General features: G+C 39.5%; 1 protein-coding gene across 5 annotated transcripts; it reads right to left on the minus strand.

The window, feature by feature from the left end:
* Nucleotides 1-48,524: 48,524 nt before the first annotated feature.
* Nucleotides 48,525-100,191, minus strand: IL6ST (interleukin 6 cytokine family signal transducer). 5 transcript variants are annotated; one of them, XM_059061117.2, is made up of 17 exons: nt 99,932-100,166; nt 89,439-89,526; nt 85,615-85,693; nt 79,236-79,541; nt 78,209-78,329; nt 72,842-73,008; nt 72,138-72,292; nt 70,178-70,337; nt 68,149-68,231; nt 66,952-67,162; nt 66,186-66,368; nt 63,857-63,958; nt 63,523-63,669; nt 63,110-63,250; nt 58,350-58,446; nt 54,591-54,672; nt 48,525-53,736 (listed from the first exon to the last, which is right to left on the minus strand). In XM_059061117.2, the coding sequence occupies exons 3-17, from the start codon at nt 85,676-85,678 to the stop codon at nt 52,999-53,001; spliced, it is 2,757 nt and encodes a 918-aa protein (XP_058917100.1). In that variant the 5' UTR covers nt 85,679-85,693; nt 89,439-89,526; nt 99,932-100,166; the 3' UTR covers nt 48,525-52,998. The 5 variants fall into 5 exon arrangements, with proteins under 5 accessions (XP_058917100.1, XP_066887086.1, XP_066887085.1 ...); XM_067030985.1 differs by having other exon boundaries at nt 79,446-79,541; nt 99,932-100,157; XM_067030984.1 differs by lacking the exon at nt 89,439-89,526 and having other exon boundaries at nt 99,932-100,191.
* Nucleotides 100,192-144,179: the final 43,988 nt, after the last annotated feature.

Here is a 144,179-nt window from a genome sequence, read left to right on the forward strand (position 1 = left end):
AGGTTTCCTGGTTAGGGGGACCAGTGCCCCTGTTCTGGTGGATGAGGCTGGATCCCGTCTCCCTGGCGGGCAGGTCCACGTCTCGTGGTGTGTTTGGGGATGTTGGTAGCCTTACTATGATTCTAGGCAGCCTCTCTGCTAATGGATGGGGCTGTAGACCTGTCTTGCTCTTTGTTGGGTATAGGGTGTCCAGCACTGTTCGTTGCTGGTCCTTGAGTGAAGCTGGGTCTTGGTGTTGAGATGGAGATCTCTGGGAGATTTTCGCTGTTTGATATTACGTGGAGCTGGGAGGTCTTTTGTGGACCAGTGTCCTGAAGTTAGTTCTCCAACCTCAGAGACACAGCCTTGACACCTGGCTGGAGTGCCAAGAGCCTTTAATCCACACGGCTCAGAACAAAAGGGAGAAAAAAAATAGAAAGGCAAGAAAGGAAGGAAGGGAGGGAAGGAAGGAAGAAAGGAAGGGAGGGAGAAAGAAAGGAAGGGAGGAAGGAAGGAGGGAATAAAGAAACGAAGGGAGGGAGGAAGGAAGGAGGGAATAAAGGAAGGAAGGGAGGAAAGAAGGAAGGAGGGAAATAGGAAAGAAAGGAGGGAAGAAAGGAAAAAAGAAAGGGAGAAGACAAAATAAAGTAGGGTAAAATACAGTTATTAAAATAAAAAAATAATTATTAAGAAGAAAAATTTCTATTAAAGAAAAAAAAGGGGGGTCGGTCTAACCCCAGGATAAATGGTGAAAACAAAGCTACACAGACAGAATCTCACACAGCAGCACCCACATACACACTCACAAAAAGAAAAAAGGGGAAAATAATAGTATATCTTGCTCCCAAAGTCCACCTCCTCAACCTGGGATATTTCGCTGTCTATTCAGGTTTTCCACAGATGCAGGGCACTTCAGGCTGACTGTGGAGCTTTAACCCGCTTTTTCTGAGGCTGCTGGGAGGGACCTCCCCCTCTCTTTGTTCGCACAGCTCCTGGGGCTCAGCCCTGGACCTGGCCCCGCCTCTGTGCGCAGGACATCCGAGGGCGTCCGCCCTTCGTTCAGAGAGGGCGGGGTCAAAGGAGCAGCGTTAACGGAGCAGCTGATTCGTGGGCTCTGGCTCACTCAGGCAGGGGGGTGGGGCACGGATGTGGGGTGAGTCCGCGGCCGCAGAGCCTGGCGTGACGCTGCACAGACCCAAGGCGCACCGCGCATTTTCCCGGGGAAGCAGTCCCTGGATCCCGGGACCCCGGCGGTGACGGGCTGCACAGGCTCCCGGGAGGGCCGGTGTGGAGAGTGACCTGTGCTCGCACACAGGCCTCTTGGTGGCGGCAGTAGCAACCCTAGCGTCCCACACCCGTCTCGTTGTCCGTGCCGACAGCCGCAGCTCGCGCCCGTTTCTGGAGCTCCTTTACGTGGTGCCCTTAATTCCCTTTCCTCTCGCCCCAGGAAGCGAAGAGGCAAGAAAAAGTCTCTTGTCTCTTCGGCAGCTCCATGCCCGTTTCTGGAGCTCCTTTAAGTGGCGCGCTTAAACCCTTCTCCTCGCGCAGCAGGAGGTAAAGAGGGACGAAAAGGTCTCTTGCCTCTTCGGCAGCTCCAGACTTCTCCAGAACTCCCTCCCGGCCAGCCGTGGTGTGCTAACCCCTTCAGGCTGTTTTCGCTCTGCCAACTCCAGACCTTTCCCTGGGATCCGCCCGAGGCTCTGTTCCCAGCCCCGCCCGCCGCGGCGGGTGAGCAGACAAGCCTCTCGGGCTGGTGAGTGCTGATCGGCATCGATCCTCTGCGGAATCTGTCCGCTTTGCCCTCCGCACCCTGTTGCTGCGCTCTCCTCCACGGCTCTGAAGCTTCCCCCTCCGCCACCCGCAGTCTCCGCCCGCGAAGGGGCTTTTAGTGTGTGGGAACCTTTCCTCCTTCACGGCTCCCTCCCACTGGTGCAGGTCCCGTCCCTATTCTTTTGTCTCTGTTTATTCTTTTTTCTTTTGCCCTACCCAGGTACGTGGGGAGTTTCTTGCCTTTTGGGAGGTCTGAGGTCTTCTGCCAGCGTTCGGTGGGTGTTCTATAGGAGAAGTTCCACGTGTAGATGTATTTCTGATGTATCTGTGAGGAGGAAGGTGATCCCTGCGTCTTACTCTTCCGCCATCTTCTCCCCTGGCCCCTCTGGTTGCATCTTTAGGATTCTCTATGTATAGTATCATGTCACCTGCAAACAGTGACAGTTTTACTTCTTCTTTTCCAATTTGTATTCCTTTTATTTCCTTTTCTTCTCTGATTGCCATGTCTAGGACTTCCAAAACTATGTTGAATAAAAGTGGCAAGAGTGGGTATCCTTGTCTTGTTCCTGATCTTAGAGGAAATGCTTTCAGTTTTTCACCATTGAGTATGATGTTAGTTGTGGATTTGTCGTATATGACCTTTATTATATTGAGGTAAGTTCCCACTATGCCCACTTTCTGGAAAGTTTTTATCATAAATTGATGTTGAATTTTGTCAAAAGCTTTTTCTGCATCTATTGAAATGATTATATAGTTTTTATTCTTCAATATGTTGATGTACTGTATCACACTGAATGATTTGTGTATATTGAAAAATCTTTGCATCCTTGGGATAAGTCCCACTTGATCATGGTGTATGATCCTTTTAATGTGTTGTTGGATTCTGTTTGCTAGTATTTTGTTGAGGAGTTTTGCATCTATATTCATCAGTGATATTGGCCTGTAATTTTCTTTTTTGTGATATCTTTGTCTGGCTTTGGTATCAGGTTGATGGTGGCCTCATAGAATGAATTTGGGTTTTCCTTCCTCTGCAATTTTTTGGAAGACTTTCAGAAAGATAGGTGTTTCTTCTCTAAGTGTTTCTCTAAGGTGTTTCTTCTCTAGCATTCACCTGTGAAGCCATCTGGTCGTGGACTTTTGTTTGTTGGAAGTTTTAAAATCAGTTTTGATTTCAGTATTTGTAATTTGTCTGTTCATATTTTCTATTTCTTCCTGGTTCAGACTTGGAAGATTGTACCTTTCTAAGAATTTGTCCATTTCTTTTTTAAATTTTTATAAATTTATTTTTTTATTTTTGGCTGTTTTGGGTCTTCATTGCTGTGCCCGGGCTTTCTCTAGTTGTGGTGAGCGGGGGCTACTCTTCATTGCGGTGTGTGGGCTTCTCATTGTTGTGGCTTCTCTTGTTGCAAAGCACAGGCTCTGGTTGCGAGTGCTTCAGTAGTTGTGGCTTGCAGGCTCTAGAGCACAGGCTCAGTAGTTGTGGCGCACAGGCTTAGTTGCTCTGTGGCACGTGGGATCTTCCCAGGCCAGGGCTCAAACCCATGTCCCCTGCATTGACAGGCAGATTCTTAACCACTGTGCCACCAGGGAAGCCCTGTCCATTTCTTTTAGGTTGTCCATTTTATTGGCATATAGTTGTTTGTAGTAGTCTCTTATGATCCTTTGTATTTCTGCAATGTCTGTTGTAACTTCTCCTTTTTCATTCCTAATTTTATTGATTTCAGCCCTCTCCCTTTATTTTCTTGATGAGTCTGGCTAGAGGTTTATCAATTTTGTTTATTTTTTCAAAAAACCAGCTTTTAGTTTCATTGGTGTTTGCTATTGTTTTCTTCATTTCTACTTCATTTATTTCTTTTTTTTTAACATCTTTATTTGAGCATAACTCTTTTACAATAGTGTGTTAGTTTCTCCTTTACAACAAAGTGAATCGTTATACATATACATATGTTCCCATATCTCTTCCCTCTTGCCTCACCCTCCCTCCCACCCTCCCTATCCCACCCCTCTAGGTGGTCACAAAGCACAGAGGTGAACTCCCTGTGCTATGCGGCAGCTTCCCACTAGCTATCTAATTTACATTTGGTAGTGTGTATATCTCCCTGCCACTCTCTCACATCGTCACAGCTTACCCTTCCCCCTCCCCATATCCTCAAGTCCATGCTCTAGTAGGTCTGTGTTTTATTCCCATCCTACCACTAATCTCTTCATGACATTTTTTTCCCTTAGATTCCATTTGTATGTGTTAGCATACGGTATTTGTTTTTCTCCTTCTGACTTACTTCACTCTGTATGACAGACTCCAGGTCTATCCACCTCAATACAAATAACTCAGTTTCATTTCTTTTTATGGCTGAGTAATATTCCATTGTATATATGTGCCACATCTTCTTTATCCATTCATCTGTTGATGGACACTTAGGTTGCTTTCATGTCCTGGCTATTGTAAATAGAGCTGCAATAAACATTTTGGTACCTGACTCTTTTTGAATTATGGTTTTCTCAGGGTATATGCCTAGTAATGGGATTGCGGGGTCATATGGTAGTTCTATTTGTAGTTTTTTAAGGAACCTCCATACTGTTCTCCATAGTGGCTGTATCAATTTACATTCCCCACCAGCAGTGCAAGAGGGTTCCCTTTTCTCCACACCCTCTCCAGCATTTATTGTTTCTAGAGTTTTTGATGATAGCCAATCTGACCGGTGTGAGATGATATCTCACTGTAGTTTTGATTTGCATTTCTCTAATGATTAATGATGTTGAGCATCTTTCATGTGTTTGTTGGCAATCTGTATCTGTTCTTTGGAGAAATGTCTATTTAGTTCTTCTGCCCATTTTTGGATTGGGTTGTTTGTTTTTTTGTTATTGAGCTGCCTGAGTTGCTTATAAATTTTGGATATTAATCCTTTGTCAGTTGCTTCATTTGCAACTATTTTCTCCCATTCTGAGGGTTGTCTTTTGGTCTTGTTTATGGTATCCTTTGCTGTGCAAAAGCTTTTAAGTTTCATTAGGTCCCATTTGTTTATTTTTGTTTTTATTTCCATTTCTCTAGGAGATGGGTCAAAAAGGATCTTGCTATGATTGATGTCATAGAGTGTTCTGCCTATGTTTTCCTCTAAGAGTTTGTTGGGTCTGACCTTACATTTTGGTCTTTAACCCATTTTGAGTTGATTTTTGTGTGTGGTGTTAGGGAGTGTTCTAATTCATACTTTTACATGTAGCTGTCCAGTTTTCCCAGCACCACTTATTGAAGAGGCTGTCTTTTCTCCACTGTATATCCTTCCCTCCTTTATCAAAGATAAGGTGACCATATGTGTGTGGGTTTATCTCTGGGCTTTCTATCCTGTTCCATTGATCTCTATTTCTGTTTTTGTGCCAGTATCATACTGTCTTGATTACTGTGGCCTTGTAGTATAGTCTGAAGTCAGGGAGCCTGATTCCTCCAGCTCCATTTTTCGTTCTCAAGATTGCTTTGGCTATTCGGGGTCTTTTGTGTTCCCATACAAATTGTGAAATTTTTGTTCTAGTTCTGTAAAAAATGCCAGTGGTAATTTGATAGGGATTGCATTGAATCTGTAGATTGCTTTGGGTAATAGAGTCATTTTCACAATGTTGATTCTTCCAATCCAAGAACATGGTATATTTCTCCACCTATTTGTATCATCTTTAATTTCTTTCATCAGTGTCTTATAGTTTTCTGCATACAAGTCTTTTGTCTCCTTAGGTAGGTTTATTCCTAGATATTTTATTCTTTTTGTTGCAATGGTAAATGGGAGTGTTTTCTTAATTTCACTCACAGATTTTTCATCATTAGTGTATAAGAATGCCAGAGATTTCTGTGCATTAATTTTGTATCCTGCTACTTTACCAAATTCATTGATTAGTTCTAGTAGTTTTCTGGTAGCATCCTTAGTATTCTCTATGTATAGTATCATGTCATCTGCAAACAGTGACAGCTTTACTTCTTCTTTTCCTATTTGGATTCCTTTTATTTCTTTATTTTCTCTGATTGCTGTGGCTAGAACTTCCAAAACTAGGTTGAATAAGAGTGGTGAGAGTGGGCAACCTTGTCTTGTTCCTGATCTTAGTGGAAATGGTTTCAGTTTTTCACCATTGAGAATAATGCTGGCTGTGGGTTTGTCATATATGGCCTTTATTATATTGAGGAAAGTTCCGTCTATGCCTACTTTCTGCAGTGTTTTTATCATAAATGGGTGTTGAATTTTGTCAAAAGCTTTCTCTGCATCTATTGAGATGATCATATGGTTTTTCTCCTTCAGTTTGTTGATATGGTGTATCACGTTGATTGATTTGCATATATTGAAGAATCCTTGCATTCCTGGAATAAACCCCACTTGATCATGGTGTGTGACCCTTTTAATGTGCTGTTGGATTCTGTTTGCTAGTATTTTGTTGAGTATTTTTGCATCTATGTTCATCAGTGATATTGGCCTGTGGTTTTCTCTCTTTGTGACGTCTTTGTCTGGTTTTGGTATCAGGGTGATGGTAGCCTCATAGAATGAGTTTGGGAGTGTTCCTCCCTCTGCTATCTTTTGGAAGACTTTGAGAAGGATAGGTGTTAGCTCTTCTCTAAATGTTTGATAGAATTCGCCTGTGTAGCCATCTGGTCCTGGGCTTTTGTTTGTTGGAAGATTTTGAATCACAGTTTCAATTTCAGTGCTTGTGATTGGTCTGTTCATATTTTCTATTTCTTCCTGGTTCAGTATCGGCAGCTTGTGCATTTCTAAGAATTTGTCCATGTCTTCCAGGTTGTCCATTTTATTGGCATAGAGTTGCTTGTAGTAATCTCTAATAATCTTTTGTATTTCTGCAGAGTCAGTTGTTACATCTCCTTTTTCATTTCTAGTTCTATTGATTTGAGTCTTCTCCCTTTTTTTCTTAATGAGTCTGGCTAATGGTTTATCAATTTTATTTATCTTCTCAAAGAACCAGCTTTTACTTTTATTGATCTTTGCTATTGTTTCCTTCATTTCTTTTTCATTTATTTCTGATCTGGTCTTTATGATTTCTTTCCTTCTGCTAAATTTGGGGTTTTTTTGTTCTTCCTTCTCTAATTGCTTTAGGTGCAAAGTTAGGTTGTTTATTCGAGATGCTTCCTGTTTCTTAAGGTATGATTGTATTGCTATAAACTTCCCTCTTAGAACTGCTTTTGCTGTATCCCATAGGTTTTGGGTCGTCGTGTCTCTGTTGTCATTTGTTTCTAAGTACTTTTTGATTTCCTCTTTGATTTCTTCAGTGATCACTTCGTTATTAAGTAGTGTATTGTTTAGCCTCCATGTGTTTGTATTTTTTACAGATCTTTTCCTGTAGTTGATATCTAGTCTCATACCATTGTGATCAGAAAAGATACTTGATACGATTTCAATTTTCTTAAATTTGCCAAGACTAGATTTGTGACCCAAGATATGATCTATCCTGGAGAATGTTCCATGGGCACTTGAGAAAAATGTGTATTCTGTTGTTTTTGGATGGAATGTCCTATAAATATCAAGTAAATCCATCTTGTGTAGTGTATAATTTAAAGCTTGTGTTTCCTTATTTATTTTCATGTTGGATGATCTGTCCATTGGTGACAGTGGGGTGTTAAAGTCCCCTACTATGATTGTGTTACTGTCGATTTTCCCTTTTATGGCTGTTAGTATTTGCCTTATGTATTGAGGTGCGCCTATGTTGGATGCATAAATATTTACAATTGTTATATCTTCTTCATGGATCGATCCCTTGATCATTATGTAGTGTCCTTCTTTGTCTCTTGTAATAGTTTTTATTTTAAAGTCTATTTTGTCTGATATGAGAATTGCTACTCCAGCTTTCTTCTGATTTCCATTTGCATGGAATATCTTTTTCCATCCCCTTACTTTCAGCCTGTAAGTGTCCCTAGGTCTGAAGTGGGTCTCTTGTAGACAGCATATATATGGGTCCTGTTTTTGTATCCATTCAGCCAATCTGTGTCTTTTGGTGGGAGCATTTAATCCATTTACATTTAAGGTAATTATTGATATGTGCGTTCCTATTACCATTTACTTAATTGTTTCGGGTTGTTCTTGTAGGTCTTTTCCTTCTCTTATGTTTCTTGCTTAGAGAAGTTCCTTTAGCATTTGCTGTAAAGCTGGTTTGGTGGTGCTGAACTCTCTCAGCTTTTGCTTGTCTGTCAAGGTTTTAATTTCTCCATCAAATCTGAATGAGATCCTTGCTGGGTAGAGTAATCTTGGTTGTAGGTTTTTCTCCTTCATCACTGTAAATATGTCCTGCCACTCCCTTCTGGCTTGTAGTGTTTCTGCTGAAAGATCAGATGTTAGCCTTATGGGGATTCCCTTGTGTGTTATTTGTTGTTTTTCCCTTGCTGCTTTTAATATGTTTTCTTTGTATTTAATTTTTGACAGTTTGATTATTATGTGTCTTGGCATGTTTATTCTTGGGTTTATCCTGTATGGGACTCTCTGTGCTTCCTGGACTTGATTGACTATTTCCTTTCCTATATTAGGGAAGTTTTCAACTATAATCTCTTCAAATATTTTCTCAGTCCCTTTCTTTTTCTCTTCTTCTTCTGGAACCCCTATGATTTGAATGTTGGTGTGTTTAATGTTGTCCCAGAGATCTCTGAGACTGTCCTCAGTTCTTTTCATTCTTTTTTCTTTCTTCTGCTCTGCAGTAGTTATTTCCACTATTTTATCTTCCAGGTCACTTATCCGTCCTTCTGCCTCAGTTATTCTGCTACTGATCCCATCTAGAGTATTTTTCATTTCATTTATTGTGTTGCTCATCGTTACTTGCTTCCTCTTTATTTCTTCTAGGTCCTTGTTAACTGTTTCTTGCAATTTGTCTATTCTATTTCCAAGATTTTGAATCATCTTCACCATCATTATTCTGAATTCTCTTTCAGGTAGACTGGCTATTACCTCTTCATTTGTTAGGTCTGGTGTGTTTTTATCTTGCTCCTTCATCTGCTGTGTGTTTTTCTGTCTTCTCATTTTGCTTATCTTACTGTGTTTGGGGTCTCCCTTTTGCAGGCTGCAGGTTCGTAGTTCCCTCTGTTTTTGGTGGCTGTCCCCAGTGGCTGAGGTTGGTTCAGTGGGTTAAGCAGGTTTCCTGGTTAGGGGGACCAGTGCCCCTGTTCTGGTGGATGAGGCTGGATCCCGTCTCCCTGGCGGGCAGGTCCACGTCTCGTGGTGTGTTTGGGGATGTTGGTAGCCTTACTATGATTCTAGGCAGCCTCTCTGCTAATGGATGGGGCTGTAGACCTGTCTTGCTCTTTGTTGGGTATAGGGTGTCCAGCACTGTTCGTTGCTGGTCCTTGAGTGAAGCTGGGTCTTGGTGTTGAGATGGAGATCTCTGGGAGATTTTCGCTGTTTGATATTACGTGGAGCTGGGAGGTCTTTTGTGGACCAGTGTCCTGAAGTTAGTTCTCCAACCTCAGAGACACAGCCTTGACACCTGGCTGGAGTGCCAAGAGCCTTTAATCCACACGGCTCAGAACAAAAGGGAGAAAAAAAATAGAAAGGCAAGAAAGGAAGGAAGGGAGGGAAGGAAGGAAGAAAGGAAGGGAGGGAGAAAGAAAGGAAGGGAGGAAGGAAGGAGGGAATAAAGAAACGAAGGGAGGGAGGAAGGAAGGAGGGAATAAAGGAAGGAAGGGAGGAAAGAAGGAAGGAGGGAAATAGGAAAGAAAGGAGGGAAGAAAGGAAAAAAGAAAGGGAGAAGACAAAATAAAGTAGGGTAAAATACAGTTATTAAAATAAAAAAATAATTATTAAGAAGAAAAATTTCTATTAAAGAAAAAAAAGGGGGGTCGGTCTAACCCCAGGATAAATGGTGAAAACAAAGCTACACAGACAGAATCTCACACAGCAGCACCCACATACACACTCACAAAAAGAAAAAAGGGGAAAATAATAGTATATCTTGCTCCCAAAGTCCACCTCCTCAACCTGGGATATTTCGCTGTCTATTCAGGTTTTCCACAGATGCAGGGCACTTCAGGCTGACTGTGGAGCTTTAACCCGCTTTTTCTGAGGCTGCTGGGAGGGACCTCCCCCTCTCTTTGTTCGCACAGCTCCTGGGGCTCAGCCCTGGACCTGGCCCCGCCTCTGTGCGCAGGACATCCGAGGGCGTCCGCCCTTCGTTCAGAGAGGGCGGGGTCAAAGGAGCAGCGTTAACGGAGCAGCTGATTCGTGGGCTCTGGCTCACTCAGGCAGGGGGGTGGGGCACGGATGTGGGGTGAGTCCGCGGCCGCAGAGCCTGGCGTGACGCTGCACAGACCCAAGGCGCACCGCGCATTTTCCCGGGGAAGCAGTCCCTGGATCCCGGGACCCCGGCGGTGACGGGCTGCACAGGCTCCCGGGAGGGCCGGTGTGGAGAGTGACCTGTGCTCGCACACAGGCCTCTTGGTGGCGGCAGTAGCAACCCTAGCGTCCCACACCCGTCTCGTTGTCCGTGCCGACAGCCGCAGCTCGCGCCCGTTTCTGGAGCTCCTTTACGTGGTGCCCTTAATTCCCTTTCCTCTCGCCCCAGGAAGCGAAGAGGCAAGAAAAAGTCTCTTGTCTCTTCGGCAGCTCCATGCCCGTTTCTGGAGCTCCTTTAAGTGGCGCGCTTAAACCCTTCTCCTCGCGCAGCAGGAGGTAAAGAGGGACGAAAAGGTCTCTTGCCTCTTCGGCAGCTCCAGACTTCTCCAGAACTCCCTCCCGGCCAGCCGTGGTGTGCTAACCCCTTCAGGCTGTTTTCGCTCTGCCAACTCCAGACCTTTCCCTGGGATCCGCCCGAGGCTCTGTTCCCAGCCCCGCCCGCCGCGGCGGGTGAGCAGACAAGCCTCTCGGGCTGGTGAGTGCTGATCGGCATCGATCCTCTGCGGAATCTGTCCGCTTTGCCCTCCGCACCCTGTTGCTGCGCTCTCCTCCACGGCTCTGAAGCTTCCCCCTCCGCCACCCGCAGTCTCCGCCCGCGAAGGGGCTTTTAGTGTGTGGGAACCTTTCCTCCTTCACGGCTCCCTCCCACTGGTGCAGGTCCCGTCCCTATTCTTTTGTCTCTGTTTATTCTTTTTTCTTTTGCCCTACCCAGGTACGTGGGGAGTTTCTTGCCTTTTGGGAGGTCTGAGGTCTTCTGCCAGCGTTCGGTGGGTGTTCTATAGGAGAAGTTCCACGTGTAGATGTATTTCTGATGTATCTGTGAGGAGGAAGGTGATCCCTGCGTCTTACTCTTCCGCCATCTTCTCCCCTGGCCCCTCTGGTTGCATCTTTAGGATTCTCTATGTATAGTATCATGTCACCTGCAAACAGTGACAGTTTTACTTCTTCTTTTCCAATTTGTATTCCTTTTATTTCCTTTTCTTCTCTGATTGCCATGTCTAGGACTTCCAAAACTATGTTGAATAAAAGTGGCAAGAGTGGGTATCCTTGTCTTGTTCCTGATCTTAGAGGAAATGCTTTCAGTTTTTCACCATTGAGTATGATGTTAGTTGTGGATTTGTCGTATATGACCTTTATTATATTGAGGTAAGTTCCCACTATGCCCACTTTCTGGAAAGTTTTTATCATAAATTGATGTTGAATTTTGTCAAAAGCTTTTTCTGCATCTATTGAAATGATTATATAGTTTTTATTCTTCAATATGTTGATGTACTGTATCACACTGAATGATTTGTGTATATTGAAAAATCTTTGCATCCTTGGGATAAGTCCCACTTGATCATGGTGTATGATCCTTTTAATGTGTTGTTGGATTCTGTTTGCTAGTATTTTGTTGAGGAGTTTTGCATCTATATTCATCAGTGATATTGGCCTGTAATTTTCTTTTTTGTGATATCTTTGTCTGGCTTTGGTATCAGGTTGATGGTGGCCTCATAGAATGAATTTGGGTTTTCCTTCCTCTGCAATTTTTTGGAAGACTTTCAGAAAGATAGGTGTTTCTTCTCTAAGTGTTTCTCTAAGGTGTTTCTTCTCTAGCATTCACCTGTGAAGCCATCTGGTCGTGGACTTTTGTTTGTTGGAAGTTTTAAAATCAGTTTTGATTTCAGTATTTGTAATTTGTCTGTTCATATTTTCTATTTCTTCCTGGTTCAGACTTGGAAGATTGTACCTTTCTAAGAATTTGTCCATTTCTTTTTTAAATTTTTATAAATTTATTTTTTTATTTTTGGCTGTTTTGGGTCTTCATTGCTGTGCCCGGGCTTTCTCTAGTTGTGGTGAGCGGGGGCTACTCTTCATTGCGGTGTGTGGGCTTCTCATTGTTGTGGCTTCTCTTGTTGCAAAGCACAGGCTCTGGTTGCGAGTGCTTCAGTAGTTGTGGCTTGCAGGCTCTAGAGCACAGGCTCAGTAGTTGTGGCGCACAGGCTTAGTTGCTCTGTGGCACGTGGGATCTTCCCAGGCCAGGGCTCAAACCCATGTCCCCTGCATTGACAGGCAGATTCTTAACCACTGTGCCACCAGGGAAGCCCTGTCCATTTCTTTTAGGTTGTCCATTTTATTGGCATATAGTTGTTTGTAGTAGTCTCTTATGATCCTTTGTATTTCTGCAATGTCTGTTGTAACTTCTCCTTTTTCATTCCTAATTTTATTGATTTCAGCCCTCTCCCTTTATTTTCTTGATGAGTCTGGCTAGAGGTTTATCAATTTTGTTTATTTTTTCAAAAAACCAGCTTTTAGTTTCATTGGTGTTTGCTATTGTTTTCTTCATTTCTACTTCATTTAATTCTTTTTTTTTAACATCTTTATTTGAGCATAACTCTTTTACAATAGTGTGTTAGTTTCTCCTTTACAACAAAGTGAATCGTTATACATATACATATGTTCCCATATCTCTTCCCTCTTGCCTCACCCTCCCTCCCACCCTCCCTATCCCACCCCTCTAGGTGGTCACAAAGCACAGAGGTGAACTCCCTGTGCTATGCGGCAGCTTCCCACTAGCTATCTAATTTACATTTGGTAGTGTGTATATCTCCCTGCCTCTCTCTCACATCGTCACAGCTTACCCTTCCCCCTCCCCATATCCTCAAGTCCATGCTCTAGTAGGTCTGTGTTTTATTCCCATCCTACCACTAATCTCTTCATGACATTTTTTTCCCTTAGATTCCATTTGTATGTGTTAGCATACGGTATTTGTTTTTCTCCTTCTGACTTACTTCACTCTGTATGACAGACTCCAGGTCTATCCACCTCAATACAAATAACTCAGTTTCATTTCTTTTTATGGCTGAGTAATATTCCATTGTATATATGTGCCACATCTTCTTTATCCATTCATCTGTTGATGGACACTTAGGTTGCTTTCATGTCCTGGCTATTGTAAATAGAGCTGCAATAAACATTTTGGTACCTGACTCTTTTTGAATTATGGTTTTCTCAGGGTATATGCCTAGTAATGGGATTGTGGGGTCATATGGTAGTTCTATTTGTAGTTTTTTAAGGAACCTCCATACTGTTCTCCATAGTGGCTGTATCAATTTACATTCCCCACCAGCAGTGCAAGAGGGTTCCCTTTTCTCCACACCCTCTCCAGCATTTATTGTTTCTAGAGTTTTTGATGATAGCCAATCTGACCGGTGTGAGATGATATCTCACTGTAGTTTTGATTTGCATTTCTCTAATGATTAATGATGTTGAGCATCTTTCATGTGTTTGTTGGCAATCTGTATCTGTTCTTTGGAGAAATGTCTATTTAGTTCTTCTGCCCATTTTTGGATTGGGTTGTTTGTTTTTTTGTTATTGAGCTGCCTGAGTTGCTTATAAATTTTGGATATTAATCCTTTGTCAGTTGCTTCATTTGCAACTATTTTCTCCCATTCTGAGGGTTGTCTTTTGGTCTTGTTTATGGTATCCTTTGCTGTGCAAAAGCTTTTAAGTTTCATTAGGTCCCATTTGTTTATTTTTGTTTTTATTTCCATTTCTCTAGGAGATGGGTCAAAAAGGATCTTGCTATGATTGATGTCATAGAGTGTTCTGCCTATGTTTTCCTCTAAGAGTTTGTTGGGTCTGACCTTACATTTTGGTCTTTAACCCATTTTGAGTTGATTTTTGTGTGTGGTGTTAGGGAGTGTTCTAATTCATACTTTTACATGTAGCTGTCCAGTTTTCCCAGCACCACTTATTGAAGAGGCTGTCTTTTCTCCACTGTATATCCTTCCCTCCTTTATCAAAGATAAGGTGACCATATGTGTGTGGGTTTATCTCTGGGCTTTCTATCCTGTTCCATTGATCTCTATTTCTGTTTTTGTGCCAGTATCATACTGTCTTGATTACTGTGGCCTTGTAGTATAGTCTGAAGTCAGGGAGCCTGATTCCTCCAGCTCCATTTTTCGTTCTCAAGATTGCTTTGGCTATTCGGGGTCTTTTGTGTTCCCATACAAATTGTGAAATTTTTGTTCTAGTTCTGTAAAAAATGCCAGTGGTAATTTGATAGGGATTGCATTGAATCTGTAGATTGCTTTGGGTAATAGAGTCATTTTCACAATGTTGATTCTTCCAATCCAAGAACATGGTATATTTCTCCACCTATTTGTATCATCTTTAATTTCTTTCATCAGTGTCTTATAGTTTTCTGCATACAAGTCTTTTGTCTCCTTAGGTAGGTTTATTCCTAGATATTTTATTCTTTTTGTTGCAATGGTAAATGGGAGTGTTTTCTTAATTTCACTCACAGATTTTTCATCATTAGTGTATAAGAATGCCAGAGATTTCTGTGCATTAATTTTGTATCCTGCTACTTTACCAAATTCATTGATTAGTTCTAGTAGTTTTCTGGTAGCATCCTTAGTATTCTCTATGTATAGTATCATGTCATCTGCAAACAGTGACAGCTTTACTTCTTCTTTTCCTATTTGGATTCCTTTTATTTCTTTATTTTCTCTGATTGCTGTGGCTAGAACTTCCAAAACTAGGTTGAATAAGAGTGGTGAGAGTGGGCAACCTTGTCTTGTTCCTGATCTTAGTGGAAATGGTTTCAGTTTTTCACCATTGAGAATAATGCTGGCTGTGGGTTTGTCATATATGGCCTTTATTATATTGAGGAAAGTTCCGTCTATGCCTACTTTCTGCAGTGTTTTTATCATAAATGGGTGTTGAATTTTGTCAAAAGCTTTCTCTGCATCTATTGAGATGATCATATGGTTTTTCTCCTTCAGTTTGTTGATATGGTGTATCACGTTGATTGATTTGCATATATTGAAGAATCCTTGCATTCCTGGAATAAACCCCACTTGATCATGGTGTGTGACCCTTTTAATGTGCTGTTGGATTCTGTTTGCTAGTATTTTGTTGAGTATTTTTGCATCTATGTTCATCAGTGATATTGGCCTGTGGTTTTCTCTCTTTGTGACGTCTTTGTCTGGTTTTGGTATCAGGGTGATGGTAGCCTCATAGAATGAGTTTGGGAGTGTTCCTCCCTCTGCTATCTTTTGGAAGACTTTGAGAAGGATAGGTGTTAGCTCTTCTCTAAATGTTTGATAGAATTCGCCTGTGTAGCCATCTGGTCCTGGGCTTTTGTTTGTTGGAAGATTTTGAATCACAGTTTCAATTTCAGTGCTTGTGATTGGTCTGTTCATATTTTCTATTTCTTCCTGGTTCAGTATCGGCAGCTTGTGCATTTCTAAGAATTTGTCCATGTCTTCCAGGTTGTCCATTTTATTGGCATAGAGTTGCTTGTAGTAATCTCTAATAATCTTTTGTATTTCTGCAGAGTCAGTTGTTACATCTCCTTTTTCATTTCTAGTTCTATTGATTTGAGTCTTCTCCCTTTTTTTCTTAATGAGTCTGGCTAATGGTTTATCAATTTTATTTATCTTCTCAAAGAACCAGCTTTTACTTTTATTGATCTTTGCTATTGTTTCCTTCATTTCTTTTTCATTTATTTCTGATCTGGTCTTTATGATTTCTTTCCTTCTGCTAAATTTGGGGTTTTTTTGTTCTTCCTTCTCTAATTGCTTTAGGTGCAAAGTTAGGTTGTTTATTCGAGATGCTTCCTGTTTCTTAAGGTATGATTGTATTGCTATAAACTTCCCTCTTAGAACTGCTTTTGCTGTATCCCATAGGTTTTGGGTCGTCGTGTCTCTGTTGTCATTTGTTTCTAAGTACTTTTTGATTTCCTCTTTGATTTCTTCAGTGATCACTTCGTTATTAAGTAGTGTATTGTTTAGCCTCCATGTGTTTGTATTTTTTACAGATCTTTTCCTGTAGTTGATATCTAGTCTCATACCATTGTGATCAGAAAAGATACTTGATACGATTTCAATTTTCTTAAATTTGCCAAGACTAGATTTGTGACCCAAGATATGATCTATCCTGGAGAATGTTCCATGGGCACTTGAGAAAAATGTGTATTCTGTTGTTTTTGGATGGAATGTCCTATAAATATCAAGTAAATCCATCTTGTGTAGTGTATAATTTAAAGCTTGTGTTTCCTTATTTATTTTCATGTTGGATGATCTGTCCATTGGTGACAGTGGGGTGTTAAAGTCCCCTACTATGATTGTGTTACTGTCGATTTTCCCTTTTATGGCTGTTAGTATTTGCCTTATGTATTGAGGTGCGCCTATGTTGGATGCATAAATATTTACAATTGTTATATCTTCTTCATGGATCGATCCCTTGATCATTATGTAGTGTCCTTCTTTGTCTCTTGTAATAGTTTTTATTTTAAAGTCTATTTTGTCTGATATGAGAATTGCTACTCCAGCTTTCTTCTGATTTCCATTTGCATGGAATATCTTTTTCCATCCCCTTACTTTCAGCCTGTAAGTGTCCCTAGGTCTGAAGTGGGTCTCTTGTAGACAGCATATATATGGGTCCTGTTTTTGTATCCATTCAGCCAATCTGTGTCTTTTGGTGGGAGCATTTAATCCATTTACATTTAAGGTAATTATTGATATGTGCGTTCCTATTACCATTTACTTAATTGTTTCGGGTTGTTCTTGTAGGTCTTTTCCTTCTCTTATGTTTCTTGCTTAGAGAAGTTCCTTTAGCATTTGCTGTAAAGCTGGTTTGGTGGTGCTGAACTCTCAGCTTTTGCTTGTCTGTCAAGGTTTTAATTTCTCCATCAAATCTGAATGAGATCCTTGCTGGGTAGAGTAATCTTGGTTGTAGGTTTTTCTCCTTCATCACTGTAAATATATCCTGCCACTCCCTTCTGGCTTGTAGTGTTTCTGCTGAAAGATCAGATGTTAGCCTTATGGGGATTCCCTTGTGTGTTATTTGTTGTTTTTCCCTTGCTGCTTTTAATATGTTTTCTTTGTATTTAATTTTTGACAGTTTGATTATTATGTGTCTTGGCATGTTTATTCTTGGGTTTATCCTGTATGGGACTCTCTGTGCTTCCTGGACTTGATTGACTATTTCCTTTCCTATATTAGGGAAGTTTTCAACTATAATCTCTTCAAATATTTTCTCAGTCCCTTTCTTTTTCTCTTCTTCTTCTGGAACCCCTATGATTTGAATGTTGGTGTGTTTAATGTTGTCCCAGAGATCTCTGAGACTGTCCTCAGTTCTTTTCATTCTTTTTTCTTTCTTCTGCTCTGCAGTAGTTATTTCCACTATTTTATCTTCCAGGTCACTTATCCGTCCTTCTGCCTCAGTTATTCTGCTACTGATCCCATCTAGAGTATTTTTCATTTCATTTATTGTGTTGCTCATCGTTACTTGCTTCCTCTTTATTTCTTCTAGGTCCTTGTTAACTGTTTCTTGCAATTTGTCTATTCTATTTCCAAGATTTTGAATCATCTTCACCATCATTATTCTGAATTCTCTTTCAGGTAGACTGGCTATTACCTCTTCATTTGTTAGGTCTGGTGTGTTTTTATCTTGCTCCTTCATCTGCTGTGTGTTTTTCTGTCTTCTCATTTTGCTTATCTTACTGTGTTTGGGGTCTCCCTTTTGCAGGCTGCAGGTTCGTAGTTCCCTCTGTTTTTGGTGGCTGTCCCCAGTGGCTGAGGTTGGTTCAGTGGGTTAAGCAGGTTTCCTGGTTAGGGGGACCAGTGCCCCTGTTCTGGTGGATGAGGCTGGATCCCGTCTCCCTGGCGGGCAGGTCCACGTCTCGTGGTGTGTTTGGGGATGTTGGTAGCCTTACTATGATTCTAGGCAGCCTCTCTGCTAATGGATGGGGCTGTAGACCTGTCTTGCTCTTTGTTGGGTATAGGGTGTCCAGCACTGTTCGTTGCTGGTCCTTGAGTGAAGCTGGGTCTTGGTGTTGAGATGGAGATCTCTGGGAGATTTTCGCTGTTTGATATTACGTGGAGCTGGGAGGTCTTTTGTGGACCAGTGTCCTGAAGTTAGTTCTCCAACCTCAGAGACACAGCCTTGACACCTGGCTGGAGTGCCAAGAGCCTTTAATCCACACAGCTCAGAACAAAAGGGAGAAAAAAAATAGAAAGGCAAGAAAGGAAGGAAGGGAGGGAAGGAAGGAAGAAAGGAAGGGAGGGAGAAAGAAAGGAAGGGAGGAAGAAAGGAGGGAATAAAGAAACGAAGGGAGGGAGGAAGGAAGGAGGGAATAAAGGAAGGAAGGGAGGAAAGAAGGAAGGAGGGAAATAGGAAAGAAAGGAGGGAAGAAAGGAAAAAAGAAAGGGAGAAGACAAAATAAAGTAGGGTAAAATACAGTTATTAAAATAAAAAAATAATTATTAAGAAGAAAAATTTCTATTAAAGAAAAAAAAGGGGGGTCGGTCTAACCCCAGGATAAATGGTGAAAACAAAGCTACACAGACAGAATCTCACACAGCAGCACCCACATACACACTCACAAAAAGAAAAAAGGGGAAAATAATAGTATATCTTGCTCCCAAAGTCCACCTCCTCAACCTGGGATATTTCGCTGTCTATTCAGGTTTTCCACAGATGCAGGGCACTTCAGGCTGACTGTGGAGCTTTAACCCGCTTTTTCTGAGGCTGCTGGGAGGGACCTCCCCCTCTCTTTGTTCGCACAGCTCCTGGGGCTCAGCCCTGGACCTGGCCCCGCCTCTGTGCGCAGGACGTCCGAGGGCGTCCGCCCTTCGTTCAGAGAGGGCGGGGTCAAAGGAGCAGCGTTAACGGAGCAGCTGATTCGTGGGCTCTGGCTCACTCAGGCAGGGGGGTGGGGCACGGATGTGGGGTGAGTCCGCGGCCGCAGAGCCTGGCGTGACGCTGCACAGACCCAAGGCGCACCGCGCATTTTCCCGGGGAAGCAGTCCCTGGATCCCGGGACCCCGGCGGTGACGGGCTGCACAGGCTCCCGGGAGGGCCGGTGTGGAGAGTGACCTGTGCTCGCACACAGGCCTCTTGGTGGCGGCAGTAGCAACCCTAGCGTCCCACACCCGTCTCGTTGTCCGTGCCGACAGCCGCAGCTCGCGCCCGTTTCTGGAGCTCCTTTACGTGGTGCCCTTAATTCCCTTTCCTCTCGCCCCAGGAAGCGAAGAGGCAAGAAAAAGTCTCTTGTCTCTTCGGCAGCTCCATGCCCGTTTCTGGAGCTCCTTTAAGTGGCGCGCTTAAACCCTTCTCCTCGCGCAGCAGGAGGTAAAGAGGGACGAAAAGGTCTCTTGCCTCTTCGGCAGCTCCAGACTTCTCCAGAACTCCCTCCCGGCCAGCCGTGGTGTGCTAACCCCTTCAGGCTGTTTTCGCTCTGCCAACTCCAGACCTTTCCCTGGGATCCGCCCGAGGCTCTGTTCCCAGCCCCGCCCGCCGCGGCGGGTGAGCAGACAAGCCTCTCGGGCTGGTGAGTGCTGATCGGCATCGATCCTCTGCGGAATCTGTCCGCTTTGCCCTCCGCACCCTGTTGCTGCGCTCTCCTCCACGGCTCTGAAGCTTCCCCCTCCGCCACCCGCAGTCTCCGCCCGCGAAGGGGCTTTTAGTGTGTGGGAACCTTTCCTCCTTCACGGCTCCCTCCCACTGGTGCAGGTCCCGTCCCTATTCTTTTGTCTCTGTTTATTCTTTTTTCTTTTGCCCTACCCAGGTACGTGGGGAGTTTCTTGCCTTTTGGGAGGTCTGAGGTCTTCTGCCAGCGTTCGGTGGGTGTTCTATAGGAGAAGTTCCACGTGTAGATGTATTTCTGATGTATCTGTGAGGAGGAAGGTGATCCCTGCGTCTTACTCTTCCGCCATCTTCTCCCCTGGCCCCTCTGGTTGCATCTTTAGGATTCTCTATGTATAGTATCATGTCACCTGCAAACAGTGACAGTTTTACTTCTTCTTTTCCAATTTGTATTCCTTTTATTTCCTTTTCTTCTCTGATTGCCATGTCTAGGACTTCCAAAACTATGTTGAATAAAAGTGGCAAGAGTGGGTATCCTTGTCTTGTTCCTGATCTTAGAGGAAATGCTTTCAGTTTTTCACCATTGAGTATGATGTTAGTTGTGGATTTGTCGTATATGACCTTTATTATATTGAGGTAAGTTCCCACTATGCCCACTTTCTGGAAAGTTTTTATCATAAATTGGTGTTGAATTTTGTCAAAAGCTTTTTCTGCATCTATTGAAATAATCATATAGTTTTTATTCTTCGATTTGTTGATGTACTGTATCACACTGAATGATTTGTGTATATTGAAAAATCTTTGCATCCTTGGGATAAGTCCCACTTGATCATGGTGTATGATCCTTTTAATGTGTTGTTGGATTCTGTTTGCTAGTATTTTGTTGAGGAGTTTTGCATCTATATTCATCAGTGATATTGGCCTGTAATTTTCTTTTTTGTGATATCTTTGTCTGGCTTTGGTATCAGGTTGATGGTGGCCTCATAGAATGAATTTGGGTTTTCCTTCCTCTGCAATTTTTTGGAAGACTTTCAGAAAGATAGGTGTTTCTTCTCTAAGTGTTTGATAGCATTCACCTGTGAAGCCATCTGGTCATGGACTTTTGTTTGTTGGAAGTTTTAAAATCAGTTTTGACTTCAGTATTTGTGATTTGTCTGTTCATATTTTTTATTTCTTCCTGGTTCAGACTTGGAAGATTGTACCTTTCTAAGAATTTGTCCATTTCTTTTTTAAATTTTTATAAATTTATTTTTTTATTTTTGGCTGTTTTGGGTCTTCATTGCTGTGCCCGGGCTTTCTCTAGTTGTGGTGAGCGGGGGCTACTCTTCATTGCGGTGTGTGGGCTTCTCATTGTTGTGGCTTCTCTTGTTGCAAAGCACAGGCTCTGGTCGCGAGTGCTTCAGTAGTTGTGGCTTGTAGGCTCTAGAGCACAGGCTCAGTAGTTGTGGCGCACAGGCGTAGTTACTCTGTGGCACGTGGGATCTTCCCAGGCCAGGGCTCAAACCCATGTCCCCTGCATTGACAGGCAGATTCTTAACCACTGTACCACCAGGGAAGCCCTGTCCATTTCTTTTAGGTTGTCCATTTTATTGGCATATAGTTGTTTGTAGTAGTCTCTTATGATCCTTTGTATTTCTGCAATGTCTGTTGTAACTTCTCCTTTTTCATTCCTAATTTTATTGATTTCAGCCCTCTCCCTTTATTTCTTGATGAGTCTGGCTAGAGGTTTATCAATTTTGTTTATTTTTTCAAAAAACCAGCTTTTAGTTTCATTGGTGTTTGCTATTGTTTTCTTCATTTCTACTTCATTTAATTCTTTTTTTTAAACATCTTTATTTGAGCATAACTCTTTTACAATAGTGTGTTAGTTTCTCCTTTACAACAAAGTGAATCGTTATACATATACATATGTTCCCATATCTCTTCCCTCTTGCCTCACCCTCCCTCCCACCCTCCCTATCCCACCCCTCTAGGTGGTCACAAAGCACAGAGGTGAACTCCCTGTGCTATGCGGCAGCTTCCCACTAGCTATCTAATTTACATTAGTAAATTAGATAGGATAGTGTGTATTAGATAGGTAGTGTGTATATGTCCCTGCCACTCTCTCACATCGTCACAGCTTACCCTTCCCCCTCCCCATATCCTCAAGTCCATGCTCTAGTAGGTCTGTGTTTTATTCCCGTCCTACCACTAATCTCTTCATGACATTCTTTTTTCTTAGATTCCATATATATGTGTTAGCATGCGGTATTTGTTTTTCTCCTTCTGACTTACTTCACTCTGTATGACAGATTCCAGGTCTATCCACCTCATTACAAATAACTCAGTTTCATTTCTTTTTATGGCTGAGTAATATTCCATTGTATATATGTGCCACATCTTCTTTATCCATTCATCTGTTGATGGACACTTAGGTTGCTTCCATGTCCTGGCTATCGTAAATAGAGCTGCAATAAACATTTTGGTACCTGACTCTTTTTGAATTATGGTTTTCTCAGGGTATATGCCCAGTAGTGGGATTGCTGGGTCATATGGTAGTTCTATTTGTAGTATTTTAAGGAACCTCCATACTGTTCTCCATAGTGGCTGTATCAATTTACATTCCCACCAGCAGTGCAACAGTGTTCCCTTTTCTCCACACCCTCTCCAGCATTTATTGTTTCTAGAGTTTTTGATGATAGCCAATCTGACCAGTGTGAGATGATATCTCATTGTAGTTTTGATTTGCATTTCTCTAATGATTAATGATGTTGAGCATTCTTTCATGTGTTTGTTGGCAATCTGTATCTGTTCTTTGGAGAAATGTCTATTTAGTTCTTCTGCCCATTTTTGGATTGGGTTGTTTGTTTTTTTGTTATTGAGCTGCCTGAGTTGCTTATAAATTTTGGATATTAATCCTTTGTCAGTTGCTTCATTTGCAACTATTTTCTCCCATTCTGAGGGTTGTCTTTTGGTCTTGTTTATGGTATCCTTTGCTGTGCAAAAGCTTTTAAGTTTCATTAGATCCCATTTATTTTTGTTTTTATTTCCATTTCTCTAGGAGATGGGTCAAAAAGGATCTTGCTGTGATTTATGTCATAGAGTGTTCTGCCTATGTTTTCCTCTAAGAGTTTGATAGTGTCTGGCCTTACATTTAGGTCTTTAACCCATTTTGAGTTTATTTTTGTGTATGGTGTTAGGGAGTGTTCTAATTTCATACTTCTACAGGTAGCTGTCCAGTTTTCCCAGCACCACTTATTGAAGAGGCTGTCTTTTCTCCACTGTGTTTCCTTCCCTCCTTTATCAAGGATAAGGTGACCATATGTGTGTGGGTTTATCTCTGGGCTTTCTATCCTCTTCCATTGATCTATATTTCTGTTTTTGTGCCAGTACCATACTGTCTTGATTACCATAGTCTTGTACTATAGTCTGAAGTCAGGGAGCCTGATTCCTCCAGCTCCATTTTCCGTTCTCAAGATTGCTTTGGCTATTCGGAGTCTTTTGTGTTTCCATACAAATTGTGAAATTCTTTGTTCTAGTTCTGTAAAAAATGCCAGTGGTAATTTGATAGGGATTGCATTGAATCTGTAGATTGCTTTGCGTAATAGAGTCATTTTCACAATGTTGATTCTTCCAATCCAAGAACATGGTATATTTCTCCACCTATTTGTATCATCTTTAATTTCTTTCATCAGTGTCTTATAGTTTTCTGCATACAAGTCTTTTGTCTCCTTAGGTAGGTTTATTCCTAGATATGTTATTCTTTTTGTTGCAATGGTAAATGGGAGTGTTTTCTTAATTTCACTCTCAGATTTTTCATCATTAGTGTATAAGAATGCCAGAGATTTCTGTGCATTAATTTTGTATCCTGCTACTTTACCAAATTCATTGATTAGTTCTAGTAGTTTTCTGGTAGCATCCTTAGTATTCTCTATGTATAGTATCATGTCATCTGCAAACAGTGACAGCTTTACTTCTTCTTTTGCTATTTGGATTCCTTTTATTTCTTTTTTTTCTCTGATTGCTGTGGCTAGAACTTCCAAAACTAGGTTGAATAAGAGTGGTGAGAGTGGGCAACCTTGTCTTGTTCCTGATCTTAGTGGAAATGGTTTCAGTTTTTCACCATTGAGAACAATGCTGGCTGTGGGTTTGTCATATATGGCCTTTATTATGTTGAGGAAAGTTCCCTCTATGCCTACTTTCTGCAGGCTTTCTATCACAAATGGGTGTTGAATTTTGTCAAAAGCTTTCTCTGCATCTATTGAGATGATCATATGGTTTTTCTCCTTCAGTTTGTTGATATGGTGTATCACGTTGATTGATTTGCGTATATTGAAGAATCCTTGCATTCCTGGAATAAACCCCACTTGATCATGGTGTGTGACCCTTTTAATGTGCTGTTGGATTCTGTTTGCTAGTATTTTGTTGAGTATTTTTGCATCTATGTTCATCAGTGATATTGGCCTGTAGTTTTCTTTCTTTGTGACGTCTTTGTCTGGTTTTGGTATCAGGGTGATGGTAGCCTCATAGAATGAGTTTGGGAGTGTTCCTCCCTCTGCTATCTTTTGGAAGACTTTGAGAAGGATAGGTGTTAGCTCTTCTCTAAATGTTTGATAGAACTCACCTGTGAAGCCATCTGGTCCTGGGCTTTTGTTTGCTGGAAGATTTTGAATCACAGTTTCAATTTCAGTGCTTGTGATTGGTCTGTTCATATTTTCTATTTCTTCCTGGTTCAGTATCGGCAGCTTGTGCATTTCTAAGAATTTGTCCATGTCTTCCAGGTTGTCCATTTTATTGGCATAGAGTTGCTTGTAGTAATCTCTAATAATCTTTTGTATTTCTGCAGAGTCAGTTGTTACATCTCCTTTTTCATTTCTAGTTCTATTGATTTGAGTCTTCTCCCTTTTTTTCTTAATGAGTCTGGCTAATGGTTTATCAATTTTATTTATCTTCTCAAAGAACCAGCTTTTAGTTTTATTGATCTTTGCTATTGTTTCCTTCATTTCTTTTTCATTTATTTCTGATCTGGTCTTTATGATTTCTTTCCTTCTGCTAAATTTGGGGTTTTTTTGTTCTTCCTTCTCTAATTGCTTTAGGTGCAAAGTTAGGTTGTTTATTTGAGATGCTTCCTGTTTCTTAAGGTATGATTGTATTGCTATAAACTTCCCTCTTAGAACTGCTTTTGTTATATCCCATAGGTTTTGGTTCGTCGTGTCTCTGTTGTCATTTGTTTCTAAGTACTTTTTGATTTCCTCTTTGATTTCTTCCGTGATCACTTCGTTATTAAGTAGTGTATTGTTAAGCCTCCATGTGTTTGTATTTTTTACAGATCTTTTCCTGTAGTTGATATCTAGTCTCATACCATTGTGATCAGAAAAGATACTTGATACGATTTCAATTTTCTTAAATTTGCCAAGACTAGATTTGTGACCCAAGATGTGATCTATCCTGGAGAATGTTCCATGAGCACTTGAGAAAAATGTGTATTCTGTTGTTTTTGGACGGAATGTCCTATAAATATCAAGTAAATCCATCTTGTGTAGTGTATAATTTAAAGCTTGTGTTTCCTTATTTATTTTCATGTTGGATGATCTGTCCATTGGTGACAGTGGGGTGTTAAAGTCCCCTACTATGATTGTGTTCCTGTCGATTTCCCCTTTTATGGCTGTTAGCATTTGCCTTATGTATTGAGGTGCTCCTATGTTGGGTGCATAAATATTTACAATTGTTATATCTTCTTCATGGATCGATGCCTTGATCATTATGTAGTGTCCTTCTTTGTCTCTTGTAATAGTTTTTATTTTAAAGTCTATTTTGTCTGATATGAGAGTTGCTACTCCAGCTTTCTTCTGATTTCCATTTGCATGGAATATCTTTTTCCATCCCCTCACTTTCAGCCTGTATGTGTCCGTAGATCTAAAGTGGATCTCTTGTAGACAGCATATATATGGGTTTTGTTTTGGTATCCATTCAACCAGTCTATGTCTCTTGGTTGGAGCACTTAATCCAGTTACATTTAAGGTAGTTATTGATATGTAAGTTCCTATTGCCATTTTCTTAATTGTTTTGGGTTTCTTATTGTAGGTCTTTTCCTTCTCTTGTGTTTCCTTCCTAGAGAAGTTCCTTTAGCATTTGTTGTAAAGCTGGTTTGGTGGTGCTGAATTCCCTTAGATTTTGCTTGTCTGTAAAGTTTTTAATTTCTCCATCAAATCTGAATGAGATCCTTGCTGGGTAGAGTAATCTTGGTTGTAGGTTCTTCCCTTTCATCACTTTAAATATGTCCTGCCAGTCCCTTCTGGCTTTCAGAGTTTCTGCTGAAAGATCAGATGTTAACCTTATGGGGATTCCCTTGTGTGTTATTTGTTGTTTTTCCCTTGCTGCTTTTAATATGTTTTCTTTGTATTTAATTTTTGACAGTTGATTATTATGTGTCTTGGCGTGTTTCTCCTTGGGTTTATCCTGTATGGGACTCTCTGTGCTTCCTGGACTTGATTGACTATTTCCTTTCCTATATTAGGGAAGTTTTCAACTATAATCTCTTCAAATATTTTCTCAGTCCCTTTCTTTTTCTCTTCTTCTTCTGGGACCCCTATAATTCGAATGTTGGTGCGTTTAATGTTGTCCCAGAGGTCTCTGAGACTGTCCTCAGTTCTTTTCATTCTTTTTTCTTTCTTCTGCTCTGCAGTAGTTATTTCCACTATTTTATCTCCCAGGTCACTTATCCGTCCTTCTGCCTCAGTTATTCTGCTATTGATCCCATCTAGAGTATTTTTCATTTCATTTATTGTGTTGCTCATCATTACTTGCTTCCTCTTTATTTCTTCTAGGTCCTTGTTAACTGTTTCTTGCAATTTGTCTATTCTATTTCCAAGATTTTGAATCATCTTCACCATCATTATTCTGAATTCTCTTTCAGGTAGACTGGCTATTACCTCTTCATTTGTTAGGTCTGGTGTGTTTTTATCTTGCTCCTTCATCTGCTGTGTGTTTTTCTGTCTTCTCATTTTGCTTATCTTACTGTGTTTGGGGTCTCCCTTTTGCAGGCTGCAGGTTTGTAGTTCCCTCTGTTTTTGGTGGCTGTCCCCAGTGGCTGAGGTTGGTTCAGTGGGTTGAGCAGGTTTCCTGGTTGGGGGGACTAGTGCCTCTGTTCTGGTGGCTGAGACTGGATCTTGTGTTTCTGGTGGGCAGGTCCACGTCTGGTGGTGTGTTTGGGGATGTTGGTAGCCTTATTATGATTTTAGGCAGCCTCTCTGCTAATGGATGGGGCTGTAGACCTGTCTTGCTCTTTGTTGGGTATAGGGTGTCCAGCCCTGTTCGTTGCTGGTCCTTGATTGAAGCTGTGTCTTGGTGTTGAGATGGAGATCTCTGGGAGATTTTCGCCGTTTGATATTCCATGGAGCTGGGAGGTCTCTTGTGGATCAGTGTCCTGAGGTTGGTTCTCCCACCTCAGAGACACAACCTTGACACCTGGCTGGAGTGCCAAGAGCCTTTAATCCACACGGCTCAAAATAAAAGGGAGAAAAAAATAGAAAGGAAAGAAAGGAAGGGAGGGAAGGAAGGAAGAAAGGAAGGGAGGGAGGAAGAAAGGAAGGGAGGAAGGAAGAAAGGAAGGAAAGAAGAAAGGAAGGGAGGAAGGAAGGAAGCAAGGAGGGAAGTAGGGAAGAAAGGAAGAAAGAAAGGGAGAAGACAAAATAAAGTAGGATAAAATATAGTTATTAAAATAAAAAATAATTATTAAGAAGAAAAATTTTTATTAAAGAAAAAAAAAACCAGGTCAGTCTAACCCTAGGACAAATGGTGAAAACAAAGCTATACAGACAAAATCTCACACAGCAGCACACACATACACACTCACAAAAAGAAAAAACGGGAAAATAATAGTATATCTTGCTCCCAAAGTCCACCCTCTCAACTTGGGATATTTTGCTGTCTATTCAGGTTTTCCACAGATGCAGGGCACTTCAAGTTGACTGTGGAGCTTTAATCCGCTGCTTCTGAGGCTGCTGGGAGAAACCTCCCCTTCTCCTCTTTGTTTGCACAGCTCCTGGGGTTCAGCTTTGGACTTGGCCCTGCCTCTGCGTGTAGGTCGTCCGAGGGCATCTGCCCTTCACTCAGATAGGACGGGGTTAAAGGAGCAGCTGATTCGGGGGCTCTGGCACAGGTTGGGGGGGGAAGGGCACGGATGCGGGGTGAGCCTGCGACATCAGAGGCCGGCGTGATGCTGCACCGGCCCGAGGCGCACCGCGCGTTCTCCCAGGGAAGCTGTCCCTGGATCCCGGGACCCCGGCAGTGGCGGGCTGCATGGGCTCCCAGGAGGGCCGGTGTGGAGAGTGACCTGTGCTCGCACACAGGCCTCTTGGTGGCGGTAGCAGCAACCTTAGCGTCCCACACCCGTCTCTGTTGTCTGTGCTAACAGCCGCGGCTTGCGCCCTTTTCTGGAGCTCCTTTAAGCGGCGTGCTTAATCCCCTCTCCTCGTGCCCCAGGAAGCAAAGAGGGAAGAAAAGGTCTCTTGCCTCTTCGGCAGCTCCGGACTTTTTCCCCCGAACCCCCTCCCGGCCAGCCGCGGTGCACTAACCCCTTCAGGCTGTTTTCACTCTGCCAACTCCAGACCTTTCCCTGGGAACTGCCTGAGGCTCAGCTCCCAGCCCCGCCCGCCCCGGCGGGTGAGCAGACAAGCCTCTCAGGCTGGTGAGTGCCGGTCGGCACCGATCCTCTGCGGGAATCTCTCTGCTTTGCCCTCCGCACCCTGTTGCTGCGCTCTCCTCTGCCACCCACAGTCTCCTCCTGCGAAGGGGCTTCTAGTGTGTGGGAACCTTTCCTCCTTCACAGCTCCCTCCCACTGGTGCAGGTCCCGTCCCTATTCTTTTGTCTCTGTTTATTCTTTTTTCTTTTGCCCTACCCAGGTACGTGGGGGAGTTTCTTGCCTTTTGGGAGGTCTGAGGTCTTCTGCCAGCATTTGGTGGGTGTTCTATAGGAGAAGTTCCACGTGTAGATGTATTTCTGATGTATCTGTGAGGAGGAAGGTGATCCTCACATCTTACTCTTCCGCCATCTTCTTGCTCCTACTTCATTTATTTCTGCTCTGATCTTTCTGATTTCTTTCATTCTACTAACTTTGGGTTTTGTTCATTCTTCTTTCTCTAGTTGCTTTAGGTGTAGGTTTAGGTTGTTTTTTTCAGTTTTTTCTTGTTTCCTGAGGTAAGATTGTATTGCTATAAACTTCCCTCTTAGAACTGCTTTTGCCACATCCCATAGGTTTTGGGTTATTGTGTTTTCATTTTCATTTGTCTCTAGGTATTTTTTTAAATTTCCTCTTTGATTTCTACAGTGTTCTATTGGTTGTTTTGTAACATATTGTTTAGCCTCCATGTGTTTGTGTTTTTTACAGTTTTTTTTCTTGTAGTTGATTTTTAATCTCATAGCATTGTGGTCAGAAAAGATGCTTGATATGATTTCAATTTTCTTAAATTTACTGAGGCTTGATTTGTGACCCAAGATGTGATCTATCCTGGAGAATGTTCCATGTGCACTTGAGAAGAAAGTGTATTTTGCTGCTTTCAGATGGAATGTCCTATAAATATCAATAATGTCTCTCTGGTCTATTGTGTCATTTAAAGTTTGTGTTTCTTTATTGATTTTCTGTCTGGATGATCTGTCCATTGGTGTAAGTGGGCTGTTAAAATCCCCCACTATTATTGTGCTACTGTTGATTTCTCCTTTTATGATTCTTAGCATTTGCCTTATATATTGAGGTGCTCCTATTTTGGGTGCATATATATTTGCAATTGTTATATTTTCTACTTCGATTGATCCCTTGATCATTATGTAGTGAGTGTCCTTCTTTGTCTCTTGTAACAGTCTTTATTTTATTTAAAGTCTATTTTGTCTGATATGAATATTGCTACTCCAGCTCTCTTCTGATTTCCATTTGCATGGAATATCTTTTTCCATCCCCTCACCTTCAGTCTGTATGTGTCCCTAGATCTGAAGTGAGTCTCTTGTAGACAGCATATACACGGGTCTTGTTTTTGTATTCATTCAGCCAGTCTATGTCTTTTGGTTGCAGCATTTAATCCATTTACATTTAAGATAATTATTGATATGTATGTTCATATTGCCATTTTGTTAATTATTTTGGATTTGTTTTTGTAGGTCTTTTTTCTTCCTTCCTCTTTTGTTCTCTTCTCCTGTGATTTGGTGAGTATCGTTAGCATTGTGTTGGATTGCTTTTTCTTTTTTGTGTATGTATCTATTGTAGATTTTTGGTTTGTGGTTACCATGAGGTTTCGATATAGCAGTCTATATGTATACAAGATTGTTTTAAAGTTTCTGGTCTTTTAATTTCAAAGGGATTTCTAATATCCTGCATTTGTCCTCTCCTCTTCTCACTTTTGCTGGCTTTGATATCGTACTTGCGTGTGGATGATTTCCTACCTTAACTGTATGTTTGCCTTTACTGGTGAGCTTTCCCATTTGTAATTTTCTTGTTTTTACTTGTGGCCTTTTCTGCCTAGAGAAGTTCCTTTAGCATTTGTTGTAAAGCTGGTTTGGTGGTGCTGAATTCTTTTACATTTTGCTTGTATGTAAAGTTTTTGATTTATCTGTTGAGTCTGAATGAGAGCTTGGTAGGTAGAGTATTCTTGGTTGTAGGTTTTAACCTTTCATCACTTTAAATATATCGTGCTACTCCCTTCTGGCCAGCTGAGTTTCTGCTGAAAAATCAGCTGATAACCTTATGGGAGTTTACTTGTATGTTATTTGTTGCTTTTTCCTTGTTGCTTTTAATATTTCTCTTTGTCTTTAATTTTTGTCAGTTTGATTAATATGTGTCTAGGCGTGTTCCTCCTTGGGTTTATCCTGTATGGGACTTTCTGCGTTTCCTGGACTTGAATGATTCCTTTCCCGCGTTAGGGAAGTTTTCTGCTATTATCTCTTCAAATATTTTTTCCATATCTTTCTCTCTCTCTTCTCCTTCTGGCACCCCTATAATGTGAAAGTTGATGCATTTAATGTTGTCCCAGAGGTCTCTGAGATTGTCCTCATTTCTATTCATTCTTTTCTCTTTATTCTGTTCCATGGCAATGATTTCCACCAGTCTGTCTTCCAGCTCATTTATTTATTCTTCTGCCTCATTAATTCTTTTACTGATACCTTCTAGTGTATTTTTCATTTCAGTTATTTTATTATTCATCCCTCTTTGTTCTTTAAATCTTGTAGCTCTTTCTTAAACATTTCTTGTATCTTCATAGTCTGTGCCTCCATTCTTTTTCTGAGATGTTGGATCATCTTTACTATCATTACTCTGAATTTTCTTTCTGGTAGATTGCCTATCACCCCTTCATGTAGTGTTCTTCTGGAGTTTTATCTTGTTTCTTTATCTGGATCATATTTCTCTGCTGTCTCATTTTGTCTAACTTTCTGTGTTTGTGGTCTCCATTCTGCAGGCTGCAAGATCATAGTTCGTCTTGCTTCTGGTGTCTGCCCCCTGGTGGATGAGGTTGGTCCTGGAGCTTGTTCAGCTTCCTGGTGGGAGGGACTGGTGCCCATCCACTGGTGGATGGAGCTGGGTCTTGTCCCTCTGATGTGTTTGGAGGTGTCTGTGAGCTCAGGATGATTTTAGGCAGCCTGTCTTTTGATGGGCATGGCTGTGTTCCCACCCTGTTGGTTGTTTGGCCTGAAGTGTCCCTGCACTGGAGCCTGCAGGCTGTTGGGTGGGGCCAGGTCTCTGTTCCAAAGTGGTGACCTCTGGTAGAGCTCACGATGACTATTCCCTGGGGCCTCCGCCACCACTGTCCTTGTCCCCACAGTGAACCACAGCTGAAACCCTCCTCCCCAGGAGACCCTCCAAGACCTGCGGGTAGGTCTGGCCCAGGCTTCTATGGAGTCATTGCTTTGCTCTGGGTCCCAGTGCACAGAACAACTTGTGTGTCCTCCAAGAGCAGAGTCTCTGTTTCTCCCAGTCCTGCACTCAAGCCCCATTGGCCTTCAAAGCCAAATGCTCTGGGGGCTCCTCCTTCTGATGCCAGGCCTTCAGGCTGGGGAGTCCGATGTGGGGCTCAGAACTCTCACTCCTGTGGGAGAAGCTCTGCAATGTAATTATTTTCCAGTTTGTGGGTTGCCAACCTGGTGGGGATGAGATTTGATTATATTGCAAAAGCTCCTCTACTTCCATCTTATCGTGCCTTCTTATTTGTCTTTGGATGTAGAATATCTTTTTTTTTTAAACATCTTTATTGCAGTATAATTGCTTTACAATGGTGTGTTAATTTCTGCTTTATAACAAAGTGAATCAGTTATACATATACACATGTTCCCGCATCCCTCCCCTCTTGCGTCTCCCTCCCTCCCGGCCTCCCTATCCCACCCCTCTAGGTAGTCATAAAAAACCGAGCTGATCTCCCTGTACTATGCGGCTGCTTCCCACTAGCTATCTAGTCTACATTTGGTAGTGTATATATGTCCATGCCACTCTCACTTTCTCACAGCCCACCCTTCCCCCTCCCCACATCCTCAAGTCCATTCTCTAGTAGGTCTGCTTCTCCATTCCCATTTTACCCCTAAGTTCATCATGACCTTTTTTTCTCCTTAGATCCCATACATGTGTATTAGCATACGGTATTTGTTTTTTCTCTTTCTGACTTACTTCACTCTGTATGACAGACTCCATGTCTGTCCACCCCACTACAAATAACTCAATTTCGTTTCTTTTTATGGCTGAGTAATATTCCATTGTATATATGTGCCACACCTTCTTTATCCATTCATCTGATGATGGACCCTTAGGTTGCTTCCATGTCCTGGCTATTGTAAATAGAGCTGCAATGAACATTTTGGTACATGATTTTTTTTTTTTTTTTTTTTTTTTTTTGTGGTACATGGGCCTCTCACTGTTGTGGCCTCTCCCGTTGTGGAGCACAGGCTCCAGACGTGCAGGCCCAGCGGCCATGGCTCACGGGCCCAGCCACTCTGCGGCATGAGGGATCTTCCTGGACCGGGGCATGAACCCGTGTCCCCTGCATTGGCAGGCGGATTCTCAACCACTGCGCCACGAGGGAAGCCCCATATGACTCTTTTTGAACTATGGTTTTCTCAGGGTATATGCCCAGTAGTGGGATTGCTGGGTCGTATGGTAGTTTTATTTGTAGTTTTTTAAAGAACCTCCATACTGTTCTCCATAGTGGCTGTATCAATTTACATTCCCACCAGCAGTGCAAAAGTGTTCCCTTTTCTCCACACCCTCTCCAGCGTCTATTGTTTCTAGATTTTTTGATGATGGCCATTCTGACCAGTGTCAGATGATATCTCATTGTAGTTTTGATTTGCATTTCTCTAATGATTAATGATGTTGAGCATTCTTTCATGTGTTTGTTGGCAATCTGTATATCTTTGGAGAAATGTCTATTTTGGTCTTTTGCCCATTTTTGGATTGGGTTGTTTGTTTTTTTGTTATTGAGCTGCATGAATTACTTGTAGATTTTGGAGATTAATCCTTTGTCCATTGCTTCATTTGCAACTATTTTCTCCCATTCTGAGGGTTGTCTTTTGGTCTTGCTTATGGTATCCTTTGCTGTGCAAAAGATTTTAAGTTTCATTAGGTCCCATTTGTTTATTTTTGTTCTTATTTCCATTTCTCCAGGAGGTGGATCAAAAAGGGTCTTACTGTGATTTATGTCATAGAGTGTTCTGCCTATGTTTTCCTCTAAGAGTTTGATAGTGTCTGGCCTTACATTTAGGTCTTTAATCCATTTTGAGTTTATTTTTGTGTATGGTGTTAGGGAGTGTTCTAATTTCATACTTTTACATGTAGCTGTCCAGTTTTCCCAGCACCGCTTATTGAAGAGGCTGTCTTTTCTCCACTGTATATCCTTCCCTCCTTTATCAAAGATAAGGTGACCATATGTGTGTGGGTTTATCTCTGGGCTTTCTATCCTCTTGCATTGATCTCTGTTTCTGTTTTTGTGCCAGTACCTGACTGTCTTGATTACTGTAGCTTTGTAGTATAGCCTGAAGTCAGGGAGCCTGATTCCTCCAGCTCCATCTTTCGTTCTCAAGATTGATTTGGCTATTCGGGGTCTTTTCTGTTTCCGTACAAATTGTGAAATTTTTTGTTCTAGTTCTGTAAAAAATGCCAGTGGTAGTTTGATAGGGATTGCATTGAATCTGTAGATTGCTTTGGGTAGTAGAGTCATTTTTACAAGGTTGATTCTTCCAATCCAAGAACATGTTATATCTCTCCATCTATTTGTATCATCTTTAATTTCTTTCATCAGTGTCTTATAGTTTTCTGCATACAAGTCTTTTGTCTCCTTAGGTAGGTTTATTCCTAGATATTTTATTCTTTTTGTTGCAATGGTAAATGGGAGTGTTTTCTTAATTTCCCTCTCAGATTTTTCATCATTAGTATGTAAGAATGCCAGAGATTTCTGTGCATTAATTTTGTATCCTGCTACTTTACCAAATTCATTGATTAGTTCTAGTAGTTTTCTGGTAGCATCCTTAGTATTCTCTATGTATAGTATCATGTCATCTGCAAACAGTGACAGCTTTACTTCTTCTTTTCCTATTTGGATTCCTTTCATTTCTTTTTTTTCTCTGATTGCTGTGGCTAGAACTTCCAAAACTAGGTTGAATAAGAGTGGTGAGAGTGGGCAACCTTGTCTTTTTCCTGATCTTAGTGGAAATGGTTTTAGTTTTTTCACCATTAAGGACAATGTTGGCTGTGGTTTTTTCATATATAGCCTTTATTATGTTGAGGAAAGTTCCCTCTATGCTTACTTTCTGCAGAGTTTCTATCACAAATGGGTGTTGAATTTTGTCAAAAGCTTTCTCTGCATCTATTGAGATGATCATATGTTTTTTCTCCTTCAGTTTGTTGATATGGTGTATCACGTTGATTGATTTGCGTATATTGAAGAATCCTTGCATTCCTGGAATAAACCCCACTTGATCATGGTGTATGATCCTTTTAATGTGCTGTTGGATTCTGTTTGCTAGTATTTTGTTGAGGATTTTTGCATCTATGTTCATCAGTGATATTGGCCTGTAGTTTTCTTTCTTTGTAATGTCTTTGTCTGGTTTTGGTATCAGGGTGATGGTAGCCTCATAGAATGAGTTTGGGAGTGTTCTTGTCTCTGCTATCTTTTGGAAGAGTTTGAGAAGGAGAGGTGTTAGCTCTTCTAAATGTTTGATAGAATTCGCCTGTGAAGCCATCTGGTCCTGGGCTTTTGTTTTTTGGAAAATTATTTTTTTAACATCTTTATTGGAGTATAACTGTTTTATAATAGTGTGTTAGTTTTTCATTTAAAACAAAGTGAATCAGTTATACATATACATATGTTCCCATATTGTTGGAAGATTTTAAATCACAGTTTCAATTCCAGTGCTTGTGATTGGTCTGTTCATATTTTCTATTTCTTCCTGGTTCAGTATCGGCAGCTTGTGCATTTCTAAGAATTTGTCCATTTCTTCCAGGTTGTCCATTTTATTGGCATAGAGTCACTTGTGGTAATCTCTCATAATCTTTTGTTTTTCTGCAGTGTCAGTTGTTACTTCTCCTTTTTCATTTCTAATTCTATTGATTTGAATCTTCTCCCTTTTCCTCTTGATGAGTCTGGCTAATGGTTTATCAATTTTGTTTATCTTCTCAAAGAACCAGCTTTTAGTTTTATTGATCATTGGTATCGTTTCCTTCCTTTTTCATTTATTTCTGATCTGATCTTTATGATTTCTTTCCTTCTGCTAACTTTGGGGTTTTTTTGTTCTTCTTTCTCTAATTGCTTTAGGTGCAAGGTTTGGTTGTTTATTCGAGATATTTCCTGTTTCTTAAGGTAGGATTGTATTGCTATAAACTTCCCTCTTAGAACTGCTTTTGCTGCATCCCATAGGTTTTGGGGTCATCATGTCTCCATTGTCATTTGTTTCTAGGTGTTTTTTTGATTTCTTCTTTGATTTCTTCAGTGATCACTTCGTTATTAAGTAGTGTATTGTTTAGCCTCCATGTGTTTGTATTCTTTACAGATCTTTTCCTGTAATTGATATCTAGTCTCATAGCGTTGTAGTTGGAAAAGATACTTGATATGATTTCAGTTTTCTTAAATTTACCAAGGCTTGATTTGTGACCCAAGATATGATCTATCCTGGAGAATGTTCCATGAGCACTTGAGAAAAATGTGTATTCTATTGTTTTTGGATGGAATGTCCTATAAATATCAATTAAGTCCATTTTGTGTAATGTATCATTTAAAGCTTGTGTTTCCTTATTTATTTTCATTTTGGATGATCTGTCCATTGGTGACAGTGGGGTGTTAAAGTCCCCTACTATGATTGTGTTACTGTCGATTTCCCCTTTTATGGCTGTTAGCATTTGCCTTATGTATTGAGGTGCTCCTATGTTGGGTGCATAAATATTTACAATTGTTATATCTTCTTCATGGATCGATGCCTTGATCATTATGTAGTGTCCTTCTTTGTCTCTTGTAATAGTTTTTATTTTAAAGTCTATTTTGTCTGATATGAGAATTGCTACTCCAGCTTTCTTCTGATTTCCATTTGCATGGAATATCTTTTTCCATCCCCTTACTTTCAGTCTGTATGTGTCCCTAGGTTTGAAGTGTGTCTCTTGTAGACAGCATGTATATATGGGTCTTGTTTTTGTATCCATTCAGCCAGTCTGTGTCTTTTGGTGGGAGCATTTAATCCATTTACATTTAAGGTAATTATCGATATGTATGTTCCTATTACCATTTACTTAATTGTTTTGGGTTGTTCTTGTAGGTCTTTTCCTTCTCATGTGTTTCTTGCCTAGAGAAGTTCCTTTAGCATTTGTTATAGAGCTGGTTTGGTGGTGCTGAATTCCCTTAGATTTTGCTTGTCTGTAAAGGTTTTAATTTCTCCATCAAATCTGAATGAGATCCTTGCTGGGTAGAGTAATCTTGGTTGTAGGTTTTTCTCCTTCATCACTGTAAATATGTCCTGCCAATCCCTTCTGGATTGCAGAGTTTCTGCTGAAAGATCAGCTGTTAACCTTATGGGGATTCCCTTGTGTGTTATTTGTTGTTTTTCCCTTGCTGCTTTTAATATGTTTTCTTTGTATTTAATTTTTGACAGTTTGATTGTTATGTGTCTCGGTGTGTTTATTCTTGGGTTTATCCTGTATGGGACTCTCTGTGCTTCCTGGACTTGATTGACTATTTCCTTTCCTATATTAGGGAAGTTTTCAACTATAATCTCTTCAAATATTTTCTCAGTACCTTTCTTTTTCTCTTCTTCTTCTGGGACCCCTATAATTCGAATGTTGGTGCGTTTAATATTGTCCCAGAGGTCTCTGAGACTGTCCTTAGTTCTTTTCATTCTTTTTTCTTTATTCTGCTCTGCAGTAGTTATTTCCACTATTTTATCTTTCTGGTCACTTATCCGTTCTTCTGCCTCAGTTATTCTGCTATTGATCCCATCTAGAGTATTTTTAATTTCATTTATTGTGTTGTTCATCATTGCTTGTTTCCTGTTTAGTTCTTCTAGGTCCTTGTTAATGTTTCTTGCATTTTCTCTCTTCTATTTCCAAGATTTTTGGATCATCTTTACTATCATTATTCTGAATTCTTTTTCAGGTAGACTGCCTATTTCCTCTTCATTTGTTAGGTCTGGTGGTTTTTTATCTTGCTCTTTCATCTGCTGTGTGTTTTTCTGTCTTTTCATTTTGCTTATGTCACTGTGTTGGGGTCTCCTTTTTGCAGGCTGCAGGTTTGTAGTTCCCATTGTTTTTGGTGTCTGTCCCCAGTGGCTAAAGTTGGTTCAGTAGGTTGTGTAGGCTTCCTGGTGGAGGGGACTAGTGTCTGTGTTCTGGTGGATGAGGTTGGATCTTGTCTTTCTGGTGGGCAGGTCCACGTCTGGTGGTGTGTTTTGGGTGTCTGTGGCCTTATTTTGATTTTAGGCAGCCTCTCTGCTAATGGGTGGGGTTGTGTTCCTGTCTGGCTAGTTGTTTGGCATAGGGTATCCAGCACTGTAGCTTGCTGGTCATTGAGTGAAGATCTCTGGGAGATTTTTGCCATTTGATATTATGTGGACTTGGGATATCTCTGTGGATCAGTGTCCTGAAGTTGGCTCTCCCATCCCAGAGGCACAGCACTGACTCCTGGCTGCAGCACCAAGAGCCTTTCATCCACATGGCTCAGAATAAAAGGGATGAAAAAGTAAAAAGAAAGAAAGAGGATAAAATAAAATAAAGTAAGAGAAAATAAAATAAAGTTATTAAAATAAAAATTAATTAAGAAAAAAAAATTTTTAAGTAAAAAAACAAACAGAAACGGACAGACAGAACCCTAGGACAAATGGTGAAAGCAAAGCTATACAGATGAAATCTCACACAGAAGCATACACATACACACTCACAAAAAGAGGAAAAGGGGAAAAAATAATATATCTTGCTCCCAAAGTCCACCTCCTCAATTTGGGATGATTCGCCGTCTCTTCAGGTTTTCCACATATGCAGGGTCCATAAAGTTGATTGTGGAGCTTTAATCTGCTGCTTCTGAGGCTGCTGGGAGAAATATTCCTTTCTCTTTGTTCGCACAGCTCCCGGGATTCAGCTTTGGATTTGGCCCCGCCTCTGCATATAGGTAGCTGGAAGGCATCTGTTCTTTGCTCAGACAGGACGGGGTTAAAGGAGCAGCTGATTCGGGGGCTCTGGCTCACTCAGGCAGGGGGGAGGGAGGGGTACGGAGTGCAGGGCGAGCCTGCGGCTGCAGAGGCCTGTGTGACGTCGCACCAGCCTGAGGCATGCCGTGCGTTCTCCCGGGGGAGTTGTCCCTGGCTCACGGGACCCTGGCAGTGGCGGGCTGCACAGGCTCCTGGGAGCGGCGGTGTGGATTGTGACCTGGGCTCACACACAGGCTTCTTGGTGGTGGCAGCAGCGGTCTTAGCGTCTCATGCCCGTCTCTGGGGTCCGCGCTGATAGCTGCAGCTCGCGCCCGTTTCTGGAGCTCCTTTAAGCGGCGCACTTAATACCCTCTCTTCGCGCACCAGGAAACAATGAGGGAAGAAAAAGTCTCTTGCCTCTTCGGCAGGTCCAGACTTTTTCCTGGGCTCCCTCCCGGCTAGCCATGGTACACTAATCCCTTCAGGCTGTGTTCACATAGCCAAACCCAGTCCTCTCCCTGGGATGTGAACTCCGAAGCCCGAGCCTCAGCTCCCAGGCCCTGCCCATCCCGGCAGGTGAGCAGACAAGCCTCTTGGGCTGGTGAGTGCTGGTCGGCACCAATCCTCTGTGGGAATCTCTCCACTTTGCTCTGCACACCACTGTTGCTGTGCTCTCCTCCGCCGCTCCGAGGCTTCCCCCCTCGGCCACCCGCAGTCTCCGCCCACGAAGGGGCTTCTAGTGTTGTGGAAACCTTTCCTCCTTCACAGCTCCCTCCCACTGGTGCAGGTCCCATCCCTATTCTTTGTCTCTGTTTATTCTTTTTTCTTGTGCCCTACCCAGGTACATGGGGAGTTTCTTGCCTTTTGGGATGTCTGAGGTCTTCCAGCGTTCAGTGGGTATTCTGTAGTAGTTGTTCCACGTGTAGATGTATTTCTGATGTATCTGTGGGGAAGAAGGTCATCTCCATGTCTTACTCTTCTGCCATTTTCCCAGCTTCCCTAGAATATGTTTTTTGGTAGGTTCCAGTCTTTTTGTCGATGGTTGTTCAGCAGTTAGTTGTGATTTTGATATTTTTGTGAGAGGAGGGAAAATGGTAACTGTTTTGATTTTTAAACACTATACTAATATACTACTGCTAAGTGTGCCAAGGAGGGTCCAGGTCTGGGTTCTTGTCCTTGCTCCTCTCTTTACCTTGAACTTTTATTCAAATTTAACTCCCTTCTATTTTATTTCATTAATATATGTTTTAAAAAATTGGGTGGAGATCTGGGTTGGAAATTTTCTCTTTCTGATTAGTTGTGTGTGACTTTGGGCAGGCTGCTCACTCTCTTCCGGAATTCTTTTTTCCCTTCTTTTACTTCATGCTTCGTCTAGTTTCAGTTGCTCACAGGGGACTGCATGCAGAGGTGTTGCACTAGACCTTCAGACCAGAGTTCCTAGTGCCAAAAGGCTGCCCTGACACTGCAGCTGGGGAACCATGTTCTAGGTTTTTAATTCTTTTTGATGTAATTGTAAATGCAATTATGTTCTTAATTTCTCTTTCTGATAGTGTTATTACTGCATAGAAACACATCTGATTTTTTGTATATTGATTTTGTGTCCTGCAAATTTACAGAATTTTTTGATTAGTTCTAAAAGTTTTTCTATGTGTGGAGTCTTTAGGACTTTCTCCATATAATATCATGTCATCTGCAAATAGTGACAGTTTTACTTCTTTTCCAACTTGGATGCTTTTTTCTTTTTCTCGCCTAATTGCTCTGGCTAATACTTCCAATACTATGTGGAATAAAAGCTTCAAGTGTGGGCATCCTTGTCTTTTCCCTGATCTTGTAGAAAAAGCTTTTAGCTTTTCACTGTTGGATATAATGTTAGCAGTGGACTTGTGATGTATGGCATTTATTATGTTGAGGTACCTTCCCTCTATACCTACTTTGTTGAGAGTTTTTAATCATAAATGGATGTTGAATTTTGTCAAATGCTTTTTCTGCATCTATTGAAATAATCATATGATTTTTTATCCTTCATTTCATTAATGTGGTGTATCACATTGATTTATGTATGTTGAACTATCCTTGCATCCTGGAATGAATCCAACTTGATCATGGTGTATGATCCTTTTTATGTGTTATTGGATTTGGTTTGCTAATATTTTGTTGAGGATTTTTGCATCTATGTTTGTCAGGAATATTGGCCTGTAATATTCTTTTCTTGTGTCCTTGTCTTATTTTGGTATCAGTGTAATACTGGCCTTGTAAAATGAGTTTGGAAATATTCCCTTCTCTTCTACTTTTTTGGAAGAGTTTCAGAAGAATTGGTATTAATTCTTCTTTGAATGTTTAATAAAATTCACCAGTGCAGCCATCTTGTTCTGTGCTTTTGTTTGTTGGGTGGCTTTTGTTTACTGACTCAATAACCTTACTAGTAATCAGTTTGTTCAGATTTTCTGTTTCTTCATGATTTAGTCTTGGTAGGTTGTGTGTTTCCAGAAATTTATCAGTTTCTTGTAGATTGTCCAATATGTTGGTGTTATGCTTATTGTTGTTATTGTTACAGATGAGGTAAATTAGGGTCACAGAAATTGTGCCAGTTTTGTCTGCCCCCAAAGCCCATGCTTTTTCTAATGGGTAACCTTGCATTGTTCATTCATTTCTCTGTGGGTCTACCTGTGTAATTGGGAAGAGTTGAACTTGGATGGGGTATAAACCTGGCTTTACTGAGAACCTGGAGAGGGTCTCGTGCAGAAGTCCCACATTTTCCTACCCCCTATCAGTGCCATCGTGCTCGATGCTCTTCACAGACAGAACCTCAGATGAGGCCTGAAGTCACAGGGCAGTGTCCTGGGGAGTTTAGGTAGTTGGCACTGGAATATAGGAAGGAGGGATAAAGGAAGATATTGATTGGGCAGTGGTATTGACTACAATTGTCTTGAAAGTGGAAATGAGGTATTTCTCAGCTCTTTGCCATTAGCAGTTGCCTGGAGACACCCTTGTGAAGTTCCCTGTCTAGTCATACCCTGGAAGTCCTCCCTTGCTGTTGGACCCACCCTCCGCAGCTCATAGGTACAGCCAGAGACATGGCATGAACATGAGCCCCTGAAACCAACAAGTTGGCCTCCCCAGGACAGAAATCTGCCAGTCCTAAAGAGGGAGGATGGAACCTGGTGTCATATGACAGGCACCTAGGACCCCAGGCTTCCCTAATTGTCTGCAGGATGTCTCTCTTTGGAGACAGCGTCAAAAGTAGGGTAGCTTTTCCTTTGCCTCCCTGGCTCATTTATCCAGATATATGTCCTTTCTCTCTTTCCTGACTGGCTATGTGGCATCTTAAATGTCTTGTGAGCTGCTTTTTCCTCCCTGTTTTCCTCCTAGTCTAAGCCCCCTTCAGTTTTCACCAGCATCAGAGAAACTCTCCTGAACAGTTTCTCATTCCAGGCTTTACCCTGTCTTGTCTATTTCTCACTCAAGTGCTAGAATAATCTTCTCAGTCATCCCACTTGCCCAGTTGGAGAACCTGGACAACTTGTAACCTCATATGATGACAGGAAACCTGGCTCCCTGCTGGGTACATGGTCACCAAGCAGGGTGGGGTTCACCCCCAGGGTTGAGCATGTGCACTGAATGTCTCCTTTGGCTCTGTGCCCTGGGCACCTCGCTGGCCTCATCTGAGCATCAGCCCTGTCACCAAGCTCCTGTCTGTCCCACTCACTTTATTTCTTACTATTCCCTCTGTGCTATGGGAGGCCCTGGGGAGGTCTCTGACATCATGCAGTCATGACACTTCATTTTTCATGGGATCAGGAGAGAATCTGACACCTGCAGGACTGTTTGCACAAGCTCTCCTTGTTTGGAAATGGAATGGCTTGCTTTCCACGATTCTATTGGAGAAGAGAGAAACCTGCTCCATGCTGCCTCAAATTCAGTAAAAATGTGGTGATTGGATGTTTCTATTGAACTTTCCTTAACTTAGGTCAGAGATTTTTTTTAAAAAATTTATTTATTTATTTTTGGCTGTGTTGGGTCTTTGTGGCTGGGTGCAGGCTTTCCCTAGTTGCCGTGAGTGGGGGCTACTCTTCGTTGCAGTGCGTGGGCTTCTCATTGCAGTGGCTTCTCTTGTTGCAGAGCACGGGCTCTAGGCACACGGGCTTCAGTAGTTGTGGCTCGCGGGCTCTAGAGCACAGGCTCAGTAGCTGTGGCACATGGGCTTAGTTGTTCCACGACATATGGGATCTTCCCAGACCAGGGCTCGAACCCATGGCCCCTGCATTGGCAGGTGGATTCTTAACCACTGCACCACCAGGGAAGCCCCGAGGTCAGAGATTTTTGATTAGATGTCATCTGGGGCATTTCTGTTTCTGTCCTGGGATTCCCTCCCCCTAGCACTTGACTGTGGGTTGCAGATCAACCTGACTGTGGCCATGCTGAGAAAAATGGAGATGTGAAAACTGGGGATCCTTGATTACTTTTGGTCAAGGGCTGGAAGCAGGGCAGGTAATATCTGCATGTTGCTCAGAGAGGTTAACAAAAATTCTTTTGCCCAATTCTGCAATTTAAATCATACATTACAAAAAGAATTATAGTTCAATCTGACCCCACAAACCAAGGCAACATTAATATGAGAACAACTTGCACACACTAGTCCCTCTCCTTTTCACCGATTCATGCCCATTACTTGTTCAAAATTCCACAGAAAATTATTTTCTTCCAGGAAGGCATGCCTGATGAATACAGCATTTTGCCTGAATAGAAAATGAGTGTTTTCCCTTAAAATCATCTCCTAGAAAAGGAAGAAGCCCCCAGTAGTACATTTCTTATAAGTTTTCTCATTTTATAGGTTGTCTCTCAATTACTTTGAAAATAAGTTCTGTTTAGGAAAAATCCGTTCGTCAAAATTCACACTAGTTTGGAAAGCATGTGGAGATCACCAGGAGAATTTCCATAAAAGGAACCAAAGGCAAAACCCAAAGATTTAGCAATAAATAACTCCTGTAGTAAGAACTCAACTTTTAATGTGTTAGATTTCATTGTAAGCAAAATTTTAAAAGACTCCTTTAAAAAACAAAATGATAAGAGGTTACATTAGAGATGATACATAGGCATTTCTAAGATAATTGGGGGAAACGGTGTTAATATTACACAAGTGGTACTTAGGGCTTGGAATGCTATTTCCATTGACAGCTTCATCATACTGTGTCTCAAACAACTAGATGGGCTGAGCTCTGAAAAAATGTGCTGATGATTCAAAAAGGGGAGCTTGTGATGACAAGGAAAGGTCTTGCTGTCCAAGAGCATACAAAGATTTGGATAGAATTATTTCATAAAGTATGAATGAAAAAAGTCAATAGTCTATATTCTTATATTCTTTATAGTCTGACTTAAATATGGACTGTAGTTAGACATCTGACTATTTAATCAACATCTCTGAAATTTAAACATTCAAGGTATCCACACTTTTTTCTTTAGGATCTTCTCATTGAGAAATTGGGGTATCACTCTACATTTGGGGCTGTCTCATCGTTTAGCCTGGAGATAACTCAGAGCCTGGTGCATGGCTTGGATTTATTTGACTTTTCTGATGTGTTCTTTTTTAAGGATTAGCCTGATCCTAAGCCGGTTTATTTCATCTTCCTTTGCAGACAATGACTTCTGAGGGCAGGGCTGTCCTCTTTTTCTATTAGAACACTCCTGATCAAATTTTTTCCTCTTGAGGTGTTGGAAAGTTCACTCATTCATCTTCTCATTTATGATAAGATTGAATAAGCTAGTTTGTAAGGATCCATACTGGCTTTAATTTTTTTCTTGAAATTAAAAAAAAACAATTTTTTTTGGCTACGTTGGGTCTTCGTTGCTGCACACAGGCTTTCTCTAGCTGCGGTGAGCAGGGGCACTACTCTTTGTTGCGATGCACGGGCTTCTCACTGCAGTGGCTTCTCTTGTTGTGGAACACAGGCTCTAGGCATGCGGGCTTCAGTAGTTGCATCACACGGGTTCAGTAGTTGTCGCTCACGGGCTCTAGAGCGCAGGCTCAGTAGTTGTGGCGCACGGGCTTAGTTGCTCTGCGGCATGTGGGATCTTCCCGGACCAGGGCTCAAACCCGTGTCCCCTGCATTGGCAGGAGGATTCTTAACCACTGCGCCACCAGGGAAGTCCTTGAATTTTTGTTTTTTGACTCACCAAGTATATGTGTTGCTTTAAAAAAGCTTTTGCCCTTGGTCGGGGTGGAAGTGTGCTGGGGATGGGAATCAGGAGATGCTTATATGCTGGAGGTGAAGAAGAGGGCGGGTTCCTAACTTCCCATGGCACTGTGCAACTCTGGGTAAAAAGAAATCTGAGACACATGCTAAAAATTAAAAAAAGAAAAGTTTCAATATCAAATTAAAAAGTCTGTTCTGTCTCTTCATCCATCCAGCTCTTTCTATAAACAAGATTTATGAAGCACCTATAAATACCAAACACTATGCTAAGTGCCAGGGACTCAGAGATGAATAAGACAGGGACCCTGCCTCCAGGGGGTTCAGCTCCTAAGTCAGAGAGACACAAACACTGGCCATCGGTCTGGTTTCAGGACACAGAAGGCCCTTAACTCTGCAGGGAAGGAGAGAGGAGGAGAATGGAAGGTCTCACCCAGGAGGATCTGTTTGAGGCTATTACTGGTGAGTAGGTAAGAATTTTCTAGCTGAGCTACGGATTGGGGGCAGGAGAACATTTTAGGAGAGGAAATCATATGCATGGGCTGGGAGGTAGGAAGAAACACAGTATATTCCAGAAACGAGGGAGTGTGTACCTGGAGAGGGGGCTATATGAGGCTGGAAAGAGAGGCACAGCAGGACCAGGAAAGAAGATGGAGCCTGAAAAGCAAATGTTGGCAGTTTGGTCAGAGTAGAAGGATCTCAGCGGGCCCTTCATGCTGCCAATGCTGCCCCCTAGTGGAGTAGCATGACATGGGCAGGAGCAGCTGGAAGCCATGCTAAAGGGAAGGCCCCAGAGGTGGACAGGCTGGGAGTGGGTCCCTGCGCCCAGCAGCAGACCCGGGAAGTCTGTGGCAGAACCACCTGGGACAGGTGATCTGAGCACTCAGGAAAGATGCCCTGCCCCCAGATCCTTTCGTCACCGGCTGCAGTCGCCAGATCCCACCGTTAGAGGTCCCCCCCCACCTCTGCCCCCAAATAATAAGACTGTAGGAGTTGTGTCAACATGCATTCTGCTAAGGAAAGTGTGACATCTTTACCTCTCTTTTAGGTGTTCCTATAAATGCATGTGCTGTGGGGAGGGAAGGCAAGGCTTCAGAGCTAACTTAGATGAGGGCACAAGGGGAGAGATCCTGATTAAGGAACTGTACTTTGGGCTCAAGGCCCAGTTAGGACGCTTTGAAGTGGTCCGTCAGGGAGTGGGGGAGCGTGAGGTGCTGGGGTAGGGAGGAAAGGGCGAGGAGGGGGAGAGAAACTCAGAAAGAAGTTAGCAAGGTCTGGGAAACAGAAGTGCATTCCTGTACGAGCTGGCCTTCCAGCATGCCCACCATCCAGGGTTTTGCTAAGAGCGGTTGGGTACAGTTGGTATACATGGCAGAGAATATAGGCTTTGTAGTCAGGCTGGAGTTGGAGCTCCTTCTCCGCTCTGTCAACCATAAGACCCTGAGTGAGTTGTTCAACTTTTCTGAGCCTACGAGTCTAAATGGTTCTGGTATTTACCTCTTAAGAGTTTTTCAAGGATTTAATGACCCCAAGTGAACGTTCCATAGATGGTGTACATTTGTTAACCTGTATACACCCTGCACCAGCATGGCCCCCAGTAGGTGATCAGGAATGTCTTGGGTAGGGAAGGGCCCCTCACCACAGCAACATGAGCAGCCAATAATTTCTAGTCACAGTTCTAAATGTGGAACTTAGATGTTCTCAGAGGTCCTTTCCTGGGCTCTGATGCCTGCTGATAACTCAGGTGTTTGTAAGTCTAGATTGAACATTGGGCAAAATCCACACTGACTTTGACCTATAGTGAAGAGTGGCTGCCTTTTCATTCCTTTTTTTGGGGGGGGGTTCTTTCTTTTTAATTAATTAATTTGGTTGCACCAGGTCTTAGTTGCGGCAGGCAGGCTCCTTAGTTGCAGCACTTGGGCTCCTTAGTTGTGGCACACAAACTCTTAGTTGCGGCATGCATGTGGGATCTACTTCCATGACCAGGGAGCGTGGAGTCTTATCCACTGAGCCACCAGGGAAGTCCCTGCCTTTTCATTCTTTAAATGCTGCTGTAGAGTTCTTTCTGTTGTCAGAATCTCAGTGCCTTTGAGTACCTTTTTACTTAAATATTCTTTTTCAGGCCATCCATTTAAAACCATGATCCCCTTTCTGGAAGCGTACAGAACCAGTTCCAGAGAAGTTGATATTAATTCATTTAAAAGCTATCACTAGTCAACAGGTTTTTTTCTGACTTCAGCCAAAACTGTAGGGAAAACAATTTCCTATAAGGACAGGATCCAGGTGTGTACTTATGAGTTTTATCTTTAACCGTTAAGATTCTTCTAGCAGACAGAGTGGCACTGACATATATACACTACCAAATGTAAAATAGCTAGCTAGTGGGAAGCAGCCACATAGCACAGGGAAATCAGCTCGGTGCTTTGTGACCACCTAGAGGGGTGGGATAGGGAGGGTAGGAGGGAGACGCAAGGGGGAGGGGATATGGGGATATATGTATACATACAGCTGATTCACTTTGTTATAAAGCAGAAACTAACACAACAATATAAACCAATTATACTCCAATAAAGATGTTAAAAAAAAAAAAAGATTCTTCTAGCAAAGGAAGCCTGGACTAAGTCAAGGGGTGGGATCTCATTCAGTGTTTGAAGGAGTGCTCTGGGGAATAAATCACTTTTGCCTGCTTGGTTAATCTGGCCACTCTGTATCAAAAGGACCGTCCGCAGCCCTAGCTGATGAGGTAGCTGGAGCGAGAAATGCTTGATCTGAGCTGTCTTCTTTTTCCCCCTTTTATTTTTGTGTGTGAGGATTCCCACTATGTATCTCACCACATTATCCTGGAAGGATTCTAATTTCAACAAATGCATAAATGTATAAATAAAAACCATTTAATTTTTTAAAAAAATGTTCAAGAATGAGAAAAGACAATTCTAGTTATACTTTTCTGACATGTAAAATGACAAAACCAGAGTCACAAGGGATAAATGTAAAAGAATTGGGTTTTGAATGTCCACAGATTTCTAAAACTAAGGTATGTCTTCTCATCTGTTTGAAACCTTTAGCAATTGGGAAAAAATAACTATAATCTAAAAAATTTTGAACTTTGAATTTAAAGGTAGGTTTTTCTCCCTCAGTGTAGATAGAACTGTTTTAAGCTGTTGAGGAACTGAGTAGCCTTTCGAAGGTCTTTCTAGGTTGGCCAGCAGCCAACCTAAAGGAGCAGCAATGCGGGCATGAGCTGTTGACCTGGGGTCACTCACTACCTACTTCTTCACACCTTCCTTCTCTTTCCACCTCAGGTCTCTTTTTCTCCTTCTCTTCTGCACTCTATTAAGTAACCAGAGCATGTTTAACTAGACTTAAACATCTATGTAGGAGCACAGTTTGTTGTACTCTTGTTTATATTTTGAAAGCATGGAAGGAATGTTTTATATTAATTTAAAAAGAAAAAAGTTTAAACCAGAAGTTAAAATTGTTTCTCTGTCTCTGGGCTAGGGAAACTGAATGCCGAGGGAACTCTGTAATATTTTTGGCAGTAGGATGGATTGGATCCATAATATAAATTAGGGTAAGACAAGAGGTACCACAGAGAAGTCAGGCTGAGCCCGTAAGAGCCACAGCCAAAGATTTTAAACAAACACATAGCCCAAAGCCAAGACGCTATTTCTACAACCTTTAGTATATATGTGAAGGGATGAAGTTAACTTGTGTGTTTGTGGATTTTTCATTTACTGCATATTTAAGATAAAAATCACAATGTGAAGACACAAATCTAGTAGTTCAGATTTCCTTCCAGGTGGAAATGTTACTTTCATACACTACTACTCAGCAACCTCAGGGGGCAGTAGTGGGACGCTTTGGATCAGTCGGCTTGGTGCCTCCCTGTGACAAGACTCTAGCAGAGTGTGGGCACAGGCAGGCCACAGGATGGCACAGCACCTCTGTACTTGGTTGGTCCCCTGGCAACCCAGTTTAAAAATATCCACTGGGAGGTACGATGCTGGAATTCCAGAAATCATCTTAGTAAATCCAGAAAAATGGTAAATGAATTTGCCACCTCCGAGTCTGTATTAAGGCCGAGATAGGGTATTTATTTTCTTCTAAACCTTATCCATTATGCTAAATGAGCATTAAAAAAGCCACAGAACTCTCAAAAAGCACCTAGTTTACACAAAGGCCCAGCACTAGTAATGATAAATACTGTTACCTTAAACATTATGTTTAATGACATCTGGTAGTGACCACACCCAGAAAAAAAATGAGTTAAGAATTTATTAAATTTACTTAAAGGATGCGAGCTGATATATAAGAGAACATTTAGAGTTATGTCAACATAAAAACAACAGCTGTGGTTACAAGTTGCACATGCAATTCACTGTGCAAAAGTGAAAATACAATACTCTTTCTAGACAAGCCTTCTATATGAAGTTAGATTAGGTCGGGGTAAAAGAGCAAGTGAACTTAAAAGGATTGCACTTACAATTAAATGGGACATAGAGTATAAACAGGAGACATACCTAATGCTACTCACTGTACTGTAGTACTAGCAAATTGCACATTTTTTAGAGTGTATATATATATATATATATATATATATATACACACACACACACACATACACTAAGACTAAAGAATTTTCAAATATCCACCTTTAAACTATCCCTTTATTTCTAACACATCACATTTTGATATTCATGTAACAGCATCTGAAGCATGTAGTTATCATTCTCAAAGCTTATGTTTAAGGGATAAAAGGTCTGTAACATCTATCACCATTGGCCTTAAATTCATTTTCATCATGATCTATCAACTTTAAAAAACTGTGGGGCTTCCCTGGTGGCGCAGTGGTTGAGAATCCGCCTGCCGATGCAGGGCACACGGGTTCGTGCCCCGGTCCGGGAGGATCTCACATGCCGCGGAGTGGCTGGGCCCGTGAGCCATGGCCGCTGGGCCTGCGCGTCCGGAGCCTGTGCTCCGCAACGGGAGAGGCCACAATAGTGAGAGGCTCGCGTAGCGGAAAAAAAAAAAAAAAAAAAAAGAAAAGAAAAAACTGTGTAATGAAGTTTAACCCGTTTTAAGGAACTACTGACTACAAAAAGCCTTATTAAAAAATTTAGAAATAGGTAACAAAAGAGCTCATCCAGAGCTGCCTTTTTATTTTTAATGCAATGTATATTAGAATATAGTGGGAATACATATACAAGTAGCATATACAATGAAAAAACATAGATTAACCTAAAAGATATTACATTTAGCTTTGGAAAGTTTTGTTTTGACGGACATCTACATTCTGTTTATAAACAGCCTGAAAAGGAACTGCTACCAAGGACCAGTTTATAGAATTAGGCTGTAAGTTTGCTAGTTTAAAATTTCTTAAACCTAAATATCTTGCCATTTTATGGCTTCATATTCTTTTAATTTACAAAAAAGTGCAAAAAATTTTTTAAAGTAATCTTACCTGGGCAATAGAATCTAACACGACCTACAACAGAAAGCTATCCCAATTAAACAACTGAACTTTAAGTTTTATGTAGCTTATTATTTTGACATTTTACCCATTTCAACAAAAAAACTACTGAAACAGAAATGTATGGTATGGAAATTTGTTCCTAACACCAAAGAGAAGAGGAGATTGGTGTGGAATATAATGAAATAGACTAGGAAGAGTTCTCTTACTTAATTTATAGTTGGTCAGTACATGCCAGTTAACAGAAATATTTTAGGGAATTCTACTATATAATTATTCTATTTCTATATTTATGTCATGATTTTAACTAAACTATGTGAGTAGAAAAAAGACATCCTTTAAAATTTGATTTCTATTTATAGTACTATTTTAGATGTTCCACTTTAAATTTGACTTTTCATAAATATGTTTTAAAAGTATATTTCGACTTCATTAACCCTTAACTTCACAATGAACTAGGGTCTTGGATGACTTCGTGTGTAAACAGTCTCTCATCAGAGAAGGTTGACGTTAAACAAACTAGGCCCAGAACGGATGTGAACACAAAGCGTGCAGATGACTCTGCTTTTCCCTTGCTTCTGCCCACACGCTGGGTATGCTCCCTAGGGCTGAATGATCCGTGTCGAACAAAGAATTAAACTTTTAGATTTTAGTGGGCTTGAAGTCTGATAGTTTTCCAACAGTTACTTAGCCTCATGCCTTTATGAAGGATGAGGGTAGGATACCAAAGACACCAGTAACAATCAAATTACAATAACAACACATGTAACATATGCTTATTATTTTTAAAATCTTATAAGAGGGCAATTATATCAAATTTTTGGATACTAGATATTTAATGAGTAGTTTATCCACTATCTTAAACATAGTCTAATTTTCACATAAATTAACTGGATTTGTTTCTGGGCCTAGCTAAAATATAATTTACATGTATCAAGACAGATTATTCTAAGATATGCCTTATGGAAGTAATTTTGTACTTAAGTTTCATGATTGCTTTTCTCTTTGGGGCAAAGATGTATATTACATAAATATATTTATTTCCCGAATGAATTTTTGCACAGTAACTATATCCACTTAAAATGCCTAAAGTGCTTTTGTGGCTTGGGGGCATTCACTCACTGCACCATGTTCTATACAAGTTTCAACATACAAATTTGCTTATATGATGTCCTTTCTTAAATAACTATTTGTTCTGATTCCCACAGATCATGAGTTCACGTTTTATAACTGCCCACCTCCCGTATATAATCTCCACACTAAAATGTTCTTCGCAACACTGCTATTTGTTAGGAAGGTTAGAGCTAAACATGGTTATAACAACATGACTACTTATTTTGAGGAAATGAAAAATGTAATAGATATAAATTTGTTGACATTTAGCAAGATAAATCTTGTCCTGACTTTGAGGACCAACTTAAATGGTGGTAATGCTTATTACCTTGTAGTGTGTAGTGTGTGTGAGTTTGGGGTCTCTCTGTTCCAACTTGACCTGTCTGTGCCTAATTTTCCTCATCTACTACTAATTCTGACATTCTACCAATCTCATGTTGGTTTTGCCTAAAGTAGAACAGGATCTATCAGAATAAAGCATCTGCTCTGTCTCGCAAAGACCATATAATAAGAAAGAACTCTGAAAAGTATCAGGCAAGAATACAAGGGATAAATAACAGCAAGTCTAATGTGAACAATATTGAGAGTAATGACTTGAATTACATCTCAACTGTAAATGTGTACTAATTTTTCTCAGCCTTTTATTCTTCAATAACCTCTACAAACTATTTTAAGTTGGCTTGGTTTCTGTAACTTAAATATGACAGAAAAACAACACAAACTTACTTGACAGCAGTAGTCAACCACATGACAATTTCTTCTTATTTACTCAGCTCCTAGTTTTAGCCCTGCCTCCTTGTCAAACGTGGTGGGTAGGGAATAACATAAATGCAAAAGTGAGTTTAGTGCTAAACTCTGGAAGCCCAACTCACTTTTCCCCTGAAGAACAGAACATGTGGGAAGAGGTTTAAAATATTCCTAAATCATTGTGTAGAACTAAGTTCCACCTACCTCAGAACTGGCAGACATTAAAATACTATCCCTTCATTAAGTGCCTCTATAATAAGGATATTTGCTAACTGTGATATTTCCTAAGATGAATACGTACATTTTGGGGGCAGTGCTTTGTTTGTTTTGGTGAGTATTGCCCAAGTCCTCTAACTTATTAGTCTGCTTCAAACACCTACTAGAAAGAAAGAAAAAACTCAGTCTTGGCCTACTTAAAAACAAAGCATATTCAATCAAAACACATTTTAAGGTGAAGACATACTGTGTAAAGTGCTTCATCAACCAAATTCTCTGACATCGTAACAAGAAGGGTCAATAATATTTATATACATGTATGGAAAAGTGTTAACAATTTAAGCCTTTATAAATGGCAAAGAATTTTTTAAATGTTTAGGATAGTCCATCGCATTCATTCCTAGCTCTTATCTGGACCCTCTGCTGAGTTTGTGAAATGGATCTTCAGAGGTTGTCAATAGTGACAGAAAGCAAATGTTTGGAAATTTACTTAATTATTGTCTAATATTCAAAAATTAATATTTTTAGTTTGCCAAGTTAAAACTCCAGAATTCCTTTTCTCCAGTAACTGGCAGCATCATTACGAGAACTAATATTTTATATGTTGGTATGATTATAAATGAGCCCCAATTTTTTCTTTTTTTGTCAGACAACAAAAGCTGGGCTCATTTTGTCAGACAACAAAAGCTGGGCTCATATTAGTTGTACCATCTGGACTCTTTTTAAATTATGTTGTCACTTGAAGTAGAGGGTCTAGACCTTGCTCCTCTAATTTTTATGCTAATTCTCCCCAAGATTTGATATTTGATGACTATTCTCATTAAAATCAGTATAGCTGTGCTCACTAAGTTTACCACTGCTTTTAATTTAAATACCCTCTGTTTTCTAGATGGCAAAACAAAAAGTTTCACTTTATAAATTTCAGACAAGCTTTTGTTTTTCTTCAGTGCAAACATCCTGAAACAGCACAAAGTCATTCAGCTATTTGGAGGATGAAGTCAGTTTATGTAGTGCTTAAAGTCAAATCCCAGATATTCTGGAATGGAAACAGCCCACATGGGAGGACAGTACCTTCTTGTCCTTAAGGGCAAATGATCATCTTCAGTGAGTGAAGATCTGAAATCACAGATAAAATATTTTTAGCTTTACTTTACAGGTACTTCCAAAGTTGTAACAGGAGTTAGTCCTTCACTGAGGCATGTAGCCACCTCGTCTTACAGTCTGTGGCAAGTAACTTTTAGGCATTCCTTCATCAATTGCAGCCTCCATCCCAACTGTTTCAAATCTCACTACTTGACCCTCAGTGCCTGGACCAAAAGCATCTGCTGCAGGAACTTCCTGAAACATTTTCATTTGCCCAGATCCATAGGGCTGTGAAATATGATCTGAAATCTGTTGCTGTTTAAGTCTAACAAAATCTTCTTCATTGACTGATGAAACTTGCTTTGACCTTTCAAAACGCGAAATATCTGGACTGGTTTCATGTTGACTGCAGTTTTGTTTGAAATACTGTTGCCTGGGCAAAATGCCTTCACTGCCATCTACATTATCTACCAGCTGTAGATCTTCTGGCCGTTCTTCGGAATCTAACAAGGGCTGGGTGGACTCGGATCTTGAGAAGACTTGGACCGATGGCACCTGGTGTCTGTAGCCACTATGTACCACAGTGGAATACTGGACAGTGCTCGAAGTGTTCTGTGCAGATTCATTTTCATCACTGCTAGAAATGCTTGGCCTAGAAGATGACATGCATGAAGACCCTCCAATACCACTGCTGTGTCCTTCAGTATTAATTTTTTCCTTCTTGAATAGGTCCAATGATTTTAGATCTTCTGGGAAAGGCTTTTTGTCATTTGCTTCTATTTCCACAACGCTTACATCAGTGAAATTGCCATCTGGATACATTTGATCTTTTGAATTAAAATGCTAAGAAAGAGAGAAAATGAATTATTATCTATGGTGCATGTTCATTTAGAAACTCTGAAATAATTACATATAACATATTAGTTAAAGCCACAGAGTAATGAATCTCTGAAACTTCTCAGTAACTTTTAATGGTACAGAAATAATCTATATCACTAACTAAATCACGTGAATCACGGATATCGTGAAATGATTCTAAAAAGTATGAATTAGGCTGTATTTCCTCAGAATTCTAAATCAATATTGTTGGTATTACATTTTGATAAACTTACTTAAAGGTCTAGAAATAAAATTTCATATTTCATGCCTAGTCTGGGCAGCCTAGGATTAATTGGATAGAAAAATGAGGAAAACATTAAATCAAACTCAAATGACTGAAGTTTCATAGGATATACATTTCAATCTGTTAATCTAAAAGTAAAGGACTGTCAGAAGATAGTAAGTACAAATCATTTCCCCTTTAGGGAAGTTCAAGGAATTTACTGTAGGTTTCCAGAAGCCATTTAATCATGTTAAAATGGTAGATTTAAAATTTTATTTTAATATATAATCTAAAATGCTTGCCTTACAACAGAATTATCACATAGCAGCATTAAAACATAATAGGTTTTCAACTTACAAATTCAATCAAATATTTTTAATGTATACTAAATAGAATTAGGAATATAAAGACATATGCTATGGTGATAATAAACTCCTAGAATACATAAATATTACTTTAAATTTTGACTAAAATTCTCATTTATGTACTATTTTCATCTACTTTTCGATTCAGTCTGATTATCTTTTGCTTGAACTCTACAATATATCCTAATATGCTTGTGTATTACAAGTAAGTCAGAAATATTTTATCTTACCCTTGGAGGTGTGTGAGGTGACCACTGGGCAATATGACTCTTTGAAGGATCTGGAACGTTAGGCCAGATGTGTTTTTTAATTCTGGAGAGAAAATAAATATCGCATATGTAGAACCACATGTAATAAACAGTGAATAGTCCCTATTTCTAAACATTATCATCCAAGAATCTTAAGAATCAAACAAATTAACTTAAAAATACCTACTGTATCCCAAAGCGAATAAAAACGTTATTTTTCTTGTAACCAATAGAAAAAGAAATACTGTTAAAAATGCATAAGGATCTTAATCTTTATCCTTAAAGAAAAAGTGTTTGTTTATAAGACGAAAGCTGGTAATCAGTATTCAATTTTTAAAAATCTCTGAAACTAAATTCTGCAATAAAAACCACTTAAAAGGCTTCCCTGGTGGTGCAGCAGTTATCAATCTGCCTGCCAACGCAGGGGACATGGGTTTGAGCCCTGGTCTGAGAAGATCCCACATGCTGCGGAGCAACTAAGTCGGTGTGCCACAACTACAGAGCCTGTGCTCTAGAGCCCACGAGCCACAACTACTCAAGTCTGTGTGCCTAGAGCCCGTGCTCCACAACAAGAGAAGCCACCGCAATGAGAAGCCCGTGCATTGCAACAAAGAGTAGCCCCTGCTCGCAACTAGAGAAAACCTGCACGCAGCAACGAAGACCCAATGCAGCCAAAAATATATAAAATAAATAAATTAAACAACAACAACAACACTTAAAAACTTTAGTCAGGGTCACAAAGAATTGTGGTATACCCTCTCTCCCCAAAACAAAAACCCAAAAATGTTCAATTTTCACATTGGTACAAGATAAAATAAATTTGATTTTTCACGAGGAAGAAAAGGCTAACAATGAATTCAGGATATCCCCCATCATCAAAAACCTATTTAAATATGTTTACCTTAATACAGTCCCTAGCCCAACATTAGAGGTCCATAGTGTACACAGGTACACAGGAAATGAGTCATCTTGAGAATAAGTTCAAATAAAGATGAGTAATAAGATCCTAACAGACTGTCCTGCAGGAACAACTATGAAATCTGGACATAATATAAAAAGCAATAAAGTTAACAACCTAAATGAATTGACCAACCAAAAAAAAAAACAAGGATGAATCCCTTGTAAGACACCAATTACCAAAACAGATTGAAAAAGAAAACTTCAATAGCCCTATACTTGTAAGAAATTCAATTTTTAATTAAAAACCTCCCCACATAGAAAATAGCAGGCCCAGATGGCTTCATCTGTGAATTCTATCAAACATTTAAAGAGGAAAAAATACCAACCCTACACACTCTCCCAGAAAATAGAGGTAATATGTCCTGAGGCCATTCATTTTATGAGATAATTAGTATTACCCTAATCCAAAACTACACAATGACACCACAAAAAGGACAAACCAGTATCGATCATGAACATAAAAATGCAAAAATTATTAACACACTGAATCTAGCAAAATCCAAGGAATGCAAGGTATAACACCTGAAAATCAATGAATAAAATTCATATTTATGAAAGGAGAAAAATCATAAGCTCATCTCAACAGATGCAGAAAAAGCATTTGACAAAATTCAATACCCATTCATGACAAAGACTCTTACCAAAACATAAATATAAGAACTTCCTCAACTTAGAGCTAACATAACATGCAATGGTGTAAGACTGAATGCTTTTTTGCCTAAGGTCGGGAATAATGAAAAGATGTTGGCTCTAACCACTTCTATTCAACATAGTACTGAAAGTCTTAGCCGGTACAATAATGAAAAGAACTAAAAGTATAAAGACTGGAATCTACTTGCAGGCAGCATGACTGTGCATGTAGAAAATCCAAAAAGTGACTAAATTAATTTATGAAGATCTCAGTATACAAGACCAATATATTTACAAGATCAATTGCACTTTTCAATATACTAGCAATGAACAATTAGAAAATAAAAAATTTTAAGTTCTATTTATAATAGCACACACACAAAAACCAGGAAGGAATAAATTTAACATAAGATGTTCAAGGCCTGAAAACCTACAAAACATTGCAAAAGGAACCAAGATAAGTATAGAGATATACCACGTTCACATACTGAAAGATTTATTTGACTCATGAACATGTGAACTCATGTTCAGATTGCATTTTACCCTAAACTGATGGACAGATTCAATAAAATTCCAATAAAAATTCTAGCAGATTTTTAAAGGAAATTTATAAGCTGATATTAAAATTTATATGAAAAGGCAAAGAATCTAGCAAAAATAATTTTGAAAAAAAATATTGGAGGAATTCTACCACCTGGTCTCAAAACTTACTATAAAGCTATAATAAATCAAGACCACGTTTTATCAGGATGAATAGACATATGGAACAGTACTGAGAGTCCACAAATAGATCCAGACTTATATGGATAATTGATTTTGGCAAAGGTTCAAGATAATTCAATAGGAAAAGATAGCCTTTTCAATAAATGATGCTGGGAATAACTAGATATCTATGGAAAAAAACTTTGACCCTGACTTCACAACATGCACAAAAAATTTATTCTAAATAGATCACAGCACAGAGCTAAAATGATTAAACTTCTAGAGGAAAATATAGGAGAATATATTTGTGACACTGGGTTAGGCAAAGGTTTCTTAAACAGGACATAAAAAGCAAGAACCATTAAAAAAAATCCCTGATAAAATGGACTTGATCAAAATTAAACCTTTGCTTTTCTAAACTTTTGCTTTTCTAAAGTCACAGTTAAGAGAATTAAAAAAAGGCAAGCCACAGTTCAGAAATTGCAAAACATATATTTGACAAAAAGTTTGTAACCAGATATATAAAGAACTCTTAAACCTCAATATTAACAAGACAAATAACTCAATTTAAAAATGGGCAAAAGATTTCAAAAGACACACCACAAAAGAAGAGTATAGGTAGCACATGAAAAGATCTATTACTAGTTATCAGGGAAACAGAAGTTACAACCACAATGAGACAGCACTATAAACCCATGAGAAAGAATAGCTAAAATTAAAAACCTTGTCAGTACCAAGAATTGAGGATAATATGGAATAAATGGAACTCTCACATTGCTTGTGGGAATACAAGATGGTACAAACACTTTGGAAAACAGTTTGACAGCTTCTTATAAAGTTAAATATGCACTTACCGTATGATGCAGCAATCCCACTACTAAGTATTTTACTCAAGATAAATGATAATATATCATCACACAAAGATCTGTATGTGAATGTTCGCAACAACACATACATGTTTTAGCTATTCATAATAGCCAAAAACCAAAGAAACAACCTAAACTTTCATAATAGATGTATGGGTAAACAAATTTTGATATCTCTATACTATAGAATACTATTCAGCAATAAAAAGAAAAATAGTATATGCAACAACATGGATGAATCTCAAAAATATGTCAAGTGAAAGACATCAAACACAAAAAATTACACGTTGTTTGATTCCATATATGTGATATCCTAGAAAAGGTAAAAGTGCAACCAGAGAAAGTAGATCAGTGATTGCTGGGGCCAGGGGCTGAGGGAGAGGACAGAGTACAAAACAGAATGAAGACACTTTTTAGAGTGATGGAAATGTTCTCTATCTTGAGTGTGGTGGTAGTTACACATCTATATACAGTTACAAAAATTCATTAAACTGTACACTTAAGATGGATGAATTTCACTGCATGTAAATTATAGATCAATAAAGGTGGGGGGAAATGCAAAAATATGAATATAGGTACTTACAGGTCTCGCTTATTAAAGCAGAATAATACTCCCAAAAGGGTTGTCAACAGGAATGCTAAGCAAACAGGTACAACAATAGCTTCAATTTCTCCTTGGGCTAAAAAAACAAAGGGGAAAGAAAGAAAATAACTGTTGACACATATGCTAAAAAGAAATAATGCAACTTCCCAACCAGATTACTGTTGAAAAGATGAAATACCATCCTAATATTTTTTTACAGCCTTTTCAAACTTAAAGGTGTTTCTCTCCCCCCTCCCTTCCCCCTTGGTAAATCATATCCTAGCTACTTACACCTTACACAGTAACCTGACCACAGAGTATGCATAAAATATATGCTGGCTGGGGGAATAAATTGATTAGTTCAGTTTATTGGATAGATTATCTACCTAGTAAGAGCTTTCAAACCTATTTATTACATTTATGGTCTGCACTCAGCAGAATCTTAGCAAAAGCTTATCTTTGAGTTCTAGAACTACTGGGTGGAATTGGAAAAGCTTTTTCTTTTTAAAAACTAATTAATTAATTAATTTTTGGCTGTGATGGGTCTTTGTTGTTGCATGCTGGCTTCCTCTAGTTGCGGTGAGTGGGGGCTGCTCTTTGTTGCAGTGTGCAGGCTTCTCATTGTGGTGGCTTCTCCTGTTGCAGAGCATGGGCTCTAGGCATGCAGGCTTCAGTAGTTGTGGCACGCCGGCTCTAGAGCGCAGGCTCAGTAGTTGTGGCGCACGGGCTTTGTTGCTCCGCAGCATTTGGGATCTTCCTGGACCAGGGATCGAACCCGTGTCCCCTGCATTGGCAGGCGGATTCTTAACCACTGCACCACCAGGGAAGTCCCTGGAAAAGCTTTAAACAATCTCAATAATTGAACTATAAATGTAATCTTCTATAAGTAATAAAAATGTAATATTCAGGCAGAATTTTAATAGTTATTTACTATTTTCAGAAAGATGATAAATCTGACATAGGGCTAAGAATTTTAGGAAAATCTTAACAGGCACAAGGAGTGGCAGAAGTAGGAATAATATCATCTAAAACGCAGCAAGCCTGAGATTCCTAAATACCACATGAATCCTCATCTGCAATCAAAACTACAATGAGGTATCACCTCACACCGGTCAGAATGGCCATTATCAAAAATCTAGAAACAGTAAATGCTGGAAAGGGTGTGGTGAAAAGGGAACCCTCCTGAACTGTTGGTGGGAATGTAAATTGATACAACCAATATGGAAAACAGTATGGAGGTTCCTTAAAAAACTACAAACAGAACTACCATATGACCCAGCAATCCCACTACTGGACATATACCCTGAGAAAACCATAATTCAAAATGAGACATGTACCACAATGTTCACTGCAGCACTATTTACAATAGCCAGGACATGGAACCAACCAAAATGTCCACTGACAGATGAATGGATAAAGAAGATGTGGCACATATATACAATGGAATATTTCTCAGCCATAAAAACAAACGAAACTGAGTTACTTGTAATGAGGTGGATGGACCTAGAGTCTGTCAAACAGAGTGAAGTCAGAAAGAGAAAAACAAATACTGTATGCCAATGCATATATATGGAATCTTTAAAAAAAAAAAAAAAAAAGGTACTGAAGAACCTAGTTGCAGGGCAGGAATAAAGAGGTAGACATAGAAAACGGATTTGAGGACATGGGGTGGGAGGGCGAAGCTGGGGCAAAGTGAGAGTAGCATTGACATATATACACTACCGAATGTAAAATAGTTGGCTGGTGGGAAGTAGCCGCATAGCACAGGGAGATCAGCTCAGTGTTTTGTGAAGACCTAGAGGGGTGAGATAGGGAGGAGGGGAGGGAGGCTCAAGAGGGAGGGGATATGGGGACATGTATATGCATGCGGCTGATTCGCTTTGTTGTGCAACAGAAACTAACACAGTATTGTGAAGCAATTATACTGCAATAAAGATCTATAAAAAAATAAAAGAGGACTTATTAATCAAATGAATCACTAATTGGGACAATTTATATTAGAGATTTTTTTTTAATGATTTACCTATGGTTATTTCTGGTTAACTCCTCCAGCCCCCTGTAACTAGTCTTTTACAGGAAAAATATATGAAAGTAGTACTACAGTCATACAGTATTCACTTAGTTTTATCTTTCCACCATACGTATCCCTTTGTAAGTAACTTTACCTCCTACAAAGCATGATAGGAACCAAGAAATCAGATAAACGCTCAGGAATAAACTATACATTAGAAAATATTAATTCCTGAATGCTAAGTTTCTCATACATATGCCATATCAAATTCAGGCAGATCCTCTCTTTTATTGGTGCTGAACTTCTGCTTACTATGTTTTCATGCCTTGGGCCTTTGCTCATGCTGAATTGAGATGGCTTCTTCTTCCTATCTGTCCACACCTTAACTTCAAGGCTCAAGTATTATCTTCCCCACAAAATCTTTGAAGGTAAAACTCCCCACTACAGATATATTTAAATTCCTGCTCTATTTACTATCTACATGGCTCAAATGTCTGTTTGTTTTGTTTACTTATACCACATCTCTTCAACTAAGCTATATGGTCCTTGGGAGCAAACTCCATGCCATGTGAAGTAGCCATAATGAATCCATAAAACAATAGATTGGTCAGAGGAAAAAGCAGATGATGAAGTAATACTAATAAGTATGATTTTGTTTTTGGAAAAAAATGTATGCATAGAAAAGACTAGAAGGATATATAAATATGTTATTATTTTGGATGAGGGATCAGGAGTGATTTTTCTTCCTCTTTGTATTTTACTGTATAGTCTAAATTCCTTATAATGAACACTACTTTTATAATCAGGATAATATTTTTAAAGTTTATTATTACTATTTTTTAAAGATCATGGCACAAAGTTTTATTTCAAATATTATAGGTATCCCCCCACTTTTGCAAAGTTCAAATTATGCCACTTCACTTTCAGGAAAGACCTACATCAGTACACTAAACAAGCTTTTCTCATAAATTACATTAATGTCTGTTTTTGCTAACAGAAATAAATTTATGAAAAAAGCCTGTTACTGTACTAACATAGGTCTTTCCTGAAAGTGAAGTGGCATAATGTGAACCGTGAACTTTCCAAAAGTGGGGAATACTCTTTGCTCTACACCACTTTGGCTTATGAAAGGTTTCATAGGAATGCGGGGGGATGGTGGGGGAAACCTGTATTTCTTACATATATATTCTACAAACATGTCACCACAAATCTTATCCCATAGACTATATTCATTATTGGCCATCACAGCAAAGCTCAGGATCTTTTAATATCTATCTTATGTAGTCACTTGTCTACTTATTTGCTCACTCAGAAATCATTCAACCAATGAGGAATATGGTTGAATGACTTATTTATTCACTGTCTTGGTGCTTGGGTATTACAAATACAATTACAATAAGATAAGGTAACTTCTATAATGATTCAAAATGTAGTAGATACAAGAAAGAATGCAGTTTAAGTCTGCTTTAGGGAGGCTACAGGAATAGCCAAAACAAGAAAAGGTACAGGGCCACGTACTGGGAAAAGACAAAAAGGTGGGGAAAATGACGAGAAGTTCAGGGTCAAAGAAAGAGATTATGAAAGCACATGCACAAGCAGTAATTAGAAGGCACGATCTACTGGACTTGATACTTGGTTTATGTAAGTGAAAAAGATATGAAGAAACTTACTACAATTGCACCTCAATTTCTGGCTTTGGCAAAGAGTTGTGGCATGGAACAAAGAAAGAAAAATGTATTTGGGAAGGGAAGAGAGGATGGCTGAAGTCATAGGCAGGGAATTTGAATAGGCAAATAAGAAAACAGTGCCAAGAACAGAGTTCTGGAGAATATAAAACATTTAAAAGAGCAGAAAAGGAGGCCAGGAATAAAGTACCAGACAGGGAGGAGACTCAGGAGAGTGCTATTAGAAAAACAAACGGGGCCTTCCCTGGTGGCACAGTGGTTGAGAATCCGCCTGCCGATGCAGGGGACACGGGTTCGTGCCCCGGTCCGGGAAGATCCCACATGCCACAGAGCGGCTGGGCCCGTGAGCCATGGCCGCTGAGCCTGCGCATCTGGAGCTTGTGCTCCACAACAGGAGAGGCCACAGCAGTGAGAGGCCCGCGTACCATAAAAACAAACAAACAAACAAACAAACAAACAAACAAATGAAGGGAAGAGACAGTTTCAAGGATGAACAGGCGAACAGGGTCAAATGCTGGGAAGCATAGGAAAAAAAAGATGACTAAAAAGCATGCATTGGATAGGACAAGTAAGAGGTCTTCTGTGAGTGACACTAGAGAGGTTTCAGTGGAGGGGTGGGTTGGAAGCCTGGTTTCAGCAGGTTAAAGACTGAGTTGGAGGTATAGAAATGAGATTGCAAGGGTGGACTAGTCTTTACAGCAACCTGCCCATAGAGGAAGAACAAGAGAAGAAAGAGACCACATCCAAGTTTTGCCAGTGAAAAAGTGAACCCATTTAGAAAGATATACAAATTCTTTGGGGATTTACAGAGTACAATTGTCAGAGAAAATTCTTTAATTGTCGGAGACAATTAAAGAAACAACAAAAAAGTAAGGAAAAAATTTTCTGTAGTTTAAAGAAATAACCAAAACTAGATAAACAACACTATAAAAATCATAATTTATGAACACTTCATTTATATGAATCCAAAGATGCACTTTAAACAAAATTTTAGCATATAAATTAAGCCCATTTTTAGTCTGATTAAATTTTAAAAAGAAAGATCAAACATCATTATTTCTTACCAAACTTTGGTGTAGTAAAAGTGAATTCTGGACCATCCTTTCCACCTTCATCTGTATATGCTACCATTCGTACCATATACAAAGTGTCACTAGTCAAAGAGGACAGTGTATATTCTGTGTGGGAAGAATCCACATTCACAGCTGGAAGAAATCAATAAGTGTGCTTTTATTCAACTACTCTTGCTTGGTTTGGCCTATATTTGACATTGTGAATGTATTAAAACATATTTTACTAGAAAACAATGTTTCTTTAATAGGACCATGAAAGCAACCATAAAGCATATTCTCAGGTATCTCTTTTCTGAGGATAATATGCTATACTAAGATGTATAACACAAGAAGGTGAGACAAATTAGTATTTAAAAGCTTAAGAAAAAACACCTGATTATGAATATCTGATATAGTTTTATTACCAGTTTCATTTCCAATGATGGTTCTATAAAATATAGTATAATTTCTGATAAATCCATTCTGCACATCAACAGGAAGTTGGTCCCACTCTAAGACAGCTTCATTTTTCCCCACTTTTTTTGTCCGGACAGTAGGTCCTTTGGAAGGTGCTGAAACAGAATAGGGTATTTACCAACTGAAAATCATTAGAATTTAGTAAATCATTAAGACTTCGTAAAATTTCATTATCATGAAATTATTTGAACATAAGAAGACATATCCTTATTTAAAAGGGATAAAATGTCTTTGTTAGTTAAAAAACTCAACACTTTTCAAAGAAAGTAGGTCTGGACTTACGAGCTTGTTTAAGGTATGCCTTTATAGACTCCGGGATTCCTGGTCCATCAGCATACACTGGAGTGACTGTTATCAAATAACATTTGCTCTCTGCTAGGTTTCCTGAAGTAAGAATAGTGGATTAAGCATTTTTTTCCCCATAGTGCAAAAAACCTAATTAATTCCACTACTTACTTTTATATTATAATTTCATGACTACTGAACTTTATTTTCATTCATTTTTTAAAAATTGAAATACAATTGATGTACAACATATTTCAGGTATACTAAATAATGATTTGACGTTTGCATACATTATGAAATTATTACCACTGAACTTTTCCTTTTTTTAAAACTGCAACTTTTTTTTTTTTTTTGTGGTACACAGGCCTCTCATTGTTGTGGCCTCTCCCGTTGCAGAGCACAGGCTCTGGACGCGCAGGCTCAGCGGCCATGGCTCACGGGCCCAGCCGCTCCGTGGCATGTGGGATCTTCCCGTACTGGGGCACGTACCCATGTTCCCTGCATCGGCAGGCGGACTCTCAACCACTGCACCACCAGGGAAGCCCTAAAACTGCAACTTTTAAAGTAAGCATTGCCTTTTGTGTACTGGATTCAAGCTTAACAGAATAAAACTGTTTGAAAAGAAAAGGTTACTTTTATTGCCAATACAGTGAATAAAAAATATTTATACTGTCAATAAAAGTAATGATTGAATTTATATTCAGGATTTACAAAACACTGATCTCAAATTATCCTGGGTCTTCCTTAGAGTTTGGCAATTTTTTTTTTTTTTTTTGTGGTATGCGGGCCTCTCACTGCTGTGGCCTCTCCCGTCGCGGAGCACAGGCTCCGGACGCGCAGGCTCAGCGGCCATGGCTCACGGGCCCAGCCGCTCCGCGGCATGTGGGATCCTCCCGGACAGGGGCACAAACCCATGTCCCCCGCATCGGCAGGTGGAGGCTCAACCACTGCGCCACCAGGGAAGCCCCTAGTTTGGCAATTTTTGTAAATTTTACCTACTTCTCTGAGAACTGCCTAAGTGCAAGATGTCACTAATCAGAGCTAGGGAAAGAGCTAATGGCTGTGGTTTGTCAGGTGACTGGGAAAAAAAGAATTAGGGTTATTTCTCCCAGAAAGTAACATAATTTTTAAAAAATTATCTTAAATGTTTCCTTTATTTATAATCTCTCCAAATTAACAAAGCAATCTATCTATCCCTTCAGCATGCAATAGCAAAAAATTTCTTTTTGTTATACTGAAGTTTATACTTTCAAGAATTACATTTCCTTAAGTATTATGCATGAAGTGACAAACGCTTTTTTGATTTCTTAAAGAGAGTAATTTTCTTGATGATTCAATATTATCAAGATAATATTTTTATATTCTGCTGTAATACAGTGATGTTTTATCAGGCCTACTGAGCTATGTGGGGATACCTGCACAACCTGAAGGTCTCCAGAGCCTATGCTATGCTATAGTAAAAGTTCCTATTGTCCAGTTATTATCAATCTATCTCCTCTCTAGTTCCACCTTGCTTTTATTTGGATAAGGTTGATAAACTAGACAACCCGGATTAGTAAAACTATACATTAAATAATAGGTTAATGAGGGCCAAACAGCCTATGTTATGAATAAAGCTCATTAACTTTATGGCTATATATAAAGATATATGGTATATCTTTGTTAACATGTTTTCTCTGATTAATCATATTATTTGTAGCTGAATTCTAATGATTATCCTTCTTTACACACATACAAACTGAATGCTTTGTTTTCTCTTTAAAGTTGTTATATCACTTGATAAGTAGTATCTTACAATGAAAGCAACCCATTTTGGAGCTCTATAATAAATTACTTTCTGTCCTTCATTAGTACTTGCAGTTTAAAAGACAAGGAAACGTAAGTTCTACTTCTGCTTTGCTTCTTCAACAGCTATAAGAAGTTAACAAGCCATCTAGATGCTCAGGGAAAATATTTTCTCATTAAAGAATGAGGGAATTTAATCAGGTACAGAGATACTGTTAGCAACAGAGGTTGTATTATCTTGTATTTCTCTCACTTCACAGTTTTGTGAACATTCCCTTGATGATCAAAACAGTGGAATATTACAAGAAGATCGTATTAACCCCACTTAGTCCATAAACAGACCCTGCAGTTTAGAGAGGTTAAATGTGACTTGCTGAGAGTCACAAACCTAGTACACAAGACGTAACTAGTAACTACGATAAACTGGATATCTTTTCAATGGACCACAAAGCCTACAAAGCAGAAAAGAATATGTAAAAGAAAAATCTGTCTAAAGAGCTAGAAAAAGGACAGCAACTTAAATGTTTGTAGCCAGGTATACCTCTTAAATAGGTGCGATGTACAGTACCGTCTTCTTGTTGCCAGTCTGGGATACAGGGCGATTTATCTGATAACACACACCACTCAAGTACATATCTGTTTACAGATTCATTTGGAGCAGTCCATTCTACCCAAAGCACATTATCTTTGGGAAATGCTTTAAGATCCGTTACGGGGTGAGTAGCTTTAAAACAAAGTTTGAATACTGATATGATAAATGAATATTTAAAAATTTGATATTCCAATATTTTACATTCATTTCCATAACCATGTGATCTATCTTGCTATCACGTTTTTGCAGCATATAATATTAACATGTATTTACATGAATAAAAGCACATTATAATTTACATGTAAAGTAAATAGTCGATTTATTTTGGAACTTAAATTCTTCCTTTGCCAAAGTTCTTCAAGTGTTTTATGTACATAAGTTACAATGTTTTTCTTCTTTGAAAGCTACAGATAAAGCTATAGAAAAATAATATATTTAAGTCATATACATATAAAGTTCCTAAAACGTTAAAAATATATTTTAAAAAAGATAAATAATCAGAAAATGCTTAAATGAATTTAAGTAGCTTACTGCAAAGTTTAAGTGAGCCACAAAATGATGGACCAGGTTTGGCTGCTGACCGACTTCTAAAAATATGATCACTGTTAATACTGAGGAGACACTGTTAGAATACTTACTTTTTTTATAGGAGCCCTGTCCATATCTAACTACCCTTTCCCATTCATAAGTCAGGCTCCATCTCAGGGACACAAACCTTGAAAGTCCCAGGCAGGGATAGTTAAAACAGATGCATCTGATTTGCCAACCAGATTTCTTGCTGTCAGAGTTGCTATGTACCGATCATTTGTGAGGTTTACTGTCAGTTTTGTGTCGTTAACTGTGTAATTTTGTAAACGTGATTTCCATCTTGTGAGAGTCACTTCATAATCCAAGATTTTTCCATTGGCTTCAAAAGGAGGCAATGTCTGTAATAAAATAATTTATTTTAAAAATGTATTTCATAAATCTTGAATAAAGTTAATTAGTTTTTCTTCATGTTCACAAATTCTGCTCTTATGTCAAGGGACTGGCAACCTTACTTTGAACTCATTATTGAAGTGAAACTACTATAAACTGAATGAAGACTGACTTCAAAAAGCATGACGTCAACTACGAGGGAAAGCACCGAATTCTGTTAGCCTTTCATTCTCTACACAATTCTGCACTGTGGCTATGTTGGCCTAAATTATTTTATGTCTTGAGTATTTTTCTTTCTACCTTATTTTAGTATGATCCACTCATGAACATTTATGGAGTGCACAACAACTTTATTTCCTATTACCAGCATACACTTTGATTACCCAAAACATTAATTATTTTCTATGAGGCACTGAGGAAAGGTTTGGTAAAAAACTAGGCCGCTAAGACTTCCCTGGTGGCGCAGCGGTTAAGAATCCGCCCGCCAATGCAGGGGACATGGGTTCAAACCCTTGTCCGGGAAAGATACCACGTGTCGCGGAGCAACTAAGCCCATGCGCCACAACTACTGAGTCCGCGTGCCACAACTACTGAAGCCCGCACACCTGGAGCCTGTGTTCTGAAACAAGAGAAGCCACCGCAATGAAAAGCCCACGCACCACAACAAAGAGTTGCCCCCGCTCACTGCAACTAGAGAAAAGCCTGTGCACAGCAACGAAGACCCAATGCAGCCAAAAATAAATAAATAAATTTTTTTTTTTTTTTTTAAAAAGGCCCCTCTTCTCATAGAACTTGCATGGAACTATGCTGAAATATCTATGAGGTATCACCCGTAGTTTAGGAACCTAACTTTTTTATAGTATATATAAAGCTTTGTGTTTCTATTTATTAAAAATGGTTATCAAATAGATATCAAAAATTAAGCTCCACTCATAACACCATATAAAATATATTTATATGAGATAGAAGAATATAAATAGGCATCTTTTTTTACCTTCCATATGAGTTGTACAGATCTACAGCCATGAGTATGAGATGGCTCTATCTTATACCAGAAGCTTGGTGCCTTGGATGGTCCTAAAGAGATGACATAAACTTTTTATTATAACAGTAAAATAAAATCCTAGAAATTATTCTCTTACTTTGTTCTTAATATTCTTGCCCTCCAATCATATGGTGTCTGTAAATCTTTCTTTATACCAGCTTTTTCCCATCCCAGCATGACATGCCTGGGTCTTCCTTTATGATAGCTTGATGATTTAGATTACATTGAAATTCTTTTGTAATCTTAAAATTTTTAAGGTACAAATATATCCTAAGCAATAACCAAAGATGCATCACTATTTCTTACTGCTAAAAATCAAACTGAAAAATCATATTTAAATACATGCTTAAAACCCCTAAATGCATACATTTAAGAATAGAAGACAAATTAAAATTAAAATAAATGGAGTTAAACGTAGTATAAGTTTACTACCTTATGTTGGGATGAGTCAATGTAATGGGATATTATAAAAATGAATTTACAGGATTGTTGTAATAATCACCAACCATGTGAAAAAGCACTTTATAAAACATCAAATGCTGATAATTAGGTTTTAAAAATTCACAATTTTTATAAATTGCAAAATATGGTATTCAACAGAATAAAAAAGGATCTGAATAAAATCTAAGCAGTGATGTGCTGATCATGAAGAGGTAATTACAGGTGACAAAACAGAAAAGAGAAAAGGCAGAGCAGGAAGGCTGGGGAAAAAGCTGCTGGTACAGGGAGTTCAAATAGATATATACATGAGTACAGTGCAGCGCCCCAAAAGAATAAAGAACATGAAATTATAAAGGAAATTTTATGGGCTGGAAATGGTTCCTAATAGAAAGAGGACCTAGAAGCTTCTTTCACTAATTTGAAGAAAAGCATAATCCAATAGTTCATAACTTTTTGGACACCAGGTATCTCTTTGATTTGACAAGGTTATGTACCATTGCTCCAGAAAATTCACACAAGTACTAACCACAAATATTATGTCAACATTTTGAAGTAGTTCAAGAACTCCCCCAAACTGACTCAAGTACTCTTAAAGGCCCCAAGAATATCAGTTAAAGAATTCCTGACCAAGACAAAGGGATCTGATCGAGGATTCCCAAACCAGCAATAGTAGGATTACTTTCTTTCCTGGCATTTAACAAAATGAGAGAAAATTCTTGGTGGAGAAGAGTACTTTACTCTTCTGCCTTTGACATTCTCAATTCATGTAACTCTCACGAAACCTCTGGAAGAGTTCCATGGAAATGAAGGGATATAGGTAGTAGGGAAGGTTTTAAAGCCATGGCTGCTGCCACTGACACCTAACGAGGGTGACCATGATAGGAAAATGTTCCGGAAAAAAACAAATAAAAACTATATGTCATAGGATTATTTCTTGATGGCTACAGAAGAAATTATTAACATTAGCTGCTTTGGGGAAGGAATTTTATTTTACATTGTGTATCCTTTTATGCCTTTTGGATTCTACACTATATACACTGTGTTATCATGAGAAAAAAAAGGGAAATTGAAAATAAATCAACCAACCAAAATGCCAGGATGCTTTTCCAGGGGCTTTTTAAGTACTGATAAAAAAAATGAATAAAAACTATAGTACAAATCTTTTTGATAGTGAGGGTCTAAAGCACATTTTGCTAGATAGTGTGATTTTAACAATTCAGGATATGATTCTCTAGTTAGAGATTTTTCTGGACTATTCTCCTTTAATAAAATGTTCTGGATTTACAAACTGTTAAGTTAATGGTTTTCTCATGGTATCTAAGACACTATTCCATAATTTTCTTTAATTAGGTATCAAAAAGATTTGTACTATCAATGCATATTAGATTTTATACTTGATATCCTTTAAAAAGTGTGAAATATCAATTTGAATAAAATGATCACAAAATAAGAAGCAATGAGATCTATATTATTAAAACCAGACATAATTTATAGTCAGAACTCCAATGCTTTTTTCTTCATATACTTATTTACTTACTATCTTCATATGTGATCCCACTTGCTTCTTCACTCCAGTCACTCCAAAATCCTTTACCATCTTCCTTCATACAACGAATCCTAAACACATATTCTGTAAAAGGTTTAAGGTCCTGGACAGTGAATGAAGATCGGGTAGATGCTGTATCTTCAGGAGGAATCTGAAAACAAAGCAAATTGACCAAAAAAAACCCCAAAGGTATTTATTATAGGTATTCTAAATTGCCTAAGATTTTAAAAGCTAATTAATGAAATAAGACTAATAACTAATGAAAGAAGACTAATTTGACTCAAGCTATGGAGAGAAATAAATGCAAGTGAATAAGCAGTCAAAATCAGTAAAGTTAATAGGTTTGGGAAATACAGAAACATCTATTAGTAATCCTTTCATCCTTTCTTTTCTTTATTTCTTTCTTCTATGCTCTTATAACACTCAGGGTCTCAGCAGGAAAGAGATGGAAATTCCAATTAGAATTTAATTCAAGGAGGGTTTACTATAGGAAGTATAGGCAGAGTGTAGGGAAACCTTAGATAGTATAGGCAGTACTCTGGGGCTTCTAGGTGCTACCACCTTTAGACCCAAAGGGATGAGGGGTGGTACCAGAGCCTGGAAGAACAGGGTCACAAAGGGTTAACTTGAGAGGAGCAGTGACCTCAGGTTGAGACAGGAAAGCTCCAGGGAGGAAGCAGGGAAAATAAATATGCTGATTGCACTTCTCTCCTCTCTCTTGCCAGGACCCCTCCTCCCATTAGCTAGGAACTCACTAGGAAACTAGAGAGAACCAACAGATAAAATTCATACAAGTCAGCATCTCAAGACAAAGAGTAGGGTGGAGAAGGGTAGAGTGTAGATCTAGATAGGCAAAAGGAAGATATCCAGCCCAATTAAGAAAAACAAAAGCTATCTTTGTAGATAAACTTGGTTTTCAGAAAATAAAGACACAGATAAATAACAGGTTCTTTCTACCACTCTGAGATTTCAACACTGAATAACCAAATAGGAGTCTTTTTTGTACCAATGAATTAAGATTCTATGATATTAAAAAATATTTTGAAGAACTTCTGGTATGTATCCTCTCTGTGCAATCCTCATGTACAACATGAAGCATTAATCCATTTAGGTTTGTTGCTTTTTCTGATTGTATTCTGAGCCCTTTAGATAAGTGGAATGGAGGACAGCAGTAGGAAGGTCATGGGCTCAATTCCCTTCTAAGCTCATTACTGCAACCAGAGAAACAAAGCAAAAGCATTCTGTTAGTGATAAATGGAGTTACAACAAAGAATAGTATGGGGAGCTCAATGCTATGATGACAGCCTTTTGAAAAGCTCCAAGTACTTCTTTTGCTGATAGCATCATCTTTGGGTACACTGTCCTTTTCCTTTTCGGTCTTACAATCCCTTCCTCATGGGTTGGCAAACTTTCTATAAAGGGCTAGATTGTAAACATTTTAGGCTGTGGGCCAGATGGTCTCTGTTGCAACTACTCAACTCTTTCTATGTAGCACAAAAACTGTCAGAGACAATATGTGGACAAATGTGTGTGGCTGTGTTCCAAGAAACCTTTATTTACAAAAACAGATGACAGGCTGAATTTGGCCTGCAGATGTCGTTTGCTAACTCCTGCTCTACCTTATCTGCATAATCTCTTCATTTTTACTCCTCTACTTAATCTACTTCCTGTTATTTGTGGTCCTTTCACCTCTTGTCAAAAATGCTATTCCCTGTCATCCTGCATCACTTCCATATTTCACTTAAAAGCTACTGTATTGAGCAAAACTGTATTTTCTATCTGGGTGTCTTCCTGTTGGTCCTTGCTTGAGATACAGATCTAAAAGAGGTGTCAAGCAAAATACTTCACACAACCAGAAACTTAAGACATTCAGAAAATGATTAGGGAGTTTTAGGAGTTTTAGGTGGGGTGCAAGAAAGACTATTTGAATAAACAGTAACTTTCAATTTACCTGGTTCCAAGTTGAGGCATCTCTGGTCCTATATTGAATGTTATATTTCAGTCTTATAAAACTCTTAATACTTGAGTTGATCCATGTCAATTTTAAAATACTAGACAGTTCCTCTGAGTTGCTGACTGATAAATTATGTGGTGGATTGGGCTTCACTGAAGAATAAAATAGATCCAACAGATTATAACTTCTTATACAAAGTCAAAAATACTCTTTATATTTTATTTCACAATATTCTTTTATTCTCACCAAATGAAATAATTTCTCTAAAACCAATGCTATGCCATACTATTATAATGGAAAGGAAAGGCTCCTAAAGAAACTCTAGTTTTTTTCCTTGTCAGCTTATTACGTGTGTTAATCTTTTCAGGTTCAGATAATAAAAGACAGTTAAGTATTTATGATATATGAAATTTAAATAAAGAATAAAAATGGAACATGTATATTATGATTACAATGCTATAAAATGTTTGATATTTGGACAAATACCAGAAGATAATGGTCAAAGTGAAAACAGCTGTGAGTGTGGTTGGATTATGGATATTTTTCTTTTTCCAAATTATTTCTAATGCTGTTGATAAAGTGATTTGTAAAAGTCACTAAGATAATAAAATAAACGCTTGTTTCTACATTAATTAAACTTAAAACTAATTTATAAACCACTGTATATTCTAATAAATTCTCAAATTTAGGTTTATAACTACCTTTATCTACAGGATCAAAATTGATATGATCTGAGGTAACATTCCCAAGAGCATTCTCTGCTTCTACCCAGACTTCAATGTTGACAAAATATACAGGAGAATAATCAACAGTGCATGAGGTTCGGGTGTCACGTTTTGCTTTACAATCATCAAACTTCTCTGTTGCCCTAAATACAAAAATGGTAGAATCAGTCATTAAAAATAGATTTGAAAAAATCAGAGTGAAAAAGGTTACTTGAAAAGAGTTTGATGAGACCCAGATTATTATAGCTTAGAATAAAAAAGTTAATTCCAGTAGGTTTAGAATAAACTGTTGAACACTAAGAACAAAATTTGTTAAAAGTTCACCTGTTTTTCTTTAAAACTGAGTTTGATCTATATCTTAAAACACAAAATTATTTTCAAAATTTTACTCCAAGAATATCACATTTAGAACGTTATGCTCTATCCCCACTGACCTTTCTCTAAAAATTATTCATTTCCTGTGATATTAGTACTGTTTCTTTCCTTTCCTGAAACAAAATCTTTACTGTACCAGCAATGTCTTTCTTTAAGCACAGTATGCTTTTTCAAAGCACAGTATGCTAGGAGGTGATAGGGTAGGGATAAGAATTTCTATCACGCCAGAAAATTCCTTCAATCCCTTTCCAGTCAAACCCTGGCAACACTTTCTGATTTCTATCACCATAGAAAATTGCAAGTGATGTGACTATATTTACTCACATATGTTTAAATTATGTATCAATTAAGGATATTTATATACATAATTGCTATTTTTTAAAATAGAAGGATAAATCAAAACCAAACCAAAACAGGTAATTTCTAGAGCAGCGGTCCCCAACCTTTTTGGCACCAGGGACCAGTTTCGTGGAAGACAATTTTTCCACAAACCAGGGGTCGGGGGGGTGGTGGTTTCGGGATGACTCAAGCACATTACATTTATTGTGCACTTTATTTCTATTATTGTTACAATAATATATAATGAAATAATTATACAACTGGAGCCCTGAGCTTTTTCACTTGCCACTCAGTGACAGGGTTTTGATATGAGTCTGCAAGCAGTTGATTTATTATGGTCTCTGTGCAGTCAAACCTCTCTGCTGATGATAATCTGTATTTGCAGCCACTCCCCAGCGCTAGCATCACCTCAGCTCCACCTCAGATCACCAGGCATTAGATTCTCATAAGGAGCACGCAACCTAGATCCCTCGCATGCGCAGTTCACTGTAGGGTTAGCGCTCCTATGAGAATGTAATGCCGCCGCTGATCTGACAGGAGGCAGAGCTCAGGCAGTAATGCGAGTGAAGGGGAGCAGCTGTAAATACAGATGAAGCTTTGCTCGCTCAGCTCACCTGCTGTTCACCTCCTGCTGTGTGGCCCAGCTCCTAACAGGCCACAGACCCAGTCCATGGCCTGGGGGTTGGGGATCCCTGCTCTAGAGGGAGGGAGGAAATAAGGTAAAGGACACAGGGAACAGAGACCTCTGTGAACATATCTTATCTTAGAAATTTGTGTGGGTTAATTTATTATTTTACACAATGAAGAAAATTCTTAAAAACCGAAAGCAAAATAAAACATGAATTCTTGTATTGAGTTGGTGGTGTAACACACAGAAAGGAACTATTTCAAGTAACTCTAAAAGAGTAACTTAATTATGTCCTTAGTGAGAGAAAAACAATCTTAAAATTCTTTTTAGTAATAACATTGTTGGTGCTAATATTGGAATTGTTACTCTGTAGCTGTTTTGTTTACTGTGGAATAAAGCAAATGAATAATTTTGTTGGTGTTGCTGGGAACTAAGGTTTTCAGCATAGAAGAAAGGTGATATAGATGTTAGATAGATGAATTAAGTAAAAACCTATAGTCGGGATTTTAAATTAGAAATACCAGTATGAGTTCATAATGTATTTTATCTTAAAAACATTCTTAGCTCCTTCCACTGAAAAAGCCTAGAAACTACCACCCAGTAGCAATGAGATTCCCAACACCCAGACTGTAGTCTCTAAATAGTACTTCACACTAATTGGAACCATGACTACTTAGGAAATGGTTGATATTAAGATGAACATGGAACATCATGTCACTTCAGAAATCAGGAAGCTATCAAAGACTAATGAAGCTGTGTCAAAAGGATGAGCCAATTTGAAAAGTTCCCACTAACCAAAGATGGGATGATTTAAGTTTAAGAAGAATAATAACTATAATGGATTAAAACACATCAAATATGTTTAAATATGAATCCATAATGAGGAGAAAAACCCCTCACATCTACCTTTGGAGGATGGTAGGGAACCAACTTATAAAACTGGTTAATAAAGGGAAAGTATTAACACCATTTTGCTTCTCTTATATGAACTGTACCTCAAGGTAACCAATAGTTGACGGAGAAAAACTTTAAGTATTTCGGGTGAAAAAAAAAAGAAGAAAAGGATAGAATATCATTATTTTGTACCTCATACATAAATAATGATCACTGATGAATGCTCAAACCTTTAAGTGAAAAACTAATGGGAAACAACATGGTTAAATTCCAAAACCATTCTGCTGAGTCATTAATCCTTTCACAAAAAGAGCACATACTTTATGATTCCATTTATATGACATTCTGGAACAGGCAAAAGTCTATAGGGAAGAAATGAGACAAGTAGTCGCCTTGTGGAATATGGTGAAATAGGGTGGTGGTTGGGATTGACTGGGAAGGGGCATGAGGGTGTAATAGTACAGTAATGTTTTATATCTTGATAGGGGTTTAAGTTACACAGATGTATATGCACTAGTCAAAACTCACTGAATAATACACTTAAGATATGTAAGTATACCTTGAGAGAAAAATAAATTTTTTTTTCTTTTTTCTTTTTTGGCCACACCATGCAACTTGCAGGATCTTAGCTCCCCGACCAGGGATCGAACCTGCGCCCCCTGCAGTGGAAGCGTGGAGTCTAACCACTGGACTGCCAGGGAAGTCCCAAGAGATACTGATACATAAATTTTACCTAAAAACAAAAATGTTCCTGACCTAAATGTAAGGCCAGACACTATCAAACTCTTAGAGGAAAACATAGGCAGAACACTCTATGACATAAATCACAGCAAGATCCTTTTTGACCCATCGCCTAGAGAAATGGAAATAAAAACAAAAATAAACAAATGGGACCTAATGAAACTTAAAAGCTTTTGCACAGCAAAGGATACCATAAACAAGATGAAAAGGCAACCCTCAGAATGGGAGAAAATATTTGCAAATGAAGCAACTGACAAAGGATTAATCTCCAAAATTTATAAGAAACTCATGCAGCTCAATAACAAAAAAACAAACAACCCAATCCAAAAATGGGCAGAAGAACTGAATAGACATTTCTCCAAAGAAGATATACAGATTGCTAACAAACACATGAAAGAATGCTCAACATCATTAATCATTAGAGAAATGCAAATCAAAACTACAATGAGATATCATCTCACACCGGTCAGACTGGCCATCATCAAAAACTCTAGAAACAATAAATGCTGGAGAGGGTGTGGAGAAAAGGGAACCCTCTTGCACTGCTGGTGGGAATGTAAATTGAGACAGCCACTATGGAGAACAGTACGGAGGTTCCTTAAAAAACTACAAATAGAACTACCATACGACCCAGCAATCCCACTACTGGGCATATACCCTGAGAAAACCATAATTCAAAAAGAGACATGTACCAAAATGTTCATTGCAGCTCTATTTACAATAGCCAGGACATGGAAGCAACCTAAGTGTCCATCAACAGATGAATGGATAAAGAAGATGTGGCACATATATACAATGGAATATTACTCAGCCATAAAAAGAAATGAAACTGAGTTATTTGTAATGAGGTGGATGGACCTGGAGTCTGTCATACAGAGCGAAGTAAGTCAGAAGGAGAAAAAAAAAATACCCTATGCTAACACATATATATGGACTCTAAGGAAAAAAAAAATGTCATGAAGAGATTAGTGGTAGGACAGGAATAAAACACAGACTTACTAGAGCATGGACTTGAGGATATGGGGAAGGGGAAGGGTAAGCTGTGACGAAGTGAGAGAGTGGCAGGGACATATATACACTATCAAATGTAAATTAGATAGCTAGTGGGAAGCTGCCACATAGCACAGGGAGATCACCTCTGTGCTTTGTGACCACCTAGAGGGGTGGGATAGGGAGGGTGGGAGAAAGGGTGATGCAAGAGGGAAGAGATAAGGGAACATATGTATATGTATAACTGATTCACTTTGTTGCAAAGGAAAAACTAACACACTATTGTAAAACAGTTATACCCCAATAAAGATGTTTAAAAAAAAAAAAAAGTTCCTGTTTTTGTAAACATCTAGTTAATCTAATTAATGGTGTAAATGCTGAAGTGATTAAGGCTGAAGTATATAAATGTCTGTAACTCACTTTGAAATGCATTAAAAAAAGAGACTGGTAGATGGAGACAAGGATGCACAGATAAACAAGTATGTGATAAAGCAAATATAGTAAAATGTTAATTGTAGAATCTAGGTAATGAGTATGTATAAATGTTCAGTGTAAAATTCTTTCAACTTTTCTTTATGTTTGAAAAAAAACTAATTGGGAATTTTATAATACCCAAACCACTGCTCAAACTTAGTGTAAGAAAAGCAATCAAACATTACATGGTTGTTCCTAATAGAAGTACACATCACTCCTATGAATTATTTTTGGAAAAAAAAAAAAGAAAAAGAAATTAAACCCAAATCTGATTAGAAGTCTAGATCTAATGGCAAGTTTTAGGAAATAAAGGGACAGAGGAATGTACTAAATAATGTGTAACCATTATTTTAACAACTGAATTGCAAAGAGAAAGAAGAGAGAGAGAGGTGGAAACTACAGCTAAGAGAGACAAGACATATGAATTGGCAATATATGGTGATTATTTACATCTTGAATAAATGTAAAAATACATACATATATCTATGAGACAACCGGGAAAATGTGAACACTGATGAAAAATGTGACAATATGAAAGTATTTTCAATTTCATTTGGGTATGTCGTCATGTTTTTTAAAAAGTGTCCTTATCTTTTGATAGATGTATTAAAATATTTATGGATATGATGATATGATGCCTAGATTTTCTTTAAAACAATCTGGGGTGGGGTATATACAAGATAAGACTGGTCATGAGCGGATCATTATGGAAGCTGGATGATGAGCACATGAGGATTTCTTATACAATTCTTTCTACTTTCATGTTTCAGATGTTCTAAAATAACAAGTTAAATAAAATGTTTAAAACTTTGCATTTAGTATTACTACTTGACAAAATAAAAATTCTAGCACCAAAGGCTAACTTAATAAATTCAATGCATAACAAATTTAAAATAACTTGCCATTCAGATTTTAAAGTATAGTTTGTTTCCAGGTGCGTTTCCCTTCCAGGATCCCACTGACACATCATTTTCTTTCCTTCGTTCACAATGCAACTCAAATTTTTAGGTTTTTCTGGAGGCACTAAAAGGGAGAAATTAGCAATTTTCAAAAAGATTTATATTCACAAATAACATGCAATTTATATACTACTCTAGACATTTAAAACAACCTAAATTAGATAGAAAAAAACAAACCCAAGAAAAAAGGACATAATGAAAGACTGGTGACTAAAAAATTAATTTCTTTTCTATTTAAATTCAAATCTTTTAGATAGTAACATACATTTTCTATCATAATTATCATTAATAGGTATGTTTCAAATTAATTTTCTACACAAAATCAACTTTCATTTATAGCTGGATAGCATTATCAACTGACTTCTCCATTAAATGTATTTTAAAATAATATTTGAATGTTAGGAAGAGGCAATTAAATAGAAGCAAAAATGATTCATTTACATTTCTCTCCCTACTGCCTTCCCAAACTCTGCTGAAGGAAAAGCAAATGCCAAAATTATAGTTTGAGGTGATCCACAAATTTGGTAATCCATTCTTGGATCATACTAAGTTTACTTATTTGCCTCAACATGGAAGAAGGACTCTCTCCAGTATTTATTCACCTTCTTCAGGTAGTTGCTCTACACTGCATTTTCTCAGCAACTAAGGGAAATTGAAACTTACTATGAATACAGTCACAGATTTCAATTCAACATTTTTTGGGGGTGTCTAATGTCAAAATAATTTTCCAGAAAACTAACAGATACTTGGCTTTCAGGAAAAATATAAAACTTGTGTTACTCTTTAGGTTTTTTGTATACTTGTAATGCAAATACAGTTCTACTTCTAAGCTCATTTAAAAAAAAAAAAGTCCAAAACTCACTGAGCTGACAGTTTCTGTATTTCATAAAGACCAACAGACAACAGACATTAAAGTTGTAATTCAACAGTCATGACAAAGTCTGAAATAAGAAAAAAGTAAAACACTTACAGCCTGAAATTATTCTGATTCCATAAACATTCTGATCAATCTGTCCAAATGTACGAATGTTGCAAGTGAGTTGAATATTTAATAAAGATATATCTGTAAATGTGACACTAGATGCTGTTCTGTTTATGACAGTATATTGTTCAAAAGGAACAATAACATGGTTTGTTTTCCAGAAAATGTAATTAGCATTCACATGAAAATAATCCATACATTTTTCCTTTAGCACACAAACTGCTGTGAAATTAGAACCAAGTTGTACAACTGAAGATTCAGGGTGGATATGACCACATGGATCTAGAAGTTCTCCTGAAAAGGAAAAATAACAGAAAATATTAAAATGGACTGAATTCTTCTGGTACAAAATGATATTCTGTATCAATGCAGTTCTTCAATCTTCATTAAAATATCTCTAAAGACACACAAAAAGAAGCAACACTGTGAAACTTAATATGATCAGAATTTAATGTCTAAAGTTGTAAAGAAATATACAAATTATATGGCAGATGGAGCTGGATTTAAAAAAAAAAACCTATGCAAGCTTCAGCCCTTTTTATAATATTTTAACTTTGATTAGGAAACAGTTTGCCTGCAGCATGATTCATATTTGCTCTGCCCCCAATCCTGTTCCTCGATTCAGACCCAGCGTCTAAATTAGACTCTCCAGAAGACAGGCAGTGGTCTCTGCTCTTCGCCAGTCCTGAATTCCTTTGGAGTGAATTCCTTTGCACTTTAGAGGTGCAAATGGGGGCATGGAAAGATAGTCTACATTGTTCAATGTATCCAAATCAGACAAAAAGGAAAGAGCAAGGGAGCAGTAAAAAACAGAAAGACTAGAATAAGATGGCCAAATACATTGGTTTTCACAAGAAGTATATGCGATAAAATCTTATATTAAAAACCAAAAAATCAAATTGTATAAAAAAATAAAATACAACCATATGCTTCACCTATCACCTACTCCATGTTGATGACATCTAAACCCCTGTCTCTGATTCTAACTTCCTAAGTTTTCAATGGCTTATAAGACATCCACCTGAGATATTCTGTAAGTACTTTAAAATGAACATGTCTAAAGCTATATGCATCACAGTCCCTTCCAAATTTATTCTTTCTTATTCTTATTTCTCTACCTCTGCTAACAACACCACTCCCATCCAGCCATCTAGGCCGGAAAACCTTGTAGTCCCCTCTCTCTAATTAGCCTCCTCCCCTGAGCCTTCTGTATTCTTAGTATGTATATCAACCTCTTCTCATCAACCCTATTTTGCCTGCTGCTGCTTAGGCCATCATATTATACCACAATCTGACCTCCTTCTAGTTTATCTTATATACAGCTGTCAGAGTTACTGTTCAAAAATGAATATGCCATTTCCCTATTTTAAATTATTTAATGGCTATCTATTACATTCAAAATAAAATTCTCAAATATTTGGCATGATTCTATTCTCTTTCTCTATTCTCACTGTCTAGAAACTTAAGGCAGCTTTCTCTGGTGAATCCCATTTACCAATGGGATTTGAAGTTCTATCTGAGCTTCAATTTCTTCACTTGGAAAATAAAGTTAATAATGGCTATCATTTTTTTAAAATTTATTTTTATTTATTTATTTTTAACATCTTTATTGGAGTATAATTGCTTTACAATGGTGTGTTAGTTTCTGCTTTATAACAAAGTGAATCAGTTATACATATACATATGTTCTCATATCTCTTCCCTCTTGTGTCTCCCGCCCTCCCACCCTCCCTAATAATGGCTATATTGAAAATATTTTTGAGATTAGAAATTAGTTATGTAAAGAACCTACTACAATGCCTGGTATTCAACAGGCCTCCAATAAATGGTAGCCTATCATCATTACTACTAATCTCCAGAGACAAGTAATCTAGTCACATTGATGGGGTCTGGAAGGGTCTCTTAGGGGTGACTGGTTCTAGCAGTTAAGGTAAAAGACATACAGAATCAGAGAAGTACAAAACTGAGAAAAACCTTGGAGATCATTTACTTCAACCCTTTATTTTATAAAGAACACTGAGATACTTTTACCAAGTCAACCTCAAGTATCAGGCAGATTCTTCCAATTCCCAACTTGGTCCCAAGTTAGACTGCACAAAGGATAAAACTACTTTAAAAAGCTAAACAATTATCTTCTTATTCCATACCTCTCATAAAACCCATAAGGCCCAGAGTCAGAATGTTTATTTCTTTGTTTTCAAAAACCTATGATGTGGCCTATTTATATGACCTTGCCATTATTTATACATGTCTATGGCAAGTCCCAGTGCACAAACTACTCTAAATTTCTATCTTGTGGCATACTAATAAGTTACCTTGTGATACTGAGCCAGTCCTTAAAACTCCCTTGACCTTACTTTATTCCTTGGTAAAATCATTCCTGTTTCACTTTCTCTACAGTATTTAGAGGGAACAGTACCTATGAAATATACTTCAGAGTATAAAGAACGTTAAGACATAACCAGAGACTAAATAACAATTTTTAATCACATAGAATAAGAGAAATACTAGAAATGGGCAAATGTTTGAGTTTTCAAAGTGAAACACAGGCTCACTGAAACCACCCCATACCAAACTAAACCCATTTTTATAGGACTACTAGGCTATTTGAGATCAAATTTTTAAAAGAGTATTTTAATTTAAATAAAGGTATTTAATAAAGTTAGCTGGGATATTCATGTAGGCAAGATGAAGAACTGTGGATTAGAATATACTGTAACAGATATTAGGGGCTTTCCTGGTGGCTCAGTGGTTAAGAATCCGCCTGCCACTGCAGGGGACACGGGTTCAAGCCCTAGTTCGGGAATATCCCACATGTTGTGGAGCAACTAAGCCCGTGCGCCACAACTACTGAAGCCCACGCACCTTAGAGCCTGTGCTCCATAACAAGAGAAGCCACCACAATGAGAAGCCCATGCACCACAATGAAGAGTAGCCCCCACTCGCTGCAACTAGAGAAAGCCCACGCACAACAACGAAGACCCAACGAGGTCAAAAATAAAATAAATAAAATAAATAAATTTATTCAAAAAAACAAAAACAAAACAGATATTAGAATGAACATTATGAAACTGCTGATATTTAGCTATTCTTGATCTACAAAAACAGAAATTTCATAGTTTCAAACTAATAGCTTTTTAATTGGTCGATTACTCATACTTAAAAAAATCACTGACTGAAAACGTCAATGAGAGGGAGACTTAAGTAGTATGCTGAAGTGCCTGCCATCAGTCCTTGGGGCAGACTGTATTTTCCAAAGGTCATACCTATATATGTATCCCATTGCACACGCTCAGCTTACAAAGTGACTGATACTCCTTCTACAAAGAAATGGGGTCTGTATTCCCCTCCTGTCCTCAGATCTGTATGGGTGCTTATGCCTGCTCTAGCCAACAGAGTGTGCTAAGTGACTTCCAAGGCTAGATCATCAAAAAAAATACAACTTCTGACTAGCTCTCTTTTTCTCTTGGGACATTTGCCCTTGGAACCCAGCCACATGCAAGGAAGCCAAGGGCACGTGGAGAGACAACGTGTGGTGTTCTGGCCAAGAGCCCCAGCAAAGCCCTCAGTCTACAGCCAGCATCAACACCAGACATATAAGTAAATGAGCCTTCAGATGATTCCAGCCCCCAATCTTTGAATATTTTAGCTGAGGCCCCAGACATCAGAGCAAAGAAGAATCAAGTCTGACTGTGCCTGTCTGTATTCCTGACCCACATAAACCATGAGAAATAATAAGTAATGTCATTTTAAGGCATGAAGTTTTAGAGTAATCTGTGTGGCAGCAATAGATAATGTAGTCCTGTTATTTTCAACATTTTTATCAACAACTTGGGGAAAAACAGAGAGAGACACACACACACACATTTATCAAATCAGCAAAGGACAAAACTATAATGGATTGCCAATAATTTGGATGATAACATTAGGATTCAAAATTATGTTGAAAGATTAGACTGATAGGCTAATGGATTTTGCAAGAGAGAAAATTATCTCCTATTTAGGTTGATAAGAAATAAATATAGAGTGAGGGAGAAATGGTTTAAAAGGTTAACTCATCTGAAAATGATCTGAGAGGACTTCCCTGGTGGTGCAGTGGTTAAGAATCTGCCTGCCAATGCAGGGGACACAGGTTCGAGCCCTGGTCCGGGAAGATCCCACATGCCACGGAGCAACTAAGCCTGTGTGCCACAACTACAGAGCCTGCACTCTAGGGCCCAAGAGCCACAACTACTGAGCCTGTGTGCCTAGAGCCTGTGCTCCGCAACAAGAGAAGCCACCGCAATGAGAAGCCCACACACCACAACAAAGAGTAGCCCCCGCTCGCTGCAACTAGAGAAAGCCTGCGTGCAGCAACAAACACTCAACGCAGCCAAAAATAAATCAAATTAAAAAAAAAAGATGTGAGAATTTTCACTGACTGGTAGGTAGCTTAACATGAAACTATGGTGTATCTTAGTGGGCAAAAAAACTATGCTGCTTTAATAAAAATGATATTCAGGGGCTTCCCTGGTGGCGCAGTGGTTGAGAGTCCGCCTGCCGATGCAGGGGACGCGGGTTCGTGCCCCGGTCCGGGAAGATCCCACATGCCGCGGAGCGGCTGGGCCCGTGAGCCATGGCCGCTGAGCCTGCGCATCCGGAGCCTGTGCTCCGCAATGGGAGAGGCCACAGCGGTGAGAGGCCCGCGTACCACCAAAAAAAAAAAAAAAAAAAAAAAAAAAATGATATTCAGATCAAAGTAAGTAATAAAATCACTATAATCAGACCATGTCTAGTTCTGATACATTTCTTTCTTTCTTAAGTGCATTTTATTCAATAATAATAATAAAATAATAAATATATAAAATAATAAAATAATAATTAATATACTATTATTATCCTTTTTATAATTCTTACTGTGGGCCAGGCACTGCCCAAATGCCTTCTGTGTATTAACTCATTTAATTCTCACAATAACCCTAGGAGTTAGGGACCGTTATTATCCCCATCTTACAGATCAGGAAACTGAGACATAGATTAAGTGACTGGTTAAAGTTTCATAGTTTAAGTAGGAGAGGTGGGATGGTATTATATATATATATATATATATATATATATATATTTTTTTTTTTTTTTTTTTTTTTTTTTTTTTTTGCGGTACTCGGGCCTCTCACTGTTGTGGCCTCTCCCGTTGCGGAGCACAGGCTCCGGACGCGCAGGCTCAGCGTGCACGGCTCCCGGGCCCAGCCGCTCCGCGGCACGTGGGATCCTCCCGGACCGGGGCACGAACCCGCGTCCCCTGCATCGGCAGGCGGACTCTCAATCGCTGCGCCACCAGGGAAGCCCGGTATTATATTTTAAATGTGATATGGGAAACTAAGAGAAGAGTCAGGAGGGTAATCAGCACATATAGATTGGAAGCCAAGTCCTATAAAAGAATAATTAGGATAATTAGGTAAATTTAGTTTGGGGAAGAGAGGGGTTATAGACACAGGAAAGCAGTCCTTCAATACTTGAAGAGTTGAACATGGGAGAAGAAAGTGGGCCTACTATAGAAGGATTTCTAGGATTAACGAGAAAAAGTTACAAGGAAGAAAATTTGGGTTCAAGACTAAGGAAAGAAACAAGGAAAAATTTCAACATAAGATTTGTATCATTTCAAATGTTTAAAAAGAGGCTGCATTCTTGAACTTGAAGAGGGTTTGACTTAGAGCAGTGCTTCTCAAACTATCTGTGGTGAAGGATCAGTTTAGGTTTTCTTCTCCCAATCTTTCACAAACTTATACTTTTGTTTTATATTAATGTTCAATGGGACAAGTCCACTGATCACATGCTTGGATGTCACGGCTATGTAAAACTGTGAAAAGAGTTTCTAAACTTTTAATTTCTGTACTCATCTCATTGTGGACCAATAACAACCAGTTCTCAGACAGGCTGTGGACTAGTTATGAGCAGTACTGCTCTAGGTGACCTCTTTATTCTGTTATCACAATCACCCTGCTGCTCGGTGACACCTTTGGAGTGAAGGTTAAGGAGTGAATTGCTAAAAGTTAACAAATCTCCTATTTCTTTATTTATAAAAACAAACAAAAAAACCCTCTTTTTTCCTTCTCTACGTTAAAGTTACTGTTAGTATAGCTAAACAGGATTTAGGATTACTGAGTAATTGAGTGTTTCAACTCAAATTATACAAATTATAATTTATCAAGAGTATTTTTTACTTCTTAAATTCATTTTTAAGACAACATCATTCTCTCAACAATGATCCTAGAAAGAATAAATATATAAGCATAATTATTTATTCAACATAAGCTTAATTATGTAATTATACAAAAATACACAAACCTAATCTGTGGGGTTGGGAGGTAGGATATTTCATGAACCTTACCTACAGATTCAGTGGTGAGGAAAATAAACAAGGCTTGCACTATCCAAGTTTGCAATGTCAACATCTTGCATAGATATTTCTGTAAAAGATACATGTAATATTATTTTAAATATTTTTACTCTTACTACACATAATAAATTCAGACAATTTCTAAAGCTCTTTTGTTTCCATTGTATAGCTGTTTTCTAAAAGGTGGTAAAATTCTTATGAGAACGCAGAAAACAAGTTGAAGTCTTCAGAATATTTTTCTTTATTCCCACTAAAGTTATGGCTACATAAAATATTACTGGGAAACATAATTTATACTTTAAGGTTAATTAAAAGAGCAATTCTGTTTCTGTATTATGAAGTCTTGCACTATTAGCAAATACTTTGTGAGACTGAGAGCTTCAGAGAGACAAAATTCTACATGGCAAAACCCAGCATTAGCAACTTCAAAAGATAATTGACAAAATGGAGGAAAGAGTTTGTAATTCATAGCCTGACCAAAAATATCTCCTGACATATGAAGAATGCCTACAAATCACTAAAAAAATTCCAACACCTCATCTTGCGTGTTTAGAAGAAAACAGGCAAGATGAGCTGAACAGGCAGTTTATAGAGAAGGAAATACAAGTAACTCAAACATATGAAATGATACTTTCAACCTCACTCATAGTGAGATAAAAATTAAAACAACCCAGATAGGAATGCAAGATGATACAGACACTTTGGAAAACAATTTGGCAGTTCTTTACCAAGTTAAAAGCACATCATAAGCCTCAGCATTGACACTGACAATTATATGAAGTTCAAAAACAGGCTAACTTAATCTATGGTGATAGATCAGAATAGTGGTTCTCTTTTGGAGGGAAGGTGGTAGGAGGACAGAAGGGAGCATTCTGGGATACTGAACATGAGCCATACACTTATGATTTGTGAACTTTATTGTAAATAAGTTGTAGTTAGTAAAAATAATAAAACAAACAAAACTATTACAATATCATTCTCACCTTGAATACTGGCAAAAATATAAAAACTAAAAGTTATCAACAGTGTTATGAGAATATGACATAAAGGCATTCTCATACACTGCCAGTTATAAACTGGCATAACCTTCCCATCAAATTGTACACCTAAAACTATGAATTTTATTGTTTGTAAATGAGACCTCAATTAAAAACAAAAACCCTAACCAGACAAGGTGTATGGCCAATTTTGTGCTATCAGTCAAAATTAAAGTACATGTACATTTGAATCTAATGATTCTACTTCTAGTATGTTATCCTATGAATATGAGCAAAACAACACATGTACAAGGTTATTCACTACAGCATTCTTTTTAATAGTAAAAGGCTGAAGTAACCTAAATGTTCATGAATAGGGGGCTAGGTAAATTATGGCATATCCAAACACAGTATACATGTAGTCATTTAAAAAATGTACAGATATAGAATCATATCTAAAATACACTGCTAAGGTATACAACAGTGTATTTGTTATTTATGGGCAAAAACACAACAAAAAAGGCAAAACATATACTCATTTCCTTATATGTGCATAAAACATCTCTAGAAGGATAAAAATTCAAATACTGGCTGCCACTGGCTGTTTGAGACACTAGAGTGGGAGGGAGACTCTACAGTGTGTTCTTTGTACCTTTTCCAATGTTGTACCCTGTGGCTTCAGTACTTAGAAAATAGAAAATAAATATAATTTAAATAAAAAATACTTAATGTGTATCTCTCCAAGATAAAACTACTAACTTCTTGATGAGGGCCTCATAGTACTACACTTGTAACATAGTATCATTTTACGAAATATAAATACTTTTATACTCCCTAACCAGGTAACAGTCACTCTGTAACAAAATAATTTGATAATGAATTGTTTAGACTGTCTCAGGTAAAGCTATAAAAGAACTAAGTTGCAGGATCCATTTTCCTCCACCTGTTTTATTCCTTACTTCCCAACTTTAAATAGTCCCAGAGTAGAAAAATCTACCATCAAAACAACAGAACAGAAAAATATCTGAGCATGTTGGTAGAGTGGTATGTGGTCATGTTATCCTGACCACCTACCCTACCAAGTACCTTGTTCACACTGTAGAGAGGTTTCCTTATAGTTCTGAAAACTGGCAATCTTTCTATTTATGTACTGTCTTACAACAAAACTCTGAAACAAGAAGTCCCATGAAAGTATTTACGATTACTTCAAAGCAATTAGATTTATGTGAGCAGTGCCATGAAACACAAGTAAAAGGAAAACAGGCAAAGGTAGGTTTCGCATTTTAACAGTTAGAAAGTAATGTTTCCTAATTTTTGAAGGATTGTCATTGAAATGTGATGAAGGAACATCTATTAAGGAACTTGATGTCATAGTCCAAACCTAAGAGATGGAGACACAATAGTACTGATACTATCTAAAAATTATATGCAATATAGTCCACTTCATTTGGGGGCTTATCTTGTTTTAAAATTGATTGAATTGATAGTACTCTGCTTATTTTTCCCCTTTCATTCTGTTGACAGCAGATAATTTAAAATTCTATTATTAGCACTATCCTTTCTCCTCATCTCTTGCAGAATATTCTATGCATATATTATAAGCACATATTGTATATATTGATTTTCCTTGAAATTTGCATGTTATTTTGGAAGGTTCTATGAAGCCAAAACATGACCACTAACCACAGATACAGGAAAGGATTTTTCCAAGAACTGAGCGGTTGTTCTACAGCAGCAATTCCTCAACTATGGTGGTTTCAAAATGGTAATGTGTTGAAAGGAGGCATAAGATGCATCATAAATAATTCACGACTATTAATGTTAAAGTAACAAAGTTTATGGATGATTTAGCTAAAAAATTAGAACAAATCCAAAGCTATCCTTATAGCTGTTCGTTCTTACTTTAATTTCCATGGATTTTTTAAGCGGGAGAAAAAGTAGTGGAGTTTAATTGGTAAATATTTAATAGTTTAACCCTTTATAAATTATTTTTATTCCTATGGATTGTGATTTTTGAGTTTTTCCCTTCTAATTTGATTAAAAAATTAGGATAGAATGAAAAAGAATGAATAATAAATTTAGATTTATGTTGCATGTGAGGAAGACTGTCAGTATAAACTTTATTACTATAGAAACAGTACTACTATAACTGTAGAATAGTAGATGAATTACAACTGCCAAATAGAAGGCAAAGTAATATTTGTTGAATAAATAAGCTGAGCAGGGATCAAGATGGGGAAATTTCAATACGGTACCTTTCACATCATGTCATACACAGCAGTGTTATTATGGATAAATTCGCAGAAAGTCAGTCATGCCTACATTAACTGATTATCAAATTAATTATTTAAAAAGTTATCCAACTCTGTTGTATTCCATTAGTACTAATCATGAATTCATAATAACTAATACTTGTATACTATTTCACATTACACAAACTGCTTTCATGTAAATTATTTCACTCGATTCTCCTAAAAGCCTAGAGAAGCAGGTGGATAGGGCAGGGATCATTATTTTTCTTAAGTTTTTTTTTTTTTTTTTTTTTTTAACAGTAGTTTTAAGTTTACAACAAAATTGAAAGGAAGGTAAGGAGATTTCCCACAGACCCTCTGTCCCTACAAACGTATAGCCTCTTGCATTATTAACATCACTACTTACCAGAATGGTACATTTCACCAAGGATGAACCTACACTGACACACTATAGTCACCTAAAATCTCTAGCTTACTTTAGGGTTCACGCTTGGAATTGTACATTCTTGGGTTCGGAAAGGCAGGGATTAATTATTGGAACTTTACAAAAGAAAAAACAAAAATTCAGACAGGGTAAGGTACTTACCCAAATCACAAAATTAGTAAGTGAAAGAGCAGGGATTTGAAACTAAGTCTTCTGCTTCTAAATGTCATGCTCTTTTCGTTGGGTCTCACTGTAGAGAGAGGAGAGTCTTGTTTAGAAAGATGGTTTTGACAATATTTTTTATATGTGTACTTAAATTCCTACCACATACTGGTCTTTCAGGTTTTAAGAAAGCATCTTATTTTAGATATCTTCTGAGTTTCAGCATAAAGCACTCCCATAAACACTTGTATAAGAGTATTCAAGTATCCTAGTATAGTTTTGCTACGTGCTTGGAAACATTATTGGCTCCCCCATGCTTAATCCAAACCTCCTTGATATCCATGTATGTCACAGACATGTGAAAGGAACATTTTGTTGAATCTGACAAAAGCAGTTAAAGCAAATCTTACACAAAATCATATCTTTTGTCTTCCACTAGCAGTAAGTTAAGGCTACTGACTCCTCAACTGCCAAATTATTATATGCACACAGACGTAAAAATTCATTTAAAAATCTGCTCAGTATTAGGTTAAATTCTAGCATAAGGAGCGGTTGTTCCTCTTTGAAATGTAATAAGATAACTTCAAACTCAGGTAAGGAGTTGAATCCCCCACTATTGTTTCACACACGTTAAACCTTTAATATAATTTAATAACATATAAGAAATTTAATCTATAACAATGGTATTTTAAAATGCAAAGAAAATACATAATTATTTTAAAACTTTCAAATGAATAGGAATTGACAATATGTCACATGAAAATCCCCTATAATCCCATCAAGATAACTGTGAACAATATGGTGTATAATCTTACAAAAGTTTCTATGTATATAACTTTATATTGTATAAATATATACTTTATCAGTCTACAAAAATGGGATCACAATAATATTCTGTAACTTTTTTTTCCCTTAACACTACGTATTGGACATCTTTCTAAGTCAGTACATAAAGATTAATTCCTTGTAGCCTTTGCTCAAATTCACCTTCTCATACAAGTCTTTTCTGACTAGCCTATATTGCATATCCTCCCTTTCCTGCTTTTTTCTCATTAGCACTTAACCTTCTAAAATAGGCTGGCAAACATTTCTTGTAAAGGGCCAGATAATAAATATTTTAGGCTTTGTGGGCCTTCAGGTCTCTGTGACAACTAACTAGTAAACTCTGTTTTTGGAGTGCAAAAGCAGTCAGTAACAGTATGTAAACAAACTGGCATGGCTGAGTTCCAATAAAACTTTATTTATTTATTTTTTCTTTCTTTTTTTTTTTTGCCATACACAGGCCTCTCACTGTTGTGGCCTCTCCCGTTGCAGAGCACAGGCTTTGGACGCACAGGCTCAGAGGCCATGGCTCACGGGCCCAGCCACTCCGCAGCATGTGGGATCTTCCCGGACCGGGGCATGAACCCATGTCCTCTGCATCGGCAGGCAGACTCTCAACCACTGCGCCACCAGGGAAGCCCAAAACTTTATTTATAAAAAAAAATGCATGCTGGATTTGGTCTGCAGACCATAGTTTGCCAACCCCTGTTCTGAAATACTATTTAATTAACTTATTTTGCTTATAGTCTATTATGGGTTGAGTTGTGCCCCCCAAAAGGTATGTTGAAGTCCTAACACCCAGTACCTCAAAATGTGACCCTGTTTGGAAATAAAGCTGTTACAGATGTAATTAGATGTTAACATGTCATAGCGGGGGGCTTTCCTGGTGGCACAGTCGTTAAGAAACTGCCTGCCAATGCAGGGGACATGGTTTTGAGCCCTGGTCTGGGAAGATCCCACATGCCGTGGAGCAACTAAGGCCGTGTGCCACAACTGCTGAGCCTGTGCTCTAGAGCCTGCATGCCACAACTACTGAGCCCAAGAGCCACAACTACCGCGCGTAGAGCCCGTGCTCCACAACAAGAGAAACCAGCCCAGTGAGAAGCCCGTGCACCGCAATGAAGAGTACCCCTGCTCACAACAACTAGAGAAAGCCCGCGCACAGCAACAAAGACCCAATGCAGCCAAAAATAAATAAATTTATTAAAAAAAAAAAAAAAAGATGTCATACTGGAGTAGGGTGGGGCCCTACTACAATATGACTGGTGTCTGCTATGAGACAGAAATACACAGTAAGAATGCCATGTGACAACAGAGGCAGAGATTAGAGTGATGCAGCTGTAAGCCAAGGTATGTCAAGGACTATCAGCTACTACCAGAAGTTATGAAGAGGCAATGGATTCTATCCAGAGTCTCAGAAGGACTTTTGGTCTCCAGAACCTTAAAAGAATAAATTTGTTTTAAGTTTGCGGTACTCTGTTATAGCAGCCCTAGGAAACTAATACACTGTTTGTGTCCCAAAAATAGAATGCGAGCAGATGAGGTAGGAAATTTTGTATGTTTTGCTCCTTGCTATATTCCTAGTATCTAAAATCATACCTAGCATAGTTTAATTTGGGTCTTTTTCATATCTTCCATAACTCTACTTTTTGAACATATAGAACACAGTTATGGCAACTGCTTTACTGTCTTTGATAATTATAACGTGTGTCAGCTTTTGGTTAGTTTTGATTAACTGAATTTTCTCTAATACATATATTTTCATGCTTCTTTGCATACCTGCTAATTTTTGATTAAATGTCAGACATTGTGAATTTTACCTTGTTGTGTGTCGAATACTTTTGTATTCCTATTAAAGATTCTTGAACACAGAATCCTGTCCTGTTCCAGGACACAGTTAACTTACTTGAAAACAATCTGATCCTTTCAGGTCTTGCTTTTAAAGATAAGTTGGGTGGGATTGGAGCAGTGCTTATTCTGAGACTAATTATTCCCTACTACTGACACAAGACCCTTCTGTGTACTCTATCCAATGTCTCATGAATCAAGATGGTTTCCAATCTGGCTGGTGAGGACAGGCACAATTCCTAACCCTGTGGAATATTAAGCACTGTTACCTCTAATCCTTTCAAGAGCTTCTTTCTCAGTAGTTTCTTTTTTGCTGTTGTTGTTTTGTTTGCTTTGTTTTGGCTGCACCTCATGACATGTGGGATCTTAGTTCCCTGAACAGGGATCGAACCCACACGTGATGCAGTGGAAGTGTGGAGTCTCAATCACTAGACTGCCAGGGAAGTCCCGGCAGTTTCTTTATATGCATGCACTCAGCTAAATAACTGAAGGGGACTCTGAAGCTTTCAAGAATTCTCTTGTTTCAAGAGTTTCAAGATTCCCCAGTATTCTGTACTATGAACTCCAGCCATCTTCTTCAATTCAAAGAGTATCCACTGAGCTTAGCCTAGATTTCGACAACCTCTGACATGGTTTGGAAACTCTCTCAAGGTAGTATGCTAGTTCAATCATAGTATCTACCTCATTTGTTTTCCATCTCACAAGATCATTGCCTTTCATCATCCAGTGTCCAGTGTCTTGATTATCACTGTTCTATGTATTTTTTTCTGTTTTATGGTTGTTTCAGACATGAGGGTAAACCTTATCCTTGTTTCCCCATTTTGGCCAGAAGTTGCAGAGTCATTTGGATACCAAATCAAACAAGGATTGCACAAGAAAACTTATTGTCAAACTATTATGAATTGGTGTGAAAAAGCCTAAATAAAACATCTGCAAATTTGTTCTAGCAATGCATTTAAAAGAAAAAAAAAAACCCATAAATACTAACAAGTATTTTGCCTAAAAATACAAGTATGGTTCAACATGATAAGAGATACCAATGTTATCCACTATATTTTCTACTAGATTAAAGACAAAAATAACAATCATTCCACTAGATGCTTGAAAAGCATCTGATAATATTCAACAACTGTTCAGCTACAATTTTTAAATAACAACAAAGTATTAGAAAACTAGACTGAAAGAGACCATCTTTATATTCATGAAGTAGATAAGAGGATGGACTCTGTAATCAGACTGCCTGTATTCAAATCCAAGCTCCTCTACTTTTTGTAAAACATCTTAGGCAAGTTATTTAATATCCCTAATTTTCATTTTCCTTATCTGTAAAATAAGGATAACCACACCACCTACTTTCGTAGGACTTTTGTCAAGATTAAATAAGTCAGGGGAGGGGGAAGGGTAAGCTGGGACGAAGTGAGAGAGTGGCATGCACATATATACACTACCAAATGTAAAACAGATAGCTAGTGGAAGCAGCCACATAGCACAGGGAGATCAGCTCAGTGCTTTGTGACCACCTAGAGGGGTGGGAGGGAGACACAAGAGGGAGGAGATATGGCGATATATGTATATGTAGAGCTGATTCACTTTGTTATAAAGCAGAAACTAACACACCATTGTAAAGCAATTATACTCCAACAAAGATGTTTAAAAAAAAATTAAACAAGTCAGTATACACCAAGTGCAGTGTAGTATACAGCTGCCACATACTACATACTTAATAAATGCTAACAGCTGTTATCAGTGCAACTCTTGGTGTTGCTGCCACAGTACTTTATCAGAAACCTATAGTAAACATCACATATATATATATATGTATATATATATATATATATACATATATATATATACTTTTTTTTGGTGGTACGCGGGCCTCTCACTGCTGTGGCCTCTCCCTTTGCGGAGCACAGGCTCCGGACGCGCAGGCTCAGCGGCCATGGCTCACGGGCCCAGCCGCTCCGCGGCATGTGGGATCTTCCCGGATCAGGGCACGAACCCGTGTCCCCTGCATCGGCAGGCGGATTCTCAACCACTGCGCCACCAGGGAAGCCCAAACATCATATTTAAAGATAAAAATTAGAGGCATTCCTATTAAGGTCAGGATTCAAACAAGATGCTTGATGTCATCACTTATTCAACATTGTTCTAGAAGGCTTAAACAAAAATATAATAAACAAAAAAACAAGATACAAAAATGGAAAAAGAAAAACTTGTAGATGATATGAAAACAAAGAGAATCAAATAACGAACTATTAGAACCACTGAGAGTTTAACATAACAGCTGAACAAAAGATCACCAAAAACCCCTCTCTCAGCAATAACCAGTTAGAAAATGTAATAGAAAAAAATCCTATTGACAACAGCATCAAAAACTAAACTATATCTAGGAAAAACAATTAAATCAGAACAATGCAAATAGTTTATAGAGAAAACTATAAAACTTCACTAAAAAGTTCATTAGTAAGACTTAAATATCATGGAATAAATATATGGGGGGGAGATATCAGTTCTTCACAAATTAATATATCAATGCAATACAATTTTAATCCAAATTGCAAAGTGGTTTACTTTACAAACCAATTTAACATTTCACATAAAATACTAGCAAATGGCCAAAAGCCAATTTTCAAAAAGAATAAACAGAATACTTGATGTACCATCTATTAAGATATACTATCGGGCTTCCCTGGTGGCGCAGCGGTTGAGAATCCGCCTGCCGATGCAGGAGACACGGGTTCGTGCCCTGGTCCGGGAAGATCCCACATGCCGCGGAGCAACTAAGCCCGTGAGCCATGGCCACTAGGCCTGCGCGTCCGGAGCCTGTGCTCCGCAAGGGGAGAGGCCACAACAGTGAGAGGCCCGCATACCGCAAAAAAAAAAAAAAAAAAAAAAAAAAAAAAAAAAAAGATATACTATCAAGTTATAGTAATTAAAACATGGCATTGGCATAGGAATAGAAAATTAAATCAAGTACAAAGCAAAAAGTACAGAAACAGACCCAAATATATGTAGGAATTTAATATCTTATGGAAAAAAAAGCTACTGGTATCACTGGGGAAATAAAGGACTATTTAATAAATAGTATTGCGACAACTGGCTCCACAAGCAAAAAAATAAAGAGCCCTACTTCATCACATACACTCCAAATTGATTAAGGACATTAACGCAAAAGTAAAATTGTACGACTCCTAGAAGAAAATACAGCGTATGCTTATGACCTTAGAGTTAGAGCAGGTCTTTTACAAATTATCTTTGACTGTTTGAGATCTATGAAAAGGTTTAAAGAGTACTTTGATGACCACCCACGTTCTCACCATAGCTTAAGAAATAAAACATTAAAATACAGTTTAAGCCAAATAAACAGTTCTTGCCCTTAAGTTCAGTTTAGAGAGGTGGAATATGCACAGGGTGCTACAGGAGCATAAAGAATACCCAATTCAGACAGGGTCCAGGACAGCCCATCATGAAATAAGAGTAAAGGTTTTCTGGACAGAGACAGTAGCATACACATGAACTATACACCATCTTTGACGCTATAACTGTAGATTACCAATGGCAAAATCCCAGAACATGCCAGTCTACAAACCAGAGCTGTGCTGTCTGAAACATTTTGTGTTAGGGGGAGTGCATAGGGGAACACATACAACAGAACATCCAAACAAAAACAGATTGTGCAGAAGACCAGTATGAAATGCATTATTCAGAAGTAATGATAAAACTAATCTACCTTAGAGCAAAGGATGAAACTGATTAATCTGGATCAAGAGCAAATGAAAATTTGGAGGCTGAATATTCAAATTTTAACAGGGCAACAGATTTATTGTGCTGAAAGGAATGAAGCTCTTGCTATGGATATGTATACTTCAGCTTTAAAACAATCTATACTATAGCCACATTTCAAGAGATGTAGCTTTCTTACTCATGTCAATTGGTTAACACTTCTCATTAAATCTCACTAAGATATACTAGATAGAATAAAAAAGAGACTGTAGCCATTGTGACAATATCACAAGCATTTCTGAAGCATTTCACATTGTTGACTACCTCTGCTTTCTGAATTTCTCATATCTCTTGGTTTCTATGTAACCATATCATGTGGTTATATTCTTTCCTTTATTTACTTTACTGTCTCCTTCAATGAATTCTTTGCTAGGTTTTATCTTCTGGCTATGAATGTACCCAAAAGTATCTGGCATCTACTATTCTTTTAAAATACCAACTTCTTCAAAAATGTATGACTTCAACTACTGCCTTCACACAAAATAATTTCAAATATTCTGAATGAGAACTTTCTCCTAATTTATGTATCATCATCCTGGATATTCTGCCTCTGACTCAAATAAGTTTAACAGGTCTAAAAATAATGTACACATATACACATACTCATGCCCACAAAAATACATAAATGCATGCACTTTAAAAAATAAAAATCAAAGTACTTTTTTTCCCTCATCTAAAAAGTCTCCCTTCTTGAATTTCCTACGATGATGGGGTCCATCATTGTCTCTTGCCTATCCATTACATTCTAGCTTTTCTCAGTTACAAATCTTATTCAGTTTTCCTTTATGATCCTTCCCACTTGTTTTTTCTTTTCTACCCTCCACCATGACCAACCTAATTTAGGCACTGCTCACCTCAATACTTATAACTGCCTTCCTGCTTCTAGTCTCTTTCTTCCCTCCAAATCATTCTGAACATTATTATTGATGGATGAAATCTCTCTAAACATACTTTAAACTTGTCACTCTTTTCCTCAAAAGCTTTTTAAAGGGTGAATAATAATGCCAAATATTTCAGCTATTTAAGAACCTAAAAATTTGGTTTCAGTGTGCCTGCCCGATCTATCTTCTTCAATATTTAAATCTATTCTAAAAAAACCAAAACCCTCTACTCAGATTTTGCCCTCAAGCTCTAGAGAAAACAGCGAGCAATCTGGTTTCTACTCTGATCATGCTGAAATTATTTTTGTAGTTTCCCAAATGCAAAGCAAATATTTAAGCTCTTCATTTTACTTGACTTCACCATGCCATACACAATTTGGTCTTACCTTTTATCATGCCAGCTACCCCTACAGACTTTAAGCTCAAATCACAGCAAACCACTAGACTTTCTCTAACACACTTTACTATTTCAGAGTTTGGGCTTTTACAAATGCTATTCCTTAGCTCTAGAATGTCTTTCTCCAAACTCTTCTGCACTTTTTATATCTCAGATGAAACATCATCTCTTCTGTGGAATTCCCCCCCACTCCCACAAACATCTTTGCTCCCAATGCACTCGTATACAGTTTCCTAACAGGATTCACAACACTGTATTGTAATTTTTGTTTATATGTCTTGATATCCTGAGAATCTAACATACTCTGAAGCACACAGCAGACAATTAAGAGTGGGTTTTAAAAGACCTTCTAGAATGGCCATATTATTCTAGTTAACTGTCTGTCACTCAAGTATACTATATGAAGAGGTAGTATATTTACCACCCTTAGGAGCTCAGATTCTGAAGCCAGGCTGTCTAGGTATAAATTCTGGATCTACCAGTTAATAGCCATGTGGCACTGGGAGAGTTAATTAAGCTCTCTATGCCTGGGTTTCCTTCTTTATAAAAGGAGAATAGTAAGAATAGTAAGGTTATGAAGATTAAATGAATATAAGCAGAGTGTTCAAAACAGTGACTGATAGAAAATAAGCATTACACATATATTGACTATGATAATTACTATACCTTGATTATTTCTGACCCTTTCCACAAATACCTCTATTGGAATGGGCTCCTTTCATTTTTCCCGTTATCCAAATGTTACCCAGGTTTCAAGGCTGACCTCTGTTAAATCTTTTGATCCTTTCAACTCTTAAATGGTTACTCCCTAATTTAAATACCTATAGCATCTTCTGTATCACTCTGCATATAATTAAAACTGCCTTGCATCCTTGTCATTTTTCACAAAATGTCTACCCAATTTCTGTAAACTCTTTGAAGGTCCTAAGGACGACCCATGCATCTCTGTATGTTCCGACAGCAAGTACTAAGTGCTTAGTATTTGTTATGTAAAATAATAAAGCTCAGTAGAAACTTCAACTCTGATCAAAATGTCTCTGCAATCAAAGAAATGGAGAAGACTGTGAGAACATTCCATGCTTCTCTAAGAGCCAAGTTGCAAACGTATTAGCGCCAGGGAATTCTGACTCCCATTAAAATAAGCGGCTCTGAAATAGCTTCTGGGAGAAAAAAAACCCTCCCTACAGAAGAGTTTTGGGGAGTTCTTAAGTTCCAAACCAAATTGTAGCAGTGGATCCTCTATGAAAAATGTGTTAACATGACACAGTGACTGATTGAGAGTACAGGATTTGCAATTACATATATCTAGGTTTCACAGGGACTCTGAGCTTCAGTTTCCTTCTCTATAAAGTGGGTACTGTAACACCTACTTAACAGGTATATTATAATCGACATCCACCCTAACGTTGAACTGAAATGCAAATTCCCTTGGAAAATTTTTAAATGAACTGAAAACACGGCAATTCGTAAATAACTGAACACATTTTTCATTACCTAAGAAAATATTAAATTAGCTGTGCATTTATAATATTCTAAATTACCTATGAGAAAATTAAACAAGTGTTGTCAATAATATGGAATTGGGGTGAAAGAAAAATTGTACTACGAAATTTATCCTCCTTTTCTGACACTTTCTTCATCCTATAATTTTTTTCTTCCACTTCTAATTAAAAACAAGTGTTCAAAATTGTCCTCAAAGAGAAACATCTGGAAAGCACAATTTAACTTAATAGCAAGTTGATTCTAACATTGTAGTATTCCAGCTTACAGTTAAAAAATACTTCCAAATAGGAATTAACGTGAATTTAAGAAATTATGATAATGGCGAAAAGCTCATACGATGATCTGAGTAATTTCAAATTAAGAGTTGTTCCAACTTGTAGCTGGCAGTCACATAGTCTAAAGGGTTTGTTTACAGCACAGACTAAATCAAACACTCTAATCTTTTAGAATATTCATCCTGGCATTCTAACAAATAACTATTTTAAAGCAGTATAATCGCTGAAATGCCCTATACTACACAAATTAAACCGAAATGGGTTTCCTTCTGAAGAAAAAAAGAAAAGAAAAGTGGGAGGTCTTATTTTTAAGCTGTGATATTGTTTTCAGTTTGAAAAAATACTGAAAAACAGAACCTTGCTACTTGGAATAATCTTTAAACTTGGGGGAGGGGGTGAGAGAATTTAAAAAGACAGAATTCGGCGCCTTTACGATACAGTGGTATGCGGGGTTCATTACGGCCAGGCCAGGTAAGCGATCAAAAGAAGAAAAGAGACATTAACTTGGAAATTGTATAAGTATGGTGTAACTTCCAGCAACGTTGAAACGTTACCATTTAAGTATGAAAAGACAGCTTTGGGGAAAGAAAATTCACCTCCGAGTTGAAAATGAAGGGTCAAGTGCGGGACTAGTGGAATTTAAGGCGAGATGGAAAGAGGACTGGGGAAAAACTGGGGATTTGGTAACCAAAAAGGGGTATGGTCGCGCGTGTGTGTGTGTCCAGAAGGGCGTGTGTGTGTGTGTGTGTGTGTGTGTGTGTGATAAAGTTCTGGAGATCAAATTCGGAGGTGTGGGAACAAGGAGAGGAAGGAATGTGGGGATTTCCAGGCTGGGATAACAAGAAGTTTGGGGCGCGCGCTGTCGGGGAGCCCCTCTCCCGGAGAAGGGTGGCCCCCTCGAGTGCCAGGTCCCCTGGCCCGCCCCGACGCAGCCCTCTCCCTCCCGCTACACGGCCCTTCAACGCGACCACGGCCCCTCCTCACCTAAAGGCCGCGGTGACTCGCTCCTCCGCGTGTCCACAGTGCACTTCCCCCTCGGCGCCAGGCTGGGCCGGGCCCGTCAGCCGGCAGCGGCGGCCCCCAGCTCAGCTGCGTCCGTGCGTTCCCCACCGGGCTCCACAGGCCTCTAGGCTCCTGGCCCTGGACTCGGGTCACTCCCGGTTCCTTCCCGCAGACGCGGCACGCGGCCCTCCTCCCGCGGCGGGGAGACGCGCCCCCTGACCCCGCCCCGCGGCGCCCCGTAACGCCCCGCCCCCGGACTTGGGATCTGTAAACTGATTGGCGTCCGCGAGACCCGACGCGCGCCAGCATTGGCTCAGCAGCTGCCCGAAGGCGACGGTGAGGCCCTCCGAGCGGCTGCGATTCCCGTAACGCGGTTCCCGGCGTCCCGGATTCGGGTCGCTGTGTTCGTGTGGCCTCTCCCAGACGAGATAGAAGGGTTGTCCCCACCTCCTCTCTGCAGGCGGAAGGAGCAGAATGTTCCATTTTTCCGTGTAATAACGGAGTCGTGAACTGAAGTCCTGGTGCTGCCCGCGCCTGCCGTCCTCCCTTCTTGCCGCAGTCTCTTCGGTCTCCCTTCGAGGCCTTCCCCAGGGTACTCAGAGCCGCTAGAGGCGTGGGAGCTCCTGAGGGAAAGTGAAGCGCTCGGTGGCCATGACTCCACCGAGATTACCGCAGATTGTGGGCGGCTTCGGTCCAAGTCTTATGTAAACGAACCTTGCCGCGATATATATTTTTAAGTTAGTAAATGAGTTTGGGTGTGATTGATCAATGAACCCCAGAGTTGGTGACACGCCAAGAAACTAGTTTTTCTTGCGGTTTGTACCTCCCAATCTGTGACAAAAATACCGAGTAAAAACCAATTTCGTTAAAAACCCCTTCTTCCCCGCTCGTGGTCCGGAAAATGAACCTTCAGGCTCATTTTTGATAGTTTTTTTCCAAAGTAAGATGAGAAGCTTAAAAGATAAGCGTGTGTGTGTGTGTGTATGTGTGTGTGTAAAGAAACACACCCAAGGCCAGAACCTTTTGTGGAAGAATGGCAGACTATAGGAGGGCAATAATAGCTCAATGGACCTGAACAAATTATACCCATAAGTTAACAAAATTATAAGGTCCTTCATTATATTGGGGATTCAGATAGAGTAAAGCACAGACCAAATTATCATCTCTTAGTTGATCAGATGATTTTTAAAAGACACAGAAAAGTGGGCCTGCTACGTGTCTAGTGCTAAGGGAGTCCCAGGCAAGCTTGGGGTTGGGGCTGCAGGAGAGACAAAGCTCCACTGTGTTCTACTCTTGCTGCTCCCTGTCATCCTGTTATCTAACCTGTAGAGAGTGACTGGATTGTATTGTAGCTCTGCCATTTATGGAGGTGTTTAAAACAAACTTATAAAATGTTAAATTGGGGAGGAGATAAATTAGGAGTTTGGGATTAACATATACACACTACTACCTGTATATACAATAGATAACCAATAAGGACCTACTGTATAGCACAGGGAACTATACTCAATATTTTGTAATAACCTATAAAGGAAAATATCTGAAAAAGAATACATATAGCTGAATCACTTTGCTGTACACCTGAAACTAACACAACATTGTAAATCAACTATACTTTGAAAAATTAAAATAAAAAAAGTTGTTAAATTAAAAGTTTTATTTAGATCTATTGGACATTTATTTAGGGACAATGTGTAGAGGTTAAATGTACCTTCTGTTTCCAAATTGCCTGGGTTTGAATCCTGGTGCTGCTACTTCCCATGTCTATGATCTTGGGCAGGTCTTCTCAGATTTTTCATCAACCAAATGAGAATAATGGTACCAACCTAACAGGATTGCTATGAGGGTTAAATGAATGAAAATACATGAAGTGCTTGGCACATAGTAGGTGCTCAGTAAGTGTCAGCCGTTATCATTATTGAATGTGCTTTCTTGACCTTTTTGTATTGCAGTGTATATTGAAAATGATGATTCTTCTCTGGCACAGGGAGAAGATAGAGGGGAACAGTATCTCACAGCACACTAACCTGCCTTGTGCACTGGTCAGGAAAGCAAAGGACTGAGTTAGTTCTTTTGTGGATATCTTTGCATTGGCTAACACTAACCCGTAAGAAACTCACATTTTGTGGAGAATGGTTAAAGTCGTAGGTTAAAACAAAGAAACAAGGGCTTCCCTGGTGGTACAGTGGTTAAGAATCTGCCTGCCAGTGCAGGGGACATGGGTTTGAGTCCTGGTCCGGGAAGATCCCACAGGCCGCAGAACAACAAAGCCCGTGCACCACAACTACTGAGCCTGTGCTCTAGAGCCTACAAGCCACTACTACTGAGCATACCTGCCACAACTACTGAAGCCTGCGCACTTAGAGCCTGTGCTCTGCAACAAGAGAAGCCACCCAATGAGAAGTCCGTGTACCACAATGAAGAGTAGCCCCTGCTCCCTGCAACTAGAGAAAGGCTGCGCGCAGCAACGAAGACCCAATGCAGCCCAAAATAAATAAATACACATTTAAAAACCAATGAATCAATATTGGAGAAAGATTTTTCAGGACAGCAAGAGCCGATCTCTCCTTGGCTGGAATTAGATGACTCTGCAGATACCTCTGTAGGGTACTGGTCCTGAAACAACCACTTTCAGGATAAAGATTTGTCATTAGCACGCCCTGTCAAAATGCAAAGATAAGTGGGGAAAAGAGACATATCAATTGAGAACTTTCCATTTGTGCTTTGGGACTTATTCAGGATTTTAGATGTGTCAGCAGCAGAGGGGGAACCTGTACAGTGAGAGGGCAACAAGAGGACACTGAGGTTACTTGAGAGTAAATGAACAAAGCTAGGGGAAAATGCTACAGAACAAAGGTGATAAATGTTGAAGACAAACTCTGCCTGCTTTGCTATTTGCGTAAATCTGGCCCTGACCAGGATGGCCATTTACTTCCTTGCCTGTGCCCATTTGTGTTTCTGAAACTCTGTGTCAGCCTTGAATTATCCTCCTGTCCCACATCAACCTAATGATTTCAGCATCCATGATAATAACTCAGTTAGCATGCTGACCTCACAATTTCTCATCCTTCTCTTTTTCAGTCACCTTCAACTTCACTCTAATATCAGGAACCCACAGATGTAGCCACACCTTGAAGCCAGTCATCAGATGAAATTACTCCATCTGCAAAATTTTGGCTTGTCAGTTTCCCTCTCTACCCACAGCCACCTACCCTCTACCTCTCTTACTTACTCCCACTGAGTCTGTAGTTTGTCCTCAGTGTGACCTCCAATCTTTGTTCTCCTAGTTTATCAGTTTTTTCCCACCTTCTTTTATCTTCCCAAACTCTGAGAACCCTTTTATCAACCATTTTAGCTGCACTCTCACTAGTGTCTTTAATTCCCTTGACCTTCAGCCATGTTTACCTTGTCAATGTTATTTCCTAACTATTTCCCTTTTTCTTGAACTAGCAACTCTATCCCAACATTTATTCTTAGTGCAGAATCTTGTTTCATTATTCCCTGGAAAAACCAAGACCATCATTTGTGAGTATCCTCTTTTCCTCTAAGAGGAAGAACAATCTTATTCTTTTAAAAGATTTCCTCCTAAGTTCTTGGTCCTGCCTTTACCAGGTTCAGTCCCCTAGTTTTATATTTTTCGTTATTAGCATAAAATACCTTAGAAAATTTTAAAAATTAAATATTTACTCAAAGAGTTGGGGACAGCTTTTCTCTATGTGTTAAAATCTTTGTAACCTAATAACATCTAATTCACTGAACAGAATTAAAAGTAATTAATTCAATATATGTTTCAAAAAAATGAAGCATCTTAAGGCACATTATAATCCACTTAATAAAATAAGTTTGGAATGAAATATGAACTTAAATCAAGTTGTAAGTAAATTTCCAAGCTAGAAAACAGGAAAAATTCATTTCATAGCAACAAAACTTAGCAACATTATGACTCTGTTTCAAAAATACTACTGAATACAAAACTACAGTAACCAAAAACATTGTGATATTGGTACAAAAACGACATATGGATCACTGGAACAAAATAGCCCAGAAATAAATCCACACACCTATGGTCAATCTTCCACAAAGGAAGCAAAAATATACAATGGAGTAAAGTTTCTGCTAACTTCTCAATTTTAAAATGATAGTCATAAAACTATGGTATTATAAGTCTGAATAATGGTCACCAACAACTATAAGTGGCCTTCCAATAACTAGAAGGGAGGAGGAGGGGCTTTTTGAGGTTCTGGTCATGTTCTGGTTCTTGATCTCGATGCAAGTTATGTGGCTGTGTTCAGCTTGTGAAAAATTTTCAAGTTGTACTCTTTTAGCATACTCATTTTTCTGAATATATATTATTCTTCAGTAATATTTTTATTTAAGTCTTTAAGCTATTTTGAGTTTATTTTTGTGTATGGTGTGAGGCTGTGTTCTGACTTCATTGCTTTACATGTGGCTGTCCAACTTTCCCAACACCACTTGTGGAAGAGACTGTCTTTACTCCAAAGCAGGGAATCCAGTCAAGCTGTGCTCAGAATACTGACCCACAGAAACTGAGATAAATGTGTGTTGTTTTAAGATGCTAAGTTATACAGCATAGAAGACTAATACAGCAGGCAAAAGTTGAAAGCTATCCATGTAAATGTTCATAATGAATGTTATTTTTACACATTCAAATCAAGCAGTTCTGAAGTCAATAAGAAGATCTGTATCTGGTGAAGGAAATTATATCAAACAGGAGGCTGCTCTGATGTCCTGAAGACCCAGGAATTAAGGGGATCTCAACCATTCCAATTTATTCAGTTTATTTTTTTTCCATAAACATTTATTGAGTATCAGCTATGTGCCAGGCACTGAGATTTGGATCTAAACAAGACTTACATGTTGTTCTTCCCTCAAAGTCTAATGAGAGAAAGAGAGAGATAAATAAACCAGCAATTTTAGTAAAGTCATAGAGCATTCTATATAAGAGCATTCTGGGAGTGCTCCTGCATGAATACTTCAGGAACTGGGGATTGTAAGAACTCTGTGTTTATCTCTTCCTCCAATCTTACGTCCTCAGACCTTGTGGTGGATTAAAGATGGCCACAAATTCTTTAATACTCCTCTGTGGAAGACGAGGTCTATTTCCCCTCCTCTTTAACTTGGGTAGTTTTGAGTGCTGCACTGATTATTAAATAGAGTACAGAAAAAGTGACACTATGGCAGTTCGCGGGGCTAGCCTTAAGAGGAGCTTTTGCCTTGGTCTCTAGAAGTCCTGAGCTATCGTGTAAGAAGTCCCACTACCTTGTTAGACCATGTGAGAGTGCTGAGGCGACATGGAGAGGGACAGCGGCCCAGTTGTCCCGGCACCAGGCGTGTAAATAAAGCCATCTTAAAACTTCCAGACTGTATCAACTGCCAGGTGAATTCTACTGTGATGCCAATCAGGGCTACAGAGAGCGGAAGAATTGCCTTGCTGAGCCCTGCTCAAATTCCTGACCCATGAAATTGTGAGATATAGTAAAATGTTTGTTGTTTTAAGTCACTAAGTTTTGTTAAGGATCAGTAAATAACCAGAATGAAACTCTCAAATCCATCATGCACAATGCTGAAAATGTGACCATCTTATTCTTTGAAGGTCTGTCAATGCCTTCCTATCACCTTAGCCCCTTTTGTATGTCATAAAAATCCTCCTTCACCTAACCTCTACTCACTTCTCCAGCCTTATCTCTAATATAACCTCTAACTCCTGGCTGTCACATTACCAATTTGCTAATGGTTCCTGGGCCAGCCTCCAGTATACTGTTTCCTGCTTCCATGGCAAAGAAAGAGCTTATGCTGCTCCCTTGGCCTATCATCGCCTTCTTCATTTTCTTCATTTAACTTGATCACCTTTCTTCAGTGTCTTAGGGGTTATGTCCTCCTTCCAGATGTCTTTTCTGATTTCTCCCTGCTCTAGGCCCTGAGAAACTCACAGTAAAAGAATGCAAATGAGGGACTTTCCTAGTGGCGCAGTAGTTAAGAATCCACCTGCCAATGCAGGGGACACGGGTTCGAGCCCTGGCCTGGGAAGATCCCACATGCCATGGAGCAACTAAGCCCGTGCGCCACAACTACTGAGCCTGCGCCCTAGAGCCCATGAGCCACAGCTACTGAGCCTGCATGCTGTAACTACTGAAGCCCACGTGCCTAGAGCCCATGCTGTGCAACAGGAGAAGCCACCGCAATGAAAAGCCCGTGCACTTCAATGAAGAGTAGCCCCCGCTCTCTGCAAGTAGAGAAAGCCCATGTGCAGCAACGAAGATGCAATGCAGCCAAAAATAAATAAATTAATTAATTTAAAAAAATGAATGCAAATGATTCCAGGTGATCTCCTCTACTTCCTTTTTTCCAGAGTGAGCTAACTTCTGGGTCATTAGGAGAGGGCTTCTGTCCTCAGTCCTGACATGCCCTGGCATCTGTTGAGATGAACAATAGCCTTATGTGGCTCTTAGGTGTCATCACTGCCACATTAGGCACCTATGGAGATGTCTTTGGCCCACCTGGACTCTGGATATACATTCCATGCCACTTCCCACTTTCACGACTCATTGTCTTGACTATGTAGCCTCTTGCTCTTCTCTTGCCTATGCCTCTCTGGGGCTGCTAGAGATTCAAAGGGGCTGCCTCAGGCTTTCCTTACCTATGGCACTCCGAGTGGCCATCTTTAACTTACTACTGTCACGATATTGTGGGCTAAGAAACATCTGCTAGGCTGCTGCCTCCCAGGATTTCACATGGTAACAGATCCCCAACATCATCATGAGCCTTCATCATCTTTCCCCACCTTAGATCTAACCTCAAGGTAAGGGGCATGGTGGAGGACCTTTTCTTACAGCTTCAGTACCTCAAGTTCTCTTGCTTACCCTCATTTATCCCCTTTTGTGCTCCTCAACTTGGAAAGTCTCTATCTAGGCTGGAGGTGGGGGTGGGTGGGAGGTTGATGTTATCAGAAGGGACAATTAAAACTGGTCAGCAAACACTCTTCCCAAATCTCTGCGGTATACCTGGACCAAGGCTTCTGAACTTGGAAGAGTTTGACACCTTTATTCTCTGCTAATGATGTGCTAATTTTTCTAAAGCAATAGGGGAAAGTTAGTAAATAGGGGAATGCAGAGAGAAAAAGCATAATTTGGAGTGAATACTAAAATATCTTGATACACCAGAATGAAGTTTTTGCGCTTCCAAATCTATGCTGCCTCTTCTCAGATTGGCCAAGACAGTCATAGGTAAGAAACCCCAAACTGGAATGAAGAGTGTCTACTTCTTTAGTCGGATTTCTGCCATGTGGGTAGTGAGAAGGGAGAGATCAACTAGATGAAAACTTGCTTTCAAGTACCTGGGGCCAGAGCTTAGAACTGGATATTTTCCCAGGGGTTGATTGACTTGGGAGCTGAGCCTCATAGGTCAAGTAGAAATCCCAGTGACATTCAAGGTAGCCCACACTCTCTATTGTGGTAAATAAAGGGAAAAACTAAAAAAACCTACCTGGCACTGAACTTCTTTTGGTGGCTAGCTCAGTTCTGCGTTGTGTAGCTGTGGGAGGGAAGGTCACTGCTACATGTCTCTGCCGCTTTGGCTCTTTCTTCATGCCTTCCTTTCTCCTACACCCTCTTACCTCTTAACATCATTATCGTGGATGTTTTCCCATATACAGCCTTCTTCTGCATGCATGAAGGCAGAACAAGAAATGAAAGAATGAGCAATAGCTCCCGTGTGTTTACCTGTAATGGTAGGAGGTGGGAAGGAAGCTGAGTATGTCTTTAAATCTGTCTAGAGTCTAGCTGCAGATGGGCTAAAGAACCCAACCTCAAATGCAGGAAACTATTCAAAACCATTTAGTCTGTGATTTTGATTTTTTTTAAAAAAAGATAAAATGATTTTTTTTCTAGGTAGGAATACATTGTGCTGCTTTCTCTAACTGCTCAGAGACAAATTTTTGATGCCCGAATAACAAGGGTAGTTATAAAAGCAACCATTTTCTTGAGTGTAGCTTTGTGACAGGAACTCACTGTATTAGGTATTTTATATCCCAATTAACCTTTGCAGTGTAGAAAGTGTTGTCATTCCCATTTTATATATGGGGAAGCAAAAGCTCTGAGGGTTTAAACAACTGGCTGAGGTCACACAGCTAGAAATCTGTTCATGGGGACTGAAACCTAAGTCTTTATTGCGGAAAGTCATATTCTTTAATGTTGCTACATTGTCACCTCACCACGTCTCACAAATGCCTTCTAATGATTTTCATTATTTTGTGCTTATCAAAATGTAATGAAAGAGACTTTGGAGAAAAGTCTTTTCTACCCATAAAGCTTTGTCATGTTGTTCCCTCTAAATCAGGTATGTCATGGCGGTAATTTCTATGAGTAGGGATTACTATGTGTAAAAAATCTGGGACTTGAATCCTGAGACTGTGCTCTTAAACACTCTGAAAACAGCTATTTATAAATTATAGTGTATAAAGTTATTTTTATAATTTAAAATATGTACAGTCAGTCTCAATTTCTGTATCAGCTAGGGCTCCTTATGCTAAGTGACAGAATAACCCAATACTACTTCTGAGAAGTCCAGAGGCTCCAGGAAAACTTTGATCCAATAACTCAAATGATGCCACCAAGGATCTCTTCTCTCTGTCTCTCTACTCTGTTTCCACAGTATGGCTGGAGCCTTGGGCTCTACTCAGTGGTCACCTGAGTCATTACCACGTTTCCATTCTGTGGTGACAAAGTACCTGCAGAAGTTTGAAACTTAACAGTACCACACCATTTTAATAGGGGAAAAGTGAAAGCTTGCCTTTCCCCAAAGCTCTAGCAAACATTTCTTCATGTCTCATTGGCTCTAATTAGGTTACATGTCCACACACAAACCATGGCAAAGGGAATGAGCTAAGCTGATTAGCTTCAGTTCATTGGGTCCCACCTCTGTGGTTCACACCAGACACATGTTTGAGAATGAGAGGGTGGTTCCCTAAAGCAAATACAGGGAATTATTTCATGGAGGGAGAATGTACACTGGGCAGGAAATGGCAGGTGTCCATGGCACCCATGCTCCTACAGTCTAGAAGTATTCATATTTTCTAAGAATATTTTTTACTTGCATATACTTTTTGTTTTGTTTCTTATCTACCATTATGGCATAAGCAATTTCCCATGTTGTTAAAAGCTCATTTTACTAACTACACTCATCATGCTTTTAGTAGCTCAATGAAATCTTCAAATAGAGTCCATCAATATAGATATTGACAGTAGATGTAGCTGGAGGGTATGGTAACTTCAAATTAGCCAGGGTATTGTCTCAGAAGGAGGCAGCTGCCTGACTGCTCCCAACTACTCTTACTTCTTCTACAGCTAAGCCTCAAGCCCCTCTCTGCATGGCTTTTGGGGTTTGGTTTGTGAGGGGAGAGGGTGAGGAGAGTGTAGGCTCAACCAGTATTTGGCCTACTTTACCCTATCACCACCATCCCCCAACAGAAAAACTGTAGACACCAACACATACTCCTTCATGACCTGAGAAACTTTCTAGCTTGGGTAAAAAGACCAAACAGTGGGAAGAAATTAAATAGAATTATGCACATTATGGGTGGAAGGAGCTGCCATTGTATGACTTTGAAAACCTTCAGCGTGGCCCTGGCATCAATCTCTGAAGATATACAATATCACCTCTGTGCGAGGTGTTTTTCATTTTTGGTTGGAATTTTCACTTGTAAGAGGGCCAATTTCACTAGGATTTGGCCAGAATATTTTAGATCCTGAATTTGTGGGTCCAAACTCATTTGTGCTTTTTCTAAATAGAATAGTTAGGTTGAATCTGTGGATTAACAGTCAACATTGTGCCAAGCAAAATATTTGCTTCTTTGAGGCAAGTAATGAGTTCCAATATTCTTCCTGAGCCTTTCACACATAAGGAAACAGGTCACATCATTAAAACTGCCTGGGGGGAAATTATATGATAGCATTTGTAAAGCTAACATTCTAGAAGAGAGGGAACCATACAAATACAGAGAATTATTAATTGCTATTTTGTGCCCTCAGATGACTTGACGTTTTGTGTGTTAGTCTCTAAGTGAAGTTCACAGTGATCACATTATGTGTGAGGGTGCAAGGCACTGGCCAAGGGGTAGGTAGCTGTTGGCTCTGATTTCTGTTCTGCTGGGCCTTGATGGAAGCAACCAGTTAGGTGAATAGAGGCAGGCAAACACCTTTTACATGATGTGCAATTGGTAATGATTTGGTGTTTATGATTATGCGTCTGAGAAGAGTCACTGGAGAGGAGACAGAAGACCAGATAACTCTACCACTTCTCAGCTCTAGTAACTTTAGGCAGGTTACTTGTCTCACCTGAACCTCCATTTCCTCATCTGTAAAATGGGAATATAATCTTTTTCAACAAGTTATTAGGGAAACTTCCCTGGTGGTCCAGTGGCTAAGAATCCACGCTCCCAATGCAGGGGCCCCGGGTTCAATCCCTGGTCAGGGAACTAGATCCCACATGCCACAACTAAGAGTTTGCATGCCACAACTAAAAGATCCCACACGCAGCAACAAAGATCCCACGTGCCGCAACTAAGACCCGGTGCAGCCAAATAAATAAATAAATATTAAAAATGAAAACAAGGGCTTCCCTGGTGGTGCAGTGTTTGAGAATCCACCTGCCAATGCAGGAGACATGGGTTCATGCCCGGGTCCGGGAAGATCCCACATGCCGTGGAGCGGCTGGGCCCATGAGCCATGGCCGCTGAGCCTGTGTGTCGGGGGCCTATGCTCCGCAACGGGAGAGGCCACAACAGTGAGAAGCCCACGTACCACAAAAAACAAAAAAAAAACAAAAAAAAACCCCAAAAATGAAAACAAAAACAAGTTATTATGACCATTATGAAGAACAGTATAGAGGTTCCTTAAAAAACAAAAAATAGAACTACCATATGATCCAGCAATCCCACTCCTGGGCATATGTTTTGAGAAAACCATAATTCAAAAAGATACAGACACCCCAGTGTTCACTGCAGCACTATTTACAATAGGCAAGACATGGAAGCAACCTAAATGTCCATCAACAGATGAATGGATAAAGAAGATGTGGTACATATATACAATGGAATTTTACTCAGCCATAAAAAAATGAAATAATGCTATTTGCAGCAACATGAATGGACCTAGAGATTATCATACTAAGTGAAGTCAGACAAAGACAAATACCATATGATATCACTTATATGTAGAATCTAATAAAAAATGATACAAATGGACTTATTTACAAAACAGAAACCGACTCACAGATCTCGAAATCAAACTTATGGTTACCAAAGGGGAAACGTGAGGGAAGTGATAAATTAGGAGATTAGGATTAACATATACACACTACTGTATGTAAAATAGATAATTAATAAGGGCCCACTGTATAGCACAGGGAACTCAATATTCTGTAATAACCTATATGGGAAAAGAAGCTGAAAAAGAATGGAGGTATATATATATCTGATTCACTTTGTTGTACACCTGAAACTAGCACAACATTGTAAGTCAACTATACCCCAATAAAAATTATTTTTAAAAAACCAAGTTATCATGAAATCTAAATAAGATAGTATATGTAAAGTTGATTTATGTGGAAAAATACTTTATAAATGTTAAAGTATGTTATTATTGTCATTATGATTATGATTACTATTAAGTTTAATCATGCAGAGACAGATTGATGAGTAAACTGTCATAGCTTAGTAGAGATCTGTGGCTTGGGGTCTCAAAATAACAACAAAAACATAAATGTTGGTACTAGTCTCCATTTTACAAAAACAAACATAGATATCTACCCCTATTTTACACACAGACAGTCACACACACACACACACACAGCAATTTGTTTAATTGGTACCCTTGGTAATGATGGGGTAGAATTTTTTGACCTTTCTAGTTCTTGCTCCCCACTTGTCAAATAATCAAGGCAGGATTCTTTCCAGATTCCAGAATCATAACTTCTGAGAACTGGTATATTCCCCAGAAATTTGACTGTACATCCAACCTTCATATTTTACAGATGAGAAAATTGGGACCTGCTCTGCCTCTAATTGTCCCTGCTTCAAATAAATAATTAATGGCAGAATTGGGACGACAAAGCACAGTCCCAGGCTCTTACCACCGTCCCAAGTAAGTGCGACATAGGACCAAACGACGAGGAGCAGCCTGGGTCTGACATTAAACCCTCAAGTGATCCCATTACATGGAGATACAGTCTTTTGTCTGTAAATAACTGAGGTTTTTGAGTCACTGGCTGAGCCTGATAGAGGTCAGAGAGGGATTGTTCTGATATCATAAATTGTATTATCTGTAAGGATATTGTTTAGAAAACGTTGCCATGGTATAATTCTTGTTAATTGCTTAGGATGAGAAATTATACCCACCATTTATTAATCATGCATTATGTGCCAGGTATTCTACTTAAGATAACAACCTTTCCGCCAGTCTGGAGAGTTGGTATTAGTCTCCCATTTTACAGGTGAAATCAAAGCTCAGAGAGGCTAGGGAACTTACTCAAGGGCACAGAGCTGGTAAATGTCAGAGCCAGGCTTGTAAGCCAGGTCTGTAAGGCACTGAAGCCCAGACTCTTTCCACCACTTAGTGTGTATGGATGACTCAGAGACAAAGACTGATTGTCTCATTGATGGCCACAGCTTTAGTTGCTAGCCAATTTGAAAACAAAACTTCTGCACAAGAGTTAGTTGTCCTAACCCAGAGTCGCTAGCTGAACACAATTCACACTGTTAAGATTCTCTTCTTCAAACAAGTGCTCGGAATCTTCCTTGTTACAGTGAATTCATAGTGTTGTGACCCCAGCTCTCCAAATCTTTCCAAACACGTCAGGTTCCTTCCTTGAATGTGAAGGGAAGGAAAAGAATCACTGTACATAGTCAAATATGGAAACTTTGGTTTGAATAAACGTTAAGAGGTAGAGATTTGGGCCAACACTCAAGTTAAATAGGATTTGGTTACTGCTCAGGGTTAAGGCATAACAATAAATACTTTTCGGATAACTAAGTTGAAAGACAGATGTGTCCCCTCTTTTTCTTGGGAGCCGTATGCATACTTGAACATTCAGCAAAGGATCCTGGAGAGGAAGGTGAGAAGATTTTTACTATTCTACAATTGGGCTAAAATAATCTTACATGTAGAAATACACATTATGCTTTCCTTTGGAAAACCTCATTCTACGCACAGGGCATGTGGATTGTGAAGAGGGTGGGCAGATGACTAAATTGGGGTCAGAACATCTCTGCGTCCTGGCTCTGTAACTTCCTGACTATGCAGTCTTTGGCAAAAGGCGCATAATCACTCCAAATTTCACTTTCCTAACGGGCAACGTGGGACTAACAAAGGCTGCCCCTGGGTACTGCACAGGGATGGTACGAGGGCCAAATGAAAGAAAGACCATAAAGCACTAGGGAGATGTAGGGAGTTACTATTAGCTGCAGAACTTCCTTGCTTTGTGTGTGACTTGCTGTGATAGGCTGGTGGGTGGGGAGGTGGTGGTGGGAAGTGTGGTGCTGAGGAGGATATTGGTAGTTTTTGCATTCAGATGCTAAACCGCAGCTGCAGGCAGAAAGCCAGAAAGCCGGGGCGAAGCCTGCTCTCGCTAGCCTAGCCGCACTTGAGACTCCGGTTTTCTCTCTTCATGCTCATTCACTGCCTTGCCCGTGAACAGGGAAATATTAGGCCCTTCCCCTCTTACAGCCACAGGGAGGAGGGAAGCCAGCACTGAGAGACAGAGAGGTTGGGCTCCTAACAGTAACTGCTACCTACTGAGTGCTTACTGTGTGTCAGGAATGATGTCAAGTATTTGACCTATATGATCTTATTTCTTTCTCATGTCAGAAAATGAGATAGGTATGATTATTATCCCCATTTTACAAATGAGGAAACTGAGAGTCAGAGAAGACAAATAACTTGCCCAAGATTTTAAGTAGACAGCCGTCTTCACCAAGAGTCAAATCAGGTAGTCGGATTCTAAAACCCACATCCTCAAACACTAAGCTATACTGTCTCAGAAGCCGGAGTGGTCTCTGTCTCATGTGCCTCACACCCTTAGCTTCCTGCCGTCAAACACAGCTCCACTTGTGGGATCTTGTTTCTGAAGAAAGTAAATGCAGGGAAGGGGGTTGGGTGCTAATGATGATCTAGAAACTCCATTTCCTACTCACCACATAGACCTGCCTCAGTGCGGTAATGGCCCGTCCTGTGAGGGTGACCAGGCATTTATCTGGTAACCTGTGTCTTTTTGCTCGTGGAGATTCCAGCTAATAAATGTCATAAAGTTGTCTAACTCTAGTTTTAGGACACAGCAGGATTAGAGTTGTAATTAAGGCAGGGTTTGGTGTGGTGGTCATAGCCAAGGAACGTCTGTGAGCTGGGGATGGAGAACAGTTGCTAACAGTGGCAGCAACTGGTAGCACACCAACTCCCATCTCCATGGACCGAGGGAATCACCATCTATAGGAAATATTTCCTGAGCATTGCTGGGATGCCACCCACAAAGCCGGGTGCCAGGTATTTACACACGATAAGGTACTTAGACATAAGAGAAAGCAGTAGAAGGTAGTATATGGTGAAAACAGATCAGTAGCTCAGAAAGTAAGTGAATTCTAAAGAGGAGGAGACAATTTGGAGTAGAGCAGTCAGGATGGCCTTTATGAAGGAGGGAGTGAATTGGACTTTGAAGGAGGGATGGAATTTGACTACGTTAAAAGGAGTGGGGGGCTTCCCTGGTGGCGCAGTGGTTGAGAATCCACCTGCCGATGCAGGGGACACGGGTTCGTGCCCCGGTCCGGGAAGATCCCACGTGCCGCGGAGCGGCTGGGCCCATGAGCCATGGCTGCTGAGCCTGCATGTCAGGCTCTGCAATGGGAGAGGCCACAACAGTGAGAGGCCCGCATACCACAAAAACAAAAATAAAAACAAAACCAAAACAAAACAAACAAAAAAAAAAGGAGTAGGGATTGAAGGGAGAAATGTGAGAAAGGATAGCACTGTAGGAGAAGGTATAGTGCCAAGGTAGGTTCAAGCAAAGTGGCAATGAGCACTAGTGTGTAAGGATGCTTTCAGCTAGTTGAAAGAGAAATGGCTTCCACACACATAGTCCAGAGGTTGGATGAGCTTCTGGATGGCTTGATCCAGCAGCTAAACAGTGCCAGGTTTTCACGTCTCTGCTTTACAGTTCCTAGAGTCACCTCCAACCGTCACAATACACTCCCTGCTCCCATCCAACAAAAGAGAGATTGATTCATCTTTCCCAGAAATCTCCAACTAACGTCTCTTTGTATTTCATTGGCTCAAACTGGCTCTAGGCCTGTTTGCAAACCTGTCATTGAAGGAAATGGAATATTATGATTGGCCTACACCAGTGGATCTCAAACTTTAGTCTGCACTGGAATCACCTGGAGGGCTTGTACAAACACATATTGCCACTTTGTTCTACCTAAGAGTTTCTGATTCAGTAGGTCTCGGGTTGGAATTTACATTTCTAACAAGTTACCATGTGATGCTAGTACTGCTGGTCTGGGACCACACTTCAAGGACCACTATCTTAGAATAATCATTTGGGGGTGGAATGGAGGTTGGGGCCTCAATCACAATGTCTCCTACAGATATAGCCACCAAATGTCCTGGTTTGCCTGGCACAGTTCCTCTTTATGTCTGTTAAGCCAGTGTAATTATGTCCCCTTTACTCTCAAAAGTGCCCTGGTCACTTTCACATATAAATTACACGATTACCTGACTATAAGGTGCTTTAGTTGAAGACAGAGACCCTTCTCTACAAGTGAGCACAGGCTAGGATTCATCAATAAAATATGCCTTCCAGTTGGGAGAGCTCTTCTTTGTCCTGTGTCCAAGGATCTAAAAGAGAAAAAATGGCCATCAGTATCAACCATATTTTACATTGTTGGATGCTGACTGATGTGTGTTAGGAGCATTGCTCTTCATTTATATGGAAAGTGTTCTCTACTCATTGTAAATATAGCTTTTGATATCCTTTTTGATTAAAGTTCTTAACAGTATAATTCATTTCACTGAACAGTAAGGCATCAATTGCAAATAACTCATTTTATGTCTTATGGTCATCAACTTACAATTTTTATGAAAATATGAAACATTTTATATCAAGCTAAAATGTCATATTTTAAAAACTTTGACCATAATGCAGCTCACAGTAAAAGAGAATTCAGAATTAATAAACAGTGTTGGTTGCCAAGTATTTCTGCTTCATCCAGAACTAAAAGTTTTTGTTGAAAATTTACTACATCTGGCATAGTAGGAGGCCATGTAATTTCTGGAAGAAAAGCAGTGAAAGAATATTCCTGTTTCTCTTTCTTAATCTAGTAGCTTTTTCTTAGCTTTTTCTACCTAAAGGTTTCCAAAGACTAGATTTGAAATGATCTTACATATTAGATACCTCAACCTTATTCATATAATCTGGTTTAACCTCTTGAGTTTCTTAAGGAACTGATAATAAGCAGCGTTGGGGATGCAGATTAAGTGTTTACTTCAACCACTTCCTCCCAACCCCACACAAAATAATAAACTCAAGCAAAATCCAGATGATAGTCACAAACATCTCATTGCTCTTGGCAAAACCAAGAATTGTGAAATTTTACTTAATCCAAAATTGTTTGAATTTTGTTGTTCTAAGCCTTTTGCTAGTTTCTTCTTATGCCAAAATAGCCACATATGGCTTCAGTCCTTTGAGAGAAGGACAATTGGGGCTGAACCTAGTAGAATAGCAACGTTTTAAAAATTTTAATATGGTAGAATTTTTGATTTGGAGAGAGCCTAGCAGTCTTCTGCTCTAAACTGCCGTTCATTGTAGGAATCTCCCCTCCAACATCCGTGAGAAAAGGGTTCTTTAAACTGAGTTACTGCTGCCAGTGATAGGAAGGCCACAGCCTCAAAGGGTGAGCAATTGGTTTCATCGTTGAACAGTTTTCACTAGAAATGTTTCTTACAGTGAGTTATTATGTGTCTGTCTCCCAAGATGTTTACTTTAGAGGACTATACACTATGCTATGGACTAAATTGTATCTTCCCCAAGTTTGCATGTTCAACCCCTAACCCCCAATGTGACTGTACTTGGATATAGAGATTTTAGGAAGTAATTAAGATTAAATGAGATGATAAGGGTGGCACCCTAATCTGATAGGATTGGTGGTATCATAAGAAGAGAAGGAGAAAAAGATTTTTCTCTCTCTCCATTGCATGCACCAAGGAAAGGCCATGTGGGGGACTCAGTGAGAAGACAGCCATCTGCAAGCCAGGAAGAGAGCTCTCACTGGAAGCTGAATAGACCGGCACCTTGATCTTGAACTTCTAGCCTCCAGAACTGTGAGAAATAAATTTCTGCATTTAAGCCACTCAGTCTATAGTATTTTGTTATAGCAACCTGATCTGACGAAGACAGACTGTATGGACTGCCTTTTCAATACCAGAGGTGTCAGCTATCATGCCCATCCTAACACAGTCTTTAAAATGAAAATTCACAGTGACTTCCATTTTCTTTATCTGATTGCTGTCCGGACTGCCCATTTTGAGATCACTCCAGCTTGGATCTGTCTCATCAAAATAATGTTGTCTAGAACTGAAAATATAATATTCTAAATTCATTCTGACCAATGCAGAACACATTAAAACATTATTTTCTATAAGCTAGATTCCATGTCTTCTTGTGGGCCGTACAATATAACATTGATTTGGGGTTTTCAGGAACACATTATATACAGGTTAAATTTGTGGTCCCCTAAAATCTACATATTTTAAATAATGAGATTCTTTCTGGGCCCTGTAATCCAGTAGCCTCTTGGATTACCAAGTATTAGACCATATGAAAAAAAGGTAGAAATTTAAAGAAAACTGATACAGTTGACCCTTGAACAACATAGGTTTAAACGTATACACTTTTTTCCCCCAATAAATAGCACTACATGATCTGCAGTTGATTGAATCTGCAGATGTGGAACCTTGGATGTGGAAGGCTAACTGTAAAGTTAAACTCAGACATTCAAGTGCATAGTGGGTCGGCATCCCTAACCCCCTCATTTTTCAAGGGTCAAATGTATTTCACCATATAGATGTGAACTCCAAGAGCCAGGTGGTTTACATAATATATATCAGTTATATACTATGTTGGAAGGGGTTAAATGCTATGGAAAACAAGAAAAAGTAAAGCAGAGTAGGAGGTTTGGGGATTACATTCTTCTGGTCAGAGCATAGCAAAAAGCACTAGATCTCATTAACATGATTGTCACTTTTTCTGTTTCTGTTGCCTCAAACTCAGCCATGAGTAAATTGATTAATTTGGAAATTTATTACATATTTCACATATTTAATATCTCTAATGCAGGGTTGTTGTAGACTATGCTAATTAATTCAGCTTAGGAAATAGTCACTGAGTTATTCATTTAGAATAACACATTGTGATTTTATTTATTAGTGGTATATCTGATTTTGAAAGTGCCTTCATTTAATCAATTGATTCATCACCCATCATTCGGTCAACAAGTATTTGTGGACTGCTTGTTAGGCAGAAGGTTGAATTATAGGTACATGTATTAAAGTTATAGTTACAGAATTACAAACTCTAGAATTCCTGGGTGTTTATAAAGGTGGATAGGTGTCTAGAAATATGAAGTTAAAAATGGCAGTATATATATATATATATATATTTGGCTACATTGGGTCTTCGTTGCTGCGCGCGGGCTTTCTCTAGTTGTGACGAGCGGGAGCTACTCTTTGTTGCGGTGCACGGGCTTCTCACTACGGTGGCTTCTCTTGTTGCAGAGCATGGGCTCTAGGCGCGCAGGCTTCAGTAGTTGCAGCACGTGGGCTCTGTAGGTGCAGCACACGGGCCCTAGAGTGCACGGTCTTCAGTAGTTGCGTTGCGCAGGCTCTAGAGCGCAGGCTCAGTAGTTGTGGCACATGGGCTTAGTTGCTCCACGGCATGTGGGATCTTCCCAGACCAGGCATCGAAACTCCCCTGCATCGGCAGGCAGATTCTTAACCACTGAGAAAATGGCAATATATTCTAATCCAAAGAATATAGCTGAGGTATGAGCATTTTTCTTTTTTTGCTTTTACCAGTATGTAAGAACATGTTAATTGGTCTCACAATACCTCCCTGGTAGATAGATTAGCATGTTTTCCTCATTGTATGTGTGGGGCAACTTGAAACTTCAGGAAGATAGGTGTCTTACCCTTAGTCACTCAGGGAGTGTTAATATTGCAGTGGAAACCGTAGATTTCAGGATCATCGTCTAGCAACATCTGATCTTCAGCCGATTAGTATAAGAGTTCACGCAGCTTTGGCTCCAAGTCTCTGGGGGCCAGGGGGCCTTCACTGTAACATCACCCAGACCTCCCCTGTTTCTGGAGTCCGCATCTTTGGTGTCAAAAGGCCTCAGGTATCAGAAGTTCTCAGGATGCTCCAGGCTGTCTGTCTTTGCCGATGGGGTTCAGCCCTCCCTCTGGTCCAGGTATCAGTAGGTGAAAGTGGGGGCAGGAGAAAAGGCCAAAGAAGGAACCAGTCATATTTATCCCAGCTCCTTTATCTTACTGCTGCTCCCAACTTGCTACTTATCCTTCTCCTAATCAATTACAAAAAAAAAAAAGGAAAATGATAATCACAAAAGAATCTAGATAAGTGACCCTGACCACTTAGCTTTTGGGAATGTCATGTTGTTGGGCTACACCCGCAGACCTGCAAGCCTTGTAGTTGCCCAGCGCTGAGACAGAAGAAGGAGGCCGGAGACAGCGACAGAGACGGCAGTGATTTATTGAACAGGATCTTACATGTACACTGTGTATGACAGACAGCAGCGGGACATGGCAGCAACCTTCGCTACTCCAGGAGAAGGAGGCTACCATTTATAGGAGAAATCGACCTCAGGTTGACTCATCAGTTACCAGGGAAACAAGCAGTTGGGCCATGTCCTTCCCAGCCCCTCAGGTTAATGACCATCATGAGGGCAGATGTTTCCCTTTAATAAACTAACAGGTAGAGCCATTTTGGCCTAAGGATTAGAGCAGTCACTAGCTAAGGCAGGGGGCAAGCACGTTCACGTGAGGAGGGTGTAGGGGAAGCAGGGACTGGTTGAGCAGGGGATGTACAAACAGCAAGAGAACTTCTTGAGTGGCCTGACCATATACATGTTCACCCCTTACCTTTTGCACATTGTTATCTGGTGATTTTCAACCTGGATACAAAATGGGCAGGAGGCATATTACCCCATTGAGATGTATTAAAAATACCTAGGGGAAGGGTGTTAAAACATGAATCTCTGCCGCTGACCCTCCCAAGAGGATCTCATACTAGCAAAGGTTCTCAACCCTGGCTGCACATTAAAATTACCTGGGGAATTAAAAACAAAATTCCCAGGCCTGGGGGCCCACCTCCAGGTGTCCTGAGTTCTTTGGTCTGAGGTACAATCCTGACCAATATTTTTTGAAAGCTCCAGTGGGCTTTTAACGTGTAGCCAGGATCACTGCTCTGGTATTCCCCTGTGGCTAACAGGAGAGTGTCCTATCCTCACTGTCCTACTTTCAGGTATGTGAGTGTTGACGACAAAAGCTTGAGAACCATCAGTCCAGTGATTCTTTTCTTAATAAATTTATTTATTTATTTTTGGCTGCGTTGGGTCTTTGTTGCTGCACGCAGGTTTTCTCTAGTTGGGGAGAGTGGGGCTACTCTGTTGCGGTGAGCGGGCTTCTCATTGCGGTGGCTTCTCTCATTGTGGAGCACAGGCTCTAGGCGTGAGGGCTTCCAGTAGTTGTGGCACGCAGGCTCAGTAGTTGTGGCGCATGGGCTTAGCTGCTCCGCAGCATGTGGGATCTTCCCGGGCCAGGGATCGAACCTGTGTCCCCTGCATTGGCAGGCGGATTCTCAACCACTGTGCCACCAGGGAAGCCCCAGTCCAGTGATTCTTAAACTATGGTTCACACACCAGCAGCACTGCGATCACCTGGGAACTTATTGGAAATGTGCATTTTTGGGCTTAACTCCAAACCTACTAAATTGGAAACCCTCTGGGTGAGGTCCAGAAATCTATGTTTTAAAAAACACTCCAGGTGATTCTGTTGCATAGTAAAATTTGAGATCCGCTGTCCTAACCTAATCTATGGTATTCTGAATTTGTAATTTGAATATTATTGAGTTAGGTACCTGTCCTTTCTGATAGAGAGAAGATTCTAGTTATCAATGTGAATATAGATAAGGCTTTGTTTGGATAAAGAAATTAAAGTGTGGCTATAGAAATCTTAGACACTAACTCTGAAGGACTCTGGGGTAAGGACAGAGGATGTATATGTGTTTTGTTTTGAGATATTGGCTCTTTCCCAAGAAATCACACAGCGTAGGCAGACATCTCCTCCTTTTGAGCTAAATCTCTTTTTGTATTGACTATGAGTTTATATTTTAACCTACCCAAGGTAGGCCCTTCCCTGTAATCAAACAATATTTTCAAAGACAATGAAGATCAGCAAACAAAGCCCTGCACTAGACAAAAGGACTGAAAATACTCAAAGCTACCCTCAGCCAAGACGTGTCTCTGGGAATCCATTGGGTCCTTGATTACAACAATAATATTGATTTGGCAATGCCAGAGAGCTGTGGTCATCACAGTTGCGGATGAAGAGTGATATTTTCTGATCCCTTTTGTCCCTCAGTGATCCCATTAGCTCTGAGAGAACCTTTAGATATGAATCTTTGGAGGTGAGAAGATGTGTGTTTTCATGCATGCTTCATATTATCATGTTTCCAGCTTTTGATCATATCAGTGAGGACTTGAGCAATGCCCTAAAGCAGGAAAACTGTGCTGTCATTAGAAAAGCCTTTCAGTTGACAAACTTTCATGCAGAGTCAGATTTCTTTCTCATGGAGGAATTAATTATATTATCAAAGACCTCAGATCATGTTGGATTAGACTGAAACAGGTCTAAGGGTTAGGCTGCTTTAGAGCTCACCTGCTTCAACTAGCTCATAAATTCCTGAAGAATAGACCACTCTTACTGGGACTGAAGACACATTTAAAGTCAGAATGTAATGATTCACTCTGAGATTTCATATCAAGCCACAGGAACTAAAAATGCAAGTATATTTCCCAATGGGGAACATGGCCTGTTATCTTAATCCATTTAACTTCCTCAAATTACTGTATTACTCAAAACAGCCTATTTCTTCATTAAGCATAGATGAATTTCCTCTGTGGTAACTGTCACAATCTGACCCAATGGTACAGCCAGGCTCCCCTGGCCACCTGTGTGTTCTCCTTCAAGGAAGGACATCGAGCAAGCAGAATTGGTCTAGCTAAGACCATGTGCTTGGAATCAGATTACCCAAATTCGAATCTACCAACGTGGCTTCTTAGGGGTGGAAAGTGTACTTTCTAAAGTATAGTTTCCCCACCTGTAAAATGGCGAAATAACAGTACCAACCTGCTAGTATTAGCAATAGCACAGTGTCTGGTACACAGGGAGTGTTCAGTAAATATTACCTCTTATTTGAGTGGTTTACAGCATAATGGTTAAGAGCAGGATTTGAAGGCCAAACTGTTTGGTTCTGCCACTTACTAGCTGGATGACCTTGGATATGTTTCTATTTCCTTATTTATAAAATAGGAATAGAAGTAATGTTATTTCACAGGTTGCTGGAAGGATCAAATGAATTAATAAATGTAAAAGGTTTACAACAGTAATTGGCATATAGCAAACCTGGATTAAGTATTAGTGCTGTGATACAGGAATCATGACATAGAATTCTTTTCAGGATATAGTAGGGATGGGTCAAGATCAGGTAGAATCAGACTAATATTTCTCTCAACTTCCTTACCTAAGACTGGCTTATTTATCAGAGATAGAGGTGAAAGGGAGCCCAGAGGAAACTGGGACAACCTGCCAACACGTTTGCTCCTCACATTTGTGGGGCATCAGACAGAGTGTTAATGAGGCCCACCTACCATATTTTAAATGCTTAAAAGTTATAGATCAAGTCAATTATACCTCAGTAATAAATAAATAAATAAATAAATAAGTTCTGGGGATGTAATGTATAGCATGGTGACTATAGTTAACAATACTGTATTATATTTTCAGAAGTTGTCAAGAGAGTTGATAGTAAAGTTCTTATCACAAGAAAAAAAATTTGTAAGTATATGAGGTGATGGATATTAACTAAACTTATTGTGTTAATCATTTCACTATATATATATATATATATATATATATATATATAAAACCATTAGGTTGTATACCTTAAACTTATACAATATTATGTGTCAATTATATCACAATAAAAATGGAAAAAAGTTATAGATCAAGCTAAAAAGCTGTTAAATAAAACATTTTAAAAATCCTCCTATCTTGACAACTATTTCTTCATAACTGCCTGGAAGTTCAGGTTGGAATATAGACTTCTCAGAGTTCCATGCCAGAAGTCAGAGGTCAAGATCAATCCAGGGTCGAGCCCCTGGCCCTGAGCTTCTTCCTGGAGCCAGTCTCAATGTTCAAGGTGTACCCCCACCCCCCAGGCCTCCACCCCATACACAACTCAGTGGTAGAAATGTGGTACCTGGCAATCTCTAGGGAAGTCCCAGGTGGATATTCTCCAAAGAGCCTGGGCTCTTTGGGCAGAAAATTCCATAGTCTTGGGTACTAGAAACTCATTCTAGAGGGGGATGTTGTACACTAAATGTTTGTGTCCCCCCCAGAATTTATATATTGAAGTCCTGACTCCCAGTATGGCTATATTTGGAGATAAGGCCTCTGAGGAAGTAATCAAGGTTAAATGTGGTCATAAGGGTGGGGTCCTGATCCAATAGGATTAGTGTTCTTATGAGAAGGTACACCAGTGAGCTTGCTTTCTCCCCCTCTCTGTGTGCACAAACTGAGGAAATGCCACGTGTAGAAGGTGGCCATACAAGCCAGAAAGAGAGTCTTCACCAGAAATCATCCTTGCTGGCTGACTGACCTCAGACTTCTAGCCCCCATACTGTGAGAAAATAAATTTCTATTATTTAAGCCCCCAGTCTATGGTATTTTGTTAGGACAGTTGGAGCTGACTAATACAGGGAGTGTGAGGCAGGCTCCTGTTGGCACACCCCTTGGCCCTGAAGAGTCCTTGATCTGTGTGGAAGAAAGGCAACCAGAGAAGAGCCCTCTAAAGAGTCCCTCTAAAGAGCGGGCCTCAGGGCAGGAACCTCTTTGAGCCCTAAGCATGGTCCTTCTCCCCAAAGGTACTCAGGGAGAAGTAGAGAAACTATGACTTTCATTTGTACTTGGTCTAGGGAGAGAGACTCAGCATGGGAATTTAGGCCAATAACTAAATGGACCTTGACAATTATGGTCATGGACTCTTCAGCTAGAAATTACCTTAGAAGTCATTTGGCCTTAGTTTTACAGTTGGAGAAATTGAGATCTACAGACTTCCCACAGTTTGCATAGAACCTTGCAGAGACTTTGACTCTAAAATCTTAGGCATATACTCTTTTAATTATTCGCTTAAGTTTCCCAATTTTTGGATTAACTTTCAGAGGCCCACTGAATTTGCTAGGAGAAGAACTTTGGAGAATGCTTTAAGAATCCTTGCTTCGTTGTGGGCCAGAGCTACTCATGTCTGCTTGACCCAGGGTTAATAGACAAAAGCATTTGGTTAAAAAACATACATAGCCTCCATGTAATTATTTGCATTTTTCTTTATACTAATTACCTTCAGGAAAAGTACTTAATAATGTTTTTAGGGCAAGACTTTGGATATTTACAGACTGTTATTCACCCCATTAAGACAAACATATGACTAACAGCAAATATGGTCCTATGAGTTTCAAAGGAAATGTCTGTTTACATTAAAAGTCTATTGAGGTCACATGAAGGAAGCACTTTTGAAACTGGGCAGAGGTGGCCAAGCTGTAGCTTAGTAATGGAGCTCATATTCTCTCACATTCCTGAGGGTCTGGGGGGTTGAGAGGGGGCCAGCTGGGACTTCAGAAGATGGAGGTCTAAAGAAATAGGGTCAGCATCCAGCGCCCGTGGAGTTCAATGAAGCTTCTGTCCTTTCTTTGACAATAGGTAACCTGTTCCACCAATGACAATGAGAGCCTTTCCAGGCAGGGAGAAAAGTCTAATTATAACAATAATCTTCATTTATCTAGGGTATTTTCATTTCCAAATGACTCCTACACATTTGAAGGCATTTGAGCTGACTGGTCGGTCCTACACTTTATTATTCTTTTTGGGAAATGACAATATTAAGATTCAGAGAGACTAATAAAATGATTGGCCCATAGTCATGCAGCTGAGAAATTTAGAGCTGAGTTCATGTCTTCTGGCATCAACCTTGGTAGGGTGCTGTAAAAATAAAACATCCAGAGAGTATGGACATTTCTTATTCAGACCTTGGCTGTGCTTATCAAAGGAAATTGTTTTAAGAAGGTAAGCTGATGTATTTTGTTTCCTCCAACTAATGCTATAAATTTGTAAGCATCCTTTGCTCACAGCCTGGGCAGTCCAGGTGGTTCCCAGCCCTCTCTCTTCTGTCTCCAGGACAGAGTTGTGGCCCTTCTCTCTCTGAAGCTCTGTTTTTGACAAAAATGATCAATGGCCTCTGCTACTGCTCTTAGGTTTGAGTGGATAAGATTGGGGGATATCTCAGGATATGCAGTTTATCTCCTGAAAGGAGTAAAAGTCATTCACAATGTTCCAAATAATTCTGTTAAAACATAATCTAACGTTCATTGGCTTTTCCCTGATTACAAAGGAAAAAAAAATCTTACAGATTTCATTGTAGAAAATTTAGAAGGCACAGAAGAGTATTAAGAGGAAATCAAATTCACCTGTAATTCTACCTCTGAGATGATCACTGTGAACACCTTGATGTGTTTGCTCAAGTCTTTCTGTTCTGTATTAAAATACTTAGACCACTCTATATACATATTATGTTATATCTTGCTTTTTTTCATACGGTAGTATATATTATTGTATTTCCTCATGTCATTAAATACATTTTAAAATGCGTATTTATTTTAGTAAATGCTTTCCTGTTGTTGAACACTTAGGTTTGTATCTAAATTTTTCAGTTTTATAAATAATTCTATAATAAATATTCTTTATGTGATTCTATTTTTATCTCTAACATCCTCAGAATTGAATCTTGGACGTGAAGTTATTGGATCAAGGACTACAAATCCTTTTAAGATCCTTGATACTTAGATCAAATTGTTTTTCAAAGAGGCATTTCCAATTTATTCCATCACCAGCAGCACAGAAGAATGTTTGTTTCACCACTTCCTCTCAACACCAACACTTGCCTCATAGCTTAGCACTGGGATCAGGCTTCTGAATCAAACTGTCTAAAACTGAATCTCGACTCGACCACATCCTAGCTCTGTGGACTGGGAAGAGTTGCTTAGCTGCTCTGTGTCTTGGTTTCTCTTCTATTAAGTGGGCATAGCAATACTGCCTACTTTGTAGATTAATTATGAAGTTTAAATGATGTATTGCATGTAAATACTCAGAAGAGTTCCTAACACACAGTAAATACTCAATAAATGCTTGTCTATTATCATTAATAAAATTCTCTTCCAATTTGATATGTGAAAAATTATCTTGTTACATTAAATTTCATTCTTTGATTACTAGTGATGATACACTTTTTTAATGCTTATTGGCCAATGTGTGTGTTTGTGAGTTACTATTCATGTCCACTGACTACTCTCAATTGGGGCTGAAGTTTTTTTGTTATAGATTTGTTGGAGAATTTTCCATAGTAAGGATATTTACCTCGTGCACGTCACTTATACAGCAAATACTTTTCACAGTTTGTGATTGGCTTTTAATCTTTGTTTATGATTTTTTTTGTTATATAAATGCTTAAATTTCTATGTGGTCAAATTTGATGTTGTCTTTGACATGTTTTTCTATTGCTTTTATGCTTAGAAATCCAACCCTTTGCCCATACTTGTTTGTAATGCATAATTTATCATTTATAAATTGCATTTTTTATATTCTAAGGTCTGTTTTGAGTTTCACTAAAAGGTTCCATTTTTGCATCAATAAAACAGTGTTTTAATTATTCCAGCTTCATAATATGTTTTAATACCTGATAGCTTTTGTCTTTCAAAAATTTCTTAGAAATTCTTGAATTCTTATTCTTTCAGTTTATGATTATTTTAATATCATGTTGTAAAGTTCCCATGCATGAAAAATCTTTTAAATTAGACCCAGATTTAACTTATAAATTAAACCTGTTTTAGGAACATGGATTATTTCTTCATTTATAACAATTTTATTTTTAAAGTTTCACAGGTCTACAGTTTTTGTGGTTGTTTTCATATAGGTCTATACATTTCTTGCTAGGATTATTTCTACAGTTTTCAAAAATATTTTTGTATTATAAGTGGGCTGGTTTTTCCCACTATATTACCTAACTTATTGCTGGTATGGGACATTTACAGATTTCTGGATGTTTTGTATTTGACCACTCTGAGGAACTTTCTTAGGAATTCCAAAGATTTACAGTTGAGTCAGTTGGATTTTCTTAGTACATAATCAGGACATCTGGAAATAACATTAATCTTTTTGAAATCATTGCATCTTTTTTTGTTTCATGGATATTGTCAATTGCTGAAAATGTGTGGAAAATGCAATGTCTAAAGCAAACTTTTCTTCCCGGATCTCTCCACGCCTGTGACAAATTTGCTGAGAATGAGTTGGGGGTTGAGGAGAGGAGCAGGGATGGTGCTTGTCTGCTAATCTGAGAATAGGCAGAGAATGCCTTGGGGCTCCAGGTAGCACAATTTCCATAGCCTGAGGGCTGGCTCCTGATCTACTGTTGTCAGTGATCTGCCACCTTCCTTGTTTCCCTTCCTTCTGCCTGAAGGTGAGGTGAGGATATGGCAGTGGCTGCACCCTCTGCACCCAGGAGAGAAGTTGCTGACATGCTTCTTGCTCTACTAGGAGCCTGTACATGTTTGGCCAGAGATAGGACCCTGGATCAGCTGTAAGAGCCCTTAGTGCACCTGCCCTGATGCAATTCCTCCCTTCTCTCCATCTTCCCTGCTCCTACCTTCCTCTGAGCCACCAACAACTCTCACACGGACTCCAGAAATAGCTTTCTAAATGGTTCCCCTCCAACCCATTCTCCTCTCAGGGTCATATTTTTAAAAATCAAAATCAGAATGCACTCCCTTGTTAAAAACCTTTCAGTCCCCATAGGACTCAGAATGAAATACAAACTCCTTAACATGGTCTCGTGTAATTAATCCCTTTCTATCTCCAATAGCATCTAGTACCACGTCTCTTTTCTTTGTTCTCTGGGTTCCTATCACTCTGCCTTCTTTCTGTCTCTAGAACACACCAAAGGCATTTTCACCTCAGGTCCTTTGGTCTTGCTACACCTTCCGCCTGGAACATTTTTTTTCTCCAGCCCTTGGCATATGTTCACCTTCTTATGATTCAGGACTCATATCCAATACCCAGGTTCCCACCCTTCCTGCTCTCAGAGCAACTTGTTTGTGTTCTTCAAGGCACTTATCACAATCTGTAATGATCTTGTTTATTTGTTCACTAACTTATCATGTGTTTGCCACCTGGATTGTAAACTTTATGGTGGCAGGAAATTTTGTTCTGATTACGTCTGAATCCCTGGAATCCAGAACCATGGCGTAGAAGGCACTTGAAAAACACTGCTTTAGCCTGAGTTATTCCTAGAAAATGGTGTCTGCTACCAGGGCTTGCGTGCATTTGGGGAAGTAATCGCATGTAAGATTGGGGGTTGGGGGACTTCCCTGGTGGGGCAGTGGTTAACAATCTGCCTGCCAATAGAGGGCACGTGGTTCGAGCCCTGGTCCAGGAAGATCTCACATGCCGCAGAGCAACTAAGCCCGTGCGCCACAACTACTGAAGCCCACACACCTAGAGCCTGTGCTCTGCAACAAAAAAAGCCACCGCAATGAGAAGCCCACGCACCACAACGAAGAGTAGCCCCCGCTCGCCGCAACTAGAGAAAGCCGGCGCACAGCAACAAATACCCAAGGCAGCCAAAAATAAATAAATAAATAAAATATTAAATTACTTTAAAAAAAGCTTATAAAAGAAAAAAGACTGGGGGTTGGGGAAGTGGTCACTCAAAGATGCGGGATCGTGGTGACACGCACCTTCTGTGTGGCTTTCTAGAATGTGTCTCAGAACTGTCCATTCAAGGGACAGAGGAAGGGTGTATCTACCTACCAGATTCTGTTGCAGCTCTGGTCAAGGGCTCTCATTTCCACGGGTGCATGCAGGACCAGCTATAAAATTCATGAGGCCCAGTACAAAATGAATTTATAGATCCTTGTTCAAAAAGTAGTAAAAAATTCAAGACAATGAGAGCAGAGCCTTAAACCAAGCCTGGGGCCCTTCTGAGCACAGAGCCTGTGACACTGTACAAGTCTCATGGCCAAGCCCTCAGGTCCTAGGTTATACCTGGGCGCTAAGCAGGTTCCGGGAAGGCATCCTCCTGGATGTCAGAGTATCAGAGAAGCCCCAGGGCAGAACAGCTAGAGAGATGAGGCGCAGCTGAAGGAAGGCGCTGGCAGGTTACACCTGCAAGAAGCAGGTTTCCCAGCAGTGGCTGGAGGAAAGGGCGGGCTGAGAGGATGTCAGGCCAGGCCACTAGAGGTATCAGATACCCAAAAGAATAAATGAGTTTTGTGTTACTATTGCTCATTGAAATATACCTAAAATTCCAGAAAACCTAAATGATAAGTTTGAGAGTAATCAGTCTTGTATTTTTGATGTTAATGAATACGTTGCTTTTGCTTCACCATTAAGTATGATCTTGGTGTTGGTTTAAGTGAGATTATATTTATTATGTGAGAAAACACCCTATTCCTGGTATTCTGTACAATTAATTATTAAAGTACTAAATAATAAAATAGTTTTGTTTTCTTCTGTTCTGGTTATCTACTGCTATGTCACAAAGGACCCCAAACTTTAGTGGCTGAAAACAACTACCTTTTTTATAGTTTATGACTGAGTGGGTCAGAAATTTGGGCAGGGCTAGGTGTTTCTTCTCCTCCACATAGTGTCAACTGAGTCACTGAGCATTCAGCTGTGGGATAGGCTGGTCTGGAGGGCCCAGGATGGCTTTGCTTACATGTCTGCTATCTCAGCAGGGTTGGCTAGAAGGCTGGGCTCAGGGACTGTCAACCAGGGCTCCTACGTGTGTCCTCTCCAACATGGTGGTCTTAGGGTAGTCAGATTTCTTACTACCCTTCTCAGGGCTTCTAGAGGGTCCAAAGGGACCTGGGTGGCAGCTGCAAGGCTTCTTGTGTCTTAGCCTCAGAAATCACAGAATGTCACTTTTGCTACATTCTATTTGTCAAGAACGTCCCTAAGGCCAGCCAGGATTCAAAAGAAGGGGAATAAACTGATCTTCTCAGTTGGAGGAGTGGCAAAGAATTCGTGGCCATCTTTAATTTACCACACTCCTGTTAAAGTTTCTTGTAAATCACATAGTAGGACAACTGATCCCTTTGGTATGGAACCAGTGGTATCTTCAATTAGGTTTGCCAGATAAAACGCAAATATCGAATGGGACATATTTATCCTAAAATCTATTTGTTGTTTATCTAGGCATCTTTTTTTCCCTCCTAAATCTGGCCACTCTATCTTCATTACTCTGAAGTGTACTGCATATGTACTAAAGCATACGGTAGGTATGCCAGTGTATCCTCAGCCAAGGGAGATGAGCTGAAGATCAAAGTGAGAGTGGATCTGTAACATAAAGCAAAGCCAAGGAGCAAACTTCATGGGAGAAAGGGCTGGTTTACTGTTCTGATCAACTGAGAACTAGCTAGAAGCCTTTTTGTTCTTAGACCTAGTTTCTGCAAATTGTCTGAAGTGTAGGAAAGACAATATGCAACAGTAGTAAAAGGTCTAGGCTCTGGAGTTAAACATATCTGGACTCAAGTGCCAGCTCTCCCTTGACTAGCAGTGATCTTGGGAAGAAAGTTGACTCTCCTGAATGTCATTGCCTTATTTATAAAAGAAGGGTAATAGTACCTTAAAGGGTTGTCGTCAGGGTTAAGTGAGTGCCTGTAAAGTCCCTGGCACAAAATGAGTGCTCACCAAAGTTACTTGTTACTATCATAATTTTAAATCTTAATAAGTAGAATAGGCTGAACATAACTGTTTTTTAATTATTGAAATTTGGATGAAAGCCTACTCTTGCAAGACATATAGTTACAGTTTTTTTAAAAAATTCTTGGTATTTTCATATAGCTGGGCACACAGAAAGAGCTCAGCAAATATTTGCTTATCAGCCTCATTCATTTGTACACACATTATAAAAGAAAGAGAGGTTAAATGGTTCCAGCTAGTTCACTTTGAGGTAAAGGAGAAACTACCCACTCTTTCGAAAACTCCCTGTAAAGTATGATTATCTGATTGTGAGACATTTGGGGTGATTTGCTTAAAGTGGTGTCATTCCTCAATAGTCATGTTGCTTATGTGCCAGTGACTAGCCTTCAAACCCCAACACCTACTCAGCCTCAAAAACCCTAACTAAAATGACTACTTTTTATCACTTGCAAAAAGATAAAAGATTTAATCTTCTGATTTTATCCTTCTGTGCTCTGTTCACCCACAAAATGAAACCAGCTACAGTATTACCAACCATTGAGCCCACTTTGAATATCAACTGGCCAGTGGGGACAGCTCAGCCCATTATTCCTCAAGGACTAAAAAGTGTGCACACTCGGGAATTCCCTGGCAGTCCAGTGGTTAGGACTTGGCACTTTCACTGGGGGGGCCCCGGTTCGATCCTTGGTAGGGGAACTAAGATCCCATAAGCCATCCGGCATGGCCCAAAAAAAAAAACTGTGCACACTAACCAAGCAAATGTGTTACAAAATATTAGTACCGTGGGCTACATCTAAGTTTATTTACTTTAAGCATTGACACAATTTTCTAAGGCATCCTAGAGAGCAGCTCTGTCCAATAGAGCTTTCTGAGATGATGAGAATGTTCTAGGTCTGCTGTCAGGTATGGTAGCCAGTAGGCACATGTGGCTATTGAGTACTTGAAATGTGAGGAACTGTATTTTAAATTTCATTTAATTTTAATTAATTTACATTTACATTTAAATCGCCACATGTGGCTGGTGGCTCCTATATTGCACAGTGTAGCTATCAACAATGACATTTGGTCACTCTACCAATTTTTTTTTTTACCTGTATTTTTTAAAAAATATTTATTTATTTATTTCGGCTGCGCCGGGTCTTAGTTGTGGCATGCAGGCTCTTAGCTGCGGCATGCATGTGGATCTAGTTCCTTGGCCAGGGATTGAACCCAGGCCCCCTGCATAGGGAGTGTGGAGTCTTACCCATTGGACCACCAGGGAAGTCCCTCTACCAATGTTAATAAAATTCACCAAAAGTCCATTTCTGTTCAGTCTGTGAGCCTCACGAATTCAGAAAGTTAGTCCAAGCTTGCTTAAGTCTAAGGCAATATATTCTAGATCCAGGACAAGAAGTTCCATTTCCCTATCTCGTACCCAAGGTGAAACAGCTAATTGATCATGGCATTTTTTTCCCTTCTGAGCATAGAAGCTTTATAATCTTTCCCACATCTAGACTCTATAAAGCCACTACTCATTGAGAGGAGTTAATAAGCTGATACTTACTGAGGGCTAATGATGTGTTGAGCATTTTATAAAGCATCACCTCATAATTAAGTCCTAGTCATTCCAGCCACACAGATCTGCATCTTCTTTGTGTTAGAAACCGACAAGATATTCTTCCAAATGTGACTGGACATCAACCTGCTCTGAGACAGCCTAGTCATTCAAAGGACAAAGGAGCTCATTCCCCTCCTCACGATATTTGACAAAACTTTAAATATTGATCTTCCAATTTTCATTCCACTACATTAATTGCATGTACATAATGGAGGCTGGACATGGGGGAAGAAAAGCAAAAGAACCTTTACTAAGTGTCTGTGTCAGCACTGTGGAAGATGCTACAGATATCTGATGTCATTTAGCAGCTAGAAGAACCACACTGACAGAATATAAAAAAGCATCTTTAATTTTCCTTCTCTGCTGTACCTCCCAAGAAGTGAATAATTTTTGGCAGAGGATATTTAATTCAATTTGCTTATTAATTCATTCACTTACTCCTTCAGTGACATTAATTATCTATTAAGCATAAAAGCCAGTACTGGGTACTGGGAGAGGCATATAGACAAGGTCCTGGTTTCAAGGTGTTCGGCTTCTCGGAGTATAAACTTAGAATAAAGAGCCAGGGCAATACAGAGAAGAGAGTGTTTGAAGAGACAAGAAAGGCTACAAAGAGAGGTGACCTTTGAACTGGGTGTTGATGGATGAAAAGGGTTCGTCAGGCAGGAAAGGAGAATCCAGAATGCAGTAAAATCGTTTATAGTAGCATGGAGGCTTAACAAAATCATGTGACATATTTGAGAAATTGCAAGAGGTTTACTATTACTAAAAGTTCTGCTCTGGGACTGATGTGTTGCCATTTACTATGGTATGTTGTAAATTACTTTGCAATTTCACAATGAACTCAAAGTAATCATTTGGTATGTAAGTGAGGTTGTGCTTGTGAAGATGTTGTCATGTGAAATATCAACATGTTACAATATTGAAGTAAAATCAGAGGGAAAGTGATCTGTGCTAACTAGCTATCTGATGTCAGGCAAGTAAATCTGGTTACTTTAGGTTTTAGTTGCTTCATCTATAAAATTGAGAAGTTGATGTAGAATTTAGTCTTCATTTTTTTCTACTATTTCAAGAATCAATAATTATCCTAAGGAATCACTCTCAGAATGAAGGAAAAAAGATCGATAGGTATTTATTGAATCTGCCTCCATAAGCTTTTAAGCAAACAAAGGAAAAGAGGTAAGTATATATCCAATATAAATTTGTACAAAATGATTAAAACCTGCTAAGATGGTATTAAGATGGAAGTTTAAGCATAATTATGAGTCTAAGCTGTACTGTTTGAGGAAGAATTGCCAGACTTGTACAAAGCAATCAGAAAAAAAAGGTACTGCTCTATCAATATCTTGTTCTTAAAAAACAGAAGTTATTATTCCTGAAACTCTGATAAGAAAGGTTCCAGTAGGCAGGTCAGCTGAGGTTCAGCCAGGAAGGATATTTACTTAATATTGTTGCTGCCTGGATTGAAGGGAAAGAGACACTCTTAATTTCAAACTCAGCCTAGGCTATAACACATGGAGAAAGGATTTGTGTGTTTTCTAGGAAGAAGCAGATGTTATCAGTAATAATAATAATAACTCTACATAGCTGCTGCTATTGTAAAATTCATGTATGAGAACTCATGTCACATTCATGTGTGATAAATGCCATTTGTTCTTTACATAAAGAAAGATAGTAATGCATTTTCAAATGATCAGATAGTTTAAAAACTATTTGATTTGTTAAAACTAAATTAGGGGCTTCCCTGGTGGCACAGTGGTTGAGAATCTGCCTGCTAATGCAGGGGACACGGGTTCGAGCCCTGGTCTGGGAAGATCCCACATGCCGCAGAACAACTAGGCCCGTGAGCCACAACTACTGAGCCTGCGCGCCTGGAGCCTGTGCTCCGCAACAGGAGATGCGGCCATAGTGAAAGGCCCGCGTACCGCGATGAAGAGTGGCTCCCGCTTGCCACAACTAGAGAAAGCCCTCGCACAGAAACGAAGACCCAACACAGCCAAAAGTAAATAAATAAATTAATTAATTTAAAAAAAAAAAAAAAAAACTAAATTAGGAGGTGAATTCTTTAAGACCAACTGGTGGCAGATCTGAGGCTCCCACACCTACAGATTTCATTTCATTCCAACAAATATTCATGAAGTATGTGCCAGGCACTGTGCTAGTGGTAGGTATACATTGAGAGATGAAACAGACACAGACTTGGTCCTCATAGAGCTTAGAGTCTAATGGAGGAAACACATGTACAAATAAATACAATAATAAATATCTCATTAAAGCCTTAAAGGAAAACAGCAGTATGCTATGAGAGACAAAAATGAGGAGAATGTAATTTAGGTTGAGGAGCCAGGAAGGTAGATCCTGGCTGCTCTTTTCATGGCTTGTTAAACAGACCTCATTCAGCTGTCTATTAGGGATTTCTCAGAGTAAAATAATTCTGTAAGCATCCAAGTGATTTAAGTATTAATGCAGGATTTTGTGGCCATAAGAGTTTTAAAATCTCCGTCCTTGACACACTAGTCAAAAACTATTTTCACTCATAGCATCTTGACCCACATTAAAAATAGCAACATAATCTATGTCATCCCCTTCAGATCTAGATAAAATTTCATAAAACCTCCCTCATTCCATGCTCTGTAGAAGTCAAAGTCCATTCCAATACTTCTATAAATTCCTTAAGATTTTATGATCTCACGGTCATGGCTGGCCCTGAACTCCTGCTTTTGTAGATGGGTTTAGATTATGGAACATATTGCTTTCCTGTAAATGCGGTTTCTGTTCCATGCCATGTTAACCCAGATGTGAAACTCAGCCTCCTTTATGAGCACCACAGAGCCCTCACTCTCATAGGACATTCATATGTATAGTAGACTTTTTTTTAAAGATTTGGAAGGCGATGAGATGAAGAAGAACCTTATGTTAGTCAGGACAAGTCGCTTAACCACTATAACAAACCAGTCCCAACTGCAATAAGTTAACAACAAGAGCAAAAGAGGAAAAGGATGATTCCTTACTCATGTCACAGTCCAAAGGAGATTGGAAGGGGCCTGATCCATCCAGTCCTTCACAGACTGAGGCTCTACTCATCTAGTGGCTCCAGCATCTTCTGGGGTCCTTGGGGTCCTCCACTCGATCCTCTGTAGCCAGCCTGCAGGAGAGGGCAGGGTGTGGAGGATAGGGTGGGAGTTATATTCGCCAGGCCTAGAGGAGGGCCACATCCCTTCCGCCCACATTCCATTGACTAGAACTAGTGCTATAGTTACACCTAACTGCCAGGGGGGCTGGGAAATGTAGTCTAGTTTTGAACCAAGGAAGAAAAGAAAATGGGTTTGTAGAACACTGAATCTGTCTTGGTCAGAGGATTTACACCACAGCAACACAAACAACTTCAAATTTAATGTTACATCTCCTAACTTTTAGATTCCTTGCCTTCTCACTACTAGGGATTTTTAATGCAATGCTCAGGCTCATGCCAACTCGTTCTTCTCTCTCACTTTATTCCTTCTATCCTTTTCTTTCTTTCAATAACCCAAAAACTGAAATACGTGTCCCCTAAATCCTGCCATATCCTCCACTTGCAGAGAAAAGCAGAAAGAAGCAAGAGGCAGAGGGGAAAACTGTATTGGTGGTGTCAAGCCCTTGAATTATTCTTTCCCTTATCTTTTCTGGTTATATGAGCTAATAGATGCCCTTCTCTCTCTAAGCTGGTTCAAATATGGTCTGTCACTTACAACGAAAAGAATTCCGATTTACATAATGAACATGGCAATTTTCCCAAAAAAGTCATCTTTTACTATCAAATTCGTGCAACTCCCCAGCATTATTATTTTTTTATTTTTATTTTTTATTTTATTATTTTTTGTTTTTGCGGTACGCGGGCCTCTCACCGTTGTGGCCTCTCCCATTGCGGAGCACAGGCTCCGGACGCACAGGCTCAGCGGCCATGGCCCACGGGCCCAGCCGCTCTGTGGCATGTGGGATCTTCCCTGACCGGGGCACGAACCTGCGTTCCCTGCATCGGCAGGAGGACTCCCAACCACTGTGCCACCAGGGAAGCCCCCCAACATTATTTTTATTTTAAACCACTACTTGGAGGAAGACTCACTATTCACAGTTTGGGGAGAGATCAAATTACCTCCTCCACAGAGAAGGAACTTTTGCCTGGGGACCTGTGAAATAATGAGCTTTTTATGCACTTTCTTTTTGAATGTAATTTGGGGTGTGGGGTAATAGCGGCAGGGATGTGCAATAGAGTAGCGACACCAGAAAAGTCTACCGAGCCATCTGGCATCAGGAGAATTTGCCCAGCTTGCTTCCTGGAGGGTGTGATAAAATTGATAAATAATTTATAATACAAGGACTTCTAGAGAGGCTTATAGGAAAACTCAGTGCTGTCTCAAACTTCTAGGAGTAAGCTGTAAGTCCTCAGCTTCCCCCCCCCCCACCCCACTACAAAAAAGTGCTAGTTTTGAATGGAAAGGAAACACTTGTAGCTCCATTTCCTCTCAGGCACAAGGAGCTCTAAAAAAAGAAGCAACATGAACAGAATGCATCGTTTGCAAAGTGATGAGGAAGCAAAGCAATAGTGGTAACAGAAATAGTTTGAGGCTAGCGCAAGCAAAAAGAATTGTCAATTAGAAAATATACTCTAGTGGGATGGAAGCATCAGATAAATCTACCTCACTGCACAGGGAGATGTTTTGTTTTGGTTTTTTTCCTTTGTCCCGCAATTGAAATGAGCATTATCTTCCAATCTGAACATTGCCTACTTTTTTTTTTTTTGCGGTACGTGGGCCTCTCACTGTTGTGGCCTCTCCCGTTGCGGAGCACAGGTTCCGGACGCGCAGGCTCAGTGGCCACGGCTCACGGGCCCAGCCGCTCCGCGGCATGTGGGATCCTCCCGGACCGGGGCACGAACCCGTGTTCCCTGCATCGGCAGGTGGACTCTCAACCACTGCCTCACCAGGGAAGCCCTGCTTACTTCTTTCTTTTCTTATACCTGGAAGCTTCTATTTGAATTTTATCCACCTTGTTTAAGTAGATGGCTAACTACAGCAGGATATGGCTTTTTTCTTAAAGTGAGATTGGGCACAGGTTAGATCCACAATTAATGAGGTTGGTTACTCCACATAAACATCTGTCCACAATTTTCATTTGTTTTCCATAGATGTAAATTTTCACAAATAAAGGGATCTATGAAGAGTCTATTGTCAAATATGCCACTGACTCAACTTTGCATCTTGGTTAAATAAACCTCTTGTTTTCCTTTCTGTAAAATAGGTGTCTAATTTTATAAAAATAATCAAAATGACCTGCACTGAAGTTGATTAGGATCATTAGATTTATCACATGAAAACTTCTGGGCTTTAGTTTTGATTTGGGGTGGATCTTAAAAATAAATTGTTAAACACGATGTTAAATATATGTTTTGATAAGTGCATAGGTTGCCTTCTGATCTCCATCAGTGGAAATGATTTCTCTATGAATCTGATGAAGATTAATCTGATTAAGAGATAAAGCATAATTCATATTTTAAAAAAAACGTTCTAAAGTCACTGCATTTGTTGTAGTGATTTCAGTTTGACAAACACTGGAACAAAACCACTGCATAGCCCGTGTCTGTGATCTGCCACACCTGACAGCTTACCTTCATGCTTCTTATCTGTGGAAATGTCCAAATGCCATGATGATAAACAGAGAGATAGTAACTGTAACTTGGCAGGCCCCAGGTGTCCAAAGTGTAACTTGACTGGGTTATAGAATAACCAAGTTGTCCAGAATTATCTATGCACTTGTTCCTCAAACGGGATGCACATCATAAACATCCAGAGAACTTTAAAATGTTTTCCAATTCATTTTAAAATTTAAACATAGTAAAATTCACCTTTTGGTGTTAAGTTCTATGAGCTTTGACAAATGCTTGTTACTACCACCATGATCAAGAAGCAGAACCATTTTACTGCCCCTCCAAAAATTCCCTTGTGTTATGTTTCTGTACTCAAAACCCACCCCCACCCTTAAACTCTGGAACACACTAATCTCTTCTCTGTCATTACAGTTTCACATTTTACAGAAGGTCATATCAATGGAATACAGTATGGAAAGGGGATTCCTTCACTTTGTATGATGTACTGGAGATTCATCCTTGTTGTTGCTTGTATCAAAAGTTTGTTCCTCTTAATTGCTAAGCACTATTCTAATATATGGATGTATCACGGTTTGTTTATATATCCCCAACTGAGAGACTTTTAGGTGATTCCCAAATTTGGATGATTATGAATAAAGCTGCTATAACCATTCATATATAGCTCTTCGTGTGGACGTACATTTTCATTTCTCTTCGGTAAATACGTAGGAGTGAGATACCTAGAAAGTTTTGAAAAATAATCCCATGTCCACCGAATTTCAATCTCTTGGGTATAGGGCCTTGGAATATATACTTTTAAAGTGCTCCTCGGGTGTCACTTTTTAATGGGTATGGAGTGTCCTTCTGGAGTGATGAAATGTCTTACAAAGAAATATGTGTGATTATTGCACAACATTGTGAATGTACTAAATGTCATTGAATTGTACACTTAAAAATGGCTGATGGGGCTTCCCTGGTGGCACAGTGGTTGGGAGTCCACCTGCCGATGCAGGGGACACGGGTTTGTGCCCCGGTCCGGGAAGATCCCACATGCCGCAGAGCGGCTAGGCCCGTGAGCCATGGCCACTGGGCCTGTGCGTCCAGAGCCTGTGCTCCGCAACGGGAGAGGCCACAACAGTGAGAGGCCCGAGTACCGCAAAAAAAAAAAAAAAAAAAAAAAAAAAAAAAAAAAGGTTGATGGTTAATTTTATGTTACATGAACTTGGGAAGCTGTGTGCGGATAGGTTCCATGTTTAAGATGTCTGTATTTGTTAGAGGCGGATCTCAGGAGAATGAACTGGATCCAACCTTCAACTTGTAAATCTGTAACAAACTGAATTTTCTTCAGAAAGTTCAGGGAGTCTTAACAACTTTTGGTGGCTAGAAGGCAGGTCTGTAGGTGATGTGCCCTCTTGGAGGTTGCTCCTGGTTTGGAGGGATCCAGAATTCTGAGGTCATCAGAATTCTGTGCTGGTCAAACCAGAGCTCCAAGGAATTAGCATGGAGCCTGGGTCCAGCCTGTCCTGGAGTGGAGTAGTGTAGCTGAGATCCTTCTCACCAGAGGATTATCAAGGGGCGGGATCACAAGGATGTTACAGTTTAGACCTGAACTGGTGAAGAAGATTCAAGGATTGAACTTCCTTTCATCCATGTAGGTTGCATCTGACCATGAACATAAAGAGGAAATTACTGCCCCACCACGTACATGTTGCCTTTCCCACCTTCCCCTGCTTCCTCAGGCTGACTCAGGGCTAAGAGCATTTACTACATATTTGGTCATGGGGATGAGGGACAACCAGGCAAACTTGTAGTGAAGATAATTTGTTTGGACTGGCTGCTTCTTTATCTCCCTTTCTGGACTTCTTCCCCCCGACTTGATGCCTTTCTAGACAGACTCTGTGTGGCCTTCCACTCCAGTAGGACTTTATGTACTAGACCATTTCTGACCACTTCTCTTTCCTCAACCTTACTACTCCTGTATCTTATCCTCCCTTTAGGGCTAGTGTGAAATTGGACTTAAGGTGTGGTGAATGGCAGGGTCTTAACATATTTGCCCTCTCTCTGCTTCTAAGTGATGTTTTATTCCCTCCTCATTATCACCCAAAGAAATGAGCAGGGCAGGAGTGTGAAGACACGTGGTAGGGCTGTTGGTGAAGATATTTTTTTGGTCAGGGGAACATTTAGATACATATTACATAGGAAATTGACTTGAATGTATTCAGCTGTTTATATAAAAGCTCAAAATTCCAGAGTATTCTATGGAAGCATAGAGTTCACATGCTTATCCACCCATCCATTTATCTGTCCATCCATCTACCCAATAAACAATTATGGACCCCTCCTATGTACATGCTACTGTGCTATATAATATACTGTAACATACGTTGGGAAGGAGAGGGGAAGAGACAAAGATAAGATAAACAACTGCTTAAGGCAGTTATTGTCAGGGGGTTTATCATCTGAGAGAGAATTTGAAAATCTTGGCTGGTACATACAATGAGGATCCCTAAGGAAAGCAATACAACTGCTTCACAGACTGTAAGGGAGACCAAAAAAGCACATAATGCCATCTTAGCAAATCGTACCCCAAGGCACATTTCCCACAGGGCTGTGGTTCCTCTGCACCCTTCCTTGGTTATACTAGTGGCTAGCAGGCCATGTTCTGTCATGAGCTGTCATAACAGCTCTCTTTGTGGGAATAGTGGTGTAATTGTGGACAGAAGTTCATGCTGAGTTCTATTTATAGCCTCTGATTACTCATTAATATGTTACCTTAGCAAAGTCTAGGCTCCAGAGCTAGCCTTCTATGACCTTTAGTCACAAACATTCTCACTGGAGTATTCTGATGAAATAAAAAGCAAATTGTCTGTAAAACACTCCCAGCAATTTGCACATCAGCCTTTTAATTAGTGTAATATTAGCCACACTTACATTTAGTATTGTAAACTACAATTTTCAAAAGTACCGGCAACTCCTGGTGCTTACCAACATGTAGATTTTTGTTAAGGAAAAAAGAAAAAGAATTCACTGGTAGTTTTCTAAAGAGTTTAACGAGCAGTTGATCTGGAAATATGTTAACCAACTTTCAAAAGTATTTCCGTTCCCGGAAGTCTTTGTGCCCTCTGTGACTAGGCCCTTTGTGACATTTCCACACACGTGACTTCACACTCATCACTTTGATTCCAACAGTGAAGTCGTGGTCAGGGATAACTCTGAGTTTTGTAGAGATGTTAAAGTAAGACTTTGAATATACAGTGCTTTTATCAATTCAGTCTGAAAAACAATCTCTGTGGTTAAGCATATTAAATCCTCCTGTGCTTTCATAGCAGCTTGGCTAAAGGCTATTACCATGAACACTGGAGGGTGAGTGGGAGATAACTGAGACCAGAGTGCTGTCACTAAGATGAGTTCAAACGAGTTACTCATCTTCTATGCATTTTGGCGAAATCTCATAATCAGATATTATTCTATGCTTTGTTAAAAATACAGCAGACAACAAAGACTACCAAAGCCAAGTGCTAGCAAAGATTAAAGCAACTGGAGCTTTCATACATTGCTGATGGAAATGCAAATTGTACAGCCACCTTGGAAAACAATTTGGCAGTTTCTTATAAAGTGAAACATACGCTTAGCCCTTGTAACAGTCTCAAAAGCCTAGGTATTTACTCAAGAGAAATGAAAACATATATCCCTGGCAGGGAGTGGTGTGTGTGGTAGAAACAGAGCATTCAGGCAGAGGAAACAGCATTTCCAAGAGTGTGACAAGGTGGAGGAACTGAGGATGTGCAGGATGGAGGGTTGGGAGAGGCAATAGGATGAGGCTGGAGACGGCCAGTGTTGGGCTTGGCGGGCCATGGCAGACTTTAGTCTTTATCCTGAGGTTGATGAGAGACTATTAAAATGTGTAAAGCAAGAGGACGGTATAATCAGATATGCCTTTATAAAAGATCAGTCTGTGCAGTGTGGAAAACAGACTGGAGGGAGGCACAGATGACTGTGGAGAGGCTGTTGAATCATCTGGGATAAATTCACAGTGGCCTTGGGTTGGGGCTGTGGCCTTGGGGATGTTCTCTTTAACCTCCCAAACCCCTGAGATGGCTTGCACTGATGCCTTTCATGTAACAATATTTCTAATAGAAACAAGAATGATGAATTGCTTATTATAAAATTTGTTTATTATAAAATACTCAATATATAAAAAAGAACTTATGTAACATAAAGGTAAATTAAAGAACATAAGGAAAACTATGCAAAGACATCTCCATGTTTCAGACCTAGAGCATTATTGTTATGAAAACCTTCTTTAACCCAGATTCTGTGCTTAATTTTAAAAAGGGATTGAAAACTCTCCTTGGAATGCGGTGATATCAGGACTTTCTAACAATTAGAGCTTTTTGGCAATTAGAAGAAGCTGTCTCAGGAGGCCTTGGGAGGCCAAGCTGCAGTCTGTGTAAGAATGCGGAAGAAGAGTTCCCAGGAGGGGAGGAAGGTTAGGTGGATGAGTGCAAAGGTGCCTGTCCTAAAATCCTCTGCCACAAATGCAGCAAAGGGAATGAATATATGGTAAGAGCAAAGCCTTCGAGAGGCCTTTAAAATCCTGGAATGTTGGTTTCTTAAAGTTAAACGTGGAATTGTAGCTATTTTGTGGAGAAGTCCTTTGATTTTTGGAATACATAAAATAGAACCCAGGACTTCTCTGTTGGCACAGTGGTTAAGAATCCACCTGCCAATGCAGGGGACATGGGTTTGAGCCCTGGTCCGGGAAGATCCCACATGCCGCGGATCAACTAAGCCCGTGCATCACAACTACTGAGCCTGCACTCTAGAGCCCGTGAGCCACAACTACTGAGCCTGTGAGCCACAACTACTGAAGTCCGTGCGCCTACAGCCCATACTCCGCGACAAGAGAAGCCACTGTGATGAGAAGCCCGTGCACCGCACAGAGTAGCCCTCGCTTGCTGCAACTAGAGAAAGCCCACGTGCAGCAACGAAGACCCAACGCAGCCAAAAACATAATAATAATAAATAAATAAATTTATTTTTTAAAAGAACCATGTTTATACACATATCCAGAAATATACAGAAATATATGTGGCTGCAGTATTTTAAGTTCTTAAGCCCCAGAAGTAGTGGGTTAGGAGTAGGATGAGGGACTGGATAGAGTTTTTGAATACAAGGAAAGAGTTGCAACTCCGTTTTCTATCTGTAGCAGAGGGTGGCAGACTATGGATTTGGGGCCAAATGCTGCTTGTTTTTGTATGACCCACAACCTAAGAATGGTTTTTACATTTTAAACTTGAGATAACTGTAGATTCACATGCAATTATAATATGTGCACGTATTACTATACAGAAAATAATTAGATATACTGGATTCATCAAAATTAAAACTTCTGTGCATCAGTGAAAAGGCAACCCACAGAACTGGTGAAAATATTTGCAAATCATATATCTGATAAGTGATTAATATCCAGAAAATATAAAGAATTCTTACAACTTAAAAACAAAAAACCAAACAACCTATCAAAAAATGGGCAAAAGACTTAAATAGACCTTTTTCCAGAGAAGATTAAAAAATGGCCAATAAAACTGATTCACTTTGTTGTAAAGGAGAAACTAACACACCATTGTAAAACAGTTATACTCAAATAAAGATGTTAAAAATAAAATGGCCAATAAGCCCTTGAAAAGATGCTCAATATCAATAATCAATAGAAAAATGCAAATCAAAACCACAGTGAGATGCCATTTCACACCCATTAGGATGGCTATTAAAAAGTAGGAAAATCCATAGGGAATTCCCTGGCAGTCCAGTGGTTAGGACTCAGAGCTTTCATTGCTGTGGTTCCGA

This window comes from Kogia breviceps, chromosome 4 (assembly GCF_026419965.1).
Source record: "Kogia breviceps isolate mKogBre1 chromosome 4, mKogBre1 haplotype 1, whole genome shotgun sequence".
In the NCBI taxonomy this organism is placed as follows: domain Eukaryota; kingdom Metazoa; phylum Chordata; class Mammalia; order Artiodactyla; family Physeteridae; genus Kogia; species Kogia breviceps.

What these genes read in the sequence shown, in the direction of transcription:
- IL6ST (XM_067030984.1), bottom strand. Translation starts at nt 85,678, where the DNA reads ATGTTGACATTGCAAACTTGGATAGTGCAAGCCTTGTTTATTTTCCTC. An exon ending in TGGGATCACATATGAAGATA is followed by an intron (nt 68,232 to 70,177) that starts GTAAGTAAATAA and finishes TCATCTCTTTAG; the next exon opens with GACCATCCAAGGCACCAAGC. An exon ending in CATCATTGGAAATGAAACTG is followed by an intron (nt 63,251 to 63,522) that starts GTAATAAAACTA and finishes GATTTCTTCCAG; the next exon opens with CTGTGAATGTGGATTCTTCC.